The sequence below is a fragment of the Pipistrellus kuhlii genome, unplaced genomic scaffold (genome assembly GCF_014108245.1).
Source record: "Pipistrellus kuhlii isolate mPipKuh1 unplaced genomic scaffold, mPipKuh1.p scaffold_m20_p_3, whole genome shotgun sequence".
NCBI lineage: Eukaryota > Metazoa > Chordata > Mammalia > Chiroptera > Vespertilionidae > Pipistrellus > Pipistrellus kuhlii.
Genome location: NW_023425529.1, coordinates 168,386,236 through 168,530,414, shown reverse-complemented (window position 1 = coordinate 168,530,414; position 144,179 = coordinate 168,386,236).

Here is a 144,179-nt window from a genome sequence, read left to right as displayed (position 1 = left end):
TAGTCCTTACAGATAATTCCATTTCTTCTTATTTACCAGGTGAAAAGAGGTAGCCTTTCTTGATATGGGGCTTCAAGAATGCCAGAGAAGCCTTTTTAGCTCAGTCAGTTGGACAAGATGATTCTGTCTTCTCACAAGGACGTGTACCAGCATGTGGTATTTTTCTTCTACCAGCCATATGTATGGGGCAGTTGTGCTTGAATGCACATGGGACCACCTCTGTCCTCATGGGTTTTCTTTTTTCTTATTTTTCAAGAGAAACATCAAAAGTGCTTTATTCAAATTAATGTCCATTGCTAGCTACACATTTCCCCATCTTTCAGGTAATTTGTGAATACTGTCCCAATAGAACTTTTCTTGTTTGAGGCAAACCATTCAGAGACCCAATTTTCCACTTCTTCGTACTTTTTAAAAATTTCTTTATTGATTAAGATATCACATATTTGTTCTCATCCCCCCATTCCCAACCCAAACCCCTCCCCATGCATATCCCCACCCCCCTGTTGTCCATGACCACTGGTTAGGCTTATATGCATGTATATAAATCCTTTGGTTGATCTCTCCCCTTTTACCCTCACCCTCCCCTACCTTCCTTCTGAGGTTTGACAGACTGATTGATTTTTCGCTCTCTCCGGGTCTGTTTTTGTTCATCAGTTTATATTGTTCATTGTAGAGGGTCTCTTGAGAAGGCATGTGACATTCTTTAAATCGTTAGCTGAGTCCGAGGCACTGGCAGAGTACCTCTGTCCAGGTGTCAGCAGGGGCGGGTCTAGATATGTAAATCCAGTGATGTTAGAGCCTAGTTAAGAATGCAAATAAGCTCCTTTGACCCTATAAAATAAACCTGCTGTGTGGCTCTTATTGCCTTTGGGGCCCACCTAGCACACTGCTTGATGAATCTATTTCTGCCTCCATGTCTCTCTTCTTTCTCTAATTTCTTAATCCCCAGCTCCTCCACTCAGGAACCTGTCATCTTCCGTGATGGACACGGAAAACAGAGAAACAGTCCACCGCAGTTCATTATTTCCCCTAGATGAGTGAGATCATGTGATACTAGAAATACACTTACAAGAACCGAAAATGAGCTCATGGGTTTTCATTCATTCATCCATGTGAAAATGTAGCTAGGACAGAATGTTGAACAAACAATTATTGGCCCTTGCTCTGCACTAGGTGCTGCTAAATACTGGAAGGTTTTTTCCATTTTGAATACATGGTGACTACTCCAGGAAACAGGGGCCTCAGCAAGATGCCAGGCTCAAGATTAATGTTTATAGCTCCAAAATCACCAATCTACTGCTTGGCTCCCAGCCACAAGTCTATCACAGTGTTCTGGGCTTTGAGTGGGACATGCCAACTACATACTTACGAGGCTGTCTTTTGATTCTAACCTCATTATTGTCCCCAAGCGAGTCCCTGATGAAGCAGTGAGGAAGAAATTTTTGGGTTTGGTGACCAGCCTGCTCCTCTGTACATTTTCTACCACTCATCAAATAACTTGAACTGACATTGCTCACACTTTCCACGTGCCCTCCTTTTTAAGAAAATCTGTTCTTTGAAAAAAAAATTAAAACTTATCTTCCCTAAGATGCAAATCAGTGGTAACAGCTTAAAGGAGTACCTTTCCAGAGTTATTTATAGCTTTGCATCTTGAAAAAAGAAACTTAAAGCTAAAGGATTCCAACTCTACTTCAGGGATTTGAGGCAGCCCAGAGGATATAAGCAGTAGTAATTCTAGAGTAATAAGTAGTGTCATATCACTGTCCCTGAGCACCATGGAAATGGCTGCCTGGCCCATCTCTGTGACAATCTGGCCTTGATTTCTGTCTTCCAGGTCTTGCCATCAACCAAACAGGCTCCAGACACCCCTTCTTGTGCTTCAAAATAGAGTGTGCAGCCAGGGTATCTAAGTAGACTGATGATACAGAGAGTAGCATCCAGGCCAGTGATAAGAAAAAAGGCAAATGTTATAAGTCTGAACAGCAAACCCAAGTTCTAATCTCAGCTCCACCACTGTTCAGTTGCCTGACCTCAGGAAATATACCTTACCCATGTTCAGCTTCTAATCTTTAAAATGAGACTAATAACACCAACCTAATAGGATGTTGGTGACAGGTAACTTCCAATGATGGTGATGGTCAAGAAAGAAGTACTCAAGTCCCCACCTTTGCTGGGAAACAAAAACAAACAACAAACAAACAAACATACCAGAGCTGGACTTTCTAAACCCCAGAATCTTGCTTCTAGGTGATCTCAGTCTCAGGCTAATATTTCTCACTGACACCACACCCAGGCAACCAGCCCAAATGACATAACCCCACAAGACACCAAAATGAAGGTGAAGGCAATACACCTCTCTAGAGGAAGCTAGACCAGTAGTCAGTTGGTGCTGACATCAGGTGTGGGGAAGACATTTTTGCCAACCATCCAATATCCATGGTCCTCTGATAATTCACATTATTTTCCAAATGTCACTGCATCTGTCTCAGTCTGACAGCTCTTCACACTGGAGCTTTTTCTTTGAGCCTGAAGACCTGGACATATTCCTGAAGGGTATTTTGATCTTCATTTCTTTCCAGGTGGGAGGGTCCTTTGTCAGACAAAGTCCAGGCTCATGAAACCTATAGACAAAAAAAACAAAAAAAAAAAAAAAAAAAAAAACAGTGACAGGTAGTCTGGCAGGTGACAGCAATAACACATGCCATGCAGGGATACAGCTAGTCAGATAAGACATATGACATTCTCAAGAAAGAACAGTGAGGGGAAAATACTTATACAGTTCTTCAAACCAGCTACAGCATCACCCCCACTTATCTTGAAGTCTGACATTTTTTAACATCCATTGTGTGCTGGCAGAGAAAGCCCGGACACCTACAATAACTCTTGCACAGTCTTACACCAAATCCAAGAACTGCATTGCTTAGAAGAAGAACCAAGGCATTCCTTCAAAACCTCCTCACCCTTGCTTAACATAGAAGTCTAACAATCTCAGAAATTTGGTTTCCCAGTTCCTGCAAGTTGAGTGTAGCATATATCAGATGTGTTGAGGAAGAAAGAGTGATGCATTAGGAACAGCTCAATAACAGTGATGAGCCTTGACAGCTGACAGCCTGGTGGCAGACCAAACGGACAAAGTTGAAAGTGACTAGAGAAGTGGGTGCGAGGCAGTCATAGAAATTAGGCAGGGTCATCAAGAAAGGGTTAAACTGTCTTGTATTTCTAAAATGGCAAGAAGGTGTGTAATACATTTTAGCAAGCCTTCCATGCAGAATACCTAAAGTAAATGAAATTTGGGGTCTAGAAAGAACAAGCTTGGGAATTGAGGAGAATTCACTTAAGTGGAACGCTGTCCTCCCTTGACAGTGGAAGATAAATGAGGTGGTACTGTACCTGCAAAGGCTACTGCGCCAGGGCTGGGGAAGGAAAATAGACCCTGTAACCTTTCCAGAAGCTCATAATATTCTGAGATCTCCCCTTCCCCTGCAGTGTGGAGCAGAGGCCCCTCTCCTTTAATGCCTATATGGGGCACAAAACTGTATCAGGCCTCTTGGGAATGAGTGTCATGGAGAGATCTTGGAGAGACATATGGTTCTGCCTCTCCTTGCCTTTTTTTCTGCTGCCCCTTCCACATTACACTCCGTCTTCCAGGGGCATCCCAAAGAGAGATGTGGATGCTGCTGACAGCTATGAACTATCAAGTAGACTTCAGCTTTCACTCATGAGATAAACATCTCCCCAAATCTTACAAGTTTAGACAAACCTCTACTAGTACCCTATTTGCACACCCCACTATGCACTCACAGCCTTCAAGAAAACTCCAGCTTCCCAATGTCCCTCCCCACAGAAAAATCAGTTCCTATTGATCTGGGGTGGCCCTGGCATTAGTAGTTTTCAATCCCCACCGCCCCCAAGATTCAAATTTGCAGGCTGGACTAAGAATCACCAAATTACTCTGGAGCAAAATCAGGATAGTTGCCATCTGGAAGCCTTGGTGAGCCTACCACTGCAGTTGAGGCTGACTTTGTTGAGCTACATAAAGTCCAAAGGCTGCTTTTAATGTTCAGATACCTAGAAGAAAAGAGTAAAAAAGGGAAAGGAATGTGGACCTGGTATCAGAGCCAAAATGACTCATAGGGCAATTGGGGCAGGAATCAACTTCGAAGGACAGAAGTCTTTGGAGGCTTTCAGGAGGAGGGCCTTGGGGTTTGTCCCCCAAGAATCATTGAGAGCAGCCCAGGCTGTAAGCATAGGCAAGTCTGAACAGGCAGGTAAGACTTCACAGACATCAGTAGTGACAGAAGAGCCACTGTGGTTGATATTGCTGCAAGTTCACTGGTGATCTGGCTGGAAACAGCCAGGCCCTTGATGGGCTTGCTGCTCCTCCTGCGCAGGGGAAGGAGGAATGTGAGCCTCCCCTGTAAGGCTTTTCCTCTGTGTAACCTAGGCCAGGTTCACCTGGCAGGAGTCCTTCTGGTGTGAGTGAAAGGGGCCAAGGGACTCTCAGCGGCTCCCTCTCCTGGCAGTGGCTCGCTGGACAGATGGGGACCAGTCTCCAAGCCTGGCCTCCTCAGAACCATTTGCCTCTTAGTTGGTGGACTTGGGGGGCAAAAAAGCTACCCTTTCAGCTCATCTGTCAGAAAGCTGTGCTTACATTCTGGCTGCTACTGAAGATCTCTGTGTTCAACTCAGCTGTCCCAACACGTGGGTAAAAGGTCTGGGATTCTGTGTCTTAGCTCCATCAATGTCCCGATTTTCTTACACCCCCATCTGGAACCAACAAATGATTTAAGGTAGCTTAGGAAAAACCCACATCACTCCACCAAATAAAATGCATTTAAAATAAGAGAACTGAGGCAAAGACAACAATAACTGAGTAGCAAATGAACTTAGTAACAAAACATAGAAATATCTTGAAATTCAATGCACCGGTGAGAGAGAGCCCACCATTTTGATTCTGAGTTTCCTAGTCCCCAACACAAAAGAAAACAGAATCCTTTACACAATTCAGAGTTCATAACATAAAATCAAAACACTCGTTCAAGATAAACATAACGGTTCCTGGAACTGAAACCAGACAGAAATGCCTCCCCTAGCTCCACATGGAAAGGGCCCTGTGATTTAGTGAATAACATCCTCAAAGCAGCCTTTGTGTAAACATGGCAAGGAGCTCCACAGGTCTGTTTTTAAAAACATCCCTCAGTGTAAGCTGATGTCATAATGCTGAATTGTTATCCAATTTAAAAAAAAATTTTTTTTTTTTTGCAAGAGATTGGTGCAAATGTTCTGAGTACCAAAGTCTGACTTAGTTAAAAACATAGATTTTTCAAGGAACTAGAAGAATGGGTGGACTGGGTCATCATATAAGAAGCCTGAATTCAAAAGATTGCTGGGCCACTCCTATGTCGCAGTCTTCTCTGACTAAGTAAAAGAGCAAGACCTCAAACAAAGGAGTTGGTTTGCTTTGCTTTCTTGTTTTTTCACCAAGCTTGTGTTCTAATCTAGACCACACAATTGGGGGAAACCTATTAAGGTTAGAAGACCCATTGATGATGCTCTGAGATAAGAGGGAACCCCAGAGATTATCCTCAAGCAGGAACCCACTGAGATCCTTAGCCTCAGCTGTCCCTTTAATTAGGTGGTGGGTCCCCTGCCCCCTGCGTGGCCTTGAGATGCCATCCCACTGCACTGTGGAGTCAGATGGGCAGCCCCTGCCCCAATGCTCTGAGATGGCTCCTTGCTTCCCCCCCAGTGTGGCACACCCTGCATGCGCCAGAAAGCAGCCCCCAGCTCTGGCTTGAGCCGTCTCCAGCTCCCCCACCTTTGTGGCTCCAGGAGCAAGAAGGTATAATGGTCTCATGTGTGGGAAGGGAGCTGCAGCCAGGGCTCTGTCCAGGGAAGAGGAAGAAAGAGAAGAAAAATGGCCCCCTCTGAAAGCTTTCCAATCACTCCAGCCACCACCATCTCTAATTCTTTTCTTAAAGTATAAAATCATTCTTCCACTGATCTCACTCGTGGTCAGAGCTCAGCGCAGGCCCATCCGTCACGGGGCTGATTTGGTTCAGCAGGTGTTGGCCGGGCAATCGCTCATTTCAGGCTAATCTGCTAGCGGCTGTCAGGGGTTATGGAGTATTTATTGAGTTTGTGTCAGGTCCGGATGACCAATAGCCAACAGCCGCTGGATACGCACTGACATTGATGATATTGCTGAAATTAAACGAGGTGATGTATACTCAACTCGCTTAGAGCCAGGAATGAGCCCTGGGATCATTTTATAACCTGATGCAGACGATCCCTGGGCTTTCCTTTAAAAAAAAAAAAAATCACACACATGGTGTTTCCATTTAAAAAAAAAAAATACATGGTCCCCAACAAACATAGTCATGTCTGTATTTAAATGAACAAGAGCATTTCCTAGGGAGGCTGAAGGGAATAAATAAGATCCAGACATCTGGCAAACAGCCCACTGTGCTCTGCCAAGATCCACTGGACTCCATCATGTAAATGGTGGGTCTTACCAGGAAGAGATATTCATTGGTGACTTAGACTCACATTATGAATGTAAATCCAGTCAGATCTGCCTTTGGTGGCAACAAGATGTCACAGATGAGAGTACTGGTGGTGGAGTGAGACACTAGGCCTAAAGCCCAGCTCCACATGTCTTAGCTGTGTAACTCTGAGCAAGTTCCTTAACCTCTTGGAGTCTCTGGTTTTGATGCAGTTAGGATAGTGAGACCATGTGAAGGGTGAAGTCACACAAGATGCTGTATGTGCCGATACCTGGAGATGACTTCTTACACTTGTTCTCTCTCTCTTTTTCTTCTTCTAGAACCAACTTTTTTGCCCTCAACTTCACCAATTCCAAAATCAGTTATAAAATGTTTCAACTATGACACCTAAGACAATGGTGTTGGAGGTATTGTCACAAGGTCATAGGAGCACCACTCAAATGAGTGTAATTTAGCTTAGCCCCTCTGGAAGGACCTTATGATCAAACAGCCCTATTGCCACCCTGTAGCCCGGCTCCAAGGCCAAGTCTCCAATACCCTCTCAAGGAGTGAGCAGGGGTCATGACTCTGCACTGTGAATGGCCTAGACAGGGTGCTCAGGGTCTGTGGTCTGTAAGGAGTTGAGCAGGTCACTTATACTGCCTGAGTCTCAGGGTCTCATTCTTGAAAATGCCCACATGAGAGTACTTGACCTCCACATTCCCTCCAGTCATAATACCACCATCTATGAATAGTTTGGAAGAGTTTCCTCTCTCTCTAACCCCACCACTTCTCCCAGTGATGTGTGGTGCCTGCCTCTTGGAATCTAAGGCACCAGCGGGAGCTTTTCCAAAGCCATGAATGTGTGAAGGGAACCGAAGTGTTCTGTTTTCTAATGACCAGCAATGGCTTTCATTCTAGAACATCCACGCTGGGCCAGGTACCAGGAGAACAATTTTCCCCATTTTCCAAATAGAGAAACTGAGGCTTCAAGAGTTGAAGTGAGCTGATGAGGCCACACATCTGGAAACAGATGCAGCCAGGATTCCAGTCTCCTCCAACCTATCTCTACTGGCAGTGCGCTGCCCACTGTGCACTCTGCTCAAGATCGGATCACAAGGAAGTTATCAGTGAGTCCCAAGCTTCACTTGAGAGCTATGTCTTCCTTTGTCCCCAGGCCCTTTTGAGAACTGTTAAGGAACATAATGGCGTGTTTTACACTTCCCCTCCCTCTCCAACACCTCTCCGTCTGCCCCTCACAACAGGAAAAGGAAAGAATGAAATACAGGCAGTGGAGGAGAAAAGAAGGGATGGGCCCAGATCATCAATGAGCACCTCAACAAATAGATTGCATACATCTTAACCCAGCACATATTAATAGAAATGATGGATACAGAGTGTGTACACACACACACACACACACACACACACACATATATAGGCACGCTTCCTAGATTGCTAGGTGCTCTTGGCAAGCGGGTGACTAGCTCCGATGCTTCCGTCTGATGGAAATTGAATTTAGGTTACAGACCATCATCTGGCCCAATTGCCACTGAATTATTCCACACAAAATATCAAAGTTAATTTTTGGGCCTGTCAGACCAGTTGATGAGTCGGGCGGCTGTCAGCCCGGCTGCTCCTGCCTTCAGTGCCAGGGAAGAGTCTGAAAGTCACGCCATCAAACAGCGACCTTGGCGGGGACATGAGGGGGGTGGGGGGGAGTGACGGTGGTGTTAGATTACCAGAATGATTAAATGCCAAGGGGAAGGTTCCGGAGTCCGGATTTGAATACCTGTTTACATGGAGGATAACAAATAGCCGCCCACTGACGGGAAGGTTGTAACTCACTCCCCAGAGTGCCAGGGACACCATAAAACATGAAGGCCCAGCTCGGGAAGTCGGCGCCCCAGCAGCCAGGCCCAGAATGATTTAGAGCCCGGATCCATTCAGAGACTATCTAATCTATTGTCTTTTATTACATGCACTATTCAGTCTCTCTCCCTCTCACAACTTTTTTTTTTCCTCCAAGAACAGCCAGCAATCTAATCTCCCTTAAAGGAATACTGTTCAGAAGTGCTGGTTTGATTCAAAGATTGTAAGAGTTCTTTATTCCACAATACAATAAAAAATGCTAACTGCTATCGCTGTACAAATATATGTATTCCACCCCCTACTCCCTGAATGCTCTGTGTCCTCCTCTTTCCATCCCAATGGGCGAAATATCATTGCTTCCATCTTTCTCGCCCCCTAAGACCTCCTGCTCGCCAAAAGCCAGCAGGGCCACTTCTCTGCTTGTCTTCTGACTAATTGTCTCAGGCCACCTGATGTTGAAATAATCCATAATTGCTTAATCTATCCACGTCTGTGTGGCAAGAAACGGAAAAGCACTTTGCAAAGATCAATCATCTGAAATCATTGAGCAGCATATTGGAAGCAGGGTCGTCGCCTGCTCCCAGCTGGGAAAATGATGGTGGGGAGAGATAAAGGCTTAGAGAGTAGGCTGTCTCTGTCTCCATCGTTTTTTGATTCTGAGATAGATTACCAGGAGCAATAACTACTCTCCGTTTGTACTAAACAAAGATAATAGCCTTGGGAGCCACAGCCACATAAATGATAGGACAATCAAATAAAGGACCCCTGCCCCTGGTCTCCTGCAGACACTAGCACTAATGGATTAGGCAGCATGCTGGGGGGAGGGGGCATCTTTGCCATTCAGACCTTGATCACCAGAGACCAAGAGAAAAACAGAAATTAGAGTCCCTAAACAGCTGAACAAAATGTAAAAGGCTCCACAGAGTCTCAATAAATAAGAGAGATTTGGTTTGGAGAATGCTTGGTGGAGTAGGGTCAGATCTCTCATATGAATCAAATTAGTAGCTGATCAACTAGTATTATAGCACATTAGGCTGTGGGGGCAAGGGAAATGCCACAATTTTCAAGGTCATGAGTCTCAAGCTTGTATCCGTCTCCCCTCTCCACTTCACCTTCGTTGTACTCAGAGTTTAGGGGCTGCCCTTTCTGCTACTGTTGTAGCAACAGCTACTTCCCAGAGCCCTGGACTTTCTGCAAACTGGCCCTGAATGGCTCCTCAAACTCCCCTTCCTCCGGAGAAAATGTTGCTGGAAGAGGAAACATTGGCAAGATGAGAAAGAAGAACCAGCAGGCTTGGTCTCTCACACCTTCCTGCTGCTAGCCTGACAAGATGTTCAGAGATGTGGCTTCAGCACAGTGACCTGGGGGAATCCTCAGAGAATGGCAACTGCCCTAAAAATGGAGATGCAGGTTCAGCTTCCACCAAAAGTCACCGGAATCGTGAATTCAGAATGTGCAGCAAAGTTGAAAGAGCTAAAGCTTAGGCTCTAAGTCCACATTCTACCTATACCACTCACTGGCTGTGCAAGTAATTTTGCCTCTCTGAACTCCAATGTTAAGATACTTCACAATAACATCATAGAGTTCAAATCATGTATTTTTTTAATCTATAGTTGACATACAATATTATATTAATTTCAGCTGTACAGCATAGTGATTAGACATTTATATACATTGCAAAGTGATCACCTTGATAAGTCAAATAATGGATTTTAAATAACTGACAAATTATAGGCCTTCCATAAGTAGTTACTAGTATCCTTGCAATTGAATTATTTTATCTTCAGAATAACTGTGTAGGGCAAACATTATTTTTTCCAACTGACAGATGAGAACACTGAAGCATGGAGAGGTTAAGCAACTTGTCCAAAAACACACAAGCTTGTTTGTATGATAGAATTAGCATTAGCATAGTCATGAGTAATAAATGTTAGCCACTACTTCTCCCATCAGATGAGACCGACTTGATCTGAACTGAAACCTTACACTTGTTCTCTTGGTCAGTAGCTATTCGAGCCATGTGAATTGTTGGAGTACATTCCAGAGATGCCTCTGCTGTTCACAGGGCTCTGAGCCACAGGTCAAATGGGCACACTTGGCACTGGCTATGTCATATACTGATCACTTTTGCCCTCTTTGTCTCTGTCTCTCTATCAGTGCAGAATTTCAGCTTCATAGTTCCCAAGCCCATAGTCCCAGCATGTAATTGGAGTAGGTTTGCCAGCCCAAGTTCATGTCTAAGGGCAACTATTTAAACTACCTCAGAACTGCAAGTGTGCTAAGAGTCACCAATGACTAAAATGATTTAAGACACATTCTCCCTGCCTGACCTCCACCCTCTTCCTAGGGTAAATAGCAACTACATGTAGCAAAGAGGATACAAACACATTCAAAGAACTTGCTGACTCCCCACAAAGGTTTGTAAGCAGCCCTCAAAGGGGAGGGAAGGGCAAGAAAGACAGACATGCTAGAATTTCATGTCTGAACTCAAAAGGCAGCAAAGTCAGACTGTGGCCACAGTCTATGCCCAGTGCTTTGGCACTATGTATAATACAATCTAAGCAGAAAACTCAAGTCATAGTTCTATGGTGTTCGTGTTCCTTCCCCTCATCAACTCATTCCCACCCACATTACATTATTTCTGCTAGAATAACAACCAACAAACCCAGAAGTCAGTCACACTTAGTCAGTATGCATTGACTGAAGGAGGGCTGAAGCACTTGTTACCTAGCATCTTCCTGAAATTTCCCTTCTTCTTTTGTAAACCCAGTAAGTAAAGGTGAGGTAAGTCCTGAGTTCACTGGGTACACAGGGAGTGCAATGTGCCCTGTAAAATGGGCCCTATAAAGGAGAGACTAAAAATCACAAAGTAACTCAAGCTGATCATTTTGAAAACAGGTGAGAGACTGCTATGAGTGGCCCAACAATGAATGGGAAACTGGATAACCAAGAAGTTTAGTACCAAGGAGGACTTGCCCTGGGAAAGACATAAATACATAGAGGGAGGGAAGCCCAAGGGTCAAGTAAATGGAGGAGTAGGAAAGGAAGAGAACTTAGTTTTCAAAATCTGGGCAAGTACAAGAGAGTTGGAAAGAGACTATTGTAGTAGTTCCAACAAGTGTCCACTTGTCTCTAGACAAACAATGGAATGGTAACAAAAAAAGCACCCAATAATCATAATAACTCTTGACAAGTTGTAAAATCTTATTATTATTTTTATGTTGAGAAACGCTAAAGATTTGAGACCAATAGATCTTGTTATCAAGAGAATATAAATTCTACCTTTCCTCTAAATATTCTTTATTGAACAGATAAGGGATACTGAAAGTTTGAATTTTAATTAATGTCATTCCCCAGACTAATCCAAAGTTACAGGGAAGGAGGAAACCCTCATTTCCCCTTGCTCTGGAAATTTCATCTCACCTGAGTCAGTCTTTATATATATATATTATTGATATTTTACAGAGAGGAAGGGAGAGCGATAGAGAGCTAGAAACATCAATGAGAGAGAAACATCGACCAGCTGCCTCTTGCACACCCCCTACCGGGAATGTGCCCACAACCAATGTACATGCCTTTGACCGGAATCGAACCTGGGGCCTTTCAGTCCACAGACTGACGCTCTATCACTGAGCCAAACCGGCTTCGGCCTGATTCAGTCTTTGATTAGTAACTAACAAGATCTCTTATCCAAAGAGAAAACTAGTTCTTTGCCTTTGATGCTATCTAATTCTGTCTTATTTGCTTAGGCTGGACACAGCATTGTTAAATTCCAAATAAAAAAAGAACTAAGATGTCAATGAAAATACCAAACTTTCTCAGACTTACACAAACAAAGATCACACAAGATCTTAAAAAAAAAAAAAAAAAAAAGAAAAAAAAAAACTTAAAACTATTAAAAAAATAAAAGGATTATTGAAAAATGAAGAAAAATAGAGAGCTATACCATTTTTTTCAGAGATAACTGTTTTTTTCAGAGATAAAGTGATTCAATATAATAAAGATGCAAATTTTAACCAGATTGGTGTAAAATTCAAAGCAATTTCAAATAATATTTCAGCAGAATTTTAAAGGAAATGGATAGACTTATTTTAACACTATTAAATATAAGGTTCATAATTAGCTAAGTCAATGTTAATAACATAAGAATAATTATAATAGGTATAAACATAGTAGAAGCAAAAGGCAAATAGAACTCTGGAAAACCGTAAGGCACTCAAAAATATGTTTATGTACATATGGAGGCATGACATATGGTAGAATATCACCACAAACCAGCAGGAAAACAGAGTTTTAAACAGAATAGATGTTCTTTGGAAATCACATGACTATGTGGGAAAGAAAAAACTATGAAGTCTCTGGCTTAGATTACATGCAATGGAATCTCTAGATGAATTAAAGACTGAAAAATGAAAGAGGAAACTATTAATAAAATTTTAAAATGTAACATAATGATTTTGTGATAGGGGGTGCAGAAGAACTTCTTAAATAAAACCTTAAACACACAAATCAAATTATAAAAATGTTTTTTAGGTAAAATGCAGTATTTTTATTCCACAAACATTACAGACAAAATAACAAATTGGGTAGGATATAAGATAAAGTTGTTTTCAATGCTTAACACTAACAATGGATTATTATCTAAAATATACAAGCAATTTTCACAAATAAACACAATAAAATGGGAACTCAATATAAAAATGGAAAGGGGATAAAAGTAGGCAATTCACAGAAAGGAGAAATCTAAATGGCTAACATACATAAAGAAATATTCCACTTTATTAGCAATTAAGTAACTATGAATTTAAATATCAGTAAGATACTGTTTCTTGACCATCCAAATGTCCAAAACCTAAAAATCATATAAATTTTGGAAAGATATGAAGGAAGTGAAACCTCATACATTTGATGGGCATAAACAGTGACATTTCCATTATGGAGAAAAATGTGGTAATGCTTAGTAAAAGTAAGGATATGTATGCTTTAAAATCCAGCACTTTTCAAGTATTTTAATTTCCATAATTGACTAAAGCAGCAAGGAACTGGAGACTGCTTAAAGAGTACCACCAGAGATATGGAAAAATGTTATGATGCATACATATTGTGGAATACTATGCGTTATTAGAAGAAATTAACTTTAGGTACATAAAGTATTATAGGCAGATTTTTTTTATAATTAACTCTTTTTAAAAATATATCTTATTGATTTTTTTACAGAGAGGAAGAGAGAGGGATAGAGAGTTAGAAACATCTATGAGAGAGAAACATCTATCAGCTGCCTCTTGCACACCCCCTAATGGGATGTGCCCACAACCAAGGTGCATGCCCTTGACCAGAATCAAACCTGGGACCTTTCAGTCCACAGGCCAATGCTCTATCCACTGAGCCAAACCGGTTTCGGCTAGACAGAGTTTTTTAAAGTGTTGACTCCTACTTCCAGGTAGAGCAGAGTAGCTAGGGACAGAGAGCACACCCATGGAAAAGGTCTCAGAATGCTAAAATGATAAAGATTGAGAGCTAGCAAGGAACCTAAACTCCTAGATGGATAGTGGCACAATCACTTTGAAACATTTTGGCAAATGTTTAAACTGAACATGAACATATTGTGAGACCCAACAATTCCACTCTTAGGTATGTACTCAACAGATACACATATATATATGTTTATCACAAGAATCTATAAGAATGCTCATAACAGTACTCCTTATAACTGTCATAAACTAGGAACAACTCCTAAACCTATCAAGAATTGAATAAATAATTACAATTTAATAGTACATTGCAATAAGAATAACTGAACATGGATTACTTTCACAAATTTTAAAGCTGAGAAAAAGAAGTCAAACAGAAAAGGATAATATAATGTAAAATTCAATATATGTACAACTCTAAAGCATGCAAAATTAATCTAGGATGTTGAGATGCAGAATAGTGGTTGCCCTGGCAGGGGAAGGGTTGTGCGACTGGAAGGAGCCCGGGGGTCTTCCTAGATTCAGATCATGTTCTGTTTCTTTATCGAGTGCTGGCTAACTTTGTTAACTTTGTGAAAATTCATTAAGTTGTACCCTTATAAATTGTGTAATTTTTTTGTATGTGCTTTATATTTCAATAAAAATTTACATAATAAAAATCAGAGTGTTGAGTAGCACAATAAGAAACAGAATTAATTCAGCTCTATGTATCTGAGGTTATAAAAAGGAGAAGAAAAACAAATAAAATAAAAGCAAATGAGATTATAAGGGAAAAGAGTAAAAACAAAAACAAAAAAGGAAGGGAGAAGTAGCATATTTGAATTCTGTCTGATCAGTCTTTTATAGACAGAGCACCAAGGTGATTGAGGTCTAAAACAATATTTAGAGTGAAAGCTTTTTAAGCACAGGACCCTATTGCTGCCACCACCATTAATCCTTTGCACTATAAAATTGGGTTTCTAAGTACAAGGAGAAACATAATCATTATTAAATGAACAGTTTTTTAAAAATATAAAGAAAAAGAAGGGAAGGAAGGAAGGAAGGAAAGGAAGAAGGGATGGAGGGAGAAAAAAGGTCAGGACCACAGTACATTTGACTTCCCATGCCTATTTTAGTATGGGGAACCTACTTGCACAGAGTTATTTTACCACAATTTTTAAAAATCAGGGGATGGGGAAGACTGGGTAGAGAGTACTGTTCAGTTTTTCTGCAATTGGTACAGCAATGTGGGCCTTGTGGGCTCATTATTAGGTGCAAGCACATCATTTTTTCATCACAAACTTCAGATCCCTTTCTTAGTACATCGTAGGAAGCAGGATCTCATTTGGTATGAAATGACCTGCCCAGGGCTAGAAATAAAATTGATTCCCAGAAAGTACACTTTGTTTGGGTGTTCAGTTTTTTTGGTCATGGCTTTGTTTTATTTCGTTTGACCTGGAAGACTTAATTGAAATCAAAATGCCCCCTAGCCAGACTGAGGCTGAATTTTGAGAAGATTGTTTTGAGCATGGGTTATTATGAGTGAGCTACATTAGTCTCAATCAACTTTTGGACCTTTCCATTTTAAACTCATTGTCTATTGGAAACCATAACAATGAACTCCAGTATACCTAAAGTGGATCATAATTCTTCTTGTTTCTTTTTTATATGAAGGTCTTTAAAGTGTCCAAATTGATCAAATTATGTTTCCTTCAGATATTTTCAACCATCATCCTGGAAAGTCATTACTCACCTGATGAACTTCCTGAACCTTCTTCAAAACCCATCTTAGCCAGTCCCTCCTTTCCACTCCCAGGTCACTTGCATCGTATTCCTGCACTATATATTCTATGTCATATTACATAGAACTAATGGTGTGCATGGCTGTCTCATTCACTGGGCTAAGAGGTTCCTGAGGGCATGACTCTGTTTTATTAATTTTTGTAAAATCTGGCATCGAACATAATATCTAGCATTTCATCAGTACTTATGCGTATTTGTAACATCTTTATGATTTGTTGAATGTATTGTGGAAGTAACAACTCATTCATATGGTCTAATACAACTTTTAGGAATGGATTTTAGTTTATAGGTTAAAATATAATGAAGGTGTATTGTACTAAGTTTATGATAACAGATCCCACATTCCCACATAGGGAACCATTCTGCAAGCTGTCTCAGCAAAATCTCATCAGATCTTTCTCTCTCCCCACTCCACAGTCTCATCTCTCTTCTTCTCTTCACCTCCAAACACTTCTTTAACTCTTTCTTATTCATTTTTAATTTCCAAATGTTTTTGAGGGAAATATTTGATATTGCTGAGAATTTTACTCTCATTAAATCCCTTGTTTCTCAGCAAATGGCTTTATACCACCTTAGTCCAAATATTAAATTCACCTCATTTCAGAATGCCTTCTTGACTCTATCCAATTTCACAGCAATAGAGCTAGATGGCACAATAAATTGCTATTAGTTGTTCTAATTATTTGAGCAGTTCGAGATTTGCAATGTATTTTGTATAGTCTCACTTTATCCTCAGATTAACTCTGTAAAATAATTTCAAGTTTACAAATGAATAATTTGAGGCTCAAAAAGCCTTAATGACTGTTCAAAATCATGGAGCTAACAAATATTATAACAGAGTCTGAATTTAAATCCAAGTCTTCTGCTAACATACTATATTATATCTAATAACTATACTTCTATTAACAGCCATCATACATTCACATGAGTACATCTAACTAGCCACAACCCAGGAATCTTTATGAAAACAATACTGAAGAGTTCTAGTATATCTCTAAATATACTACATTAACTCTATGGTATAATTGAGAAATGTAAAAACCTGGCCCCCAGTGGTTGGATCCAACAACACACTAAGTTAAACCAATCAAACATTCTGAACCGAAAGGAGTTCCTCTTCCACCCTACTCAGCAAGAGGAGAAAACAGAAACACCATGGACTTTGTTCTTCAGGTGAGAACAAACTTGAGGGATCATTTTGACCAAATGATTTAATCATCCTCTCCTCTAGAAGTAACCCCCATTTTTGAAAGTCAGGATGGCAGATCAGCTTCCCTTATAGATACAAAGATTTTCTAGCTCTTCTTTCACTGGACTGTACAGACATACATCCCACCAAAAATACAGCTTTCAGATGCCAGTCTCAACAAACGTGGGTGTGTTTCTTTGGAGCAGATGCTGAGCATCATGTGGGCTGATCATGTTCCTGTCATTGTGTTTACTGGGATCTAAACTCCCTTCTCAAATCCTCCATGATTGACTTGGGTGTTCTTGTAGCTACTTTGCTCTTAGCTCCAGCTAAAGTAGTATGTGAATTCTAGCCAACAACCTGATAGAAGAGTTAAGTCATTCAACAACCACCTGACCTATAGCCAGGACACATCCTACAGTTAAGGCCCATTCTTTGAGTCTTAGAGACATTGCAACCACATAGAGATTTCAGAGTCACTAGCCCCTCAATTATACTATTTTAAAACATTTCTGAGTATGTTCTATGAAGCCATCACCAAAAGAAGGAGTAGGACAGATATTGATGAAGTTGCCATTTTTCTTCCTTCAAAAAATAGATATAAAAATAGAAAGAGCCCATCATTCATTAAGTGTCTACTCTGTCAACATCTGCTAGATCTTTTGCATTCATCATCTTAGACAATTCTCCCAATATCACTTTAAAGCTTAACATCATTTATCTACATTTTAGAAATGAAAAATCTAAGGTTCAGATAGACAATGAAGTTTGCCCAAGTTAATACAATTAGCAAGTGCATAGCTAGGATTCAACCCAGACCTGTCTGGCTGAAAGGTACACTGGGTTAGACAGAAATCACAGGCATTATTTGATGAAGGACATGATAATGGGGGCCAGTTGATAGGCCTATAAAACCAAGTGCTATCCTGTTACATGAGCAAAGGGAATCCAGTTCTCACTTCAGGATCTATGAAGAAATACAAATGGCCAGATTATTGGTCCTGGATCAAGATGAAATTGAATAACTCCCAGCTTTGCTGAAGCCCAAACTGACTGGGATGAGCAAGAGGAGAGGCTTTCCTCTCCACAGGACTGAGAATAACAGCAGCCTTGATGTTTCTTTGTTAAAGGCAATTTTGTCTGAGTCATCTTTATATTCCCCACAGCACCTTGCACCATGTTTTGAAAAAATAGGTGCTAAATAAATATTTGTAGAAAGTATAAAGGAATGGAAGAGTAAAAGAAGTTAGCTATTTATGGAATGACAAGCAAGAACAGCATAAAAATAAACAACAATGTGGGCTGAAAGAGAGGTTTATCACCCTTTCTCAGAGAAATCTTCATTGGCAGCTCAAGTTCTCAGCACATTTTAGTCTTATAATCCACTTAGAACTTTATTTCAGTGACACCTGATTGGCATTAACATATGCTAACCTATATTTATTCAAGTACTTAACAAATAATAATTATTTTTCCATGGAAGACAAATTACTAGTTAACCTTTAATGCAGCTCTCTACTGGTGTCTCTGAAATTCATATGTAAATTGGTGAAGGAAGGAAAGTTTTTTTTATTCTGCTTTGTATTTCCTCTGAGTGCTCAGGACAATACCCCATCTATAAGAAGGGCTTATCAACATTGGCTTGACAAACAACCTTCCCTCTAGTGGGCTCCCTATAAAGCCTCTTCCAGAACAAGTATTCCATTATCCACTGCTTCCTTTGGACACCAGAAACAAATCAGCTCTACCTAGCAAGGCATAGGTGAGGTTCACCAAATGGACTCTGGAGGGTCTCTTTTAAGGATCTCTTGAACCTGCTAAGGCAACTATAGGAGCAAGCTCCACACTCTTTGCCCATATCCTCAACAGAGCCTCCTTGGGAGGAGCCACACTGAAACCATCTCCTGTTTTCTTTAAGTGAGAGTGAAGCCTGGCTTTGAATGCAACAAGAGTTCCCTGAAGCTTGAAGTGTTCAATTTTACTTTGCCATGCCCCCAGTATAATCCATTGAAAGGGCACTGTCCTTCAGGCCTTTCAGCTGGGCTGACAGCTGCCCACTGATTAATTGACAGGTTAAAAAGATTGATTCCACATGTCAGAGCTGTAACCCTGCCAGAACAATACAGCTGTCACTTGAGCTGTAAAACAGACGCTTACATTAGCAGTCCTGAGAGAGCCGCGCACGGACACATGCACCTGCCTTTATGGAGAGCCTAAACACACAGCCACGCTGAGATTAATCATCTTGAAAGCAACAGTGGAAGATCAAAGAAATGTTTCCATGATGGAAATCATGGTAGCAACGACGCCTGGGCATGTTTTTGGTCTGCAGATGGTGCCCAGTAAGCATGCCAAGAATGGAACAGGGGACAAGGTGGGGCTTCAACAGTTGTCTGTGGTCACTGTCTGCATTGCCAAGCCCAAGACCCTCCTAGTGGGCTCCCTGTAAATCTTACACAAGGTTTCGTTCATTCATAGACAAATCCTACAACTTGCCTAGGACTCCATTTCTCTGCACAGAGCTATGCCACCACAGGTCAATAAGATATACACAACCAGGCCACAATGATGCCAACATATTTATGAAATCTTACTTCAATGGATGGGGGCCCCAACACACCAAAACACTAAACCCTTCAGCATGTCAAACACAGGAGAGACCCCAGCCACCTGGAGGCAACTGCTGTTCAACCAGAAAACCTCTGGAGATACCTAGAACATTTGAACATACATGGATTTTTCCAAAGATCTTCAAGGTATTTTAATTATTTGGGAGGAAGCTTGAAAAAAGAAATACTCTTTATACCTATTTCTTATATATTTAAAATCTAAATAGCCCAAAATTGTCACTATAGAGTCGGGCTGCACAATTCCCAGGAAGAATTCATCAGGAGAATATGGGGTATCTCTGGATTTAAAACACCAAACCAGATCTCCCAGTGTCCCCAGAGCCTCGCCCCATTTCACCTCATCCCAAACCTGCATGAGGATTCCCAGTGTGGGTACATGGGCTTTCCTCCAGGTAATGGGCTTCTTTCCAGGTCAGCAGTGAGCACCAATAGCCCACTGGCCAGATTGACAGCCTCACCTGGATCTAGTCAGGGCACCTAATCTAAGGAAAAGATTCTTGAATTAAGGTTTCAGTAAGGCTCCTCTGAGCCCCATAGATTAGGTGTCCCAAACTTATCTGCATATTATAATCCTCTGGGGGGAATGTATGCAGAATTCACAGTCTATGGCCCAGAGTAAGGATGAAAGAATCAGAATCTCCAGTATAGGATCTGGAAATCTGTGTTGTTAATAAGCTTCCTAGCTGTTTCTCTGTGGAAGGACATACCTGCTTTCCAGTATATTCTGTAGATATAATATTTAAAGAAAACAGTTACTCCTTCCCCTTTGCATCAGGGCAGATAAGAGAAGATAAAGGAGAAAATCTACTGATTTAATCTATAGACATAAACAGCCAATCACCAAGCTGAAATAGGGAGATAGGTTTGTAACCAATAGAGAAGACACTGTCTGACTTAATATGGTACCCGTGCAAGCCAGTAAACTTCTTCAAGTCACAAAAGAAATTATTTCCATTACTTGAAGTCCCATCTCATATGTGTAGCACATCCTGTACAGATACTCTGAGCAGGGCCCTGTGCCACATGCTGCCAGAGGAGGAACAGAATCCACTGCCTGCAGAACACATTCAAAGCAGATGCTACTCAGTTCTGCTATCGATCTTTCTAAGTGATACATGAGTAATATAGATGATACCATCAGGATGAGTCATCTATCACTGGCATCCCTACAAAAATGGAAATGGGATGCCATCTCCATCCCTAATTAACACTGACTAAGTGCCAGTTCCAGGCCTGATACCACAAGACAACAAATGGACACAATTAAATCTACCCACACTAGAAATCCCTAATTTGAAGAGGAGCAAAACATAGGTGAGTTAGATGCATAGGAGCAATGGTCCAGCCCTAGCTCTCAGCTGCTGTTTCACCAGCACTGGTTGTTTAGGAGTTCCATTGCAATCAAATGAGACCTCTTTGATTTCTTAACTTGGGTTCCCCACATGGTCTCTGCTTTAGCCACCTCAGTCATGAACTTATAGAACCTTTAACCTATTACCTGGTACTGAATCTACTCAAAAAATTAATGGTCCAGTTATTGCTCAAAAGTCTCAGAGATGGAGAGTTCATTTTCTAAGTCCAGTCTATGTACTCTTAACTTTTGGCTATGGTTGGTGTATTAAGACATTTTGATGTATTATCTAATGTGGTTTAGTCCCAAAAATTGCTGTCACCTTGGGACCCTTTCCCCAAGTAGATAGCAAGCAGCCAAGGCTTTTATATACCCTTTGTCTCAAGATGACAGGAATTCCTGGGACTAAATCAAAGACGGGACAAAGGAGTCAAATTATGACTTTAAGGTTTCAAAAGCCAATGTCTAAACCGTAAGACAAAAACATTTAAAAGAGCATAAGATTAGTACAAGCCAAGTCACCCTCACCAAAAATTAAATGCATACATATATTCATACATATATACATATCTACCTTTTATTAAACTGAGAGAAAGGAAACCACGAGTCCAAAAGAAAAGAAGGAATGTGGAGTTGCTGGGGAGCCACTGAGAAGGGACTCCCAGTTCTGCCCATTCTGGGGAGGATGATTGACTTTCCAGAGTAGGATAAGGGCAGGAAGTCTTTGGTCCCAGTATTCACCCCACCTCCCTCCATCACTATGATAGATCCAAAAGGCCCAGAAAGATCCCCAATATCTCAACAACTCCTGCCAATGCAGGGGAAAGTGGATGTGGTGGGGGGCAGGCAGACAGGCCTCAGACAGCCTCACAAAATGTCCCAGTCCAGAAAGAGTGGAGAGTTCTACCTCAAGCCACAGTAATGTGAATGTGGCACAGGGATGGGAGGGGACACAGTAATGTGAATGTGACACAGTAATGTGAATGTGACACAAAGTAATGTGAATGTGACACAAAGAAGTATGACAAGACCTCATGGTGGAGACAAGGAAAACACTGCAGAAAGCTTCCTGGACCAAAGACAGAAATCCATATGGCGAAGAAGACATCTCAGTAGATGCCATTGTGGGCAGATGGTGGCAACCCAAGTGAAACTTTTCCAGCCCCATGCTAGCCTCTGCTGCCTCTAAGCTCTCCACAATCTCTACCCTGCCCAGGGCAAGGTGGGTGTGCAAAGCTTAAAAGGACAGTGGTTAAGTTTCCTCAGCCCAAACAAAGTGGTATTATAATAGAACTAGAGGCCCAGTGCCCAAAATTTGTACACTCTGGGGAGAGAGGGGCAGTCTCCCAGCCTGGCCTGTGCCCTGTCACAGTGCAGGAGCCCCACAATTGATCACCCCAAAGAGGAAGGCTCCACCCATCCATCCGGGGCTCCTTGATGGATTGCCCTCAAAGAGGTAGGCTAGAGCCAGGGCACCACCTCTTCGCTGCTTAGAGCCAGGAAGTGGGACCCCTAGAACCTCCAAGCAGACCTACCACACAGAGCCAGGTGGAAGCGCGACTCCCAGGCAGGCTCTGTGCCATGCACAGTGTCAAGCCCAGCCCTGCCCACCTGTGCATGCCCACTGTGCATGCAGCCATTTTTTGACTGACAACTTCTTAGGCTTTTTTTTTAGTAAGGATTGTTTGTTATAGAAAAGTTTGAAAATTTAAATTTCTTGGCACATCTGACTTCCTGGGTTGAAATTTGTGTAAGTCACAACTGTTGGGAAATCCTTTGTCCTTTTGGGATAAAATTGGTCTCGTTGTCTTCCATGCATTGCTTCTAATTCACACTCCACCCTTAAAGGACAGATAGAACAAGCTTTCTACAGCAGCATGTCTCAATGGGCATTGTGCAAATCGGAGAAGTGATAGTCCATGAACCCTTTGCTATCTTGCCTCAATAAGAACAAAATTGATAATAAGAGCTTACAAAATGTTAGAGCAATTAGATGTTGACACACATAAAGCTCGTGACCCATGGACTTGTATTCTTGAACAAAGCATAGACTATTCAGATATTTTCAAACTTGTGAGATGAGTTGAATGTGATGAGAGAGCTTCATAAACATTAGGACTGAGTATCAAAGGATTACAATTTTTAAAAAAAGGAGAAAAATGAGTTCCTTTACCAGAAATAATTTGAGAATTGAGATAGTACTCAAAGAGAGTGACTTAGTCCCCTCCCATCCCGTCCTACTCCATTCCACACTTTTCTTCTTCAATGGAAACCATCATACTTCCTTCAGTTATCTCGCATATGACAGGCTCAAACCCCTACCATCCTAGCCATTTAATTCTAGCTGTTATCCAGGAAATTGGGATGGGGCCTTGCAGCCAGAAGACTCGTGTTTCTCCCCAGCTTTTTGCAATTTGACAGGCCTAGCATTTCTCTCTCAGAGGTTCTAACTGTGGCTGGGTGGCCCCAGGGAAATGTGATTTGGGTCTGAACAAGCTTTGCCACAAGTCTCTTCAAAGCTTTTATGGTGAGATTCAATACAGATATACAGATCAATTATCTTAAAAGCAGCAAAGAGGCCCATCAAATATTTCTAGCTTTAAACAGGTTTATTTCCATCTGCACTTATCTCTGCTATTTAAACTCCATTGCTTGCAGTTAATCTTATGTAATGCAGCATAAGAGGGCTTATTTACTTTCTAATGACATCAATTGGCCATAAATATTAGACATCCAAGGTTCGTTGAAGCTGTGGGGACAGTTTTCCATTCTTACTTGACATTTGACTATTTGCAGAGCTTTCTCTTCTGTTTGTTCTTGTGTGACTCACTTATCGGCTGTCATAGGCCCATGTTCGATTTATTTAAATTGAATGAATAAGTACATTAGGCAAGGCTGTCAGGAGGAGAGAGAATGATAACTTATTGGAATGAGTGATAAGTCAACATGCTGCAATAGAGATTCTCAGCAAAGCTGCACAGTGCTAAATCAAAATGCTAAATGGAGGTGAGGCAATATAGCCCAGGGCTCAAAGGTTCTATGACTTACTTGAGGCCATAGAGCCCTGGATCTTTCCATCCCCTGACCCCACTCCTTCAATCCCCCCACTGTTCCCATCATCCAGCTGGAAAGCAGGCCCCTCTACAGGCAGATTGTTAGTCTCCAAATACAAAGCAGTATATTTCTTCTCATTGAAATTTCTGCCCTGCACAGATTCGTCAACAAGGTACTTTGGTGAATTCACAAAGAGGTCAGAGGCCCTTTAATTTGAAAATTGCTAGATGTTTGTCTGTAGGTATGGTTCTTTCCTTTGCCCTCCTCCCTTAATTTTCATTACAAACTTCACTATCCTTTGGAGACCACAAAATCTAAGGCAACTTTATCTTTTAGTAGACTCTTGGCCTCAGCAAACATTTGTTTGGGATGTTAGAATGCAATTCAGGATAAAAATCAACACGTATTTTCTGGTTACCCACTAGGTATCTAGAATTATGTCTTCTAAACTGCCCCATTTTCTCCCAGTTGTTAGAAGATGCAGGGCTATATTGGGGAATGTGCCAGTATGCAGGCCTTTAGATTTCTCTGAACTTCCTTTTAGAAAGAAACAGTGGCAATTTTTTTTTTTTAAATAGCCAACGTTATTTTTTTTTTACTATATTTTATTGATTTTTTTACAGAGAGGAAAGGAGAGGGACAGAAAGTCAGAAACATCGATGAGAGAGAAACATCGACCAGCTGCCTCCTGCACACCCCTCACTGGGGATATGCCCACAACCAAGGTACATGCCCTTGAACAGAATCGAACCTGGGACCTTTCAGTCCTCAGGCAGATGCTCTATCCACTGAGCCAAACTAGTTCTGGCTACAGTGGTAATTTTTGAAAAGGATAATGATAGTCTCTCTCATAGGGAACAACTCTTTAAAATGTATTCATTCAGCCATTTTTTCTTCATATGATGCTCAGACCCTTTGTTAGACATTAGAAATATAATGGTGAGGAAAAACAACCAAGCAATGCCCATTCAGGGAGGTCACAACCTAGTAAGAGAGACTGATAAGAACCCAATGACCACAGTAGTGAATGGATAATTATAAACCACTCTTACTGTGTATAAGCATGTGGCTAAAGGGGTAGATGGGAGAAGGACAGTATGAGGGCATATGTCCTCCTTTGGCTGAGAAGTAAATAACTATATGAAGAATTGAATAACTATGTGAAGAATAATATATGAAGAGAGAGAGAAAGATCTCAGATTGAAGAAAGAGCTTATGCAAGCATCTTGAGGTGACACAAGCACAGCTCTGAGAACTGGAGACAGTGATATAAGATGAGACTCTCAAGCTAAGCAGGGTCTGGACTGCAAAGGGTCTTTTAGGCTCTTCAGTCATTTGCCTTTATCCTAAGACCAATGGGAAATCACCTGAAAGCTTAAAGCAGGGGTGCAGGGTGAACTTCATCAGGTTTTAATTTTTAATAAAAGAAAATATCTTGAACTACTATGTAAACAATGAAAATGGGAAGACAGATGGCTTGCAAAGACCAGGTGGAAGGATTGTGGAGCAGTTGAGTTGAGAATGATGAGAGCTTAGATATGAGTAGTGATGATGGACATAGATGGATTCAAGACCTTGTTAGATTTGATAAGACTTGGTGGTGGGTTGGATATGTGTGGTGAGGCAAAGGAGTGCCTCTACTGTTACTCAGTGAGGTCCTTCTTCAAATAGGCATTAGGAAGCTCTCAAGACCTTGAGTAAGTCCTCAAAGAGTATAATCCTACTGCTCTGAATGGAAGTCCTATGGTACCAGGCCCCATGGAATCTCTATTATTTTTCATTAATGTATTTTAAGTATCCAAAAGAGTGTCTGGGTCATAGTAGTTGTTCAATAAATATTTGCAGAATCTCATCTACTGTTCCTCCCTGTTTTACACAGATCTCTGCAGCCTAAGGAACTTCCTCAGATACAGCTACAATCTTAAAACACTTTCTATAAAATCACCTTTTTCAGCATGCTTTGGATACCTCCAGTTCCAGGTAGAAATGCCTTATTGTCTCATATGGAGGAGATATTTAGTCTTCTTCCTACATACCTCTCAGGGAGCTGACAGCCCACAATGCCTTTCCTTCTCTTGGAAACATTACATACCCCAAGCCATTGCTGACTAATGAGAGGCAGATATTAGACCCAGGAAGGCTCAATATGATTCTCTCTTCCAAAAACTGAAATTAGTTGGAATCTAGTCACTTTAATATTAACAGTTGGATAGAAGTCCCCTGAATTCATTTTGCAAGTCCAAAAGCTGCTTATTCAAATTTTCTTTGAATTATAAGATACTATATTAATTTCTAATAAATCAATTTTGGGGCTTAAACTAGCAAACTTTTGTTTATCCCTGAAATCAAGATGGAAAAAATTATATGCAAAAAAATGTTAGGTGAGCAGTGTCTGAAGACTTACTTAGAAACTCCTGCCTGCTCTCTCTTTTCTGTTTCTTACAATCAACTATTCTTTACATATATATTATTGATTTCAGAAAGGAAGGGAGAGGGAGATAAAAACATCAATGATAAGAGAGAATTATCAATCCTCTGCCTCCTTCATGCCCCCTACTGTGAATTAAGCCCAAAACCAGGGAATGTGCCCTGACCAAGAATCCAACTGTGACCTCCTGGTTCATAGGTTGACACTCATCCACTGAGCCACACCGGGCAGTCCAACTATCCTTTTTTTTTTTTTTAAGTATATTTTATTGATTTTTACAGAGAGGAAGGGAGAGAGATAGAGAGCTAGAAATGTCGATGAGAGAGAAACATCGATCAGCTGCCTCTTGCACACCTCCTACCAGGGATGTGCCTGCAACCAATGCACATGTCCCCAACCAGAATTGAACCCTGGACCCTTCAGTCCGCAGACCTACGTTCTACCACTGAGACAAACCGGTTTCTGCCCAACTATTCTTTTGACTTTAGCTATCTGGTTGAGATTTTGCTTTTTAAATGTTTGTTCCCCAGCAAAATTGTTTTTTAGAGGCACTGTTTTGCTATGGCTGATGGTTCTGTGAACAGTTTCTGGGGGTTTTTTGTGGGCCGATTTTAAAAACCACTGAGCTAGAACAATCATTTGTCTAGTTCTTACTGGAGGAATGATCCTATGTTGTCCACATGTTGGATGACAAGAAGACATGGCCCTGGCCCCAAAAGCCCTTAACAATAAAGGGACAGCTTGATCCATAGCATTGCTTTGCTCAGGAATTGTTTTCCACCTTTTGCCACATCCCAGCATTTAAGTTCCATCAGCTTATTAACACATTTCATTTTCTCCCTGAGAGACCATGAGTCACGTGAGAGCGTTGGTACCAGATGTAGACAAGGAAGCTGGATTTAGATCCCAGAGCCAGGGCTGACAGCCATCATCGTGTGTGAGGATTATTTTAGGAGGAGATACAAGCCAAATATTTATCAGCTAATAATTGCTGGGGCCAGTAGCCTCCCACATCAGAAGGAGAGCTGTCATCTTGGAGATGCAGTGCTGAAAGCTGCATTTCCAGGCTCTGACCCCAGGGTAGACATAAGCCAGGACCTCCCAGCCAGTGACCAGGCAGTCACAGGAAAGAAGTTCTGGCATTGGCCAACCTATGCAAGAGTGAGATGCACAAAACGGAAACCTAGCACCCTATATTCATGATTTTTAAGGGAGTAAAGGAAGGAAATACAAGAGAAGAAATTATTCCAGGTAAATCAACTCAGAATGGTCCCCCAAAGCCATTCACAGATGGATCAGGCCTTGAAAGTTTTCGGTAGACTGGGGAAAGAGTGCCAAATTGGGCACTAGGAAGCCCTAGTTGGGGAGGAAGCTGACCCCTGTGATCATGTGCTTGTCTGTCCTTTCCCAGCTAGAGTGGTGTGGTAGAGACCAAAAGCCTTGCTCCGTGTCCTACTGGGGAGTAGGACAGGACCCAGGGGCAAGACAGAATCTGGGAAGTCTGTGGACAGTAAGCATTAAGATATCTTTATCTTCTCTGTCCTTTTCCCACTATGTCTTCTTCCTACCAGACACTCCCACTCCCCTTCCCCACACTGTAGATACTTAATTTTCACCTTGATGGATCAATAGCTGGTGACATTTGCTGGCTGGCAAGTCCACAACGCCAGGAATTCCTCTATCCCTTCCTCACAGAGGGAGCTGGAGATAGGAAGCAAAGGAATCCACGTGTCATGGGCAGCCCTCCCTGCACCACCTGGAAATACTGGCACCTCCCCAAAGGGCTGCCTTTCCAAGAGCCAAGGAAATCCCAAAAGCTGTGCCTCAGGCCGCAAACAAGGCAGGAGAGCTGGCTCCCCTCCCTCTGCCACTCAGCTGAAATGCCCACCCATGGCCTTGAAGCTGCCAAAGCCAAGAAGTGACCATGAGTTTCCCCCAGATCCCTCTCTACCCCACCTCCTCCTAGCAGAACAGCCCGCTGACAGAGGGCTTTTTCCCTCTTACTCCCTGGAAACAGCCAGGCCATGCAAGGACAAGCCCCCCAGCAAGGGAGGCTCAGGATCGGAGCCAGTCAAGTACAGACAATCTTGGGAGACAGATGGCCAGGCGGATGGGCCAGCAGATAGAGGCTCCTGCTCCTTGTCAAGATGACACTCAAAAGTACATCCCCGTCATCGCAGGTTGTCAATGGTGTGTCAGTGCGAGATGCCGCGTACGTTTTTGAACACTCTGTGAGTTTGGAAGACTGAGCTGGTTCCCACTTCCATGGCAACGATGAAATTCGAGCCCCAGAAGCAAGTCCCTGAGTTAGTGTCAGACAACAGGGGGGAAGTGGCAGGCAGAGAGAGGTGTCACTCCCAGAGAGAGCAGCACTGGAGTGGCAAGGATGGGCAGGAGGCAGATTTCTGGATGTCTGTGGGGAGACCGTGTGTGGGCACAAAGTGACAGAAGGTAGGAGCTAATGGCTGAGCTAACGGGAAATGCAATCTGTCGGCTTCAGCAAGCTGGGAGTAGGGGTTTCCTGAGTGCTCTTCCATTCCAAGATTCCAGAGGGTCCTCTGGTGTCCAGAAGAAAATCCCTCTTGGTTTGAACTTTGTGAAGATCTATGAAGAAATGGACTTGAAGTTCTTACTGTTACTAGGATGGACTTTAAAATAAAGGGAGAAATATAAGATTCTCAAAAAAAAAAAAAAAAAAAAAAAAAGTGAGAGGACTCAGAATAACAAAATGCACTTGCCCCTCTTTGACTGAGAAAGCTAAATTTATCCAGATTCTGAAAACAGGCTAATTGGCATGTGTATGGCTGAGGCTCGGTGCATCCAGAGAAAGAGGGTTGGGGGCAATGGTTCCTTCACCTTTACTTCTGTCCGGCTTTCTCTAGTCAATCACTAAACTTTTGAATTCCAGATCAGAGAGCCTGTTCCTAGTCTGAGCTCTGCCAACCTCTCGCTATGTGATCTGTGGTGAGTCACTCTCTCTCCATATTTCAGTTCCCTCTTTGTCACATGAAGAGGCCCTGAAATGGAAGGATGACTTGCTACATAAACTTGACCATGGAGGTGGTGGCAAGGGATCCTCTTTGGTCAGCAAAATATCAGTCTGTCCTTGTGTTAGACTGAATAATCACCTTCCAAACACGTCAAGTCCTAATGCCCAGAACTTGTAAATATATCACCTTACATGACAAAAAGGACTTTGCAGATGCAATTAACTTAAGCTTTTGAGATAGGGAGATTATTCTGAGTTATCTGGGTGGGAGACAATGTAATCAAAGGGGTCCTTTAAGTGAAAGGAAGAAGGTGTCAGGGAAGATAGGATGATAGATGCAGGGATTGGAGTAATGCGGTTGCTGGCACAAGTCGAGGAGCTCAGGCAGCCACTAGAAAGTGGAAAAAGTGAGGAAACAGACTCTCCTAGGGTTTCCAGAATCAACACAGCCCTGCCAACACCTTGGTTAAAGCCCAGGGAAATGTATTCTGGCTTTATAACCTCCAGAACCATGAACCATGAGATGACAAATTTGTGTTGTTTTAAGCCACTAAGTTTGTGTTTGTTACAGGAACACTAAGAAACGAATACACTCCTCTTGCAACATGACCTGGCTTGAATACTTTCCTTTCTTGGTCTATTATAAACATTATGAGGAAAAGAGGTGCAAGGTCAAGTGGAGTTCTTTGTCCCCAGAGCTCCTAGAAATGTGTCTGGCACAGAGGAATCATTCAATCAGTAGTAATACTTATTGGCTTGATCTGATTTAGCAATAAGGGAAGAAAGTGGTTTGGTGGCCTTTATAGCCAAAGCCTTTGAGCAGATATGAGAGTGAATCTAGCAATGAGAGATCATTTGATGGTAACTCCCACTTGCTTAATGTGTTAATTGTGGAGCAGGATGAGTGGCTATTTTCTGCCTTGGAATCCATGTGTCATAAGCATCCAGCGCCACACAGTGTCTTATGTCAAATGGATGGGATGACTATCCCTACTGTAGCCATGGGGGAAGCTAAGTCAGAGATATGAGGAATGCTCAGAAGATCTTGAGAAGTCAGAGAATGTTAGTCACCCACCATTTTCTGAACAACATTTCCTGAGCACTGACCTAGATTCCTGGGATAGCAAAATGAATATTATCCATACTCAAGGAGATCACAGATCAGCAGAGTATATAGTCTTAAAAGCAAATATTTCTGAGACAAGATTTTAATTACAAATAGCTTCTGAACCTTCAAAGGAGGTGACATTTGGATTGGACTTGAAGAAAGATTTCTTTACCCTGAAGATCAGGCAAGTAACTTTCTAAGTAAAAGGAAAATTTTAACTAAGTCATTAGTTGTATAAAATTGCATTAGGAAACTCAGAAAACCAGGACTATAGGGAATGTTCTCAATATAATAAAAGGTATTTTTGAAAACCCATAACTGAAGTCATATTTCATGGTGAAAAGCTTTCCCTCTAAAATCAGGAGCAAGACAAGAATGCCCAGTTCTACCACTACTATTCAGCATAGTACTAGAAGTTCTATATAGAATAATTAGATAAGAAAAAATAAGTTAAAGGTTTTCAAATTGAAAAAAAAAACTATCTCTATCCACAATTGGCATGATCCTATTATAGAAAACCCCAAAGATCCAAAAGTTAGTAGAGCTAATAAATTAATTCAGCAAAGTTGCAGGTTACAAGATCAACACACAAAAAGTAAGCTGTATTTCTATATACAATAATGAGCAATCTGAAAAGGAAATTAATATAGCAGTTACATTTCAATAGCATCTAAAAGAATAAAACCTAAGAAAGATGAACAAAAGAGGAAAATACTTTTATACTGAAAGCTACAAAATATTGATGAAAAAACTTAAAGAAGACCTAAATAAATAGAAAGATATTCCATGTTCATAAATTGCAAAATAATATTGTTAAAATGTCAATACTATTCAAAGTGACCTACAGATTCAATATAATCTTTATGAAAATTCCAAGAGTCATTTTTGCAGAAATAATAGTCTCTTCAACAAATGATGCTGGGATAACTGAATTTCTGCATGCAAAAGAATGAGGTTGAATGATACTTCACACCATGTACAAAACTACCTTAAAATTGATGAACAACCTAAATATAAAAGTTAAAACTATAAAACTGTTAGGAAAAAACATAAGAGTATATCTTCATGATCTTAGATTTAGCAATAGATTGTTAGGTATGATATCAAAGACATGAGCAACAAAAGAACAAATATATATAAATTAGACTTCATCAAAATTTGAGAATTTTGTGTATAAAAGAACACTACCAAGAAAGAGAAAAGATTTACAAATCATATATTTAATAAGGTATTAAATATAGAATGTATAAAATACTCCACAGCTCAACAACAAAAATAAAGCCCAATTAGTAAATAGGCAAAGGACTTAAATAGACATTTCTCCAAAAAGATATAAAAATGGTCAATAAGCACATGAAAATATGTTCAACATTATTAGTCATTAGGAAAATGAAAATCAAAACTTGAACAACATACCATGTCACAGCTACTTGAATGGCAGTAATTAAAAAAAAAAAAAAAAAAAACCTATATAATAAAACCCTAACATGCAAAATGACCGAACCATGGAACCACCGATCACTATGATGCACACTGACCACTAGGGGTCAGACACTCAACACAGAAGCTGCCTCTTGGTGCTCAGTGCACTCCCACAGAGGGAGCACCGCTCAGCCAGAAGCCAGGCTCACAGCTGACGAGTGCCACAGAAGTGGTGAGTGTCTCTCCCACTTCCACTGTAGGCAGATGTTAAGGAGCCAGGGGTCCTGGACTGTGAGAGCCCTGAACTGCAAGAGGGATGTCTGACTGTGGGAGGGCGCAAGCTTGCCTGAGCAACCCCCTCTCCTCCAGTGCACTAATTTTGATCACCAGGCCTCTAGTGGAATGTATCAAGTATTGACAAGGATATGAAGAAGCTTGAACACCAATACATGCTTATGGGAATATAACGATGGAGCTGCTATGAAAAACAAGTTGTCTGTTCCTCAAAAATAAAACATAGAATTACCATATGACTCAGGATTTCTATTCCTAGTTATGTAACCAAAATAAATAAGAACAAGGACTCAGATACTTGTATGCCAATGTTCATTGGAACATTATTCACAATAGCTAAGTGTGGAAAACACCTATTCTGTCCATCAACAGATAAATTGATAAATAAAATGTGGTCTATACATGCAATGAAATATTATTCAGCCATAAAAGGAGCAAAATTGTAATACATGGATGAACCTTGAAAACATTATGCTAAGTGAAATAAACCAGACACAAAAATACAAATATTGTATGGTTCCACTTACATAAAATATTTAGAATAGGAAAATTCATACAGTCAGAAAGAAAATTAGAAGCTACTATAGACTGATAGGAAGGGTTGAATAGGGAGTTGTTGCTCCATGGGTACAGAGTTTTTGTTTGTTTTGTGTGACCTGGAAAAGCCCTAAATGCTCTAAGACAGTGGGGATATGGAAGGAAATGGATGACCAAGGCTTGATGAAATCAAATAGTGAAGGAGCCTAAGAGCCATGCTAAAGAGTTTAGACTGCTAAAGAGTGCAATGTATTTAACTATGACTTTTGTTGTTGCTGTTGCTGTTTTTATTTTAGTGTGAAGAATGGATTGATTGAAGAGAAACTACAGGCTTAGAATTAATTGGGCAGTTGTTTACAATGGCACAAATAGGAAACCACAAAGGCCTGATGTGGGCAGGGGCAGTGGAACAGTGGGGCAGTGGAAGGGAGGGCAGGGGGGAGAGGAGGGGAACTGCAAGAGAATGGCGGAAAGTGAATCTGTATATTTTATAGCAGAATAGAAGAAAGGGTGAGAAAGAGCAAGGAGTTGAGGATGACTCTCCAAGAATGTCATCTACTTCAATAAGCCTGAGTATCAGAGAGAAAAACAAACAAACAAACAAAAACAACAACACAACAATAAACAGGTAATTAGAGGTAGAAAGGGGCCTCTAATCTAGGTTTCTTGACTACCAATATCTTTAACTCATACACATCACCCTTAAATTACATATTTAGGTTTTAATTTGGTTTGAAAACCCTGAATACAATTAGATCAGTTTGGGATTGGGCAATCCTTTGGGGGTATTTTTTACTGACATTTTTTTTTTTTTAGTTTATGGCTCATTCAAGTCACCCTTTCCATGGGGCCATTGCTTGACCAAGGGGATTCTTCCCAGTTCAGCTTTGGCCTTGAGAACCTCTCCTTTTCTGTAGATCCTGTTTCCCTTCTTGCAGACTTCCTATGTCCCCATTTCAAAAGCGAAGCATGAACCCTGCCAGGTCAAGGAAATGTACATGGTTGTAAATTAATTTCCATGGTTTCATAATTACTAATCTTGTCTGGGTTCATATTAGAGACTGATGACATATTAATTAATCACTCTAATTAGTAAGTGTCAGAGAGAGTTCAGGGGCTCCCTGGTACAGACACAGAGGGTTTCCTTTGATTACAGAGTAATACGAGGCCAGCCTGCCTCCTGTCAAAATCTACCTTTATTTAGCCCATTATCCAGCAAAGACACATTCTATGTCTTATAGGTTTACCTATTTCAAATGTAAACAAGAGTGTTCTTGTGTCTAGCCTATATAATAAAAGCATAATATGTTAAGTGTCCAACCAATCAGTCCATAGTTTGTTCAACCACTTGACCAGTCGCTATGATGAGCACTGACCACCAGGGGCAGACCGGTGAGAGGACTAACATGCCCTGGAGCTCTCCCACAGTCCCTCCCCAACTGGAGATCCCCCATTGGCCAATCGGGACTGGATGAGATGGCCCCCATTGTCCCCGATCACCTGCCAGGCTGAGGGACCCCACCTATGCACGAATTCGAGCACTAGGCCTCTAGTTTTATATAAATGTAATATTATATATAAACAAGAAGTCCCTGCCCAAACTGCACCCTCTCCAATCTAGGAGCTGTCAGGGGATGTCCTACTGATGGCTTAGGCCCACTCCTCATGGTTCTCTACTCTTTGCAGGGTCTGGTTGCCTCACTGCCACTGCAGCAATGAAGCTCCCATACCCCACTGTCCGCTCTCTGTCTGCAGAGCCTGGTGGCTTCGCTGCCACCGTGGTGACAAAGCCTCAATGCCCTGCTGTTCACTCTCAGTGGCAGAGCTGAAAGACTGGAGGACTCAAACAGGACTGAGGGGACTGGGCACTGCCATCTTGTGCCTATGGGTGCCACCATCTTTGTGATGGTGTGAGCATCAATTTGCATATTCCCTCTTTATTAGATAGGATAGAGAAATTAAATGATGTGGTGACTGTGACTTAAATAAAGGAATACAAAAAGATGCATAATAATAATAATAATAATAATAATAATAATAGAGGCTAGAACTAAAGATATCTTAGAGAGTTAGGAAAACTGAATCCATATCTCAACCCTGCCAAGACCTGGTGTGTGACCTGAGGCAAGTCACCTCACCTGTCCCATCAAAGCTGGACCCCTATTTGCCAAATCTGAAGGTAGATGAGAGGGGTTTTTATAGTGCATGCTTTTTGCATCATTTGAGACCTCATTGTCTCAGATACCTGGCAGTGGGCACACCTGGGTACCCAGTATGGCCCCAACATAAAGAAGTGTTATACTCTACAATGGAGATTAATTCATTAAGTATACTGGTAGGCATGGCTTTATTTTTATTTCTCTGCAAGACTCTTACAAATAAATATCTAAGATACAAAAACAAAACTGTCAAACTATGTACCGTGTGTGTTTTTTTAAGATAAATAAATCCATAGCTTATTATATTTGAGTCCTCCTTTAGAGGGCTATGAACAAGATATAAGCAAAGTCTAGGCCTCATGGTATGATCAGCCCCAGGGACATCCCTTTCACATAGATGCTGCTTCTGCAATAAGGCCATCCTGATGAGCCCACTGATGAACTTTTCTACAGCACCACACTGAGCAGTGCAAAAGAACCTAGAAAAACCTAGACAAACTGGCAGTCTCAAACTATCTCTTATAATATCAACATGAGGCCTCCTGAATTATGTCTGTCCTTTCACTTCTTTTACCACAGTCTAATTACACAAGGAGATTTAAAAAAAAAAAATTACCAATGGTGGCCAGGAAAGGGAACACCCTTCTTGCCCATTTAGAGAGTCCCCCTAACCCTCAGCCCATTCTGGTTTTGGATGTGTCCCTCATCCATAGTCATGGCTATGCCTAGAATGCTGCTCTAAGGGAAGAATATCCACTGATGTTTATTCACATGCCCATAGCCACCTGGGCTGCAGGTGATACCTTCTTCACTGAGGTGAAGTTAATCGTTTACTTAGGGGTCTTTTTCTAATCTTTTCCTAATTATCATGGTGTGTCATGTGATTAAAAAGCCAGGAACATCAGTGTTGGGTCTCCATGTGTATCACTGGACCCATTACCCTCTCTGTCATTTCAGCCTTCATCCACCATAGACATGGCCTGACAGTAGTTGCTTGATAAATGATACCTCATTTTCCTCCTCCACAATGAATCTATCGAATTCTGATTGTCACGTTAGTTTGACTCTAGTGGTTAGATTCCTGCAGATTTCCAAATTGTCAGTGTATCGCACTTTTATGGGGCCAGTGGTGGTTCTTCCAGACTAGATTCTTATCGGTTCTAGTTCACTTTCACCTCTTGGCCAATCAGATTTTCTCCAATAAACCCAAATAAATAGGCCTTTCTGGCTTAATTTTTAGGTCCAACTTTATATCAGGCTAATGCTGCCAGGCTGCATCCTAAGCTTCAAGTTGCTGCCAGTTGTCCAGACCCAGAAACCTTCTTCCATGTGCCCTTTTGAAAGATTAGAAACCAACTCTTCAGTCTCACCTTGGGTTATATATTATTTTTGATTCTTCCTGTCAGCAGCGTAATAAAGTTTCTTTGGGTGTCTTATGACATTTTCTGCCTTGAATGTCAGATACTATGATTGCTATCCCAGTTTCCTTTTTGTTTATTTTGCCCGGAGTGTATTTTTCCATCTTTCCTTTTATTTTTATCTCTCTTGTATCATTTACATGTATCCTTTGTAAACAACCTATTGGTGATCTTTTATAATCCAACATGAGAATGTGTCTTTTTTCAATTGTGATAAAATACACATAACATAAGTTTTAGCATTTTAATCATTTTTACATATGCAGTTCAGTGGCATTAATGTGCATTTATATTATTGTGCAGTCATCACCATCCATCTCAAGAACTCTTTTTTATCTTGAAAAACTGAAGCTCTGTCTCTATTAAACAATAACCCCCAGTTTTCCTTGACCACAAGCCCCTGGCAACTACACCATTCTACTTTCAGTCTCTAGAAACTAGATCATCATATGAGTGGAATCATATAATGCATATATATGTGTGTGTGGCATATTTCACTTAGCATATATTCAAGGTTCATCCACATTATAGCATGTGTCAGAATTCCCTTTCTATTTAAATTTGAATAATATTACATTATATGTGTGTGCATAGTACATTTTTCTTAACCATTCATCTGCCAAAGGAAGATTTAGGTTGTTTCTACCTTTTGACTATTGTGAATAATGCTGTTATGAACATGGATATACAAATATCTTTTGAGTCTCTGCTCTCAATTATTTTTGATAAGTACCCAAAAGTGTAATTTCTGGATCAAATGGTAATTCTATTTTTAACTTTTTTGGGAATCCCCATACTCTTTTCCACAGCAGCTGCATGCACCATTATACATTCCACCAATAGTGCACAAGGTTCTAAAATTTCTTCACAATTCAGCCAACACTTGCTACTTTCTGGTTTTGTTTTAGAAGTTATTCTAATCATTGTGAAGAGACAGAAAATTTTTTTAAATTTAAACTTATTTAGATCTATTTAAATATTGTCTATCTTATTTTGATTCTTTTCACTTTCTGTAATGTTTCATTCTTTCCCCCCCCCGTCCTTTCTAGCTTTCTATTGAGCAGATCAAGTTATTTACTTCAGAAATGCTTCTTGAATAGGTACTGATATTTCTAATTCTCTTCTCCTTATACATGAGCATTTGAGAAGAGAATTCTTGGATCTTATATTTTACTGCTGTTATTGTTATTTTATCCTGTATATTATGATGTTCATTTCAATAATACATTTGTCATATCTAATCTTTTCACTTGAGTTTTCAAGATAATTTCTTTTATGTCTGCATTTTGATATTTTTCTTTATCTTGCTGTATATCTATTTTGCTTATTTTAAATATTTGTCAATCTGTCTTGGTAATTCTACTTCAGTGGGTATGTATAATTCAATTTGCTTCTTTCTTTTTTATTGGTTATGTCTCTCAAATGTTTCATTATTTTAACCTGCAAGCTCATTTCTTTACTCCTGGGGATTTCAGCTACTTTGCCTGGTAACATATACCAGTGAAGAGCCTTTGTCTTTGTTCTAACTCAGAAAAAAATTTAAAAGAGAAGAAATGAACAAAAAATTGAAGAGTCCCAGGCACCACAGAATTACTGCTGGTTCCCTTTGCTACCACTTCATTGGTGGAGAAGTGACAGTCAGCCACACATATTCTATTAACTCTGCACAGCCCTGAGGGAAAGAGCCCTAGGCTGTGGCTCCTCATTTATTACAGGGGGACAGGTGACATTGACTCAGGCAATATGTTATATGGGCAAGAGCAAGTAGATTCTTCAGTCTCTCTTCTTATCTGCACTCCAAGCTTCAGTCACTTCCTGTGTACACACACACACACACACACACACACACACACACATCAGTTCCACATAGCCTTCCATGTCCTTAGCAGTTGTCCCACGTGTCATGGGACTGTTAGTTGCTCTGATGCATGCTTCCCTGTCAAATGCCAGTTCACCATCACAATAAGAATGTACAGTGGGGTCTTAAGCCTGACAGCCTAACTGGGAGATGATCAGATTCTTGAACACTTTATGTCCCTGAATAGACAATTTTAGAGTTCTGCAACCCAATTTATTTCTCTTGCTTTAAAAAATAATGTGTGCAGCACGGATGCAAATTATATTGATGTCAAAACATAAAACACTGGCATTCATGTCTATTCATATGTGTGAAGGTCCTAAATGTCAGGATATGTCCATGCTTTTCTTCCATTTTATAGTACATTCCTGGGTGAGCTCACATGGTCCTCTCAACAATCCTGTGAGATAAGCAAAACAAGAAATAGTATCCTCATCTTGCTTAATAGGAGACTAAGTCCAAGAGAAATAGAGATTGTACAAGGGCTGAACAACCACAGTGGTCTGTGCTCTTTCTGCATCACTTACATTCCCAAAAAATGGAATTCAAAAAGCCAGGTTTCAGCTTAGGAAGTTAACTTACTAGTTCCAGACATGTAGGAGGTTGAGGGGTTTGATAAGGGTTGCAGAAGTGCACCTACCTACTTCATACCATAGGCCTAAACCAAGAAAGAATTATTTCACAAAACCATTAAACTCTTGAGTTTTACAATGTCATTCTGATTGTCATCACATTAATTATTTCTCCAGACAGTAGGAGACTGATTTTATAACATCATATGGATATATGGATCAGATGTTGGAGTAAGGAGGGATGGCAGAACTGTTGAAGCTATCATTATTGCAATTATTCAAGCCAAAAGCTTTCAATAATCTCTGACTCTCCTCTTTCTGCTACACCTCAATCCAATCTATCAACAAATTCTGTCCATTCTACCTTCAACATATATCCATCCTCTGACTCACCAATGCAAACTCAACCAGCTGAGCCCAAGTAAGACATGGTATTTCTCCTCTGGATTTTGGAATAGGCTGTATTCATCACCAGCACTTACTATCAACACAGTGGTCAGAAGGATCATTTGAAACAGAAGTCAGATTGTGTCATTGCCCAGGAAAAACTCTCCAGTGGCTTCTTGTCACACTTAGAATAAGAAGTCAAATTCCTAACCATAGGCTATGAAGCCCTACCTGACCTAGCCACCTGTTCTATCCTCAAACACCCATGCTCCCACCCAGGGCTCTCACCTTTTCAACCTGCTGAAAACATCCTCAACCAGGTATCTACATGGCTTGCTCTCTTACTTCCTGTAGTATCTTCCCAAATGTCACCTTATAAGATAAGCCTGCAATGACCTAGGAAAAAAAAATCTCCAATACCTCTACATCCCTTACCCTCCTTACTTTGGTTTCTTTTTCTCCATAGCTGTATCATCATCTGCTATATTTACTACTTATACTTATTATCTGACTCCCTGCACTAGACTATAAGCTCTAAAAAGGCAGAGTTGGGTGTGTGTTTTTTAATTCACTTCTATATCTCTATTCCCTAAGAGACTGCCTACTACATATTAGTCATTCATTAAATAATTGGTAAATGAATGGATGTGTGAATAAATGAAAGTCTGAGAAGGAGTAATATAGAAACAGATATGAAAGCTCCCTGTAAGATCACTGCCTCACACTTTAGACCACTTCAAAACCTTATACTCCTCTAGTACAGGAGAAAGAGAAGGCAGAAGGAAGGGCTTGTGTTAGCACAAGAAAATTTGAAAATACACTACTTCTATATGTTTGTTAATAGATGCAATCCCTCTCCTGGCTCATTTCCTTTCTCAAGACTGACTTGAAATGCCCAGATTTTTATTTCACTCCATGGTTTCCTCCTCTTCATCAGCATCTTGTCAATTCAGTCCCATCAGACCTTTCTGTCATCTTTGACTCTCCTCCTTCTGCTACATCCCAGCCCAAAACACCTCCAGTCCAAACGGAAAACCTTGCTGACTGGAGAGAACATGGCAACCGAACAGACGGACTTGTTCTGACCCTGGTCCCAGAACAGATAAAAGCAGCATATGAGTAGCTCAGGGAATATTGATTGGCAGCTAAGGGGCAGCAGAACTCTAAAGGAAGGTAAGCAAGGGTCCACTGGACAGGAATTCCTGACCAAGCAACCAGCACTGCAGCAGCAGAGACCTCACCAGGAGCTATGGGCTCAGAGGGAAGGCTGCGCCATCTTACCAGGAAAAGAGGATCTTCTCTGAGGCCTGGAAAACCCACAGCAGAGGAGACCATCCAGCAGCCGTTACACCCCAATCAGTGCAAACACGTGGATGCAAGGGAGTTCTTTGATCACCCAAGGAAAGAAGGACCACCACATAACCAGACATCCTGAAAAGAGAGAACATGGGGAGACAAAGAAATAGCCCGCATATGAAAGAAAAGCCGGCATCACCAGAAAAGGAAGTAAACGAGTTAGAGGCAAGCAACCTACCAGAGCAAGAATTCAGAGTAATGACCATAGGATGGCTAAAAAGAATGGAAGAGAAATTTGACAATAACCAAGAAGAAATGAGGAAGAACCATGAGGAATTGAAGAAGAACCAAGAAGAAATGAAAAATGACATCGCTACCATGAAAAACTCAATAAAAAGCATCAAGAGTAGACTAGATGAAGCAGAGGATCACATCAGTGAGTTAGAAGACAAGATGGAAAAAAAAGTACCCAATTAGAGCAGCTTCAAGAAAAAAAAATTAAAAATCAGGAGGAGAACCTACGGGAGTTTGGGACAATACAAAACAAAACAATATTGGAATAATAGGGGTTCCAGAAGGAAAGGAAACTGAGGTAGACATGGAAAAAGTATTTCAAGAAATAATGACAGAAAACTTTCCTGAGATAGAGGAGAAAAAACCCACACAAATCCAAGATGCTCACAGAGTCCCAAGCAAAATGAACCCCAGAAGACCAACGCCAAGGCACATTATAATTAAATTGGCAAACACCAACGGCAAAGCAAGAATCTTAAAAGCAACCAGAGAGAGACAGAAAGTTACATACAAAGGAACCCCCATCAGACTAGCAACTGATTTCTCAACAGAAACTCATCAGGCCAGAAGGGAATGGGATGAAATATACAAAGTCATGCAAAGGAAGGGTCTGAATCCAAGATACTATACCCAGCAAGGCTATCAATCAAAATTGAAGGGGAAATCAGGAGCTTCCCAGACAAAAAAAGACTGAAGGAATTTATCTCCACCAAACCAACAATGCAAGAAATGCTAAAGGGTCTACTGTAAAAATAAAGAACTAGAAAGCGAAGAAGGAACACAGGTATAGAATAAAAATGGCGTCAAATGACTACCTATCAATAATAACCTTAAATGTAAATGGGTTAAATGCTCCAATCAAAAGACATAGGGTAACAGATTGGATAAGAAAACAAGACCCATACATCTGTTGTCTACAAGAAACCCACCTCAAAAAAAAAAAAGACTCACACAGACTGAGGTTGAAGGGATAGAAAAAGGTTTTCCAGGCAAATGGACATGAAAAAAAAGCTGGGGTAGCAATACTTATATCTGACAAATTAGATCTCAGAGTGAAGGACATAACAAAAGATAATGAAGTCCACTTCATAATACTAAAGGGAACAATCCAACAAGAAGAAATAACCCTGGTAAATATATATGCACCCAATATGGGAGCTCCCAAATACATAAAAAAAAAAACCTGCTGGAGGACATTAAGGGAGAGATTAATAGCAATACAATCATAGTAGGAGATTTTAATACCCCACTGTCACCCTTCGACAAATCATCTAAACAAAAAATCAGCAAAGAAATATCAATCCTAAATGACTCACTAGACCAGATGGAATTAATCAACATCTTCAGAACATCCCATCCCAAAGCCACAGAATATACATTCTTCTCAAGTGCACATGGGACATTCTCAAAGATAGACCACATTTTGGGACATAGGTAAAGTCTCTTTGAGTTCAAGAAGATAGAAATCATATCAAGCATCTTCTCAGATCATAGTGGCATAAAACTGGAAATTAACTACAATAAAAATAACCCAAAGAAATCAAACACATGGAGACTAAACAGCATATTATTAAACAAGGACTGGGTTACCAGAGAAATCAAGGAAGAAATTAAAAACATCCTGGAAACAAATGACAATGAAAACACAACAATCCAAAATCTATGGGACACAGCAAAAGCAGTTTTGAGAGGGAAGTTCATATCCCTACAAGCCTATTGCAAAAAACAAGAAAAAATGATAACAAATTATCTAACTCTAAAACTCAAGGAGTTAGAAAAAGAGCAACAAGAAAAGCTCAGTGTAAGCAGAAGGAAGGAAATAACAAAAATCAGAGCACAGATAAACGACATAGAGACCAAAGAAATAGTACATAAGATCAACAAAACCAAGAGCTGGTTCTTTGAAAGGATAAACAAGATAGATGAACCTCTAGCCAGGCTAACCAAGAAACAAAGAGAGAGGACTCAAATAAACAAAATCAGAAATGAACGAGGTGAAATAACAACAGACCCCATCGAAATACAACAGACTGTAACAAAATACTACGAACAACTCTATTCCAACAAACTGAACAACCTGGAGGAAATGAACATATTCCTAGAAAAATACAACCTTCCAAAACTCAATCAGGAAGAATCTAAAAATCTCAATAGAGCAGTGACTTGGGAAGAAATTGAAACAGTCATCAAAAAGCTTCCATCAAACAAAAGTTCAGGGCCAGATGGCTTCACAGGGGAGTTTTACCAAACATTCAAGGAAGAACTAAAACCTATCCTCCTCAGACTATTCAAAAAAATTCAAGAGGAAGAAACACTTCCAACAACTATGAAGTCAGCATCACCCTAATACCAAAACCAGATAAAGACAACTCAATGAAAGAGAATTACAGGCCAATATCCCTCATGAACATAGATGCCAAAATCCTCAACAAAATGCTAGCAAATCGGCTCCAGAAGAACATCACAAAGATCATACACTATGACCAAGTAGGATTTATTCCAGGAATGCAAGGTACAATATCCGCAAATCAATAAACGTGATACATCACATAAACAAATTGAAAGATAAAATCATATAGTCATATCAATTGATGCAGAAAAAGCATTTGATAAAATCCAACACCCTTTCCTGATAAAAACTCTCAACAAGGTGGGAGTACAAGGATCATACCTCAACATAATAAAAGCTATATATGATAACCCCACAGCCAACATCATATTCAATAGGCAAAAACTAAAACCATTTCCTCTAAGAACAGGAACAAGACAGGGATGCCCACTCTCGCCACTCCTGTTTGACATAGTACTGGAAGTACTAGCCACTGCAATTAGACAAGAAGAGGAAATAAAAGACATCCAAATTGGAAAAGAAGAAGTAAAGTTACCCTTATTTGCAGATGACATGATATTGTACATGAAAAACCCAAGACTCCATTAAAAAACTAATTGACTTAATAAATGAATTTGGCAATGTAGCAGGATACAAAATTAACACCAAGAAATCTATGGCATTTCTATACACCAACAGTGAAATTACAGAAACAGAGACTAAAAAAAGCAATTCCATTTACCATTGCACCAAAAAATTAAGATACCTAGGAATAAATTTAACTAAGGAAGTAAAGGACCTATATGTGGAAAACCACACGACACTAAAAAAAGAGATAAGGAAGATGTAAAGAGATGGAAGAACATACCATGTTCATGGATTGGTAGAATCAACATCATCAAAATGTCCATCCTTCCTAAAGCAATCTATAGGTTCAATGCACTCCCCATTAAAATACCAAACAGCATGTTTCACTGACCTAGAAAGAACTCTCCAAAAGTTCATTTGGAACAATGAAAGACCCCAAATAGCCACAGCAATCCTGAGAAAGAAGAGTAAAGTAGGAGGGATCTCAATACCAGACTTCAAACTGTATTACAAAGCCACTGTTCTCAAAACAGCCTGGTACTGGCACAAGAACAGACATATAGATCAATGGAATAGAATTGAGAACCCAGATATCAACCCAAATCACTATGCTCAATTAATACTTGACAAAGGAGGCACAAATATACAATGGAGTCAAGACAATCTCTTCAATAAATGGTGTTGGGAAAATTGGACAGATACATGCAAAAGAATGAAACTAGATCACCAACTTACACCATACACAAAAATAAACTCAGAATGGATACAGGACTTAAACATCAGACGAGAAACCATAAAAATACTAGAAGCATCCACAGGCAGCAAAATCTCAGAGGTATGCCAAAAGAACTTCTTCATTGATACTGCCCCTAGGGCAATGGAAGCTAAAGAGAAAATAAACAAATGGGACTACATCAAAATAAAAAGCTTTTTTACAGCAAAAGAAACCATCAACAAAACAACAAGAAAGCCCACTGTATGGGAGAACATATTCGCAAATGTTATCACTGATAAAGGTTTAACCTCCAACACCTATAGACAGCTTATACAACTAAATAAAAGGAAAATGAATGATCCAATTAAAAAAATGGACAATGGACCTAAATAGAATATTTTCAAAAGAAGACAGAAGGAAGGCCAAAAGGCACATGAAAACATGCTCTAAGTCACAAATCAAAACAACAATGCGGTACCATCTCACACCTGTCAGAATGGCCAACATCAACAAATCGACAAACAACAAGTGTTGGCGAGGTTGCAGAGAAAAAGGTACCCTCGTGCACTGCTGGTAGGAATGCAGACTGGTGTAACCACTGTGGAGAAAAGTGTGGAGTTTCCTCAAAAAACTGAAAATGGAACTCCCATTTGACCGAGTAATCCCACTCCTAGGAATATATCCCAAGAAACTACAATAGAAACACCAATCAGAAAGGATATATGCACCCCTATGTTCATAGCAGCACAATCTACAATACAATAGCTAGAATCTGGAAACAGCCTAGGTGCCCGTCAGCAGATGATTGGATCAGAAAATTATGGTACATCTACAAAATGGAATACTATGCTGCCATAAAAAAGAAGGAATTCTCATCATTTGCAGCAACCAGGATGGAATTGGAGAACATCATGCTGAGTGAAATAAGCCAATCAATGAAAGAGAAACACCACATGACCTCACTCATTTATGGATAATAAAGAACATTATAAACTGATGAACCAAAAGATAGATATAGAGACAGTAAAGCAACAAGCAGACTGTCAAATTACAGCAGGTAGGGTAGGGAGATCTGGGGGAGATAATAGATCAACCGAAGGACTTGTATACATGCATATAAGTACAACCAATGGACATAAAACTCTGGAGAGGGAAGGTATGTATGGAAGGGGGGGGGGCAATGTTAAAATATGTACACAGATAATAATTTAATAAAAAATAAATAAAAAAAATAAGAGAAGGGTAAAAAAAAAAAAGAATTCCTTCTAATTAACTGCACAGTGAGAAAGCTCTTAAACTGAAAATCAAGTTTTCGCATACTGAGACTATTTTATGCAGTGATGTTAGCTTGTTGCATTGAATTGAACTTGCAAATCAGCTAACATCATGCAATCAGAAATCATTTCTGTGGGGAAATCACATAATTATTTGTAACAGTCCCAGTGACATCTCAAATTGCATAGCCTGTGTGTTTTCCAGCCCAAGTCCCGGTCTTCCACAAAGATTCCCTTTTATGACTCTCATTGTCTATGCTCATTTCAGTTGTGTTTCTACCAAGTAATGGTAACTAGTGATTCTATCGTATGTATTTTACCTGTAAATAAAAACATCACTAACAAGTACAGAAATTTAATGGAAATATTGCTCTTAAACTGAGAGAGAGAGAGCTATTGTTTTCTTTGCATATTATTTAAAACAATGGATTTTTCTTTGAATTAAAGTAATTTGGGAACATAAAAAAAAAAAAAAGAAAACCTTAATAATTTTTAGACCTTAGAAGTTTCTAAATCTCTGGACAACTTTCTTCTACAGATGTAAGCCTGAGACTCACCAAGTTAACAGTGTAATGTCCTTTTTTCATTAGTTTATCAAGCAGACTTTACATCTACCTCCTCAAGTAAAGCTTATGCTGAGTGCCAGAAATAGCCATGTGCAAAACCATTCAGAAAAAAATACAGGCAAAGACTGATAAATTTTCCAAGAAAAAATCATGGAAAATCAATATTGGTATCTTGATATGGATAGGTTGGCAGAAAAAAAACAGGGATGGACTAATGAAAGAGGGTATCAGAAGCAGCCCTTCTAGGCCACACAAAAGGAAGTCACTTCCACTAGTATGGACTGTGCTCACTGTGGCATCACAGGAAATCAACCCATTAATGACTTCAGCTGCGTGAGCTCATAACACTCAACAGGCAGACATCTGTCCAAAAGCTCCTTGCCTCAAATTCCATATATTTTCAGGGTAACTTGCAGTTTTTTAAGAAGTTACCCAAATAATACAATTGTTGCACAACCATTGTCATCTAAGATGCATTTTTTTATTTGCAAAGAAAACAAAAATTTGCTTTAGGTAACTATTTTTTTTCTTCTAAAAGTATAGGAAATTTGGTGGAGGGAGGTGGCACCTAAAGGATGTATAGATTTCTCTCCATTTTTCTAAGAAAAAAATTCAAGATGTCAAATCTTGAGGCACTTTTCACAGGTATTATTTATTTAATATGTATACAGGCTGAGTAAAGTAGGAGAAATTGAGTCTCAGAGAATAGCTAATTTGTCTACCTTCACACAATTGGTTGGTGTGCAGATTCAAGACTCAAGTCTACACATTGAGATGTTAAGTGCATTGTTCTTGCCTCCAAATATAGCTATGCCTCTATTCAACTTGTCTTTAAGACATTATACATATTTTAAATATATTGTAAAATGATTTTGAACAATGCAAGATAGATGGGGCATGAGTGGCAAGCCTGCAGAATTTGGATGCTAATTGCATGTTAGTGTCAAACCAGCTTGCCAGAGGAACATCTCACCAGACAAGGCTGGTCACAAAGCCTAACCTCTTCTTCCCTTTGCAGAGTCAGTCACCCCATCCTGAAGAAAGGTACTTGGTGGGTGTTAAGAGAGTCCTGAATACCAGTCAGCATCACTGCAAAAACATTATCAAAAAATTCAGTTAAGCCTATAGAAGAACCACTTTGGAGGCCAGATTGGCCATCCTGAAATCCATCCCTGTCAGTTATTAACTGTATAACCTCAGACAAGCTGTCTGGTTTCTCTGAACCTCAGTTTCTCTGGTTGCTCAGCTATAAAATGAGATATAATTTAACCTATCTCAAAAGCATACAGTGATGCTTAGGTAAAGGGATAGTTATGAAGCATAGATGGTGTTCTATAAGTGATCATTTCCTTTCTAATTTCTTATGGCCAATAGAAATAAGGAAATGGGAGTTAACAAAACCTTGGATTTGGGACACCAAATTCTATCCCTGTAGTCAGTGGCTAGCTTAAAATGTGGTTCTGCCTCTGTCTAGTGAATCAGATGGGTAGAAAGATTGTTCATCGACCTGTATACCTCTCTATATAGTCATCTCAATAATCAACAAGAATCAATGAGAAAGAAACTTGAGCCCATAATATAAACTAATCAACAGTCAAGCTCTCTGTCTCCCTTAGTTTACAGCATGGAGTGGTCAAAAGGCAGTGGACTGGAATTGAGAACCCTGGATTCCCTCTAGCTGTAGCACTTGAACATGTTGTATCTTAGTTTTCTCATCTATAAAAGAGGAATCATAATTTCTTCCTCCATAGCAGAGAGAGTGTGTGAGTGGAAGCGGGCTGGGAAATGCAGTCTGCTGTTAAGACACCAATACTACTAACAAGGCTGGGTTTGCTTCTATTTCCTGCAGGTGCCCCTGTGTGTCACAGTCTCCATTCTCTCTTCATTGGCTTCACCCCTTGCATGACCGTGGGTGGCTGTTTCAGAAAGCCCTGGAGTACTGGCAAATGGGTATGAAGAATGCCAGGAGGGAGAAAGAGGTGTGGGTCAGAGAGTTGTTATCTTTCTAATGAGAAGCTAAACAGAGTAGATTTATCTATATAATAAAAAGCCTACGTGATGATTTGGGCAGAATGACCAGAACGACCAGTCGCTATGATGCACACTAACCACCAAGGGGTAGACACCCAATACAGGAGGTGCTCCCTGGTCGTCAGTGCACTCCTACAGGGGGAGTGCTGCTCAGCCAGAAGCTGGGCTCAAGGCTAGCAAGTGCAGTAGCAGTGGCGGTGCACTAAGAACCAGTGAGCTGAGCGGTAAGAAGCAGCAAGCAGGTGGGAAGTAAGAGCAAGGGATCCTGGATTACAAGAAGAATGTCCAACGGTCAGCTTAGGCCAGACTGCGAGAGGGACTGAGGAGACCGGGCTGAGGAGACCCCTCCTCCCCCCTCAGTGCATGACTTTTGTGCACAGGGCCTCTAGTAGGTCAATAAAACAGGAGGATTGAGAGAACAGAGTCTGATTGCCCCATTGGAGAAAAAAGACCTGGGTTGTTTCCCAAGGAGGGCAGGAAGGAGCACCCACAAGGGACTGAGCTGAATCTCCAGCCCCACCGCACCACTTTACCTCCCTAAGGGAGGGAGTATCTGACTTGGCTGGATCCTTTGTGGAAAGGGCAATTGAAGCAGGGCACCCAAACCAAATGACACTGCAGAACAGGGATTGATGTCCTCACCAGAAAACCCACCTCAGAAGAGCAAGGCCTCCTGTGCCCTCTCCTGGATAGGAAGCAGAATGGAGTCTTGGTCTCATTGGCTCAGAGCTGCTGGTCCTGGTTCAGAGACAGGCCCCAGCTGCAGATGTTCCTTTAGAAGCAGTGCCTTTTTTAGGAAGACCCATTCTTCAAGGATCCTGTAGGCTGCCGCTATGCTCTCACTAAAAAGCACATTTATAAAACAAGAATTTGATCATTTCAGCAAAAGTTAGGAGAAGCTAAACTCCATATCTCAAAAAGTATTATTTTCTCACCAAAGATTGAAACCAATGCCCTTCCCCCACCTAGTTTCTTTAAATGGAGAACTCCAAGGTGTAATTAATATGACTTCTTTTGAAAAATTGGCTTTCTAAGCAAACTGCAGCCCAAAACAGGTGATCCTATAGTGGGGTAGGAAGTGCCAGCTGCTCCCCCAGCCGCCACTGCCTCCCTCCACGCAGGGCCCAGGGCCTGGTTGAGCCTGGCTGCTACTGTGCATGGGGGAGGTGTCCTCTCTTGTCAGCAGGACACTTGGAGTTACTGGAGCCAAGCAGGGGCATACCCTACCATTGCCTGTCAGCTGCTGTGTCTTGTGCACCAAGGCCTCTCATAAGAATCTGATGATGTGACACATCTGTCTGTATGTCAGCCATGGAAGGACATCTGGGTGTCAAGACACAGGCAGCTAAGCAGGCCATTTGTTTCTTTTTAATGGAGGAAGAAATGTCGTCTAACAGCCACACACACACACACACACACACACAAAAACCACCAAGCCAGCAAGAAAGGCTTTCTTCAAAACCTTCTTGGCCTTCAACCTATCGATTCATCATCATGTCAAATCCAATGGGGGTAATGTCCAGGGAGGGGAAAACAGTTTATGCTAGAATTCCAAGATCCCTCCTATCTCCTGGAAGCTACTGAGGTAAGCCCCTCCCTGCAGCCCAGCCTCATACTCTCTGAAGCCTTCTGATATTTCCTCTACTCCCACGCAGGTGGCTCTGTTACCCACGCTGATGACATGGGGAAGGAGCCATGGGCCACAGGGTCATCACAGCTTCATTGCTTTCCTGGCCACCAGCCCTTTTGCAAGGATATTTGGTGTTTAGCCCAGTGATGGGCACCACGAGTTGCTAGGGAGAGAAGCTGGTTGACTGCTCAGAGCCCGCTTTAAGTAACAGTGTGGTATAGGCATTGACCTTGCTCTCCTCAGGAGCAAACAGTCCTGTCTTTGTCATCTACATTCTATCAACAAAGAGCATCCTTCCTAGCTTATGAGCAGAAAAAAATGTATTGATTCCAAAAGGTATTGCCCTGGACAGCGTGGCTAGTTGGTTGAGCATCATCTCATACACTGAAAGGTCACCTGTTTGATTCCCAGTCAGGGCACATGCACAGGTTTTGGAATAATCTGGCCATTAGTAACCCAGTGCATGAACTTTTGCATGTGTGGGGTCCAGCCAGCCTGATGCGGGGGAGTGAGGGGGGCGGGGTAGGAGGTATGGGCAGTTGGCTGGCCTGCCTGCTGGTCGAACTCCTAGTCAAAAGGACAATTTGCATGTTAGCCTTTTATTATATAGGGTATACACTGAGTGGCCAGATTATGACAACCTGATGTTTTAGCTATAATTTTGCGCTGAAATTGCTAGAGGGCCAGACCATTATAAAGCGGGAAGTGGATTGTTTACCATGACAGTAGAAGTGATTTTTTTCTGAAAATCTGGGTAAACATCGTGATTTAACAGCCTTTGAACATGAGATGATTGTTGGTGCTCAGAGCCATGGAGTGAGTATCAGCAAAACAGCTGAATTCGTTAAATGTTCAAGAGCAGCTGTTGTTAAAGTGTTTAAAGACTGGACTGTCAGCCAAAAATCTGGGTCTGAACATGCAAATTGTGGCCGTCAGCGACTAGTCAATATTAGGGCAGAACAGAGAGTGGCAAGACTGATACAAAACAACAGAAAGGCAACAGTGCATCAAATTACTGCAGATCTTAATTGGGGAACCTCTCAAATGATCTCTGAACGCACTGTTCACTGTACAATGCATCATATGAGATATGGAAGCCAAAGACCTGTTTGGACACTTTGCTGACTGCAGTTACCAAGATAAAATGTCTCCAATTTGCACAGGAACACAAGGATTGGACTATCAAGCATTGGAAAAAAATCATGTGATCCAAGTAATTACATTTCCAGTTGCATCATGCAGATGGCAGAGTGAGAATTTCATGGAAACAGCACGAAAACATGCACCCCACATGAGTACAACCCTTCAAGCTGGTGGGGGCAGTGTTATGGTTTGGGACATGATTTCCTGGCATGATTTGAGCCCTTTAATTCTTGTGGAACAACGTCTGAATAGCACAACATACCTAAGTATCATTGCCGATCAAGTTCATCCTATCATGTTGATGGTGTATCCCAATGGAATTGGCTTCTTCCAATAAAACAATGCACCATGCCACGGTGCTCATTTTGTGCAGCAGTGGTTTCAAGAACATGAGGGAAACTTTACCTTGCTTAGGTGGCCCCCACAATCATCAGATCTCAATCCAATTGAGCATTTGTGGGACGAAGTTAAAAGAACCATCGGGCAGCTGGTTCCACAACCATCAAATCTCACAGAACAGGACAGTGCATCAGGCATAGTGTCAGATTCCTTGCATCACCTTTCCACATCTCGTGGAGTCAATGCCAAGAAGAATCACTGCAGTATTGAAAGCAAAAGGTGGCCCAACGAAGTACTGATGGGGTGGTTATAATAATCTGGCCACTCAGTGTATATATTAAGTAACAATTTTACCAATAGTCAGAATAAATAGCTACCTACATGGGCCAGGAATTTCAAGGGTCCGGGATACCTGAGGCCCCACAGACCTGACAAGTATCTCTCTTGTTAATTACTTCAAATGAGTTAATTACTTCAACTTCTACCAGTAAAGACTCCTCCTTTTGTTTGGAGCCCTGATTAGCTACAAATACCTGAGATAGACATTCAGTCCAGTTACTTAGGGTGCTTAAGCTTCAGCAAAAAGCAGTATCAAAAGTCTTTGCTTGAGATGAAATTTTTATAGAAGTGAAGGAAAATATCTGATAGATGAAATTTTTATAGAAGTGAAGGAAGATATCCTCTCTGAAGGATGCAAACAGAGGAAGGTGCTCCCAGCAGAGAAAAGCTCACCCTCCTCTCCCATCCTTGTCCTTACCTTGAAGGTGATTCAAGGGAGGTGGGAGAATGAGGGTCAGGGAGGGACAAGAGTGACCACCCACTTGCCAGGAGAGTGCTCAGCTCAGAAATAGGCCTGAGAGCCACCCCTATGTCCACTTGTGGCTCTCCAAGCAGGCTGTGTGGACTCCAAGTGCCCCCACTTGAGGTGAGCACTGACAGAGCTCTCAGCCACTCTGGGCATTCGCTGACACATGGCCCAAGCCATTTCCACTGTTTCCTTTACTCTGTCTCCGTATAGAATAATATGCGATTAATTGATTTCCCGTCATTCTTTTAGTACAGAAAATTAATTTCAGAGCAACCTTGTTTTCTCAAGGTATGAATCCTCCACACACAGAGTAATTCGGCTGCTCCATTATTCATGAGAGAAAATAGTGATGGAGTGTTCAACAAAGACGCCCCAAGGCCACAAGCTGATAGTCTGTGTTACCGATATAACAATATTCCACCGGTGCCTCTAAATAATTCACATCTACAACTCAATTTGGGCCTGCTAACTGCGGCTCTGGAGCTGGCTGGGGAAGGCAAGGCTGTGAGATTTGGGCGATTGTCAATGACAATGCAGAGGTGAAGTGCCAGGGCCTCCTGAGGCCAACCTAGGGGGCTATGGGAGGTGGGGCTTGGGCCTGAGGCTACAACCTGTTGTCCCAGCCCTGGCTCCCTTCCATTCTCACTCATAGCAAAGCTCACACACATTCTGTGGAGAACTAAGAAACAGAGTATTGGACCCCAGAGAGGGAAATGTGAAAACAGACCTATAAAACCCAAATCTAGCTCTGAAGAAGGTAAGCAGGCCACCCCGGGCAGTTTGGATTAAGGAGGTCAGCTCATTCCTCTGGACCACAGATTTTAAGGGTTTGGGGGTTTTTTTGTTTAGTTTAATTTTGTTTTCTTAAACCTAGTCGTCCATCAAATTCATCTGAGACATTTGTTAAAAACAGGGATTCCTAGACCCAAACCAGACTCACCGACTCAGAACCTCCTGTGAGTCTGTAGTTTGTGTGAGTCCCATTCTCATAGGAACAGCTGGATTCAATGACAGCCAAAGGCCCTTCCAGCTCTGGCATTCTCTGATGGTTCTAACAAACAAAGTGTTGACTCAAGCTTGTGGAGGGAAGGGTTGCCTTATAGGGCTGTTGGTAACCAAAAGAGGGAGTAGGTCACCTTGTCCACTGGGGAGAAGCAAAGGAACAGGAACTGGGCCTGATACATAGCACAGCTCTCAACCTTATTGATTTCACCTCATGTCACTGAAGACAGGGAAAGACATGGGTCCCCATTACCTCCAAAAAAAAACAAAAAACAGAGGCACCACATGCAATTCTAGACCATCTTGACATGGACATGTGCTAGGCAGGATTCTAAGATGGCCCCAAGATTCCTGCCCTCTAGCAGACTCCCTCTCCTGGAGGGTGGGCAGGAATGGTGAACAAGATGGGTTTTCTCTCATGATTAGATTACTAATCAGTAGACTTTTTTATTGTTTAAAGTATTATATATGTCTCCTTTTTCCCACTTGACCCCATCACCACCACTCCTGCCCCCCAGGACAAGCCCTCACTACCCCAGTGTTTGTGTCCATTGGTTACGCTAATATGCATGCATACAAGTCCTTTGATTGATCTCCAACTTTACATCCCTACCCCACCTTGTCTCTGGGGTTGGACGGTCTGATCCATGTTTCTTAGTCTCTGAATCTATTTTTGTTCATCAGTTTATGTTGATCATTATATCCCACACATGAGCAAGATCATGTGTTATTTCTCTTTCTCCAACTGGTTTATTTTGCTTAGCATAATGCTCTCCAGGTTCATCCATGCTATTGTAAATGGTAAAAGTTCCTTATTTTTATAACAGCATAGTATTCCATTGTGTAGATGTACCATAGTTTTTTAATCCACTCATCTGATGAGAGACACTTAGGTTATTTCCAAATCTTAACTATGGTAAATTGTGCTGCATATGTTCTTTCTTATAAGTATTTCTGGTATCTTAGGATATATACTGAGACGTGGGATTACTGGGTCAAATGGGAGTTCCATTTTTAATTTTTTTAGGAATCTCCATACTGTTTCCACAGTGGCTGCACCAGTTTGCATTTCCACCAGCAGTGCATGAGGGTTCCTTTTTGTCTCCACATTCTCTCCACCACTTGTCATTTGTTGATGATAGCCATTCTTTCATATATATATATATATATATATATATATATATATATATATATTTTATTGAGTTTTCACAGAGAGGAAGGCAGAGGGGTAGAGCTAGAAATGTCAATGAGAGAGAAATATCGACCAGCTGCCTCCTGCACACCAGAGATGTGCCCACAACCAATGTACATGCCCTTGACCGGAATCGAACCTAGGACCTTTCAGTCTGCAGACCCATGCTCTATCCACTGAGCCAAACCGGTTTCGGAGATGTAGCCATTCTGTCAGATGTGAGATGGTACCTCATTGTTGTTTGGATTTGCACCTCACCTCTTGGATGACTAGTGACTTTGAACATGTTTTCATATGTCTCTAGGCCTCCTGTACTAGTATGTCTTCTTTCGACTTTTAATTAATCCAAATGAAAATGATCCTGGGTAGGACTAACAAAATCAGGCAAGCCTTCAAAGAAAATCAAATCAGACATGGGCTTTTGCTGGCCTGGGTGAAGCAAGCTGTCAGCTGTATGAGTGTCTATAGTGGAGTCCCTATGACTAGGACCTGCAGGTGACCTATAGCTGCTGAGAGTGACCCCTAGCCAACAGCCAACAAGAAAAAAGGACATCAATTCTACAACTACAAGGAACTGAATTCTTCCAATAACTTGGATGAGCTTGGAAAAGAATCGGAACCTTAAAAGAGATCACAGCCCACACTGATTGACCTTGATTTAGCCCAGTGAGACCCTGAGCAAAGAACCCAGATACCCAACCCCAGGACTACCAAAGCATACCGTGTTTCCTGGAAAATAAGACATCCTCCAAAAATAAGACCTACTTACAGGTTTCCTTTTGAGTGAAATATAAGGCATCCCCCGAAAATAAGGCCCCCCTAGGCTCTGTCTCAGAATGCTATTGCTAAACATGAGAGATTTGGTCCACTGATTCTGAAAGAAATAGAGTCACAAGAAATTCAGGAATTGGATTGTTATGATGATGTTCCAGAAGATGATGACATGGTTGTCATGGAATAAATGAGTAAATTCTTGATACTATAGGATTCACAGTTTGTCTGGTTTGTGCTGACAACTACCGTACTACCATACCGTATATAGGTAATAAATTTCCTTTATTTTCATTTAACAATAAATGTGTACCGTATTCTTCTTCATGGAAAAATAAGACATCCCCTAAAAATAAGACCTAGCGCATCTTTGGGAGCAAAAATTAATATAAGACACTGTCTTATTTTCGGGGAAACAGGGTAGAAACCAAGAGATAATACATGGGTGTTGTTTCAAACCATTAAGGTGTGGCAATTTAACTTGTTAAGCAGAAACAGAAAACTAATATAACATGCAATTAAATAAGAATGATTGGGCATGTGTGCCCTTTACAGTTTATAAAGTGCTTCCAAAGGACTCTGCCTACCCAGTGACCACTCCTTCACACGGTGTTCCGGAAGTCTTCACAGAATGAGTCATCTCATGTTGACACACAAGACAATGCCAGGAGGCTGAGAAGGCAGTTTGGATTGTGTGTGTGTTTTTAATTTCTATTTCACAGATTGGGAAATCAGCTGGAATAAATTGCTATGAGGTCATATAAAGAGTTTGTGACAGAATCAGGACTCAAGTTCAGACCAGCTGATTCCAAGGCCAGCGATCATGCTCTGGGTTGCCATCCCACCACTATCCTCTCCAAGAAAGGGTAACTATAGACTCAAGTCCAAGGGGCCTGAGTGTCTACAATTCTCTAAGTAAAGAAAAACCAGCATGGCTGGAGGAAGCTGAGTGCCACCATCCTATTAGTGTCTCCGCTCCGGCCTTCCACCAAGTCAGTGGGCAAGGACATGGCACTGAGGGGTCAGCACAGTTAGGGGCTCCATGTCTGCAGCTGCCCCATTGCTCACCCACCATCCCAGGGTCCTTAGCTTTGTTGCCCTCCCCTGACCCAGGGGACTGAGGGCCCTGCCAACCAGTCATCAACAGGCCCATTGTCATTTGTCATTAATGGTGTCTGGTCAAATCCAAGCAACAATTGAAAAACCAGATTGCGACATTGTGCTTTTTATTGCTGGTGTTTCTGTGAACATTAGCAATAAGAAGCCTCCAGAGAGAAGCTGTGAGTGAGGGAAAAAAAAGAAAAAGAGCGAGAAAGGTACTTCCCTGGCTGCAAACTTCACGACACAGCCACTTTGTAACATGCACCATATGCAGCAGCCATGCACAAGGCCCAATAACCTCCTTCCAAATGGTAATAAATCCCCTTGGACCCCCGGCACACTTGTAATTTACAACTTGGCTAAAATGAACATTATTTCAAGCTAAGCGTATTCTCAGAGGTGCGGGGAAATGTGGCAGCTTTCCTGCTGACAGAGGAGTTTCTTTTTAAATGTCATGCATTCACTTTCATTACTTCCAAATAATTGCCCGAAAAGATCGGCTGCTGGACAGGGCTGCCCACTTTACATCACTATGAGTCAATTTCATCATCATCAAAGGAGCCCCTGGGAGCAGCTTTCAGCCTGGGGCAGCTCCTATTGGTCTCCTGACTGTGCAGGAAAAGGGGCCTCCATTATTCTCTGGGGACAGCTCCTGGTAAGATGGAATGCTGTCTATAGATAGACAACATGATCTGTCATCACTGCCACCATCAAATATTCTCCTGCATCTGCCCAGACCCAATTGTGGTGCCCGTTATCTGGAGCTAACTAAAAAAGGGTTCTTGTTCCTCATGGAATTTGGCCCTTTGGCCAGGAGGATGGCGAAGCAGAGAGATGTAATTCTAAGGTTACACCAGGTACTTTCCCCTCCCATTGCCACAGGAATATATTTTGTAGAAAACCTGCTTCCAAATCTAACACAGTCTAAGCTTTCAAAGCTCTGATTTTGCTGCATAACAAACCAGCCCAAAACTTTGTGGCTCATAATTTTGTGGGCTGAGTGGGATCAACTATGTGGTTGCTCTTCTCTCCAAGTGATATCTGCTGAGGTTTCTGTCATCTGGGGATTGGGCTGGGTTACAAAGTCCCAATTGGCATAGTCACATGTCTAGTGCCATGGTGTAGAAGGCAGGAAGGCTGGGCTCAGCTGTGCAGGTGACCAGCTGGGCCTTTCTCTCCATCATGTAGTCTCGGCTCTCTAAGTGGCCTTTCCACCTGGTCTCTCCCTGCTTCTGCAGTGTAACTGGATCTCCTACATGGTGGTTAAGGGCTCACCAAAGCACACCAGTGAGAGCTACCAAGACTAACAGGATCTCTTACCGTGAATCGTCAGGTCACCTCAGATTAAACATAGGAGAAGAGTAGACAAGGACATGAACACCAAGAGACATTATGGGTTGAGGAGCATGCTTGGAGACTGGCTCTGACTCAGGAAAAGGAAAAGGAGAGAGCAGAAAGCCCATCCCCTCAAATACCCTCAAATAATCGCCGTCAACTCTAATCTCCCTTAATGAGTAGAGAGGATAAACATAAGTTTCTTAAGGAGTCTCAGATCATTGGGATATAAGCAAGAAACAATATTATTTCTTCTTATCATGGCCTCAAACGGTGGTAAATGTAATCCTCCTTTCCTATCACTTAATGACATGCCAAACAGATTCCACAAGTCACGTTCACTGATTAAAATAGTCTGGTTCAGTGTGTTAAGATTATATGAGGGAATTATTTTCTTTAGGTTTGATCATGGTTTTGTGATTAGGAAGAAGAATATCCCTAATTTTAAGAGTTGTCTAGGGCTAGCTACAGTGTTATGACAGCACAATTTACTTTAATATGTATAAGTGGATGGATAGATAGGTAGATAGGCCAACTAATCGTTATCAATTGGTGAAACTCAGGGGTGATTAGATGCTTGTTCATTGTTCTTGTCATTCAATATTCATATATTTAGTTTATTTAACAAAATCTTGAAGTCTATTTTACACTTCAATTTTATATCCAATTTAAAGTAATCCTTCACCCCCATCATTGGCAACTTGAGGCTTTGGAACTTGTAACCTAATGTGCTAAAGGAGGAAGCATCCTTGTGCCCAGCTGTGTGTGGTTATCATTCTGTCCTTACTGGGTAGTGGGTACCACTGCCCAAGAGTTACTTTTCCTGGTATGGCACATATTCAGATTTTGGCAGATCCTAACAGTCCTCCCCATCACACAGTTCTCTGAAAGATGATGTCCACTTCAGCTCTCATCCTTGCACACTATCCTTTTAGCTCCTGACACCCATGACTCACATCCAGATTTCTTGCTCCTAGGTCCCTTTTTGAGGAATATCTGTCTCAAGTGAAATGCAGGCAAGTCAGCCAGGGAAGCTCATTCCACTGTGTCTCCTTGATCTCAGAAGAACTTGCCAAGGTGTGGTGGGGTATAGGCTGCTGCCTGGCTACCCTTTCTCTGAGCCCCGCCATCTCCAAGTCTCTTTCCCTTGCTCTGAAATAGGTCTTTGAGTCCTTTGGTAAGACATCCACCCAGGGAATAAGACACAAATTTTTAATGTTTACAAGTGGGTCCTTTTCTCCCTCCTTCATTATTAACATTGTACTCTACACAAAGCAGACTATCCTGGTGACTATCCCTTCCTGGTCCCCAGTTCTCTCCTTGTATAGTTCAATGATGGGGGTGGGGTGATAACTGCAGGAGGGTCAATGCTCCATAGGAAGCTCTGAGAGATGGCACTAGCCCAGTTTTTAGTAGTTCTCTTTAAATTGTAGGATTTAGTGCCTCCTATATTCTGCTATGGATCTTACTTGCTGATTCTAGAGCAACAGGGGAAAAAATCTACTCCACATCCCTTTATAAAGGCATAAATATGGTTAATGTATCTAGGCAAAGAAAATCCAATATCTAGACCCAACTCAATTGCTAACTTACTGCATGACCTTGATTAATTACTTAGCTTTTATGGTCTTTACAGTTGGTTAGGAAGGGCTCACCAACAGGTGCAGTAGGTTCCCAATGGCTTTTACAGACTTCCTGGGCTTCTGAGAGGTACTTTTGTGGCCCTGAGAACATTGACAGGAACTTGACCAAACAGTGATGAGTTAGATTGTCCAGGAAATGAGTTCTTTGCTCAGATCTGTTTTTTACATTGGAGTTCCAGGTAAGATTTTCATTTCCAAAAAGAGTTCTGCTCTAAAAATATTTGAAAGCAATTCTCAGTGCAACTGCTTGATTTGACTGCCACAGAAAATGCCAGCCTCAGAACGATTGATGTGGGATGTGCTGTCATGCCCACTTAACGAACCTCTGCTTCTCTCTGATAGAACCAGATGAGAAAACAGTTTCCAGATTTCAGTAGGAGAGGAGAGAAAAATCTCTTTAAATGTATGTCCAAGGAAGAATCACTCTGTTTTGGTCTGGAATATGAATGTGAGTGTGCGTGCACATGTGTGTGTGCTTGGGCATGCCTGTGTGTTTGTGTGAGGGTGTGGGGAGGTGGAGAGGTATGCGTGCATGCACACTTCCCTCTCGGTCTTCCTATTGTGTGGCAGGATTAAATTTAAAACAGCACAGGACCTCTAAGGCTGGGTAATCAATCACTTCATCACTGCCACTGCAGATAAAGAGAGCGGCGAGACAGGAAGAAGGTGGAGGGGCACATAAGAAAGAGCGAGTGATAAACTCCCTGTCTTGCTATCAGCCTCAAAGCTACAAGACACACTCCTGTGGTGCTCAGGGGCCTCTGAGTACAGGGATTGAGAGTGAAGAAGGAAGTCCCCAATAGAAATCTAAACTCACTCCAAAAGATTCTCGGGGCTTTCTCAAACATCCGGTATATGGGAAAGACTGGAAGAGAATGAGTTTTGTAAGATCTTGGGTTGGAGAGAATCTCATTCCACACAGGTAGAATTACCATCAAGTTCACTGAGCACATACCTGCTCAGCTAACTAACCAGTCAGCCCTATGCATGGATTCTGGGATGTCCCCACTACTGGAGCAGCAGCAGGTATGCTAGGGCCCAGAGAGCTGGGAGGACCACACTGTCACTGGCTGGGCCAGGCCTTGGTCCTCCTAGAGAAATGTCAGGGCCAAGCTCTGGCAGGAGAGACTGCAGTCTGTCAGCTCTGAGTGGCATCCGAGGAGTACCACGTTCCAGCACGTCGTGTCCTCTGCATAAATGCAATTTCCCCAAATGTCAGGAGGAAAGCATTACAGATAACACATTGTGTGTGTCTTTGACCCAGTAAGTGCTGAAATCACAGATCTCATTATTCTGACATGATAGAATTTTCTCTTTCAGTCTCCCAGTGCAGACTGCCTGCCGTTGTTGTCTAGACTGCAAACCTAATTGCCAAAGGTGCAAAGCCACCCTAGGAAAACTGGCCTCCCCCATGTCCTAGCCTGAAGAAACTGGCAGGCCTCCTTATGTGAGAAGAAAATGATCCTGAGGGCAGCTCATAGCAGGACAGAAAGTTGCCGGTATTTTTGGTCAAAGCTTTACTGAATGGCTGAGAACATTGACCTTGAAAGCAGAGATGCAGTATGTAACTCCACCTGCACATCCCCCCTCCAGTGTTGGGACAGTCTGGGAGGTGAAACAGGGCAAGAACACTGACTGCAGAAACAGGACCTGGATTTGAACTCTAGTTCTGACACTCCCTATCTGTGTGCTATGCTCAAGCTGTTAATCTTCCTCAGTATTTATTCACTCATCTATAAACCTAGAGGGTGTCACAGGATGGATGTGAGGAATGAAGAGATGTTGATGCATATAAGGTGCTGGACAAATAATTGATGTTGAAAATATTTATTATAGTCAAATCTGAGGTTCCACTTCAGGGATGTAGTCAATAAATCATCCATTCAATTAACAGACAAAGAAGTCTTCACTGAATGCCATGATCTTGAAACCAGAAGAGCTAGGCTCATTAAATAATTGTTGAATAAAAGAATTGCTTCTCATCCATTACTAGGTGAGTCTGGACCAAATACTGAATCTCTCACTATTTCATAACTTCTAAAATGCAGAGTTGGATAGGATCATCTTGAGGCAACCTCCCAGTTCTGATACTCTGTTAGAACCTGAGTGGGACCATATGGGGACACAAAGGGACTTAAGACGGAGTTTCAGCAATCACAAGCTTTAAAATCTAGCTAATAAGATGTGGCAGGTGGTCCTGCATGAAGATATATGATAATTGAGGGTCACGTGTAAGGAGCGCGGGTCAAGGGTAGGTGCTCTGGGTGCCCAGAAGAGAGAAAGTTCACCAGAGGACTGGTGGTTGGAGGAAGTGAGACCAGGCCTGTACCTTGGAGAAAAGATGGCAGCATATTAGCAGGAAGATGAGTGATGCATCTTGGGAAAGGTTGCTGAAATACAGAACACAGCCTAGAATAATAATATAACCCTAAAATTTTAGTTAAATTCGAGTAAAATGGAAGGAGTCAAATTCTAGAATATGGGGTCCAGATATTGAAAGCAGAAAGGCATGTGAACTTTTCCCACCATGACGTGGGCATTCTAACATTCTTCATACCTTCCCTCTTTGCCTAGCTGGCACCTGCAGTGCTGACGTTCTCAGCTGACCTCTCCATCATCTCTCTACATGTCTTTGCCCCACATTTGTCCCTTGTCTTGCCCATATTTCCTTCCAAGCTTAAGAATGGAACACAAAGAAGGTATAAACACTGGCCATGTTCTATTCTGTCTTACCTTCCTGCTTAAATTATAACTGCCATATTTTTCCCTATCCAGCTTGGTCTTGCCTTCTCCTTTTCATAATAAAAATAAAGTAAAATATACAAATTGAATTATTTTTTTAATATATTTTATTGATTTTTTTACAGAGAGGAAGGGAGAGTGGTAGAGAGCTAGAAACGACGATGAGAGAGAAACATCGACCAGCTGCCTCTTGCACACACCCCACTGGGGATGCGCCTGCAACCAAGGTACATGCCCTTGACCGGAATCGAACCCAGGACCTTTCAGTCCGCAGGCCAATGGTCTACCACTGAGCCAAACCGGTTTCGGCCAAATTGAGTTATCTATTTTATCATAAAAAATAATACTCTTTTACATTCATTGTAAATTCCGGAAAATATAGACAATTATAAAAAAAAATTTAGTCTCCAGTGTTGACTATAGATTATAGGTAGATAGATAGATAGATAGATAGATAAATTGTCTTGACCTTTGGTTTGTTGTTTTCACTTAATATCCTATTGTGAGCATTTTCCCATGATCTTAAAATGTTATTTGAAAGTATTTTTTTAATGACTATATTATAATCCATTGAATGGATTTAACAGAAATTATTTAACTGTTCCTCCATTGTTGGACATTGAGGTTATTTCTGAGTTTTAGCTATTTATAAATAATGCTGCAATGAACATCCTGTATGTAAATCTTTTCCTAAGACTATTTTCTAAAGTTAAATTCCTAGATATGGAACTTCTTGTTCAGTGTTTGTATAATTTAAGGTTATAGATGCATATTGCATTCCTCACCATCTTTCCAAATGCTCTACATTTTGTGGAAAGGCTAATATGATATTGCTAATTATTAGAATGACTCTTTATGAGCTTACATCTGTAAGATGCTCTACGGCAGGACCCAGTTATCCCTCAAGGCACCTTGCACAGTGGGTAACAGATGAGTGTTAAGAGAGCAAATTAGAAACACCAGCATCTCAGTCTTCTCCTCACCAGAGACTATTAAATAGGGCTCACTTTAATATCCATCCAGGGAATTTAGTTGCTCAAGGGATAAGAAAACTTAATTATTACTTGGTCTCACCTGGAAAGCAATCCCTACATAACTTTGAGATCCTAATGATTTCATCTCTGCCTACAGCAAAGCTTCCTGAGAGCTGTCTTCCCCCAAAATGGGGTTTCGTGAACGGTGGTGAGTAGGGACTACATGCCAGGGATGTGCTGAGGGAATCTAACATGAGATGAAATTTAAGGACCATCCAATCCTGAGATCCAGGGACTCTTTTCATTGTTATTGATCCCCACAACCCTGAAGTAGTGCAGCCTACCTCAAGGGCTATCTCAATAAATGCCATGGACTTACTGACAGCATCCCTGCCCAGCTCCACAACTGACAGAAGTGGGTTGAGGGCTAAATCACTGGTGTTCACAAACCGAAGATGCCTATTAAATCTTTCTTCACAGTATCAGTTACACGATGGCTGCGTAAATCTTTTAAAACGGCCCCAATACTTCATTTCAGCTGTGGCTCTACTGCAGGAATGAGTGAGTGGTATGCCTCCTACATGTTAAATTCTATCCAGGGAACCAAAAATAACAATAAATCCACCCAGGGAAGCCTCAGGACACAAAGGCCAGAGGGCATTGCGTGGAGGACCAGATCAGCCCCTTCTCCAGCTGAGGGAGGTCCCAGAAAGGGTGGGAAAACAGCTTGAGGATATACAAGATATCACTAACTCAGACTAACTGGAGCCAAATGAGGGGACATAACCAATTCATTTTTTAAATCGCTGGCTGATTTCAGAGAAGTTCAGGTGGACTGCTTGGAAGGACCAGTAACCACAGCCAAGTTAATGACTTCCTGGTCCAGCAGGTCTGGAGGAGCTGCCCTGGGGCCCGAGTACATTGTAAGCAGGCGCCACTCTTAGGTAAGTGGGTGTGAGGGACATGTATTGGAGGTTCCCCTAATAAAAAAGCTTGTTCCTGTTTTTGTTTTTGTTTTTTAATATTCTTAAATTATATTTAAATTCCTATTGTTTTGCACCACCTGGAATCTGCTTGTGCTGAATGGAGGTAGATTTCGCAGCCTACCCCTCTGAACAGTCATAGCTATGAGCTAAGGTCAGAGTTAAAGAGGTTTTTCTAAGCCTTTGAAGGAAATAAGCAGTAAGATCTTTCTGCAGTTTTTAGCTGTGGCCCAGAGCTGAGGACCCTGTCCTCTGCCTCTCCCGCCCTCCAGACCCTTACAAGAGAGGGACAGAGAAGGCTGTAATTAACACAGCACCATTATCTCCAACAAGCAGACAGAGATCAAAGGAGCCTGAACACTCCAGCCGTCCTGGTGCCTGAGCAGAGCTGGCAGGGGAATGGCAGGAAAGGGGCTTTGCGAGTGCTAATTAGGAACAACCTCTGCTGCTCACCCCCAGGAAAGGTGGGGACCAAAACACATCTCACTTGTGGAGCATTCTGGGTGACTCTTGGGGCTCTTCTTCATTCAGCATCTTGTTGCCTTTGTCCCTCTCCCACTTACGCGGTATAAAAATGAGTGATACACTCTGGACAGCAATTCTGCTGCAATTTCCTCCAAATCCAAGCCCCTGGGGACTCCTGCTCTTCCTGCCAAATAACTCAGCCTCCCCTTCATCTTCAGATCTGCTCTGGGACGTTAATAGCCAGTTCCTTTTGCCTATTTTTCCCACCTTGCACTACACCCCCTACCTCCCCCCCACACACACACACAAGCACCCACAACATGCTCATTAATGAATGCATTTAATCAAGTTTATGGAGCCTCTTTATTATCAATAACCCTAATCACTCTTAATTGCTGCATCATTAGTTCGGCCACGCTCAGATGTAGCAGTTAGGCGGAGCAGTAAATGACAATTCCAGAAAAAATGACTTTGCTGCATACAAGCCTGGGAGGAAGGAAGTGACAGGAGAAGAGGCAGAGAGAGGAAAGTGAGAGCAAGGAGGCCTGCTGCTGGGCAGAGTGGGCGGGGGAGGGGGAAGAGGGAGGGAAAGGAGCGAAGCCATTAAGAGGTTCAGCCAGGTGTAAAGATGCCAGTGAGCCAGTTTTGCATATTTCTGAACTTGGGGAGCACATCAGCAGCCTGAGTACACATTCTGTTCGACAAAAGTTGATGTCATGTTAATATCTAGCACCTGCCACCCTCGGGGATCTCCAAGCCCTCTGCAAGCTTCATCGTGTTCAAAGCCAAATGCTTGGTTGATACGAGGGGGAGAACGCACCTTGTCATTGGAAAAGCAGCAAGGGGTGGCCCGCTGCTGGTCTTTGTCAAGTCGTTAACTCTCCTACCTTTCTGTGTTCTCGAAGGCTCTGCACAGCCAAGGAAAACACCGAGATGCCTCAGGGCAGGAAGAGGTGGTGGCCAGCAGCATGCTCCTCCCCAGGAGCTCAGAGATCCAAGACCCTGTTCGAATGCAACCTTAACTCATGATGTTGTCTTCTGTCTCTAACTTCGTCTGCCTCATTTCCCATTACATAAAGTGGATTTAATGACACCCATGGCCAGCCAACTTCAAATGATGCTTAGAGCAAATGAGATTCCATTATGAGAAGCACTTGGGGTGCTCCAGGGGGCAGAGGAGCTAGAGAAAGTCTAGCTCTCTGCTGCTGGGAATCTCTGCTTTATGGGCCCGTGCATTCTTGTAGTTGTCCCTCTGATGTTTGCTTCAGTCTTGCTATGTATGAAAAAAAATCTTCATAATGAGATTTTATATGAAGCAAGTTTGAATCTTAGAGACACAAAATGCTCCTGACCTCGTATCTCTAGAATTGTTCTTTTGCACCCCCACCCCCTCCAAAATGCAACACTGGCCTTGCTTTCTCTACCATCAAAGCACTTGCGTTCATGTTCATTTCCTGCCTCTACCATTTAAATGTCCATGGAAGAAATGTTCCATGGTAATTCCAGTGCCAGGCACTGGGAATATAATGGAAGGTAAACATGCAACCTGTCTTAAAGGAGCTTATAGTTTAGTAACTCTAACATATCTGTTCACTAGGTGATTATATTGTAAATATTCTATAAAGAGATGCACTCAGTACTAAATAAACAAGCTGGTACCTTTTCCTTCTCCTCACACCTTTTGTGTCTTTTCATCTCAAGGATCCCGTGGGCAAACCCTCTCTGAGTAGTTCTGAAACATTTGCAGACTCGGCTCTGTTGCATGTGAGGATGTTCTAGAAGCTTCACCCTCAGCAAGAGCGGTTTGGAGCTCTTGAGCCATAGGCTCACCAAGCTGATCTCTTTCTCCCCCAATCTTTACATACCTGCTGCATCTATATGAATTTTTACCTGGCTGCTGATTCACACATTATCTGGCTACAGCCAACCTACCCGCCCAGGGGCTGGCCCCATTGCTATCTGAACTCCTGCTCCTGGCCTGACAGTTGATCTGTAGCCAGAGTCCTAGTTTCTCCTCGTCAAGTGGGCATCAGCCCTGCACAGCCAGTGGAGCCAGCTTGCCAGACTTAGAGGCTCTCCATACCACAAATGCACAAAAAGATAAAACTGTTCAAGAATGCATGGGTGCTGCCGAAACCGGTTTGGCTCAGTGGATAGAGCATTGGCCTGCAAACTGAAAGGTCCTGGGTTCAATTCTGGTCAAGGGCATGTACCTGGGTTGTGGATACATCCCCAGTAGAGGGTGTGCAAGAGACAGCTGATTGATGTTTCTCTCTCATCAATGTTTCTAACTCTCTATTCCTCTCTCTTCCACTCTGTAAAAAAATCAATAAAAAAAAAAATGCATAGGTGCTTCTGTTGCTTGGGACCCAGCCCTCGGCATTGGCACAGAGTAGCCATTACCACATGACCAACACTGTTCAGAAACTTACCACAGGCTCCAGGTAAGTTTCTCTCCTTCTCTTGCTTCCAAATACAAAGACTTGTGTCTGTTGCTGTTATCAGAGATCGTCACTGCTTTAGAACATAGAGATGTTCATAGGAGTCAGAAGGCCTAAGGAATGAGGACCAAGTAATTAACCAGTCCAATCCTTTCTCACAGATAGCATGAGTGCCTGGGATGCTTACATAATGAAGTATTGTTTCCAGCAGAGGCAAGTGCCCATTATCTTGGTTTTCGTGTTCTAACCTATGGTTCCAGAGGTATTCAGGCAGTGCCATCTATGTAAGACCTGCACAGAGTGATGGAAGTATATGTTGCATTTTTAAACAATTCATATTACATTATATTTATATATATATACATTAAATTTAAATAGGTAAAGTGTGATACTCAACTCTTCATATTTATGAATGGGTCTTGATATTGCTTCAAACAGCAGTGAAAATCAACACATAAGCAACAGCAATTTTTATGATGAAAGCGATATCTCTCTGAACTAAGGATAATTTATCATACGTGACCCATTTCAGTATTTGAACGAGATATGTAATATTCATGTTCCTGTTTGATCTATGTATTGTTTTAAGACTTATATGGACAATTGCAGCTGCTACTGCCTCACTTGAACAAATTTGCTCCAACTTGAAATTAATAAAAGACAACATAAGAGCTACAATGACTCAAGAAAGTTTCTGTTTTGGCATTGTTAATACAATGCAAATTGTGTGGAAATCTCAATTATTACAATATAATTAGTGATTTCACTGAAGGACAAGAAAAATAAATTTTATGGAATAAATAGCTATTATGTCTTTTCTAACATTATTATTATCATTATTATTATTATTATTATTATTATTATTATTATTTTGTCATTCATCCAAAAACTGCTGCGCCATCAAGAGAGCACCAAGACATGCAAAATAACAATTATTAAATTGGGTCATCTTTGATATTTGCTCACCTTTAGCCAAATAAAACTATGGTTGTATCCATGTTTGAAGTCATATTTATCAAAGTGGAAGGATAGAATATCTTTATTTTCACAGTTCATTTATTTAATTAGTGCCTTTTATACATTGAGATTGTAGTCACTCTCTATTGTAGTCTTGCCTTCAACCCTAAAAATATTCAGTGCAAAAAACAAACAAACAAACAAACAAAATATTCAGTGTAAGACTGCAAATCTTTTATGTTAATCCATAGAGGTTTGAATCAGTCATAATATATTGAAACAAAGCCCTAACTGGTAGACCTTTTGGTCAGTTAAAATTATTTACCATTGTAAATAATACATTAGTTAACATTGCATACAGCTCTGCAAATTTGTGGGATTACTTCCATAGAATAAATAGGTAGTTGTGTAATTGCTAGGTCAAAGGAAAGGCCCATTTTAAATTTCATGCCCATGGATAAGTTGCCTTCCCAGATGATTGTACCAACCTATCTATACCTCCATCAATAGCATTCACACACTCTCAAGACATAATTTTAGCATTAGATCTAAGAGGCACAAAGTGGAATCTCACAGATTTAAATGAGTTTTATTTTCATTAGTGAAATATATTTTCCCAAATTTACTGGAAATCTATATTTTTCATGTTAATCATTATTTAGCACCATTTTGGTGCTATTTTATTCTTATTGGTGTATAGTTCTTTATATATTACTAGAGGCTTGGTACATGAAATTTGTGCACTTGGGGGAGGGTCCCTCAGCCTGGACTGTGCCCTCCGGCAGTCCAGGAGCCCTTGGGGGATCTTTGACTGATGGCAGTTGCACATCCTTAGCACTGCCACGGAGGTGGGAGAGACTCCCACCACCACAGCTGTGCTCACCAGCCATAAGCCAGGCTTCTGGCTGAGCTGAGTTCTCCCTGTGGGAGCGCACTGATCACCAGGGGGCAGCTCCTGTATTGAGCATCTGCCCTCTGGTGGTCAGTGTGCATCATACAACTGGTTGTTTTGCTGTTTGGTCTATTTGCATATTACCCTTTTATTACATAGGATGGTCTTTGGTTGATTACCTCCTACCCACCCACCTACGATCAGGGTAGAGGAGGAACTCGGGAGGTTGGCTATCCAGGGAGGGGTCACGGGAGGGCTCCAGGGCATGTCCGGCCCACCTTGCTCAGTCCCAATCGGCCAGACCCCAGCAGCAAGCTAACCTACCAGTCAGAGCGTCTGCTCCCTGCTGGTCAGCACACATCATGGTGAGTGATCAAACTCCTAGTCTCCCAGTCAAATTCCCAAGGGGACACTTTGCATATTAGCCACTTATATATATAGACTAGAGACCCAGTGCACGAAGATTTGTGCAAGAATTGCCCTTCTGCCGAAACTGGTTTGGCTCAGTGGATAGAGCATCGGCCTGCGTACTGAAGGGTCCCAGGTTTGATTCCGGTCAAGGGCATGTACCTTGGTTGCGGGCACATCCACAGTGGGGGGTGTGCAGGAGGCAGCTGATCAATGATTCTCTCTCATCGATGTTTCTAACTCTCTATCCCTCTCTGTAAAAAATCAATAAAATATATTTTAAAAAAAAGAAAAAAAAAAAAAAAGAATGGGCCTTCCTTCCCCACATCACTTTTGCTCTAGCTGAAGACACCTTTCAGCCTTCCCATGCTGCCCAGAGGCCCTGAGTGGCACCCGCATATGCAAATTAAACCACCATTTTTGTTGGGTTAATTTGCATGTTCACTCCTAATTGGTTGGTGGCATCACAAAGGTGCAGTCAACTAGCATGATTCTATTTTATTAGTGAAGATGATTATTAAATCTTTGCTGAACACACATACTATATTTTTTCCAGTTTGCTTGTCTATTAACTTTGTTAACAATGTCATTTGAAGTGGAAAAGTTTAAAATTATTGTATAACCATATATATCCATTTTTTAAAGATTTCCAGCTTTAGTATAATTCTACAGAAGATCTTTAGAAAGATCTACTCCCACATTGTGGTTAAAGAGTATTTTCCTATATTTTATATTATCATTTAAATTCAAATCCCTTTCGAATTAACATTGATAAATGAACTAATTTATCAATTCCTGTGCCAATAAAATAACATTTAATTACTATAACATCATAGCATATTTGATAGCAAAGCAAATCCTACCATCATTATTCACCTTTTTTCCAAAATTGTTTTTACTTATTCACTATTTAAGTGAACCTTAAATTTTATTTGTAAAGTCCAAAAATAACCTACTGTGCTTTAGATCAGTATTTTGTAAATTTATACATTAATCTGGATAAAAGGCATATTTACAAACATGACTATTTCCAGCAAGAATATAGCATGTTTCCCTCTCTCTCTCTCTCTCTCTCTCTCTCTCTCTCCCTCCCTCTCTTTTCAGTTATATTCTTAGCAGTTTCTATAGGGTTTTCAAAATGTTTTTATCTAATTCTCCCATATTTCATGTTGTTTTAATTTCTAGCAGCTAGTTATCTTTGTAAATAGAATTATTTTCCCATTTTAAACTCCAGTTAGTTATTGTTCATGAATAGGAAAATTATTGATTTTTGTCTTATATCAGCCAATTTATCAAGTATATTCTCATTTGATTTTCTTGTTTTACAATAATATTGCAATCAATAATAAACTTTTTTGGTGGTTACTTTCCAATATTTATTTCTTATTTCCTTTTTTGTTTGTTTTTTTATTTATTTGGCTAGACCTCAACAATAATACAAATGGCAACAGTATTGGAAGGGAGCCTTATTATTCATTTCAGGTCTTTCACTGTTTACTGTGATGATTAATATTAGTATTAGATACCTTTGTTGTTGTTGTTAAGCAATATTTTTCTATTTCTAATGTATTCTAAAGTTTTCTAAATTATTACTGTGGTCCTATATGTTGAATTTTATAAAATGCAGTTTTAGACCCTAATAAGATGATCATATATCCCTTTCTCTTTTAACCAATTAATGTAATAATTATATCACATTAAAAAATTATGTAAATTTCCTTTAAAATGTAATAAATTTCTTAAGGCTGAAACAAGCTTCCATAATCTTTTTTAGAACAAAGCCTCCTTGGTTATGGCCTATTTCTCTTTAATGTATTGCTATTTGGGAGTTGTTCATATTCTGTGCCTTTTATTTGACAAGACTTTGTCTGGTTTCATTATCAGAGTCAACAAAAGGAACTTGAAATAGTCCACATATTTATATGCTCTGGAGAAATTTATGTGATCTGAGTATTATCTTTTTCATTATAGCTGTGATAGAACTTACCCACAAAACTATCTAGACTTGGTGCCTTTTTGGTGAGCCTCTAAGAGAAAGGACGATTTATTGTTCTATTCTTTTTTTACATATTCTGAGTTAGTTTTAGACATTTTCAGTTTCCCAGTGGGGTAGACCATTACATCTAGATTTTCAGATTTATTGAAGTCATACTGCATATAATAGTTCCTTAACATTTGTAATATTGAGTCTTAAAATATTTGTTGTTATACAATGTGGTTAGCTGAATAATACCTCCTCCAAAGATACCCATGTCCTAATCCCCAGAATATCATTTTATATAGTAAAAGGGACTTTCAGAGGCAATTAAAGTAAGGGTTTTAAAATGGGGAGATTATCCTGGATTATCCAGGGAATCCTATATATAATCGAAAAAGTCCTAATAAAAGGGAGGCAGGAACGTCAAAGGAGGAAGTAGGAGATGTGATGACAGAAGGAAGAGGTTGGGATGATGCAAGAAAGAGGTCAGGAGCCAAGAAACTCAAGAGGCCTCCAGAATCTAGAAAAAGCAAGGACGCAGATTCTCCCCCAGAGCCTCCAAATGGAGCCAACTCTGCGAAAACCTTGACCATGGCTGAATGAAACTGTAAGGGAATGAATTTATCTTGTTTTAAGCCACTACATTTGTGCTGGTTTGTTACACTGGCCGTAGACAACCAATACATGTAATCCTTTTCGTATCAGTTTAATCCTTTTTGGTATTTAAAAAAATTTTTTTTTCTTTTATATTCACTTGTTTCTACTTTTATCTTTGTTTTTACCTCTTACATTGGTTAACTTTATCTTCATGTCATCACTTCTTGGCTTTAATTATTATATCATTACTTTTCCTTTTTTCTTATTAGTAAAGTCATTTGCAGATACAATTTATTCTTTAAAAAGAGATTTGGCCACATTCTGTAACTTTTTATATTCAGGGCTCCAGACTTTCAATAATTTTAAATAATCTATAATTTCTATTTCTTTTTTAATATATTTTTATTGATTTCAGAGAGGAAGGGAGAAGGAGAGAAAAGACAGAAACATCAATGATGAGAATCATTGATTGGCTGCCTCCTGCATGCTCCCTACTGTGTACTGAGTCTGAAACCCAGGCATGTGCCCTTGACTGGAATTGAACCTGGGACCCTTCAGTGCACAGCCCAATGCTCTATCCACTAAGCCAAACCAGCTAGAGCTTTTTTTTTTTTTTTTTTTTTTTTTTTTTTTTTTTTTTAACATGTTACTTTTTAAAGTTATTTTAGGTTTTAGAGTATTCTTTGTTTGTTTGATTTTTGTTAATCCTTACCCAAGGATATTTTTCCATTGATTTTTAAGGAAAGTTAAAGAGTGAAAGACAGAGAGAAACATTGATATGAGAGAAACACATTGATTGGTTGCCTCCAGCATGAGCCCTGACCAGGGCCCAGGCCAGGGAGGAGCCTGCAACCAAGGTACATGTCCTTGACCGGAATCAAATGTGAGACCCTTTGTTCTGCAGGCCAATGCTCTATCTACTGAGCCAAACTGGTGAGTGCTAAAGTTTTTTTTTTTTTAATCTCAATTTTTTTAAGTGTTCAACAAGTGTTATTTTATTAGCCATTCGAATTTTGCTGCATTGATGCACTGAGGTCAGATAATGTGACCAATAGACTTTCTAGGGAAGTTATTACTGTAGAAGTTCAGTTTTTGTAGCCCACAAAACTATCTAGATAAAAACTGTTTCACTGTCCTTTAGAAAGAATAAATACCGTAATTTGGTTTTGTGAGGAACATGATTCCATATATAAATGGGAACTCAAACCTCATGATTATGTTATCTATATCTTCTATGTCCTTCTTTATATTCATGGCAAGTTCTGTCTTTATCTCATAGGCTTGAGGGTTTTAGGTGAGAGAATTTGTCTATAAAATGACTGCTGGAGTTCTGGGCATTGCAGGTGCTTCCATGGATGGTGTTACTGTTGCTCTCAGTGTTCTGTTACCAGAATCCCTGTACCAGTCCACAGGGAATGTGTGGAAGCTCTTGCCTTGCATGGGACCCAGGTCTACACAGTCATGCACTCTAGACAGTATGTGGAGGCCTGTGGAGATGGATGTCCTGGCTCCCAGGTACAGTGTGAGCTAAAGCTAAGAAGAACCAGTGAGCCACACTCTTCACTGACAAGCCTGCAGGGCATTTCCTGCTCAGATGTGCTTCTAAGGGATGAAGTCACCAGTCTATCCTGTCCTTACTACCATTTATAGTGCCTCTAACATATAGCCCCCTGCACTTCCCAAAGTTTGGTCCCCTCGGGAAGATGCGGCAACATGAAGACACAGACATGCTGGTTGGTGCTCCAAAAGGTGATAAAAGACATAAAAACAGCTAGTAGTCATCTCACAGTGGGCACTTAGCCATGGCTGACTAACATACACCCATGGGGCAGACCAAGCATGTAGCAGCTCCACTCCTGCCAGAGGAAGCGAGGCTATGTTGACCTTTGTGTATGGTGGCCGGGAGGATAAGGGCAAGTGTGAAGACAGCACTCACTGAGAGTCAGAACCCTGTGACTGGATGCAGAGGCACAGCGAGGTTCTAGAATCTGGCAGCCACAGAGACAGATGCTCCTTTCCGGCCTCTCCTCTATTATCCCACCTTTCTCCTCTCCCAAGGTGCCCAGGAGGAGGAATGACCCAGTGAAGAACAGGACCACCATATTAGAAAGCATACAATAGGTAACTATTTCAAAAGAATTGAGAAAGGTGACATTTTCCATATGGCCTAGTGTGTCCACATAATAGCATTCCCCTTTTCTTAACCACAGGCTCTGTGCTGCTCCCTTTCCCTCTCTACACCGCCCCTCCCCCGCTCCCCTGCCCAACCTCTTGATGTCACCTCTATTAGATACTACTGAGGAGCCTCAAGGAGAGGTTTTGTCTTGCTGACACATCTTATTTCCATTCTTGTTGGCACGCAGAAGGCTACTTCATTTGTGTCTGATTCCAACTGGGCCATAATAGGGGCCCTGCCTGATGAGCTGAAATGACTAGATGATTGCTCCCAGCTTGGCCAGCCACTATGCCAAAGACCTTCTTATGCTAACTCTCTCCCACCCCCACATGCACACCTTCACACTCCCCAATGTATCTGATCCCCACAAACCTTAGAGAAGTTCCAGGTGTTTTGTACAAACTATAGTCACTAAAACCATTTGTCTCATAAAGGAAGAAGTGCCATGTGTAACCTTTTATCCCATAGAAGCTCTAGGTCAAGAGGTATTAACCAGGAGTTGGTGATATGGAGAAAAGCACATAGGTGTTGGAAGCAAAAAGAATCTGTGTTTTATTTAGTCATTAATTCAATGACTACAATGTACTGGGTACTCTTTTGGGTGCTGACAATTTAACAATAAATAACAACTCAAATGATGCAAAAGCCCTTACTTAGATGGGAACCACTTTCTACTGGACTGGGAACTGATGGTGAGTCAGTAACTCCGGGCAAATTGCATCACCTCTCTGCATCATAGTTTCTTAGTTTATCACAGAGTACTGAAAAGGATAGCTGCCTTTAAGGGGTCACTGTGCCCTTTTGTAATGGACTACACAAATATGTTATTATCATTAATATTTTCACAGCCTAGACCAGGGGTCTGCAACCTTTAAGACATAAAGAGCCCCTTGGACCTGTTTCCGAAGGAAAAAGAAAAACCTGGGAGCTGCAAAACCATTGTGACATTTAAAACAAATATAACACTGCATATATTGTTTCTTACCTTAATGCTATATACCGGATCGTGCAGTTAGCTGTCAATCTGAAGGAAAAAAGGACTTTTCTACTTAACAATGTAAAATATATTTTTGCAAATTAATAGCTAATTAAAAAATTTAATTTACCTGGTTAATGGGATTTTTGCTCCTGAACCTCAGTGCACAGTGTCAGCACATCAGGGCTGTAAGACGTTACCTTCATTTTCACACAGGCTTGCCAGTTGTCGGAGCCGCGGTAAAGCTTCCAAAGAGCCGCGTGCGGCTCGGGAGCCGTAGGTTGCTGACACCTGGCCTAGACCCAAGGAGCATATTCTTAAGAGGAAGGAATTAGAACTTTGCCAAGGTGACCAAGGGTCATCTTTTCCCCTACTGTTCCTTGTTCTCTGTCTCCCTTTTGTTAGAGTATTTGACATACTGCACAGGTATTGTCATTACAATAGCCCATTACTCTAAACATCTTTGGGAGAACACATTTTCTCATAGTCCACTACTGATCCCCAGTGCCTAGAATAGTGATGCTATTTCCTAGGTAGTTACTAACCATTAAATCATTAAAGAGTAGGAATGAGGGGGAAAAGGGGTCTCTGAATACTATTGTTCTAAGTATTGAATACTCACCAGACCACACCCTAAAAGCAAAATATGTGTTTATCCCATAAGTGGCATTATCCTCCAAGTTTGATTGCCCTTTAAATCTGTCCATCTCCTCATACATATACAGTCAAGAGGATAGAACACATGTCATCTCCTCAGGATACTCCCATTCTAAGCCCTTTTGTAATGTTAATGGCAAAACAGAGCCAGATATTAGACTTCAATCATTGAGTTTTGGCTAAGAAAGAATTCAGATGCAAGACTCAAGCATAAGCAAAGTTTATTTAGAAAGTCATGGAGGTAGAAGAAGTGAGCTATGGAAGAAGTGATTCAGCTAGGCTGTGTGGACTCAGGAAACAAGTTACAGAGGCAAAAGTAGGGTCCTTGGAGCTCAGGAGAAAGAAAACAAAGGTACATGCCTTGAGGGAAGGAGGGGAGAGGAAAGACAAGGGCATACAAGAGAGATGAGAGAGAGATAAATAAGAGAGAAATGAGAAAAAGAAGGAGGAAGGGAGGCAGAGAGAGAGAGAGAGAGAGAGAGAGAGAGAGAGAGAATAAGATGGGTCCTTTTTCTTAAGGGCTTTTATATGGATATCTCAGGGAATGATCTCAATAGAATATTTATCAGCTTTCCAGGTGTGTCCTTTCAGGGTTGTGGTCTCCACTGATTGGTCAGTGCCATTAGTCATTACAGCTAGTCTTAATGTCAGCCATGGCATTGCCCCTCTTGGCCTTGCTGCTTTTCTGGGCCTGGGGCTGAAAAACAACTGAGACCTAGATGTTATCTCTAGTGTTGAATGTTTAAGAGAGTAGTCATGCAAGGCTTATATGGGAGTCATATGAGTTATTCCTCTTTTAAGAGGGTCTATCACATGACTAGCAATATGCTAGGGGAGGAAAGGTCAGGGAAGGTTCCAAACCACATGATCAGTGATATGAAAGGTCAGGGGGTTTAAATCATTTATATGCTAGAGGAGGAAAGGTCACCCTGAGTGCAAAGTCCCACTCTAGTTTTGCCCGTTGCTAGATACCCAGTGCTTTCCACCCTGGTGACATTCAGTACTTGGCCTAGCCTATCATTCCTACCCTTCCCATGCCTGTCTAAATGAATACTACACTGAGAGCCACTGTTTATTGTAAAGGGCCTGAGGAGCTACGCTAAGACAGGTGAGCAGTTTTCATAAGGTGACACACCAGATGGCTTTGACCATACCATGCCCAAGGCTTCCAGGAGCTGAAGCTGCTCCTGGAACTAAGAGTCAACAGAACCCACATTTGAATCCTGTGGACAGGTGCCCTATTGTGCAGGATGAGTGAGAAGATAAGAAGAGAGGCTTCTTCCCACTTCCTGGGTGTCTCCCCCAGGCTCAAGTTCCCAGAGGTCCCAGAAGACGGTCTTAATTATTGCCTCTTGAGCATGGACTTTAAAATCAGAACCTAGTTGTTGTTGTTGTTGTTTTTCTTTTTTAAATATATTTTTTATTGATTTCAGAGAGAAAAGTTAATGAGGAGAGAGAATCATTGACTGGCTGCCTCCTTGCAAGTTCCACACTGGGAATTGAGTCCGAAACTTGGGCATGTGACCTTGACTGAAATCAAACCAAGAACCCTTCAATCCACAGGCTGATGCTCTATCCATTGAGCCAAACCAGCTATGACAGAACCCAGTATTGAATTCAAACTCTGCCTCTACCAGCTGTAACCAAGTGATTTTTCTTTCCTGAGCCTCACCCAGTTTCTTCATTTATAAAATGGAGCGGATACTATTTATTTTGATGTTTTTTATGAATATTAAAGAGATAATTCATATGATGTACAGAGAGTCTAATAGGTAGCAGATGCTCAATAAATGGCAATAACAGCATTAATTGAGTGTTTACTGTGTGCCAGGCCTGATTTTAAGGGCTTTGCATATGTTTACTCATTTAATCCAACAACTCCATAAGTAGGCAATTTAAATGGGGAGAAATATAAAATAAAAAATACATAAATACATAAATACAAAAATAATAAATATAATATAAATATAATCTGATACATATATATAGATAAAGTAGAAAACGAAAGCATAAAGATGCTACATAACCTGTTCTAGGCCATGCACCTGATAAGTCCTATGCCAGGATTCATACTCCAGTCCCCTAACTCCAGAGTCCCTTCTCTGACCTCCACACTAAGCAACTGCTGCTGTTACTCACTCATACACAAGTTCCCTAAAAGTATCTTATTCCACCTCCCAACCCTGGATTACACAGACACCTATACACATTCGTGTCTTCCCTGGGCAAAATGCAGATCAACTAAGTGCCATTATGAGGCCTGTCATGTTGAAGCTAACAGCCTCTGTGGTGAGACAAGAGCTAAAGTACTAAGATTAAAGGAGCCACACAAATGACATCAGCCCTGAAAGGAAGAATGAAGAAGGAAACTGAGGCATTCTGGGCAATGCAAGGCACTCCAGGACTGAGAGAGGCAAGCAGACCCACTCTGGGACCCAGGAGGCCTGGGCTTTGATTGACATTCTCCTTTAGCTGCAAGTATGGACCAATGACCAAGACAATAATTGTTGTTTCCCTGGATGACAAACTGAGTACAAGCTTGACTGAAGTATGAAGAGGATAAGACAACTAGAGAGACTGCGCCAACTTCTCTTCTTCCCTTGCAGTAACCTTCCATGCAATGACTTGGCCGAATCTTAGTAAGTTCTACTCGGCATTTTTATCCTCTGGTGCATATGCACCACCCCCTCAATCAAAGCCTAGGCTCCAGCTCTCTAAAGGCAGCAGCTGGGACTTATTGACCTGAAGCACTGCACGACGCCTACCTACCTTTGGTGAATGTGCACATCGACCATTTGATTTGCCCAATGCACAGAGCAGGGAATTCCACGTGCGTGATGAGCAGACTCTCTATCAGGATCAAGAACAAAGGGTCAAAGAGGAAATCCTTACTTCCCAGAAGGGTTTCCTATATATACGAAGGTGTGTGGAACAGACACAGAACTATCCATTTCTGCCCAACCTTATGTCCTGGGCTACCAAAAAGTACAACATTCAAACCAATGCCCCCCAGCTCTCCATGAAGACAGCTTTCTCCCAGTGCTCAGCTCTGCCCTGGAGGAAATATCACACAGGATCCCTCAAGGCTCAGCCTGGCCCTGAAGGGCCCAATGAGGCCTGAAACACCTCCTTCTGCCAGAGACAGCAGAAGTCTAACTCCCTGGCTGCATGCAGCTGTGGCTGTAGCTTAAGAGCCTTCCCGTGTGCAATAACCTCTCATTATATTTTAATGTTGTTGTAACTTTATGGCTTAATCAGTATTTGCAATTTGTTAGTAGCCTGGGCAGCCATAAAATTGTTTTCCAGGTACTGAAACATCCCATCAAGGTTTGTAAAGCAGTGGTTCTTAGTTTATCACGCCCATAAAATGCCCTGGCAAGTTGACAGATATAATAACTTTTTTTATCAAGTGTCTAATTTGAGAGGAAATTAAGCCATACGTTATACACAGCTCACACTGGGGTTGGGAGCTCCTCTGCCTCCAAGTCTCCCAGGGAGGCCCCTCTCCTCATCCCATCTGTCCACTTCAGCAAAAGGCTAGAGTTTGTGCTTGCCCCTTGCACAGAATTTGCTGCCACTCCACAGAGTTGGGGCTGGTCCTCAAGTGGTTATGGTGTGACCAGTGTGGTATGGTCCTCACACTGGAGTAGCGGTGATGGGTGAGTAAAAACCCTGCTAAACTGGCCTCTCTGTGTCTCCCCCACGGATGCTGCTCTAATATCATCTTGGTCTGTGTTGCTTCTCTGTTCTTCACTCACCAACCTCATCTCTGTTCTTCATATCATTTTCACCTCTCCTGCTTGTCTTCGCATCTTGTTCATTTATAGCAAAAGAGGAGTTGTATTAGAAAAACATATGGAAAAATAAACAATTTTCCTTCCCAGTGACATGGATTTGCTTCTCTCTGCAATTATAAAATGCTCATTTCTATTTGGGATATTGAACCAAAAAACAAGTTTAGTCAATGATTCTTTTGTGTTATCTATAACTCCCTATCCCACTCAGGCCCAAGCTGTGATTAGCCTATAAGCCCTCAGCATCAATGTCCATGTGGCCCTGCAATGTGGGTTGAGCTGATTTCCCCTCCAGTCCTACAGTGCCATTGGCGGGGAATAGTTCTCACCTGGCTTTCCCACATTTAGCTGCAAAAGTGTCTTCCCATCATGACACTGAACCTTAGACAGTCAACCTAGAAAATGAAATCATCCCTGTCCCCCTCCCCACTTTCAACATTATCACCATGTGGTTGCCATTTACTGGACAACCAAATGTGACCAGCAACAACCAAAATATAATCCCTGCCCTCAAGGGTCCCACCATCTAACTGAGGAAACTGACCAGAAATGCGAAGGTAAGAACAGCAGAACTAGGGTGGGGGAGGAAGGGTCTGATGGGAACACAGAAGGGGACCACAACTCAGCCTGGGTTAGCAGGGGAGTAATCCAGAGTCTTCTCAATGGTGACCTTTGACACAGATACATATAAATGAATGAAAATGTGCCTGCTACACAAGGGTGGAGAAGGATTATTGATGCAGAAGCACCAGTAGTTTTGCAAGCACAATAACTCAGAGCAGATGGAAAGTATAGCAAATGTGAGAAAGACCCAGAAAGCAACACAGGGAAGTCAAGGTTATATGGGCTAGGGGCAGTGGGTTAGGCCAGAGGAGACCTGGAAAGACAGGCCAAGCCAGGTCCATATGTCTTGTATGCCAGGCTACGGAGTTGGAAGCTGATTCTGCACTTGCAGGATCCATCAGAGGATTTAAGACAGGAGAGTCACATGATCACGATGTCATTGAGGTTATGATGACCTCAATGAAGGTGGAAAGGTGAGTGTAGTCAGCTGTAAAAGGTATTTGTCATTTTTTTATTTTTATTTTTTTGGTTGTCTAGCATTCACTACTTATCTTCACAGTCCTTTGTCATCCCTTTTAGGAGAAATTTCCCACTATTTTGTGTAGCTTTGGAAGAAGACAATTCCCTATTCTATCGCCAAAGGGACAACAGGCTCCAACCCACCACACTGGCCTCGCCAGGAGCAGGTTGGTGATAGGTACAGCCAGTCTGACGCTCCCTTCTAGGAACTTTGCATTTTGAGAGGATAACTAAACAACAGACTTTTCACAGACTGTGGCAGATTGTATTTTCTGAAAATGGCCACAGCAATATTTGCAATCCCACATGCTCTTCCAGATCGCGAGCCTCCCCATAAGAAAGAGGGTAAAGTCTATTCCCTTTTCAGAATAGAAGCAGCGAAAGAAATGGTGCAAGACTTCAGAGACGATGTCATAAAAAGTGAGATGGCTTCCATCTGGCTCATTCTCTCTCAAGAAGCTTGCCCTTGGAGCCCAGCCACCACGCTGCAAGGAAGCCCAGACCACATGGAGGAATCACGTGGTAAGTGTCCCAGCCTGCAGCCCAATGAAGGTTCCAACTGACAGCCAGCATCAGCCACCAGACATGCTGGGAGGGAGCCTTTAGATGATCCCAGGCCCCATCCTTTAAGCCATCCCAGCTGATGACAGGCAAAGCAAAGACAAGCTGTCCCCTCTAAGTTGTGCCCAAATTACAGATTCGTGAGCAAAATGAATATTGTCATTTAGCTTTGGGTAGTTTGTGTCACAGAACTGGAACAGTGAGCTTGATTGAGGATCCAACTGCCTGGTCTCCAGACCTCTCTTGACTCCCAGCTGCTTTCTAGTCCTGATCCTCTGGCTTCCCACCAGTGTTGTGATATCCTTCCCATAGACTTTCCCGCTATGTGACAGCAAGATTGTGTGTCTGTTGTTGCCACCACTATCCTTAGCTGATGAGGAGCCTACTGTCATGGTCCTGGAGAGAGATGATGAGGGCCTAAGCACAGATGTGATGGTAGGGAAGGGTTGGAGCCAGTAAGTACATAAGGCACACTCCGACAGCACTTGAGGAAGATACAGGAAAGGAGGCAGGCAAGATGCTTCTCAGGTTTCTAATGGGGCCACTGGGCAGATGTTCATGCCATTCCATGAGAAATATAATTCAAGCAAAAGCAGCTTTCAGGGAGTTCACACATGCAAACTAATTACAAGTTTAGTTATCAACGTGGTGATTGTGAGATGCCTGTGGAAAGCACATGCAGGGGTATTTACAATACACAGGAGCACAGCAGCAGCCTTCTGGCTTCACCGTATCACTTAAGAGAAGCAATACTGTGGGCCAGGATAAAAGTCTCTCAGAGAGGCTAGAATCTGAGGGAAGTTAAGCCCTAACACTGTGCAGGCTGGGTACTTCGCTGCAAAAAAGGCTCTCCATGAAGGATCTGTATGAGTGTGTGCATGTGCGTGGGTATGAGAACATCCAGGTGAATACTCCTGCCTCTCAAACTCCACCCAAAAGGGAGCAGCATCTTCTATTCCTTTCACCTGACCACGCATTGTCTGCTGGTCCAGCTCAAAAGGTTGATGATTGACAATCCAAACACAAGAGTAACTGCGCATTTATGTAAAGGCTCTCTCTACGGAGCTCTCAGCACTCTGCAGGTAATGGACTTATTTATCCTGAGAGCACCTCTGTGAGGCAGTTACAGGACAGGGGTGACCAGACTCTGTAATAAATAATGTCCAGAACAGCACGAAGCAAAACTAGCCCATAACTCTGAGGCCCTGGAGGAGATGGGATGGGCCCAAGGTCACCCAGTGAGTTAGGAACTGCCCAGGCTTTTGTGTGGTGATGGCATGACTCATATTCTCCATGAATGTCCCTCGGGCTTGCTCAGTCCTGTCACCAGTGTGGTGAGTCTGAGGTTGTAAGGTGTTAAGTGGTAAATCTGCCGGACTGACTGGTTAAGACAGGCCAACACCTCCTTTTCCAGCCAAGCATTTCCTTGCATGCCCACAGGTATAAAGTAACTGCTTGGAAACCCAGGGACAGAATCCACATAAGTAATTAGGAAACTGGACTGAGCAATTCGGCTTTAAAGTAAATTCCCAGCACAAGGAATTGCAAATCAATAGACAAGAAATCATCCCGAGCCTTGCACACAGAGACCTGCTCCTGCCCTGAGAAAGCAGAGACAACATCGGTCATAAAAAGCCCTCTCTTGGCCAGAATGGGTTTGCTCTTGAGGCTCCAGCTGAAAACAGAAGTTGAGTAAGAGCTATATACTGTATTTGTTTAAATTTCATGCCAGTGAAGGTCTGTGACGCAGGAGACAGGTTTATGGAGAGAGAAATAAAATGTTGACAAATGGCCCTGTAATCAACTGGAACATGCAATAAATCATTAGAATGCCAATAACACTTCCAGGACAAGCTTAGAAAGGTCATTACTGTGTCACAATATATCTTCCAGCACCAAACAAAGCAAACAGAACATGTTGGGAATAGGATTATGGGGGGAAGCATCTGTCAGTCCTAATTAAGAATTAACTACAGATCGTATCTTGGGAGATGTATAATTTATTTTTCCTCTTCTTCCTCCCTACACACTAGCAAAAAAGAAAAATAAATCAATAAAAAAGTTAACTCATTCTAGAGCAGAGATGGCATCAAAGAAGCAAGCACAAAGCGTGGATCAGAGAAAGCTGGGACGCTGGGGAAGCGGGAAGCGGGGCCAAGGATGGAGGAGAGGGCTCCTGGCACCCAGACGGGGCCAGGACAGAGCTGCAGAGTTCAGAGTCAGCCAGGGCCCCAACGCTTCTCTCTCTGCCCCAGCTTAACCGAATCCAAGCGTCTCGGTTTCACACCATCAGGAATGTTAGTGTTATTCAATACTTGGGCAACAAGGCCTCACAAACTAGAAAGGGGCAGCAGAAAGGTTAGAAGTTAAAAAAGAAACACACACAAAAAAAGTGCCAAATCCTCTCTACCTGAATGTACCAGCTATGATTGAGTTTGGCCACAAGTATAAAACCCAACTCACAGTGACTTAAACAAGGAAGTGTTTATTTTTCTCACATAACACAAGTTCAGAAGAGGGAGGTGCTGGACCGACTTTCTGAATGTCTGCCTTATAGTCTTCAGGGCGTTGGCTTTTGCCTTCATTGACTCATGATCACAAGACAGCTACTGCAGCTCCACATATCATCACCATGTTCAAGGAAAAAAAAAACACAGGAGAAAGGATGTCTCTGTCTTTCGTCATCCATGTTATCAGGAAAGCTAAAGTTTTCCCCGAGCCCCACCTCCCAACACATCTAAGTATTTCTCTCATTGACCAACATTGTCTCAAATAGCCTCCTAAGAGTCTGGGAGATGAAGTGGACATGTTGTTAACCTAAAAAAAAAAAAAAAAAAAAAAAAAAAAAAAAAAAATGAGGTTCTTTTTATAAAGAAGAAGAGAGGGCTGGGCTTTGAGTCAGCAGCTAACAGGGTTTGCCATGCACTGAAATGGGATTCAGGCTGAAGCAGGCAGCCACATGGAGGGGCCAGCTGTGTGTGTGTCTGTCTCATGCCGGTTATGAAAATGTCCTCTGCCCCAATAGGAAAGGGTGCTGGTCCTGTGAGCTCTGCTTCCCAGCTCCGCCCCAGCAGGGCTGCTGCTGCTGAGGGTGCTGGACAAATGCGTTATAATTTGTCCTGCTTTTTTCTACCAAGGGCAAGGCCAGGACCTTTGTGTGGATGAAAGTAACTCGGGGCATTCAGAGGAAAGTCAGATCAGCCATCTGAGGAGCAGGAAGGATAGAGGAGAAAATACACCTTCACCACAGAGCTTGCTCCAGGTGGTTCTTTCATTAGTGGAAGTGGCTCTGAGTTGTCTCTTCTGTTATTTATTTGGGTTTTGCTTTCCTCCAAGCAAATTCTTAAGCTCCCTTCTATTTGGCTGTGTGTGTCTATGTGTATTTGTACTTGGGTGCATGCGTGTGAGTGCACTGTGTGCTTGTGTGTTTGAACTTGTAGACATGTGTGTGCATGCATGTTTGTACTTTGTGGCATGTGTCTAAGTGCATTGTGTACATGTGTCTGAGTGCATTGTGTACATGTGTGTGAGTGCATTGTATGCATGTGTGTGAGTGCACTGTGTGCATGTCTGTGTTTGTACTTTGTGGCATGTGTGTAAGTGCACTGTGTACTTGTGTGTTTGTACTTATATACATGCGTGTGTGTGTGTGTTTTACTTTGTGGCATGTGTCTGAGTTCACTATGTGCATGTGTGTGAGTGCATTGTATGCATGTGTGTGAGTGCACTGTGTGCATGTCTGTGTTTGTACTTTGTGGCATGTGTGTGAGTGCACTGTGTGCATGTGCATGTGTGTGTGCATGTATGAATCTCTTCCCTTCTCATTGCCCCTTCACTTCTCCTCTCCTGAGCCAGGCCCCATCCTATCATGGAGGTGACTTCGCCATGCTTGTCTGGGGAGTGCAACACACCACCTGCTTTCCCATGCCATGATTATTATTTTGACCATCATTAACAGCATCACTGTTGCCACTTCTCTCATTCTGCCTGCCTTCCCTTCTTAGCTTTCTTTTTCTGCTTGAGTTTGCATTCCTGCCTTTATTTTATTTTATTTTTTTTCTGCTGACAGAGACAAGAGCGCGTCCTAGTTCACCATCTCAGGATTTGTTGCAGACTTCAAGGTAGAGGTTTATGGCTGCGGGTGTCCTGGTTATAGTACGGTTCTTATGGGCCCTAATAAACTTGGCTGCTCTGGGGTCCTCTTAAATTCCAGCCTGAGAGAGAGAGAAAAGGCATCACTCAGTCCTGTTACATGCAGGAATCCTCACCTTTGAAGGCTCAGGATAATGTTTCTTTCTTGGGGGAGCAAAAGCCCATCACTCTTGAATACTGCTGAGGAACCAGAGGGTAAAGAAAAGACCTTTTCTCCTTCCCACTCTCCTGGATGGATGGCAGATGAGAGACGCGGCTGGAGCTAGAAAAAAATGGGCACAGGGTAAGCATTGAAATGCAGCTGTATTTTTCTTTTTCTTTTTCTTTTTCTTTTTTCTTTTTTTTTTCCAACCTCCAAAAGCTTATCCTTGGTTGCTGAGCATGCTCTCATGCTGGTTAAAAATCCCACACGGTTCCATTTTGCACAGGTGCAGGCTGTGGGAAATATAGGGCGGCCATCGAGGCTGCCTGGAACAGCCACAGTCACACTTTTAGATGTAGCCCTCTACACAATGCTTTCACTAATTTTGCTAGGTTCTCATAACAAATCTGATTATTACTTTAGTTTTGCACATTTTGCACATGAGAAAGCCAGGGCTAAGAGTGGGAAGTTACTTGTTTTGAGGTCGCATAACTGATAGTGGCTACTAAGACTCAAACCCCAGTTGCTGCCATGGAATCCAGGGCTAACTCCGTGTCACCATGCTTCCCCTTTGGAGGTCAAGGGCTACCCACTGACACAAGAGTGAGTATGCTCATAGTTGGAGCAATCTCTAGAAAATTCTGATGCAAGTCAGCCTTATGGAGTGAACTGAGTACTGACTTGGGAGTAACTCTTAGCCAGAGCTCTGTGCTCCTGAGAAAGTTGTTTAACATCTCTGAGCCTCAGTTTCCTACTTTATAAAATGAAGATCATCCTCATGATATAAAACCCTACATGCCTCAGGGCCTACGTGTGAGAGGGAGGCCACTGTGCCCCATCTTTTATAGGTTGTAGTTTAAGGTTCTATGGAAAGATGATTTTATGTATGAGATTACACTGATAGAAAGATATCAATGTTTAAAAACACTTGGATAAGATATTTTCTTAAGACCCCTATGTTCAGCATCAACAAACCACCTACCACTGTGCATTTAAAAGGGCTGCCCAAGTACCTGGCATGTAATTAGTACTCAAAAATGGCAGTCACAAACTAACATCCAAGCAGCACCCCTAATATGGACACCATGAGTTTTCCTAGACATGGGATGTGGAGTGGCCTGCGGGGGAGGGAGGAGGGAAGATTTTTCTTGAGGATTTAACAGTTAACCAATGACACACCATTGGTGCCATAGATTCTTGTTCAAATATGGTTTCAGGCTTTTTATTTCCCTGTCTCCAACATGGATGAAGAACACTGGAGTAATTTCACCTGCAGAATTATTTTTTTATTTATAAAGTTCCACAATTGAGAGCAGTATTTTGGGTCACCTTAAGCTCTCCTGTACAACCTGAATTTTGCATTAAATTAAAACTATTAGTATTCAGAAACGCTTTACCATGAGGGTGGCTGTGTGACCATGACCTCTATGTTTATGTAAACGTGTTTTCATTACCACCAGGCCTGGGTGGGAAGGGGGGGCTGGAAAGAGTGAAGCCACTGTTAGTTAACACTGCCTTTGCAAACCTGCTATTAGCAGCAGCTCAGGTCCAAAGGGGTAGAGCATAGCATGTTGGTTTGGAATTACTCTATCACAGTGCACCTGGCTAGAGGACTCAGGACAGAGGCCCTTGACTCATGGACAGGCTGATGTCCACTGCTTAGATGGTCCTGATTATCTTCCTTCCCACCACTCACCTTCCCCTCCAGGGAACTAACTCAGAGGTCAGCAAACTAGGACCCACAGCCCAGATCTGGCTCGCTGCCTATTTCTATACAGTCTTGGAGTTAAGAATGGTTTTTGCATTTTTATATGATTGAAAAAATAAAAAGAAGGATAATGTTTTGTGACATGAAAATTCTATGGAATTCAAATTTCAATGCCCATTAATAAAGTTTTGTTGAAACACAATCATGCTCATTTGTTTACATGTTACCTATAGACAATCTCTCTTTAAAAAGTTCTGCACAGGCAGTTGAGTAGTTGCAATTAGAGACTATATGACCCCTGAAGCCTAAAATAGTTACTATCTGGACCTTTATAGAAAATGTTTGCCAACCCTAGACTAGCCCAACATTGATTCCTCTCTCTCCTGAGGCAATCACCAACACCTGATGTATTTCTTGCGAACATTGCTGGAACACAGACCTTTCTCTACTGCTAGTTAAGGACCTCGGTATCTCCCATGGCGGGGGGGGGGGGGGGGGGGAGAGAGAGAGAAAGAGAAAGACTTCAGATGGTTCTTCTAAACTTTCACACTTGCTGCCTGAAATATCTCATTGGTGTCCTTGTAGTATAGTAGAGTACACTGGATAAGACCACCTGGCTTTCAATCCTGGCTCTGCCATCTTATCTGTGTGGCCATGGACCTCACATTTAAGCTCTAACTTTGTTTTCTCATTTGTAAAATGGGGATAATAAAACACCTACTTTATAAGGTTATTGTGAGGATTGTTTGCAATAACCTTAAAACAATACCTAAGAGGCCCTGGTTGGTGTGGCTCAGTGGTAAGAGCATGGGCCAGACCAGCACACTAAGGGTCACAGTTTAATTCCCAATCAAGAGCACATACCTGGGTTGCAGGGTTTTTTTTTGTTTTTGTTTTTTTGTTTTGTTTTGTTTTAATATATTTTATTGATTTTTTTTTTTTGCCCCCTTCCCTCCCTCCCACACATCCCCTCCCTCCCCAGAATTTTGTGTCCATTGGTTGTACTTATATGCATGTATAAAAGTCCTTCGGTTGATCTATTATCTCCCCCAGATCTTCCTCCCCTCCCTGCTGTAATTTGACAGTCTACTTGTTGATATACTGTCTCTATATCTATCTTTTGGTTCATCAGTTTATAATGCTCTTTATTATCCACAAATGAGTGAGGTCATGTGGTGTTTCTCTTTCATTGATTGGCTTATTTCACTCAGCATGATGTTCTCCAATTCCATCCAGGTTGCTGCAAATGATGAGAATTCCTTCTTTTTTATGGCAGCATAGTATTCCATTGTGTAGATGTACCATAGTTTTTGAATCCAATCATCTGCTGACGGACACTTAAGCTGTTTCCAAATTCTGGCTATTGTAGACTGTGCTGCTATGAACATAGGGGTGCATATATCCTTTCTGATTGGTGTTTCTATTGTAGTTTCTTGGGATATATTCCTAGTAGAGCACATACCTGGGTTGCAGGTTTGATCCTTGACCCCAGTCAGGGCATATGCAGATGGCAGCCAAACTATATGCTTATACTTTTCTTCTTCTTCTCCTTCTTCTTCTCCTTCTTCTTCTTCTTCTTCTTCTTCTTCTTCTTCTTCTTCTTCTTCTTCTTCTTCTTCTTCTTCTTCTCCTTCTCCTTCTCTCTCTTCTTCTTCTCCTTCTTCTTCTTCTTCTTCTTCTTCTTCTTCTTCTTCTTCTTCTTCTTCTTCTTCTTCTTCTTTCCCTCTCTCTCTCTCTCTCTCTCATTCTCTCTCCCCTCTTCTCTCACTTCCATTCTCTTTCTTAAAAAAATCAATAGGAAAAATATTATCGAGTGACGATGAACAAACAACAACAATAACAAACAGTACCCTGGACAATACTAGCATACACTATATCATCAATGGAAAATTAAAATTTAACCATGTCATTCTTCTGTCTGAAATATCAGTTGCTTTTTGCCATTTATCAGCTAAAGTTCAAACTCCTTAGCAGGGCCAGATGGCTCACAGGGGGCTTTTGGCCCCTCCAGGACCACCTTCACCAGGCGATAGTGACATGGCCCTAATAAGAGAGAAATTTAGCTGATATAATTGAAGACATCAACATCCTCCTTTTTTCATTCCCTCCTCTACCCCAGAAGCATTTAAAAGCTATTTAAGGTGAACTGTGCCTCTGTATTGTGGCTGTCAGTATTGCTAAGGATGTTTGCGACGGGGTCTCGGTCCCCACTCTACAATCACCGTCTGCCAGGCTTTCTCTCTGTTTACCTTTGTGTTTACATAATGCCTATCACTAGCACATCAGCATACTTTGACAAACAAGCTGTATAACAGGAAGAGAAGAAAATAGTTGTTTGTGACTGACGCTGTTAATTATCACTTCGTTACACCCAGGCACTCCTTATAGTGGCACATGGTAGCTCTCAATGCCTTAGCACATGTGCATGCATTTGAAAACATCCTCCACCATCACAGCAACACGATATAAACTATAATCATTATATAACATGACATGGAACACAGCAGTTCTCATCCACATGGCAATAATACCATGCAATCAAAACAGCTGTAACCAAAACGAGTAAACTTATTTATTACCTGACAAAGATGTTAGTTGACCACAAGTTTAATGGTGCCAAGAACACAATGTGACTGCTAAATAAAAACAATGCTGGATCAAATTTACACTTCCTTAGTGGAAGCAGAACACAGCACAGAAAGGAAAGGCCCTGCAATACTTGGTGACGGGGCAGACTGCAGTTGCTTTATTGTGTTAAACCCCAGGAGGCATGGTTTATCCCTGGAGGGTGTCCAGGCAAGGATGACCAGGATGGTGACAAGTCTCATAACTAGTCATATGAGACATGTGAAAGGAATTAAGTGTTTAATCTGGAGAACAGACTGTTACAAAAAAAAACAGAATTGCTCTCTGAAGATGTCTGTTCTCCATGACTCCAGATGCCTGGGCTACTATTGTACAAATGAAGACAGACATGGGAATCCTAGCATTTCAGAGGGCAGGAGTAGAAGCCACGTAATCAATAATACAACCAGTCCTAGCTGGTTTGGCTTAGTGGATAGAGCATCAGCCTGCAGACTCAAAGGTCCCAGATTCAATTCCAGTCAAGGGCAAGTACCTTGGTTGTGGGCACATCCCCAGTATGGGGTGTACAAGAGGCAGCTGATCAATGTTTCTCTCTCATCGATGTTTCTAATTATCTATCCATCTCCCTTCCTCTCTGTAAAAACTCAATAAAATATATTTTTTAAATAATAATAATACAACCAATTACAGCTTGGGCTGCAGCTGAGATCTTAGAGAATTCAACTCAAGCCTCACAGTGCCCCAACTCTCCAGAGAGTTATGTGAACACTCAAAAGTTTTCCTCTCATGGTCATTTCTGTTTCTAGGCACCTGCTTCAGGTAGTTCTATATGTTCCTGTCCACAAAAGGTCAGGTATGGACTAAAACTCTTCATCAATTCCTACACACACACACAACACACACACACACACAACACACACACACACAACACACACACACGCACACACACACACACACACACACACACACACATACTACCCTACAGAGCATATAGGATCCTAAGAGACTTTCCTGTTAAAAGGAAGAAGGAGATCATGGAGGAAGGGTTTACACTGTACCTCCAATAACTTCAAAGAGAAAGTAGACATCCTTATAAAATCCCCTTTGTTCTTGCACCACCTGGAATTTCACTGAATCTTGACTTCACCCACCCCAAGCCTTCTTCCTCTTCCTGGCTTCTTCCTCTTACTTGTTCTCTTTCTTCTCTTCTCTTTCCTCCTCAGTTCATTGATCTCATTTTCTCATGCAGACTAACTTCCTCCCTTGATGTCTCAGCATCCAATGACAGTTATATTTATAAAGTCACCAACATCCCAAGCTGGCTGACCTTAAACCCAGATACTGCTTTCTACAACAGAAGTTCTGAGGCCAGATATTAATAAATGAGCATTTCATCAATCTAATAAGATTCTGTGGAAGAAAGTTTCCATGGACAAGTACTGTAAACTTTGGAAAACTGTATACCAAAGACCCATTGAGGAAATTAACAGTTAACAAAGCAACTTGGTAAAGTGTCTACAAAATCCCCCAATAAAGAAACCTGTTTAACTCTGTGAAACACAGTATTTACAGAGCTTTCCAGGCCATGGGTTAATCACACTTCTGATACTCCATGGAATATGCCTTGGGATGTGCATGTGAAAGGCCCAACCCAGAGCAGGGGACATGAGGTCAGGCCCTGGGGCAGAAGTGCTGGGAAGAATGAGTCACCTCACTGCAGCACAAATGCTTGTCCTAGTCTCAACTCTAGGTGACTTTGAGCTCATCCCATCTCCTCCAGGACCTCAGAGTTATGGGCTAGTTTTGCTTCGTGCTGTTCTGGACATTATTTATTACAGAGTCTGGTCACCCCTGTCCTGTAACTGCCTCACTGAGGTGCTCTCAGGATAAATAAGTCCATTACCTGCAGAGTGCTGAGAGCTCCATAGAGAGAGCCTTTACATAAATGCACAGTTACTCTTGTGCTCACATTAAGTCACTTAACAACTTTTTGAGCTGGACCAATTCTCTAAACAGTTTTGTGGAGTAAAAAGAAAGAAACAGGTGATGTGACCCCTGGCCAACAGAGCAACAGTCTAGTTTGAGATGGCATGCCTATGCACTTGTGCTTGTGCACACACACACACACACACACACACACACACACTCACATATACATGCATACATTAGGTGAGTTTATCTTAATATTCAATATTTGGGCTAAATTATATTACCGTCTTCTATTCAGTTTCTTCATTCTGCAGGAATTTGTGCTGGTCATGGGATCCTCCTTCCATGTAACCTTGTTTTTCAGAAGAAAAAGCTGAGGTCAGAGAGATGAAATAAATTTTCCAACATCTCATTAGAAATGGATGGCAAGACTAGGACAGACTCAGATTATCAGCCCATTGCTTTTTCTTGGGCTTGTACCCCAGTGTTCAGGCTTGCCTTATAAGAAAGAGCCTGGGACACTTTTGGCCACAGCATACTTCCACACAGGGGTCTTTATAACAATTGCAGCTTTCCAAAAATAGGTGTTGTTGGATTTACTGTTCCTAAAGATATTTGAGCAAAAACAAGAATCTGTTGAGGATGCTATGGACAGGTGGAATGTGGAACCAGATGCTTCTTTCATCCAGTCATTCATTCAACATTTATTGGTCATTTCCCATGTGCCATGGACTATTCTATGCTCTACACAGTAATGAACAAAAAAGTCTCTACCCTTATTTGAACTTACATTCTAGTGAAAAGGACAGGCAATAAGTGAATAAAAATATGTGCTAATGACATGTGATGTTAAGTGGCATGAAGCAAACAAACTAAGACAGTTCTCTCTGGAGAACTGTATACCTGGAACAGGGGAGGTAGAGTGTGGTCAGGGAACCTCACTAGGAAGGTGGCATTTGAACAAAGACTTGAAGGAAGTAAAAGAGTGAGCCTTGAGAATGTTGGTGTGATGAGCCTTCCAGAGAAAAGGGAGCAGTAAGAACAAAGCCTTGGAGCTGGGCTGTTGCATAGTGTGTTGAGAAACTGTGAAAAGGCTGGACTGGCCGAAGCCAAGTATGTGTGGCAGGTTAGTGGTAGGAGACAAGGTAAGTCAGGAGGCAAGAAGGAAGTTGGTAGGGTCCAGGCCACAGTAAAGGCTGCAACATGGGGCCTTCCAAAGCTGATTCCATGACTAAGTCTTATTATTGGACACTGCCAGGTCCTATTTCTTTCATTCTAAGAAGCATTCTGGCATAATTTCTGACCTAACAACATATGCCTTCAGGAGGCTGGTAAAGCATTTTCTATCTGGTCAACACAATGCTGGAAGGAAGCAGCAGACAGAAAAGCTGACAGCATACTCTGCAAGATAGCCTAACAATCAGCTCTCAAGAGTAAGACACATACCATACAGTGATGTCTAAAGTGCACTAGTACTTGGACCCCAAAACTGCTTCTTTTGGTTCATCCTCTTACCTTCAACAACCAGATAAGACTGAAATTCAGCTTCCTGTCTGAAGCTGAGTTTGATACAGGTTTAGAGTACCTTGAAAGCACCAAGAGTAGAAAGGAAGGACCCATAAACAAAGAAAATGGGGATACCAAAAGGAACTAAGAACCCCTGTAATTGTGTACAAGTTCAAGCAAAACCAACAGCCAAATCTGAGGATTACTTGCCTCAAGTGTCCTATTTTATCCTTACCCAAGGATGGAGGCTGGTCTGAGTCCCAGGTGTTCTTCCCTTACTGGTGATCATGAACTTGTCCTAGTGCCCAAGGAGAGGAGGGAAAAGGGCCAAAGAGTCAGCAGTTGATTGTCATCTCCACAAAATCCATGGTATCTTTTCAGTCTTTTCTCTCCTTGTCTAGAGTCAATTCTACACACATTACCTCCATCTTTCTACATCAGGCAAAGGTCTATTTCCTGCCAAATCTCAAACCACCAAGAATTCAACATAGAACTGGGAGTGATGGCAGAGGAGGTCACTGCCTACATAATATATTTCTACCTAGCCCAAGAGCTATAAGAATTATCATTAATGTCTTTCAGAAGTAGAGCTTGGTCAACCACAGCCTTCCACTGGACTGGGGTATAAGTTCCTTGAGGCTGAAGAACAAAACCAAGCTCAGTGGGAAACAGGGACATTGAAAACAAACTTCTCCTGCCTCACTCTTTCCCAAGAGCCAAGCTTGACTTTACTGATGGCAAAAACTTCATCAGTCTTTGTCTAAACAGACATGAAAAACAGGAACAGGGTGCATTTTAACAAGCCATAGTTTCCAATCCCCTTGGAATCTCTCTCTATACTTAGTGACACAGTTGGACATGGAACCATATCCTCTCCCCCACAGCTCATCTTTGGGAGAAGGTTGACTCCAGCCCTGGGATGCTTTCTACAAAGAATACATGGAGAGCCAAATGGACACATCTGTATGCTTCCCCACTTCTGTAAAAAGCTCCATTCCAGTGAGGAGAGCCTGAAACTGGACCTATAGTGCCTTCGTAAGAACTTATAGACCAGGAGTGCACCACCGCCAGCTGCACGTGGTTTTACTGAGTGCACTCTCAAGGTGACTCATCCAAACTGAGACATGTGGTCAATGAAAAGTATAGTGGATTTTGAATAGTAAGTATGAAAAAAAGAATGTAAAATATCTCATTACTTTTTATATTGCTTTTGTATGTTGCTTACATTTTAGATATCCTGGTTTAAATAACATATATTATTCATATTAATTTTCTCTCTTTGTTTTCACTTTGTACAATATAATGTGACTACTAAAATACTGGTAAAAGAAGGGAGCAATTCAACCAGTATATGAGCCTAGCCATGGAATGAGGCTTACATTACTGTTGGAAAGCTCTAAGCTAAAAGATGAACAATCTGACAACATTGGACAAAGAATACTAGTTCTTTCCAAGCTAAGCACTCCATGTATAGAAAGTACTGAATTCCAAGTGTTCCTCAGTTTACCCAACAGACGTGAGGGTTAACTTAGGGAGGTGGAAAGACTATAAGCCTAAGTGCCAAGAACATGAACCTTGTCACCCCATCAAGCTAATAAGTGAACATATCAGGAAGTTAAGCCAAATCCAGACCTCTGATTGGCCAGTTGTGGCTGGAACATGCTGGTACACCCTGCTCTCTAGTACTCTACCTTCCTCTCAAAGGTCTGACATTTCCTATGTGAGAGATCTCAGTCACAGACAGCATTCCCTATCCTACTCCCATAGATGGCTTCTGGAAAGTAAGAACAGATTATGTGACCATCGAGGTCTTTTTTGGATATAGTGGGAACGTGGTATTGGGGTAGACAAATCTGCATTCAAATTTAAGCTCTACTGTTTACAAACTGTATGAACTTAGACAGGAAACCTAAACTCTCTGAATCATAACTTCTTCATATGTACAACAGGTAAAATACTAAAGCTTCAGGAAAAATTTCACTGGATATGTGTAAGTGCTTTCAAAGTACCTGGCACATTAGTGGTAGCTATTACTGATTGGTCTCTGGCTCCTATAAAATTTTATATTATGCTAGAGGCCCAGTGCATTGATTTGTGCACATTGAAAGGAAATTAATTAGAAGAAATATTTTATAGGGTGGGGAGTGACCACAGGAGGTTGACTCCAGGGTGTGTTCAGCCCATTTTGCCCAGTCCCGATCAGCTGGACCCCAGCAGCAAGCTAACCTACCAGTCAGAGAGTCTATTCCTGGTGGTCAGTGTGCTTCATAGCATCTGGTTGAATGGTCAAATGAATGGTCAGACACTTAGCTTTTTAGGCTTTTATTATATAGGATTCTTTATTTTGGTGATTAAGTCTTATTTTAAATGCAGGAGAGAAGCTCACTGTTTCAAGGAAACCTGCTCCTGATCCCTATTTGCTGGCAGGAGTACTTTCCTGAAGAAAAGAACTTCCTCCTGCTTTTTTATCCCAGAGGTCTCCCACCCACCTGGAAACCCTCCCTGTAGTTTTCAGGCATTCCAGATTTTCCTACCTGGGTTCTCAGACACCTAACGTGAGGAGCATTAGACCTAACTCACTATCTACTGCTACATAAGTCCCAAATGCAAAACTTCTCCTCCATCCCAGTTGCAAAGCAAAGAAAGAAAAATTCACCCTGCCTGCCTCCAGAGGTTCCTTTCCCCTCCAAGCTAGATGGGGCTGGGGGAGGAGGGACAGCCTGAGGAAACAGCTCAAGTGTGGGGAGAGGGAGAGGAATTTGCCATGAAATAGAACACATGAGGAAGAAAAACAAACAGAGCTTTAATTAAACACTGTATCTAAATCAGAGAGGTATGCTCAGAGAGCAAGAAAGGGTGAAATGGAATTTTTAGAAGAAAACAACTGTGCCCACCTTCTTAGTCTCATTAACATCGAAATGAACTCCCTGAGGAGAAGGAGCCCACCTCCGCCTGCAGGAGGGCTGAAAGCTCCCTGAGCACCAAGCCTACTTTGTGCTTGTGACTTGCTCTGCCAATACAGGATGCCTTCTTCAGAGCCTCCCCCTGAGGCATCTCCCTCTGCCTTGGCATCCAGAGGCAGGGGTGGCTGAGCAGTGGTGCCTCATGGGGAGGTACCAGGGATATGCCTCCTTCCTCACTTTTTCTCATCTTCTGCAGAGCATCCTGGGAAATCTTCACTACATGGAAGCCATTGACTGTGTTGGGTACAGTGCGGCTTCCTATTTCCAAAGCTATCCTCTCACAGGAACCTTGATGTTCACAAAGTTCAGAGGCTTAGCTTTGAGTCTCACTTGCTGCTATTTTGACCTCAGGTCTTATCATTGGATGTGTCTCTTAACGACTGGCAGCTGGCCTCACCCTGAACCCGAGTTCTTACATCTGGCCATCTGTACCAATGTCTTAAAAAGTCCTAAGTCCCTCTCATTCATTAGTCACTGCCCTCAGGTGTCCCCTGAACATCAGTCCAGTGGCTGGTTCTTTGCCAAAAGAAATACCCAGCCCAGCTCCCTCATTTCAACACTTCTCTCATCTGTTTGGAAACTCTTTGCTATTTCTTGCTTTTACATAATGCCTGGCACAGAGTAGGGAATTAATAAATGTGTGTTAGGTGAATGTATGAATGAACCTAATTGGCTACTTAGGGAAACTTTGTGGGCAAGCTTCATTATGTGCTTGAATACCATCCTTACTCTGCAGCCTGTTAGTAGTCTCCAGACTATTCATATAGAACCCTCTCTACTAATTGGACAAAGCATATCCATAGCCATTCATGAAATGACCAGTTCCAGTACTAATGCTCAATGAAACACTGGTCTGTTGGCCAAAGTCAAGTTGGGAAGCATCTTAATAGACTCGATTGCATTGCGTTTAGAGTAGGAATTCCTGAAGCAAAGAAAGAGAAGGAGGTGCTATTGTGGACACTGCACCTTCCCTGTTCTTTACTTTTCCAAACATCCATTGAAGAGCCTCATTGAGCTGGAAATACAAGTTTCTTAAATATTTCCCAAGTAAATTATCATAAATTTGAACTCACATTGAAGGTCCCTGGGGCAATGAAGAAAGTCTATAAAGAAAATTTATAAGATAGGGAATTGAGCTTACCCAATATAACTTGTGAAAAAGAGTCATAAAGAAAAAAATAGTCAACAGAAACCTTTAACATTGTTTGGTTTTACATACTTAATAAATATCTGTAAAAGCATTTATTTGTATTTTATATTCTCATTCAATTTCAACATCACATTCTGGTAATGTTATAAAATGAAAATGGAAATGTCCAGGAATGAAAATCAGGTTTGACACTATGGTTTTTGAATGAATATATAGGAATAGAAATAGGATGATATATGAGTTTTGAACATTCCACAAATTCTTTATACTGATCTCTTCAAGAAGTCAACCTTAATTTTTCTCCCCTTGAGAGTGGGCTAGACATGGCAACTCAATGTTAATAGATATAATGTAAAAGGATGGTGTGTAACTCCCAGAACTAAGCTGTAAAAGGTTTTGGCTTCCTCCTTGCTATCTCAGATCACTTTCTCTCAGGAAAGCCAGTTGCCATGTATTAAAGAAGCTCAAGCAGTCTTGTGGAGGGGACCATGTAGCAAAGCACAGAGGCCTCCTGCCAACAACCAGAGAGGAACTGAGGCTATGTGAAGAACTGAGCCAATTTGGAAAGGAATCTTCTATCTCCCATCAAGCCTTCAGATGATTGCAATCTCAGCCATTGTCTTGACAACAACCTCAGAAGAGATCCTGAACCAGAACCACCCTATAGAAGCTATTCCCAAATTTCTGTTCCATAGAAACTGTGAGATGATACCCACTAAGCTTTGGGGAGTAATGTCTTACACAGCAATAGATAACTAATAGAGAAGAGAAGATATCTCAATGTTCCAAACAAGATGATAACAGAAGACCAGGAGTTGTCCAGCAGCTTCAGGTATGGTCTTAGTAATGAGGGAAAGAAAAAAAAAAGCTTGGCTCTTCCAGGTTTGTTAAACTGGGCCTTTCTGTTGAAAGTTTTGAACTCATATGACATTCTTCTATAGTCCTGCCAATAGCCAGTCACCTTCAGGGTTTGGAAACCAAAGGTGTGGCTGAGATAACTACACACACCTCTTTTCCATGGCCCCTCGGGATCTTTAAGAAGACCTACCCTGCCAACCTGTTAAAACATGCGAATGTCATCATCATCTGAAAGCTTCTCAAAGCAAATGTCCTCCACTTTAGGAAGTTGGGAATGAGATCCATCATCCTACAGCCTTGAAACAAGACTCCCATGTTATCTTTCTATCTTCCCAAGTTCTCCTATAAAATAAGAATATGCATTCAGTTGAGTATAAATTATTCTGCACATCCAGTCAGGAAGCTTTCTATTTCTAGGAAACATTAAAAGAGAATAAATTCTTCTCCTGGCCTACAAACACTTTCCCATAATTTTATCTGTGGTAGGGGTGGTTTAGAGTTGAGAAGGTATCTATGATTTCCATATATTGAATGCCCCTAAGATGAAGTCCAACTGTATTCCTAATTTCTCCCTCTTTGGTTTTTACTCCTCTGATTCCTGGGCATGAGAGAAGCCCCATTTCTGAGGCTCTTCTTAATGATGAGGCATAGACAGCTTGTACAAATAGGCGTCTTTCCCCCCAGCAGCAAAAGAATGTCTGTCCTAGTGGAAATATCCTTGTTCGGCAAAAGATTTATAAATTGCCATAAGTCCAAACCAGATCCACTTTCCTGCTTTTTTTATAGTATCAGCAAGATCAACAACATTTGTTCTGCTGCCTTGCAGGTATTAAATTCATCTCATTGTGCTTACTTTGTTTGTCCAACTCACATGCCTAATAATAACAGAGAAGGGCTTCTCTGGAGCTCTGAGGGAACTAGAGTCTGTATCAGAGTCTATGTAACATGGTTAGGTGTGCTCAGCAAGCTGCCTGTTTATTTCTTCCCTAACTATTGCTAGCATTAAGTATTTTTGAAGCCCATATTTTTAATGTCATGAAATGAAGATATGTATTTGTAGTGGATGATGAAGAGAAAAACAGGATTTACAATGACAAATACCTACTATGTGACAATCATTGCATATTTAATCCTCACCACAACCTCACTGGGTGGTCTATCATATTGCCCATTACACAGATGAGAAAACTGAGCTTCAAATAAGTTATTTGCCTTAAACAACATAGCTAGTGAAATGATGGGTCAGGATTTGAAACCAGGTCTGAAGTCAAAGTCTACATGTTTTCACTGCACTATGCTGCCTCCTCAGATTACAGGTAAGAAAGATTGAGGGCCCCTGAGTGGTAGTGAGGAGTAAGTGAGGGTTCATGGGACATTAAGAATGTACTTAGTTTTCAAATAATCAACAGAATTTTGGCACCAACCAGATGCTTGGTAGATTGTTTTTTTCCTTAGTGGTTTACTCTGTGAGCTAACCCACAGTCCCATAACTAGAAAAAGAATTGAAATTTTATGGGGGTACAAGTGGTAATCATGGATGTTGAGAGACTGGTAAAAGAAGGGAGCAATTCAACCAGTATATGAGCCTAGCCACCCACCACCACCCAAATCTGCATGCTGTGTTCTCAATTCTTAACACTCACCCTGCACACTGTAACTCTTTCAAAATAATAAAACTATGTTTTGTTGTGAAAAATAAATGGCCATGGAATGAGTTTTAAAATATGTTTAAATTACAATGTATTTTTAAATTCCACATATCTCCTTATGGGCATATTCTTAAAGGAAAAAGTCCAAAATCTATACAAATATGCCTTTGTACACTGTGACAATCTGGGAAATCTGAAATAGTCTTGAGGTCTGTGTTTTCCAAAAGTTTGGATGTATTGTAGAGCAAATCCCTACATTGTTTGCTTAGAAGATACTCAGAGAAATAAGATGAGATTGAAATCTCAACTCCTCAAGATGCTGTACCTGAGGACTTAAATGCAATGAGAGAACCAGCACAAGGTAGCATACAAGTAATTACCACAGAAGTGGAATAGACCATTAGTTCTGGACATCCACAGGGGCAGACCATTCACCATGGGGTGTAGAGGGCAAGAGGTTTTTTATGGAGGATGTCAGTTAGAGTATGACCTTGAAAGGATCATGACTAGAACTTGGCATGGATGGAGTAGAAGAGACAGAAAAAAAGGAGGCATGCCACATGCAGGGGTAAGGCAGGTCTTTCTGATACTTCTATGTGAGTATCAGTATATTGAAAACTAAATTAAACAAAAATCATTTTTCAACACAATTAAAGTGCTGGACACGTGGTATTATTCAAAAACACTTTTGATTTGTAATATTCTAGTCCTTAAAACTGTTTTCTAGTGTGTGTGTGTGTGTGTGTGTGTGTGTGTGTGTGTGAGTGGATGAGGTATCTGTCTCTCTAAAAACACTGAGATCCAAGGAAGCAGAGTGACTTTTCCAGGTCTGTGGGTCAGTGAACATGGCTGGGATTGGAATTTGCTTCATTGTTGTTCATGGTCAACTCTTCAGTGAGTGCAGCAAGGCCCTCTTCTGTTCAAAAGCAAATATCAGGCAAACTAAAGCAACTCACTAAATGCCTCTCAAAGATTTTGAACTGAAAGAAGTTGAGGAGGGGGTTGGCAATTACCAAAATTAACAAACAGACCTCAACTCTCAGATCCATAAAGTCAGGAACCTCATTGGCCTGGAATGTTGCTGAAATGGCCTCACCAATAACTGTTAGTCCAGGCCATTCAGGCCAGAACCCCAGCACAACAGAAGACACCAGAGGTCCTCTGAGCCACGCTCCCCTCTGCTGAGACTATACTGAATATAACTGAAGGCAGGAAGAGAAGTCATCCATCTCTGAAGAAATGCCTGGGCAAATGTCCAGTGGCTTCTATGCAAGGCCCCATCATGTCTTGGAGTTGTGCCCTTGTGCCACCCCCTCCCCCCAACCTCCAGCGCTCCATCCTGACAGGCGGCCTTCACCTGTCCTGGCCCCAACAAGGCTCCAGGTCTCAGGGACCGGTGCAAATTTTCCTGTGGATTTTGAGTTCCCAGCTGAGACACTCCAGCTGAGAAAGCACTGCAATTGGCACCCTAATAGCTCTTTAAAAATAAGTTACACTTTTGACTTGGTGGAGTTCACAGAATGACTAGTAAGGAAGAAAAAATGTAAAGCAGAAAAAAAGGAGAAAAAACAAAGCAACATTATCAGCCAGCTTTGATCTCAAGACTGCTTCATTACTGCACTCTGGGTTAAAAGGAGAGGGAAAAAAAGCAACAGTCAGGCAGGAAATGTCTATTATTCAGAAATGTAATATAATTATGTGTCTGAATGGCCCAGTTTATCAGACAGCATTTTCTGGGAAGGATGTGGTAAGGTTGGACACATCACCTCCTCTCTTGCCCAGCTCCTTCCCACCCCCAACTCCTCTCCTTCCCTCCTCCCCTCCACCTTTTTTTTTTTCCCCCCTCCAGGACATTTCCAATTTCCCAGGTTTCGCGACCACTTACATGTCTTTCCTGAGTGTTTTTATATAGCGTAGGAAATTGGGTAATGAAAGCCGAGTCATACATTTCTGCTTTATGTTTCCAAAGAAGCAAGTGTGACTGTCAGGTTTACAAAAGATTGTTTATGTTCACTGGCGTGAAATGGGGAGCCAGCGTTTGGAGCAGAGAGAGAGAAAGGCTGGCCAGGCTACGATGACAGCAATGCATTCATCCTCCACGCTACGGCAGACAAAGCACGCTCCCTGCCTGACAGGGACCATAAATCATGGGCAGGAGATTCTGTACCTACAGCTTATACCATTCCAGATGACAAACACACAATAATCCACAGAGCACAGCACTTTCTCTCTCCCTGTTCTTCCCCCACCCGCCTGCTCTCTCCTCTCCAGCTTCCTCTCCTCAGGCCTCCTCCATCTCCTGGGCCTCCTCCATTTCAAGCCTTCCCCCCACCCAACTCTCTTGGTATTTTTCCTAACACCTCATTTTTTTTACCTTTATCTTTTTTCTCTTCCTTTTCCTGTCTCTTTTCCCCAGATTGTCCCACTCTCCTCATTTCTTCATCACCCCCTGCCTGCATGTCACTTTTTTTTCGGAAATTTCCTCTTTGTTTCTCTTCTCCATTCCTCTTCTTTCTTTCTTCCTCCATCCCTTGATAATCTCCCTTGCAGTTTCTTTACTTTCTTTTAGCATTTTTCTATTTGTCTTGCTCCCTCTCTGCTCTACCTTCTCTCCTCTCCTCTCTTCTCCTCTTCCCCTCCCCACCCACTCACTCCTTCCTCTCTCTTTCGCTCCCCCACCCATCTCTCTCTACTTTAGCCCTTCTGGTTCACCTAATCTGCTAAGAAAAATGTCACCTCTACCTAGAAAATTCCTTTGTCATGTAAACAGGGAAGAGATACGGCAATATTTTGAGGAGTAGGAACCTTAACACTGTGGCCAAACTAGACCCATACAGAAGACAGAAGTAGGGACAGAGGGATGCTGGCCTGTGACCAGATGGCCCAGGAAGTGCTTCTCCCTTAGCAGCTAGGACAACGTGAAATCTGAGAGCCAGAAAAGCATTTAATCCCTTCAACATCAAATGGTCAATAGGTCTGCAATTCTGAACAGCCTCAAGGCACAGTTGCATATTGACAAGTTTATTTTCTTCCCCAAACCAAGGAAACTCTTCCCTCACTCAATGCTGGGAAACTCCACCCAGAAAGACACTTTCAGCATTGGTATTGGGACATCTGCATGTATTTGGAAAATCAAGGGGTATCTGAGAACTCCCCTCATTACTCATGCAAGGATTTTTAGCTACAGAACTGATATGAAAGACTACATCTAAGAGACTTCTCTTATAGACCCAGTTCCACCTCTTTATAGCACAGCTCTGAGAGTTGAATTATAAGGAAATCCAATGAGAAGCCACCTCTCCAATGTCCTTCATCCCCTAAGGAACACAGTCTCTTTAGGGACCTTGGGAGCTGAGGGCCAAAGTAAAGATGAATCATTTTTCAAGGTTGATGGAATAACATTGTTCAAGGTTCCCTAGGCCAGGGTTAGGGGCTCTTCCATAAGGGTTACACCTTGACTCCCAGGACTAGCTTGGCTAACAGCTCATTTCTTGTCTAACTTCCCATGAAAAGCTGGGATCATTGCATGAGAGCAGCAATGAAAACTTAGATTGCACTGGTGATGAAAAACATGCTGTGGCTTTATCGTGTCTTGGTCCTTCAAATTATTTTCTGTCATTAATCCAGTATTATGAAATGCTGAGCCACTGTTGCTCAGGGAATACTTGATCCAGATTCAGACTTCCAAGGTTCTGGTGAACCATATATCTTCATCTTTTTGGGAATGGAATCCAGAGCAGGCAGCTGGAGCCTCAGACCCCTGGGACCAAAAGTGTCTTGGCCCAAGGTACAGCAAGTGATTTACAAGGATGGCTTCCAGCCGGCCAGCCCACTGATGGCTGCAGAACACAAAAGCTCCAGAGAGAGGGCTGTCCACACAACATGACATGGTCCTTACTCTGTTCTCCTTTTTGAGGTTTTAATGACCTTGCTGATCACTGGGAAGAGTCCATTTGACATTGGGTCAACTCAGAGCTAGGTGTCAGCTGCCAAGCTAGTTCTCAATAGACACTGATATTGTCTCTCAGGAGTTACTGTATTGCATGCCCAAAGAGCAACATATATGTCCTTCCATCCAACCTCTCACACTTTCCCTGCTCCCTTTCAAGCCAATGGACCACCTTATGGGCAATATTCCAGGAGGTTGTGGGGTTCAAACTTTGTCCTTTCTCTAGAGAACTCCTGTGCAATCCACTGCCAAGATCCAGCTGAAAGGAGAATGACCATTTTCTGGGATAATTAATGAAGCCTAGTTGCAAAACCAGCAATCAGGCAAAAAAACAGAGAAAGCGATCCCTCTCAGGCTTCCTCCCTCTGCTATAACTTGCTGGGAAGGGGAAAAGGACTATCTGCTTGGACAACCCTTAAATCGATGCATCCTAATTAACCGAGGATTTAATTCATCAAAGTGACAGCAACTCTATTTATATCATCTCCTTCAACAGGGCTTGGGGTTGGCCTATGGGGTTTATCTTTCCTTGTCCTTTTTCCTTTCCTCCTTTCTCTCTCCCATTTCTCCTCTCCTCTCTTCTCCTCTCCTCTCCTCTCCTCTCCTCTCCTCTCCTCTCCTTTCCTCTTCTATTCTCTCCTCTCCTCTCTTCTTTTCTCTTCTCTCTCCCAACCTTCCTCCCTCCCTTTCTTACTCTCCCACCCCCTTTCCTAAAAGGGTCATAACAACGTTTGAGGAGGAAGGTAATTTTAAGCTGAGAATTTCTCAACCAGCTCCCCAAATTCTTCTTACTAGACCCCTCAGTCCTCCAATTTGGCCTGAAGAATAGTTCAGGCCAATTCCAAAGGCAAGGATGACAGCAGAGCTGCCCTGAGGCCTGGCAGTGGGAAGGGGAGGCATCCGCAGACCATGCCTCACATGCCAGTCATGGGTTGGACTGCTGCCCCTGGCAACCCTTGGAGGGCCCCCTCATTTTTAGGGATGAGGAAACTCAGACTGAGAGAGAGTGAGTGAAGTGCCCACAATTATACAGCTAATCCATTCAGAGCCAGAACCAGACCTCCCAGGAATCAGGCTCTTTCCAGCTCACCACTCTGGCTGCTACCTCCACAGTGTGGCAGCTGCTGAGATCACCGTCAGACAGCTCCTAGCCATGCTGGCTCCTTCTTTTGGGTGGAGATATTCTCTTTTCTAACCTCTTTTTATCATGATTCCCTCTGTTAGTCGTTATTATTAAAAATAGTTAACATTTATTAAATACTATGTGTGAAACCCTAGAGAACATGTTTTATCTAAGTTAATCTTCTCAATGTGATAAGGTGGGTACATTTTATTCATACTTTTAAGATGAAAAAACGACTGGAAGAAATTAAGTGACTTGCCCAAAGAGAAGATGACTAATCACTGCTAAGCCATTCTTTCAGCCACTAGCTATAATGCCACTTTTAAATTGAAATTACTCCCAGAGGGCGTGAGATTAAGTTCTTTGCATTTTAGTGGAGATGAATTTAACTGGAAATTTGCATTCAAAGAGATGGTTCCCCAGCCCAGAGAGCTGAAGGGAAGATAGAAGACTCATCCTTTCTCTGACTTGTCTCAAGCTCACACTCTGTTTTCCCAGAGTGGATTCTGGGGAAAGGGGGGAGCTTACTGAGTAAGGCCAGCATTCATGGCATACTGGCCATATTGGGAAGCTGAGCTGTCCACAAACAACCACACAGTCCTCAAAACATTCCAGAAAATATCTACCTCCATCTCTTTCCTTGCCCTCAATGAGAATCCACCAGGGTCTGTCCCAGTTTTGAAAGGCCGCTATGTGATAACTTCATCACTGGGAAGAGTCCATCAATTGGGCCTATTAAAATTCAAAAAAGAAGGGGAAGAGGGTTAAAAAGGAAATAAAAATGGAATCCTGGAATTCTTCTCTAGCCATTAGTCATTCACTGCAGAGTCTAAGCCCAAGAACAGCCCCTTTCCCAGAAACGAGGGCAGTGGGGGTTGGGGGAGGGACCTAAACAAACTGCCAGGAGGTTCCTGGGTAGGAGACTGTGCCTTTCTTCTGAGCTGGGTAGTCCTCACACCCCATCCGTCAGCGCCAGATGAAAGGGCTATAAAACCAACACAGCGCCCGAGACTGTATGAAAATATATATCCTGATGTGTCAGGAATACCTGGCGCGCCTTTAACCTCAACTTCAGATGAACCAACACGCCTCAGAACACATTTATATGCAAAGGCATATAATATGTCCCCTGTATCTAATTATCTGTCAACCTGAGGCAGTTTGTTTTCCAAATCGGCCTCTCGGCTGTGACTTTACGAGGTCATAAAGAAAACGATGCCACTCTGCGCTGAAACGCAAGGAGAGCCTGGATCAACAAATTATCCTCCTTAATGGTGTCTCTCGGCCTGGAGACCAGGCCAGGCGGAGACAGGAGGCGCAGCCCTGCTCCTTACCCCTGTCTTCTGTGTGAAGTAATCCTGGGAGGGCCAGCTGCCTGGGGGGGGGGGGGGGGGCAGGACACCCTGACTGGAATCAACTCATTTCCTTCTGCTCAGCTGTCCTCTGCTTTGTAGCTCTTCATGTGCAGCCGGGATACCACAGGAACGGAGGTCCATGGGGTTTCTGCCTTCCTCAGAACCACCCCTGGCCTTCTTGGACCGCCCTGTGCCCCTTGGAGCATCTTTAGTTCCTGCGATTCCCATGGATCTTTAGGGCCACAGGGAAAAGCTGTAATCCATGTGCATGAGACAACCCCTGCCTGCAGGAACCTAATTATCAGGATACGGGTTCCACGGGAAAGTGAGTTGCAAGATAGTTTATTCTACTGTGGCATTTGGGAGAAGAAAGGAGGGGGGCCTTTAAACTTCTAAGCAAAAGAAGAAAATTCCTTCTCCCCCAAACAGGGAAGGTAGGTGGCAGCAGCAGGAATGCTATTGTGCTGAGTCTCTGGCTGAGACCATGGCTCTCCTGCCAAGCTCAGAGCCACTGGTGCACACTCACAGAGACTCTCTCTCTCTCTCTCTCTCTCTCTCTCTCTCTCTCTCTCTCTCAAGGGTGGAGGGATGGGCCCAGCACAGTCTTCAGCTCCTATTAGTTCTCCTCTGATCTTCAGCAGATTAATTAGGAAGTTTGTCAGGAACCAGCCGTGAACTCCAGCCGCTCCTCTCTGGGAGTGGTAACGGTGCCAGCGAAATCCAAGCTGCAGGAATTCCTGTACCCACACTGCTCCTATGATTAATGATAGAAAGGAATAAAAAAAGAGGGGTCAACAGCTGAGTGCAAAGCAAGTTGCTAGACAGGGAGTAATTAAGATACTTGGGTAAATATGATTAATAAGCTCAAACTGGCAGGGTGTGCAGTAAACAAGGACTAACCAGATGGTCCCCTCTCTTCTGACAAGGCTGGGCACTTGGAAACAGGGGGGAGTGGGAGAGACCAATGAGGGAGGGGAAAGGAGGCAACTTGAAAGGCTGACTGGAACTTGACTTTCTTCCTCTGACCCCATCTAGAAGGAAGGTTGGGTCCCCGGAGAGGGATTAGGGTCAGGGGGTGGCTTTGAGACTCCACCAATCCTCTTATCACAGACACCAGACAAATTGCCAGGTGTAAAAGAATTCCTACTCAGACATCAAGGCCAAACTTCTAAAGCAGGTCCCGCTCTGTGCACACAATTTCTCTCTCTCTCTCTCTCTCTCTCTCTCTCTCTCTCACACACACACACATACACACACACACACACACACATTTAACTGCTCACTACAAGGTCAAATAAACCACATAGTGCACAGGTTACTGTATTTGTTGGCTCAGGCTGCCATAATAAGGTTCCACACACTGGGTTACTTAAACAACAGAAATGCATTGTCTCATAGTTCTGTAAGCCAGAAGTCCAAGATCAAGTCAAGGTGTCTGCAGGGTTGTCTCCTCCTGAGGCTGTGGGGAGAATCTATTCCATGTCTCTGCCCTGGATTCTGGTTGTTTGCTGGCAATCTTTGGTGCTCCTTGAATTGTAGAAGCATCACCCCCGTCTCTACCTTCACGTTTATTTAACATGACATTCCCCAGGTGTGTGTGTGTGTGTGTGTGTGTCTTTGTCTAAATTCTCCCTCATTATAAGAGCACCAATTGTACAGGTTAGGGCCAATCCTAATGACTTCATCTTAATTATACCTGCAGAGACCCTATTTCCAAATAAGGTCACATTCTGAGGTACTGGGGGTTAGGACTTCAACATATAGATTTTGAGGGGACAAAAAAAAAAATCAACCCATAACAGCTCCTTATCAGGTTGAAAAGAAAAACAGATTCTTACCCAGAAGAGATCTGAGCCAAGAAAATATGTATTGTGACAACACTGTTTAGAGGGGAGACGTGGCATGGACCTCCATTTCTCAGCCCACTGTGAAAGAAAGAAAGAAAGAAAGAAAGAAAGAAAGAAAGAAAGAAAGAAAGAAGAAAGAAAGAAAGAAAGAAAGGAAGGAAGGAAGGAAGAAGGGGAGGAAGGAAGGAAGGAAGGAAGGAAGGAAGGAAGAAGGAAGGAAGGAAGGAAGAAGGAAGAAGGAAGAAGAAGGAAGATAAGAAAGAATAACAAAAGAAGAAAGCCCCCCAATCCCTCCCGCCGAAAGAAATAGCCAAGAAGCTTCACCCCTCCCCCGCGACTGCGGTCGTTCGTATTTAGTAGACGCCAAAATTCCTCTTTCTTCCCTCCTAAGAGTGTTTGGAAAGAACATCTCTTTCTGTGAAACATCAAGGAGACAGTCTAATGCTCCCAGAGCCGAAGGTGAGAAAGAGCCATGGTTGGCTGTTCCCAACAGTCCTGGTTAACAGTAAGTATCTGCAGGTGCTAAATGAGAGGCTCAAGAGATTTGCCCTTACATAGCAAAGAGGTGCCCAGACACCTCCATCTGCAGGTTTGGACAGCTATGGTACTCAAGTGAGGGACAGGCATTATAGGGCAGGTGAAAGAACTGAGGGATTAGTCTCTAGCCTAAAGGAGCTGACAGTCTAGAATAGGGGTGTCGAACTCAATCAGAGAAGGGGCCAAAATCTAAAATCCAGCCTAAATCGCGGGCCGAATGGTTTACTGAACAGTCATAAACTGTCATTGTGATGGAAACGCAGCGGAGTGCAGTGATGACAGCGTGGTGCGGGCCACATTGCAAGGCCTGGCGGATTTGGCCCGCGGGCCTTGTGTTTGACACATGTGGTCTAGAATCTTGTATTAGTTTCCTGTGGTTGTTGTAACAAATTACCACAAACTGGGTGGCTTAAAATAACAGAGATTTATTCTCTCACCCTTCTGGAAGTAGGAAGTCTAAAGTCAGTATCACTGGGCCGAAATCAAGATGTCATTAGGGCTGTGCTCCCTCCAGACACTGTTGAGAAGAATCCCTTTCTTGCTTCTTCAGCTTCAGGCAGCTCCTGACTTTCTTTGGTTTGTGACCACATAATTCCAATTTTCAAGGCCAGAATCTTCAAATATCTCTCTGCTCCATGTTCACATCTCATCCTCCTCCATGTGTAAAATCCCCCTCTGAGTTCCCTTTTTTAAAGATACATGTGATTCTACTTAGAGCCCATTTGGATAATCCTGGTCAATCTCCCCATCTCAAGATCCTTAATCACATCTGCAAAGACCCCCTATTTTCCACATAAGAGAACTATCACAGGTTCCAGAGATTAGGAAATGAATATCTTTGGGAGGCCATATTTCAGCCTGCCTGAATTTCCATTGGATTTTCTTTTCATAATCACTTTTTTTTCTTCAGTTGGTCTATGTAAAGCTAGGAGGCCTGGTCTCTGTCCCATCTTGCACATAAGAAAAACCATCTATGTGTGGCAAAGGATAGTCCTCCAGAGAAAGTTAAAAATCAGGCTTAGGTAAGGACACACCAGGTACTTAATCTGTCCTATAAATCAGTTCCCTTTCTTTTACAAATCACAGATCTATCAAAAATATATGATTAAAGGGACTGTTAGAAATGATAGGATTGTTGTCAACTTTTTATTTGGCCAAGTAAGTACATTAAACAAAAAAGCTTACCATATGTTTCCATTTATTAATGAACAATTTGAGAAAAACATACCTCAGAACAAATCATAGTTCTCAAAAAAAAAAAAAAAAATGGGCCATCTTGCACCTCAATGCCCCATGCTATTCCTTTTTCTTTTTTCTTTCTTTTTTCTTTCTTCTTTCTTTCTTTTTTTTTCTCCCAAACCCATAACAATTCATTAGGGACCTACTGTTGAAAAAGCTCTCCTCTGGACCAGAGATTTACTTTCAGCCATGACTCACTTGGGCTTCTCCTGAGTGAAAAGCACCCAGATGTTACCCACACAAGGACCAAGAAAATAGAAAAGACATTGTTATCACATTCCTGCCCCATCAGAAACATTCTCCAGCTTCAGAGGCAAGCGAGACACTGACTGTATCAGGCTCAGCCCGATGATGGAGACCAACTGACAGGGTCCTCAACCTCCTTGGCCACTTCAGACAATTGTCTCTCAATTGGAGCTCAGAAAACAACCCCAGAACATGTCCTTCTCTGTGATTGGGAAGATCAGCTAGAATAACACTGTGGTAAAGACTTTCTGCCGAGAACCTTATTCAGCCTTCCAGAGAATCAGTCTTCACCCCTTACTTTCTAACTTCCTTCTCTCAAGCAAGGTGAAAAATTCTGTTCCCAGTCCCAAATATGAACAGCTAGCATATGTACGAGTAGCTCATCAGACATCTAATTTAGCCCTAAAATGGCACAGCACATATGTCTTCCTTCTTTCTCCGATTTCTCATTTGTAACAAGAGAGTCAGGATAAGAGAGATGAGATCTAATGCTGTCTATACCAAATCGGGATAATGAAACCATACAAAATGCAGAGGGCAACCTGGCCATCTCTTAAAGAAGGGCCAGCCCAAGGCTGCTCTTGTCACATGACTGCATAACTCTCCAGGCAAACTCCTTGCCACCCAGGGCCATGAGAGTGGCAGAGCCCACAATGAGCAGTGGTGTCAAGACGATCTGGCTGGTCACTTCATTCTTTGGAGCAAGCTCCATCAGCTTCGTGAAAATAAAAACATTCTAAAATAGGAAAGTGAGTATAGGAAAATCAACTCAACAACAGTGTGGGTGCCTTATATGTACCATGCCCTGCACTAAGTGTGCAGGATGCAGAGACAGAGAAGGTAGTTTCTGTCCTCAAGGAGATCTCAGTGGAGAAGGGATGCCATAGCAACACATAAATACTCTGGAAAATGGGCTGTGATCAATATGTAGGACGAACACAAACATAGATGAGGAAGTCTGTCATAGCTGGGTTCCCCCAGAAGCAGATTCTGAAGCAAAGATTCAAGTGCAAATACAGTTATCCTTGAACAATACAGGGGTTAGGGTCACTGACCCCCACACAATGGAAAGTCCATGTATTACATTTACTCCCCCAAAACTTAAATACTTATACCTTACTGGTAACATAAATAGTCTATTAACACACATTTTGTTTGTCATATGTATTGTATACTGTGTTCTTAGAATAATTAATGAGAGAAAAAAAAATGTTAAGAAAACCATAAGGGCTGGTTTTGTTAAGTGGTTAGAGCATTGGCCCATACACTTTGATTCTCAGTCAAAGGCACATACCTGGGTTGCAGGTTCAATCCCTGACCCCAGTTGAGGTGTGTGTGGGAAGCAACCAATCCATGTGTCTCTCACACATCTCTCTCTCTTCTCTATCTTCTTTCTCTCTCTTTCTCTCTCTCTTCCAGCCCTCCCTCCCTTCTCCTCTCTAAAAATCAATGGAAAAAAAATATCTTTAGGTGATGTGAAAGAAAGAAAGAAAGAAAGAAAGAAAGAAAGAAAGAAAGAAAGAAATTAGAAAGAAAGAAGGAAGGAAGGAGGGAAGGAAGGAAGGAAGGAGAGAGAGAGAGAGAGAGAGAGAGAGAAGAGATAGAGAGAGAGAGAGAGAGAGAGAGAGAGAAGGAAGGAAGGAAGGAAGGAAGGAAAGGAAGGAAGGAATGAGGAATGAAGGAGTACGCCAGGCCAGCCAACCAATACCCATCATCCACCAAATCACCGCCAATACCCATAATAATCATGCCTGCCTTCAGCACGTCCCGTTACTTCCTGCCAACCTACCTACGTCTTCCCCCCGCCCCACCGAACTACCTCCATCACCTCCAATCAGCCCACCCTACCCTCCCAACTCATACCCTTTCCATCACCTCTCGGCCTTCCTATCACAATCTTCCTTCGCTGCCGCCCTCTCCGCACTCACGATCTCTCGCTCGCCGATCTCTATCTCGTATCTCCCTCTCCTCTCCACCCTCCCCTCCCTCCCCCTCCCATCCCCCGCCCTCCCTCACCCCCCTCCCCTCCCGCCCCCCACCCCCCCCTACCTCCCCCTCACCCTCCCCCCCCCGCCCCTCCAACTCCCTCCCTCACCACCTCCCTACCTTCCCGTCCCCCCCCTCCCTCACTCTCCCTCAACCCTCGCTTCCTTACTCCCTCTCTTCCTTTCCGCATTGCGCTTCCGTCCTCCCCTTCCGTTCTTCTCGCCTCCCTCGCCTTCCTCTCCCCCCGACCCTCCCTTCTTCCTCCCTCTACTTTCTTTACTTTCTTTTCCCTTCACATTCTCACATGGATCTACATAGTTCAAACCCTTGTAGATCAAGAGTCACTTGTATATTATTGGGGGACATGAATGGGGAACAGAAAAAAAGACTGATAAAGGAGTGGGGAAATGAGAACAGGAAGGGAAGGAACCCCTAAAGGACACATTAATCAGTTACCACGGTGGACAAGTGGGAGCTTCATTCCACAGAAGACCACCTGGAGATCCTGTGAACACATGACTCAGAAATGTCCTGCCCAAAGGGAAGGGAACTGGGGTGTTTGTCTACCATCAGTTATTAGTAGCAGCTACTCTGGGGACAGAACTCCACACATTCCCAACCCGCCTCATGCTTTGGCAGAGTGGACAGAGACAGATCTCAAAAAAAGAATTACAGGAACTGGCAGTGGGAAGCCAGGCTTGCGTGTCCAAACATGGTAAATGCAAAACGGATGAAGGTAGCTACTATAGACTCATGAGTTCTAACCCGAAGTGAAGGAGGAGGTCAGGTAAAGTTACAAAGAAAAGCTGGCATTTGAGTTGGGCCTGGAAAAATGGGTATAGACTACCGAGCAGAGATGGGCAGAGGGGATCAGTGAGGGAGAGCATTCATTCCAAAGTGAGGGGAAAGCATAGACAAAGAAACAGCCTGAAATGGTGTCAGTTTCCAGCTGTTGTGTGGAGAGAAGGTCCAGACAGGTGGATAGAGATGCCTATGAGGAGGTAGGCTTAGAAAGGCCTGTGCTCACACCAACAAGCTTGGCATTTCCTACAAACTTGGAACCCATTAGCGGCTTATAAGTAAGGGAGTGACAGAGACTCAAAGGCTTAATGAGCTTCCTAGGCCAATGCTAGGTAATCCATGCCATGAGTCAACTTCTAGATGGCAAAATCAGGGCCCTGTATGTTCTCTGCAGTGCCCGGCACTTTAGAGAAAAACTCAACATTGACCCAAGTCTTGTGTGCACTGAGCTAGCACATGGGCTTGGTAGCACTAATGAAACTAACTCCTCATAAAACAAACAGCTGAGAGAAGCAATTAAATGAATGAAAATAAAAAGAATTTGCCAAAGTAATGGTGTGGTTCTGTGAACAGGGGACCCAGCATTCCTGGGAAACAATAGGCTCCTGTTTCAAGGCATCCTGGAGCAGCCCCTACGGGAGTATTTGCAGGACCAGGGGGACCAGACATGCCTTCTCTGTCTACAGTCACTCCCATCCAGGGACTAAGAGCCTGGCAGCAGCATCTCTGGCTCCTGGATTCTGACCCCAGCCCAGCTTTGCAGAGGGCAGTAGCACCAGGATAAGAGATTTCCTTTTATTATTTTGCAAAAGTTTGTTTGTGCATTTTGCATATCATCATAACCACTTGAGTAAAGGAAAAAAAATAAAAGAATCGAAGACTTGCCCAGTGTTGAAGTGTGCTCATTCTCATTCATTCCAGCCCAGCTTTGGATATTGGTAATGTGCATCTTAGGTTTTGTTCAATTTGCTCTGTAATAGAGTCAGTTGGCTATAGGCTGACTCTGGTTAACACCCTCACATTGGCTACCACAAAGTTTTTCAGAGAAACTACCACTTTCAAAATAGAAATGAGCAAATTAAGTTATTAAAGATGGGTTCTGGCTCTGCGGGCTTCCCTACAAAGATATTGTGGTTGGGAAACTTCTAGGATGGCCCCAATGAGCTCACCATTCATATGCACACCCTTGTACACTCTCATCTCCTTGAGGGTTGAAGGGACCTAGTGACTCACTTCTAATGAACAGAATATAGCAAAAGTAAAGAAATGTCCTTTCAGAGGCTCTTCTCAAGGGCTGTGGGTTCCGCTCCATCTCCTTCACACTCTCTTTTTCTCTCACTCAGATGAAGCAAACTGCCATGTCCTGAGCTGCCATGTGAAGAAACTCACATAACAAGGAACTGAGCCCCAGCCAACAGCCATGGAGGAACTGAGGCCCATGAGGATCTGAGTTCTGCCAACAACATTGGGTGAGTTTGGAAGTAGACCCTCCCCCAGCTGAGCATTACCTTGACTGCAGCCTCATGAGAGACTGAGAAGTAGAGGGCCCGGCTAAGTGATGCTCAAATTCCTGACCCACAGAAGACTGAGAAGTAGAGGGCCCGGCTAAGTGATGCTCAAATTCCTGACCCACAGAAACTGTGAGATAACAAATGTGTTTTAAGTTGCTATGTGTTAGGGTAACTTCTTATTCAGCGAAGGGAACTAACAGGCATCTTGTTGTAGGAGACAGTGAAGGGATTTACAGACACACTCAGAAAGTTAAGACCAAGAGAAAGTCTCAACTTTCGCTATTGCTATTACATGTCTTGGGCAGGGATGGGCCTTTCCCATAGACAGCCAGGCTTCTGTAGAATGTTAAGCAGAGACAGTGAAACAGCTCCCCAATCCCAAGTACTCCTATTCCTTGAATTATTGACTTACACAGGAATTCCCCAACTAGCCTTTACTTTCACATAAGGTTTTTTTCTTTTAAAATACACTAAACCATGACCGGGTGGCTCAGTTGGTTGAAATGTTATCCCATACACCAAAAATTTGTGGGTTTGATTGCCAATTGAGTTCAGTACTCAGTTTGTGGGTTCAGTCCTCAGTCGGGGAGCATCAATTTTCTCTCACACATAGATGTCTCTCTAAATAAATAAATAAATAAATAAATAAATAACACTAAAACTTGGAGTCATGAAACACAAAGCCATGTCCCAGATCCTTACTTTATTAACTGTGCAATTCTCTAGGAGTCATTTACACATCCCTCAAACTATATATATGAAACAAAAATATGGATTTTGAAAAGTTACTTAATTCCTCATTGCCTGTATTTTATTTTTAAATAGGAATAAATAGTGCCTGCTTTATTAAACTCATGGAGTGTTGAGATGATTAAATGCAGTAATATGGGTAAAAGTGTTTTCTAAACTATAAAGAGCACTGGGGATCTCCCATATGGGACATTTTCTAAATGGCCATTAAACTGTGATACTTTAGTACAATGGACTCTTGTAAGACTTTTTCCTGGAAGCAGGCTTTTAGGGAGAGAGACGAAGTGGATGAAAACAAAAGCAACTAGGGCTGGAGGAGGGGAACAGAAAGCAGCGAGCCCCTATTTCACAACTTTTAAAGATTCAGTTCCAGAGGACTAAGAGTTTGATAACCATTTCAAAACAAGCTCTCTGGGGTCTTGCCTTCGTGGGTTTGCAACAGTCCAGGTCCCATGTGCTTTTCTCTTAGCAATAATTTATTGAGCACCAACAACCTGACAGGCACTGTCCTCACCCCATCTTTTGCCCTGACTGATTTAACCTTCCCCACAGCCTGTGAGGTAGAAATGATCCTCATTCCCCTTTCACGGGTGTTGAAACTGAGGCTTAAAACTTGGCAGGGTCACCCAACAGGTCTGTGACAGAGCAGGGACCCAAGCCTGTCAGCCCAAAGTCAAACCATGTTCAGCCCAGTCAAACCATGTTCTGAGAGATGATCCTTCTCATTTGCCCTGCATCTTCAAGAGAGTATTTCTCTCCCTTCCTTTTCCCTTCTTCTTCTTTGTTTCCACTTCTTGTAAAACATGCTGGGACACTTCCCACAAAGAGCCACGTATACAAATCAATTGCAATCAGCTGTATTTCTCTCCTGATGTTAAAAGACTCGTAAAGGAAAATGCACTTGTTTCAAACACGCTTTTCTGACACTAAATCAACTCTCTACCGTTGGTGGAATTTCTGCACAAATTGAGCTGGGCCCTCACGAGACCGAGGTTTACCAGCATAAATCCCAGGTTTGCACAGGCTGTCTGGTTGTATTAATAGAAAGAGCTGATCTGGCAGCTGAGCTTTCTGGGAGTCAGTAGCACCTCCTTGACTTCTAGTTCAGGTTAGAAGGACATTTGGCAACTCTCTAGCATTGATGTGGAGGATGACAGGGGCGTTATGGCATGGGTGTGGTCAGAAGCATGTGCTGCTCTCACTCCATCACACTTCAGCCCTGTATACCAAGGAAATCCCAAACAGAATTACTGTCTTCTGAGGAAACAGCCACACTTTTTAATAATAAGTTGCATAAGAAGAATGGTCCTCATGGGATACACACCAAATCTGACCCCAAACCATTTTGCTTGTTAATAGCTGTGAGGCATGCCACTACCCACAGAAACTTCATGGGCTGTAAGAGCTGCTGGTTAACTCTGATACTCTGAACACACTACATAATCTCTCGTTGCCTCAGGTGTTTTTTTTTGTTTGTTTGTTTGTTTTGTTTTGTTTTGTTTTTTGTATCAGCTCTCTGAGTCAGTGTCCTCATTTATACAACAGAAAGTTATGAATACCTTCTCTATTTCTTAGGAGACAAATAAGATGGTTTGAAGGGGTCTCCAGAAACACCAATGCTTTCCTTTTAACTGTGTAATAATTCTGATTATCAATTACAATGTGTTGGGTTTTCCTCACCACCAACCAATTCTTTAAAATCAGCTGGGTGTCCTACAATTCAACTCAGTTCGGACACTACCTACCTGGAGATGGTGTCTGATCCCACAAGTTAAGGATGCCTTCCTACCAGAGTGCCCCCTCCAGTTTTCAGGTGCCATCAAGTCAAGGTTGTCACCTGTTCTTCTGACAATATTTATAGACTGGAGATTCCAACAACCATCCCCCTCCTTGGGTTTGATTTATTTCCTCGAGCAGCTCACAGAACTCAGAAAAACATTTTACTTACTAGGTTGCCAGTTTATTACGAAAGGATAGAACTCAGGAACACTAGATGGAGGAGATGCATAGATTAAGGTATGGGGAAAAGGTGTATAGTTTCCACACCCTGAGCTTACCACTCTCCCTTAACCTGTGTGTTCACTAACCCAAAATTTCTCCAGAACCTACCCTTTGGCTTTTAATAAAGGCTTCATTACATAGTCATGATTGATTAAATCACCAGCCATTGGTATTTGGACTCAACCTTTAGCCTTCTCCCCTCCCAAGAGACCACGGGGGTCGGACTAAAAGTTCCAACCCTTCAATCACATGGTTGGTTCCCCAACCAGCTCCCATCCTTAGGTGTGTTCCAAAAGTCATCAGCATAACAAATGACAAATTCTTAAGGGTTTCTGCAGCACCAACAGGATGAAAACCAAATATGTATTTATTATTATAAATCACGATATCATGCTATTCCTATAAAGTCATGGAAATTTTCCTTTTGCACTTTTTGCACACCCCTACCACTCTTTCTGTCACTAAGCCAGAAGGCCGGGGAGTGAGTGCCATGATCAAATTTGCACTTAGATACACGCTGCTAACTAATTTTATTTCTGAACATAAACAAGGTGATGGTAGATATAATGCAATAAAAAAAAAGACCCTCCATGTGGTTTACATGTTGTTGTATATGGTGGCAGCTTTATGTTTTATTTAAAAATGAAGATGGATGATGTTGGCAGGAAGAGGAAAACTGTTAAGGAATTCAAAAATTGGCTTATATTCATGTTTATTTATTTTAGCACGTCAACTTTTCAAAAAGAAGCAGCCACCACCTAATATGCTTTTCCTGGTTTACTATTGAGCTACACAGATGTCCCCCTGCCCCAGGCATATATGTGGCAATATAGAGGTCAGAAGTGATTCAGTGTCATGAGAAGAGCATGCAACCAAGTATTTGGTTGGACCTGCAGGGTCTTTGGGAAGGCTTAGCCTCAAAGAAGAAGTCTGAGAGAGTCCTTTGAAGGGTAAGTAGGATTGCCAGATTGAGAACTTCGGAACAGACATTCAAAGAAGATTTGGACCGAGCAGAGGGAATGTGCCTAAAGTATTGGGAGGGGTAGCTGTGCATGTTTGGCTACAGCAGAGACCCCTAACTCTCTCTCTTTCTCAGCAAGTGGCATGGTCAGAGTTGCATTTAGAAAGTGTGCTCGGGCAGCATTGTGGAAGTGTGATTCTGGGCTATTCTGGAACCGTGGTCGAGGAGAGAAACTGGAAGAGCTGGTCCAGGTCCCAGTGCAGGAGGGATTGGCCAGATTCCAGAGACTCTTCAAAGTAGAACCTTCGCTAGTCAGAAGCTAGACATTACACCTCCATTGAAAGTGTCCTGAAGTCTAACTATTGACTGAGCTTGCAGCTTTGTTGCCTCAGAAATGCAAGATTTGTAAAATTCAGTGACACACATGATTATTCAATATGTATTATCTGCTGCTGCTCCGATGGAGACAGAGGAGTTTCGTTGAAGCAAACAGAAGTCGAATCAACAATGGATATATAAATAGGTCCCTTTATAATGAATTTACTGATCTTCCCATACTTCTAACTTGATCTGTTTTATCCAGATTTGCTCTTTTCCCTGCCATACACCACAGAAATGGCTTAGAAAGTTTTAAAATATACTCAGCTAACCATTTTGTCCACATAAAACAAGAGACACAACTGATTGAAATGAAATGATGTTCTTTTCAAACCTGTTTTGCTGTTTGTCAAGGCACTGTGTAGATAGATAATAAAATTATTGCCTTCATCATTCAAGAAATTATAGCAAAGAGCTGGTACTGCCTTGAAACAATGCTAGGGGAATGGTTATACCTATGGATGGATGGCTCCCCTGGGAACCACCAAGACGCTGGGCACTGGGTGAGAAGCAGGCAGACCAAGATTGAGGGCAAAATTGCAACCCATTGGCACAGCACATATTTTTCCAATATAAAAGCAAATGGAGAATCCGTAAATAAATTGACTATATAAAAGTGTCCCTTTATATTACTGTCTTACCTTTCCAAGGGGAAAACAACAACAATAACAAACAAACAAAAAAACACCCCCAAAAAAGCTTTCTTTTCATGACCCTCGTATAAAAATATCCTTTCTTCTGGGTAATTTTATAGTACCAAATGCACTCCTTATCTATTTAAAATACATCCGTGGCCCCACATCCAGACCCCCTTGCACAAATGACTGAGTAACAAGCCCGGGCCCTACCGCAGAAGCAGCTGCCATGTAATTACGACCTCTCATCACACGTGTGGGAAACAAGCTGTGGCGTTTGAGAAAGGTCTGCAAAAATAGGTGTCAGACCTTAACTAATAGTGATTGTCCTTCCATTCTACTGTAATTTATATTTAATTCACACGTTTCATTTCCATTTAAAATATGATTACAGTGTTTTGAAGCACATCTCACCTGTCCCCTCGAATTACAGGGAAATGAAAATAACAGGGAGCAGCAGGCACCAGGAAGGCTGCTGGAGCCCTTGGCTGCAGGGTCGCCAGTTTGTGCCTCTCCGAGGTCAGAGGAGGACAAGTGAGCAGAAATGGGGGCTGTGGAGGAGAGGAGGAAGGAACCAGAGTTGGGGAGAAAATGTGAGAAGTGGGGGAGAGGGTGCAGAGGTGAAGAGGGGAGGAGCCCATTGAGGGGAATGGAAATTTGGTTTTCTGAGGGCTTCAACATGCTTGATTTATCAATGCGTTATTTTCTTACCAAGGGCCCATCTTTTACTTCATTCATTTCAGGTTCATGACCTAGTCCTAAATACAGGCAGCAGGAAGCAGGTACCTGTTAACTCAGGTCTGGTTTTCTCCACTCTGGAGGCATCAGGAAGAAGAGAGCAGAGGGGAAGCCAAGGGCTGCAAGGCATGGACTGAGAGAAGCCAGTTTACTGGATACCTGACTCCCTTCAGTACACACCCCCTTTCCACCTCCATCCTGCACCTGGGGCTCTGCAGCTGCTGGCAGGGGGTGAACATGGGTCCGTGGCCTCCAGGTCAAAGGAGTAATTTATACAACAAGATTCTTTAGGAATTCAGTGACCAAGCTCCCCCAGCTACAGCAGAAGCTGGACTTATAATGAATTTCAGCCAATGGCACCTGGATTTATATTCAGATTTTGGTGCCTGCTCAGAGGCTGAAGAGCCTTGGCTCATTTATAGCCATTCCCAGATGCTGACCTAAAAACCTTGGGAAGTCCATGTACATATTAACAGACAAAAAAAAAATTATAGAGCACCTACTTTATAATAAGTACTAAGCTGGGCAACAATGATTTTAAATATTCACTCTACTTCAAATTTCCCAGGCCCCACACCTCTCCCCTTGATTTACCTCTTATTTCCCAGAAAAATTAGACACCAGCAGAGAAAAACTTCTTGTGCTCTTATCACTAAGCATAAAACCTACTTATACATTACCCCTCTCCTTCCCTTCTTTTTTTTTAATATATTTTATTAATTTCTTACAGAGAGGAAGGGAAAGAGATTGAGAGCTAGAAACATTGATGAGAGAGAAACATCGACCAGCTGCCTCCTGCACACCCCCTACTGGGGATGTGCCTACAACCAAGGTACATGCCCTTGACCAGAATCGAACTCGGGACCTTCCAGTCTGCAGACCAACGTTCTACCACTGAGCCAAACCGGTTTCGGCTCTCCTTCCCTTCTAAAACAATGGCATTGCTGCCTGTCCTCTCTGAGCTAGTCCTTATATTTGGGCTTTGCTTAGCATACTCTCCCACTTTATTTATTTATTTATTTATTTATTTATTTATTTATTTATGTTTTTATTTTACTAAATACCAAGGTTATTTTTCCATTAATATTTAGAGAGTAAAAAGGAGGAGGAGAGATAAACATCGATGTGAGAAAGATATATCAATTGCTTCCCCATGTTGCCCCGACCAGGGCCAAGGATCAAGCCTACAACTGAGTTATGTGCCCTTAACTGGAATTGAACCCAGAACCCTTCAGTTCATAGGCCGATGCTCTATTCATTGAGCCAAACTAACTAGGGCTTTATTTTAATAGTCATTCTGTATATCTCTTCCTTTCTTGTATATTTAATTTCTCTTGAATTATGTCATTCCCAGTGGCTTGAAAACGTACAATGGTCTTTCAGATTAAAGAAAGACCTTCAACCCCTCGCCTCTGACCAGCTTTGAACCAGTCACTCTCCTGCCATTCAAAGCAAACTTCTCAAAGCATCTTCTCTATTGTGGCAGCGCTGGCTTGTTGTCCAACAAATGACACACCCCTCTTCCTATTGCAGAGAGGTGGTTGCTGCCCAGGTAGAAACTGTATTTCCAGCCTCCTTTGTATCTAGGTATGGCCATGTTATTAGTTCTGCCAATGAAATTGGGTGAAAAATTGTATGTAACTTCTAGGTGAAGTCTTTAAGAAGTACCTTTTTCCACACTGCTTTTTCTTTGACCAGTTAGGTGCAGAGGTCCCACTAGGCAATGATGCAACCACAAAAAAGATGAAGGCTGCTTCCCTGGATCATATCATGGGGAAAAACTGCCCAATACCAGGAACACCCAGAAACACAATTGTTACAAGGACAACACATTAACTTCTATTTAGTGAAGGTGTTGAAATTTTGGTATTTATTTATTTACTAGAGGCCCGATGCATGAAGATTCATGCAAGAATGGGCCTTCCTTCCCCTGGCTACCAGCACTGCCTTCACTCAGGCCGAAGCCACCTTTCCACCTTCCCATGTTGCCCAGAGTCCTAGAGAGCCCAGGAATGCTCGGTGCCTGTGTATGCAAATTAACGTGCCATCTTTGTTGGGTTGATTTGCATACTCACTCCTGATTGGCTGGTGGGCATCATGAAGGTACAGTCAATTTGCATCTTACTCTTTTATTAGTGTAGATTGCAATAGCTAGTATTGTTTCAACCAATAAACTCATCTGCTACTCATTCCTCAGCTCACTACAGTATATTTTCCAATCTGTTCCTTGGAAATAGATCTCTATAAAAGCACCAGAGGTTTCACAGTTACTGAATTCAATGGCTACTTTTTAGTCAAAATTTTCCTGACCCTCTTAGTATTTCACATGGTTGTATACTCATTTTAAAAGGCTTTCTTTCCTTGTACTTATACTGCTTGGAGTTATTCAGTGTTATGGATTTATAAGTTCATAGTTTTTATCAAATTTGGGAAAAATTTTGACCATTATTTCTTCATATGGGGCACAAGAGAAATTTGGGGGTGATGAAAATGTTCTATCTTAATTGTGGTGTGGTTATATGTGAGTATACATTTGTCATATCTCATCACAGTTCACTCTTAAAATGAGTGTATTTTATTGTATGTAAATTATATCTTAATAAAGTAACAATAAGCAATTAAAATTTTTTAATTAAAAATATTTTTAAAGGTGAAAAAAATGTTTAAAGCTCTAAAGTTTTCTTTATATCTTCAGAATAAAAGACAAAATTCTGAATGAGCTCCATAAGATGTGGGATGGTCTAGCCCCCTTCACCCTCTTCAGCCCACCTTTCTTCCTAGAACCCACTGCCCTACACACCCCAGACATACAAGCTTTCTTTCACTTCTGGAAAAGTTGAGCTCTTTCCAAATTCCAGACATTTGTTATTTTTCTAACCTCGATTAATCATAACCCCTCATTCATGACATACTCTCATTATGGGAAATGCACAGTCTGCTTTACTTAGTTAACTAATAAGGCTGCATTGTATTGTTTTATTTTCCTTTGATCTAGAACAAATACTCCAAAAATTTATGTGGAACCATAAAAGACCCAAAATAGCTGCAGCAAGCTAGAGAAAGAAGAACAAAGTTGGAGGGATCACAATACCAGATATCAAGTTATACTACAAAGCCACCATAATCAAAACAACCTGGTACTGGCATAAGAGCAAGCATATAATCAATGGAACAGAACAGAGACCCAAGAAATCGACCCAAGTCATTATACTCAATTAATATTTTATAAAGGAGGCCAGATCATACAATGGAGTAAAGACGGCCTCTTCAATAAATGATGTTGGAAACATTGGACAGATACATGCTTTGATAATGGCCCTCTTCTTATTTTAGTTTCTTTCTAGGCAATCTCACTAACTTCCACAACTTTAATCACCATCTATATAGTCATGACTTCCTTACACAACTTTGGCTAACTCACATCCCATCTAAGTTACAGAGCCCTATATCCAGCTGTGTCGTGAGCAAGAGAGCATCCCTGAAAGGGTTCACTCACAGTTTGTGTTTTTCTGCACATCTCAGGTTTATCAGGGGAGATCTTCCTAATAAGCCAATAGAACCACACACACAGGTTACACACAGAGAAGGGGAACTTACCCAATAAAAGTGGGAAGAACCAGCATCCAACAAGTCCAGTCAGTGGCATCTGGAGGTGGAGTGGCAGGTGGCAGTCTCAAGCCAGGTAGCTACAGTGGCAGCAGGCATGGGAGTCCCTTTGGGCTCTGAGCATGACTCATGGTACAGCCAGGCTCAAGTATTAGGGGATCTGAGTTCTGAATTCTTGTAGCCTATAAGGGATGAGTTTTCCACTCATATCAGTGTCCAGATGGAGTCCTATTGAGGTGGTTTTGAGCATTCCAGACCCCTCCCAAGGCATTCCTATTACACCAAATTCCCTCAGTCTTGGCATAGCTCTTGACATAACTGTCGTGCTGACAGGGACTCCATATTGGATTGTCAAAAGTGTTCAATAAGTCCATCCTGCTCTCGCTCTGTACAAGCTGTCCATCTAGATGTTTCAAAAGCCAAATGCAACATTGTCAAAACAAACTCCCTTACTAACTGTTCTCAGTAACTATCCACCATCTATTTACTTCACAAATAAAACATAAGCATCATCAGTGACTTTTCCCCTATGCCCCATATTCAATCTGACAATATCAATTTTACTTACTAGTATTCTTTAAATTGCTTTACTTCTCCCACCCATCATCTCTTAATTAAAGCTACCATCAGCTCTTACCTAGAGTACAGATAAAAATCACCTCCCAACCAGCCTTCCCAACATTCTCTCTGACCACCACTAATAAAACATACACAGTGCAGCCAGAATATTTTTGAAATATACATATCATTAAGTCATCATACCACCCCACTAAATCCAAAATTATTAACAGAACCTATAAGATCCTACATGGCCTATTCCCTACCTCCTTCTCCAGTCCTACTTCACATCACACACACTCTCTCTGCATCCCCAGCACACACCTTACTTTCAGTCTTTGGAAAAATAATCCTCTCTCCAAATGCAATACTTTTTTCTAATCTCAGTGAAACAGAACTGTAGCAATCATAATCTTTATTTAATGAGCCACTGTCATAATTAGCCATACATGACTTGGCAGATTATATTTCCTAAAAGTAATTTTTACTTGTTTTGACTTCATAATAATATATTCATACTGAATGTGATCTTGGGGACTTGCTTTTTTGTGTAATACTATATTACTTAAGGTTATCTATATTGTTGCATGTCATGGTAGTTCATCTATTTTCACTTATACCCAATATTCCATTATGTGAACACACTATAGTTTATGTTTTATAGAAGTATAATTGATATTATATTATTACATCATAATATAACATTGTATTAGTTTCAGGTGTACAACGTAATAATTTGATCTATGTAAATATTGCAAAATGATCACCACAATAAGTCGCATTAACATCTGTCACCATGCATAGTTACAAAAATGTTTTATGTTGTGATGACAACTTTTAAGATCTACTGTCTCAGCAACTGTTAGATATGCAATACAGTATTCTTATATCTGCAATACATTGCATCCCCATGACTTATTTTATAACTGGAATTTTGCATCTTTTGACTCTCTTCACTCATTTTGCCCATCCTCACTCCACCTCTGGCAACCATCAATCTATTCTCTGCATCTATGAGGTTGGTTTTTAGTTGTTGCTTTTTTTTTTTTTTTTTTCAGATTTCACGTATAAATTGACAGCCTTTTTTATTGTTGTTGTTAATCCTCACCTGAGGATATTATCTCCATTGATTTTCAGAGGGAGTAGAAGAAAGGGGGAAAGTTAGATAGAGAAACTTTGATGTGAGAGATACCTCAATCAGTTGCCTGCCCCAAACTGGGCTGGAGATCAAGCCTGCAACCAAGATACATGCCCTTGAAGAAAATTGAACCTAAGACCCTTCAGTCCACAGGCCAATGCTCTATCCTCTGAGCCAAACCAGCTAGGCCTAAATTGTCTGCCTTTTAATCATTGCCAGTCAAGTGGTGTAAAATGATATCTGTAGCTCCCTCATCACTAATTATATTAATCGTTTTTTGTTTATTAGCCAAATATGTTTTCTTCTTTTTTTGTGTCTTTTGCCATTTTATGAGAAATTTTCAGATCCTCCTAATTGATTTGTAAGAGACCTTTACATACACTTCATTCTAGCCCTCTGTTGTTTATGTCTATTATTAGAAATATGTTCTCAAGCCCCAGGCCTTTACACATGCTGCCCTGTCCACTGGGTTGCTTTCCTTCTCTTGATGAATTTCTATTCACCCTTTAGTTCTTATCTTAACTATCCCTTTCTCAGGGAAGCCTTTTCTGATTTTCCTGATTTGATAAAATGCTACCCTGTTTCCCCGAAAATAAGACAGTGTCTTATATTAATTTTTTCTCCCAAAGTTGCGCTAGGTCTTATTTTCAGGGGATGCCTTATCTTTCCATGCGCTAGGTCTTATTTTCGGAGGATGTCTTATTTTCGGGGAAACACGGTAGTATTTTGTGCTCTTACAGGATGGGGTAACCCTCCTTCTTAGCAATTCCACAGCTCCAATCTTTACATGCATTTTTGTGATTTCTAAATGTATGCTCCACAAGGACAAAGATGCATCTATTTTATTTATTTATTTATTTATTTATTTATTTATTTATTTATTTATTTATTTGCTTACAGTTTATTTATTGTGCCTGACACATAGCAGGCCCTCAATACTGTAAATATTTTTAGAGGAATGAATAAAGGCTACATTTGTGTGTACATAGTAGATCTTCAATAAATATTATTTCTCTGAACAAACGCTACATTTGCATGTGTGTTATCTAACATCTGCTCAAAATGCAGTCCTGGTCATGCCATTTACCTCTTCTCCCCTCCTCCTCCCAACTTTTATTCACTGTTTTATCCACACCTCTTCTTGCACCCTTCTCACATCCCTATCTTCTATAAGCATTACCAGACCCAAAGAAAAAATTTCACATCCACACACCTGTTTGAAGAATTTTTCATTCCAAAGGAGGAAAAGGTAAGAAAAAAAGGATCGGGTCTGAAAGACACAAAATATTACCAGTGGGTTGGTAACAACAACTCTCCCACCCAGTCACCAGTTTCTAGGGGAACTAGGAATGCAGGGTCGTGCTCAGTAATCCCGTATCTTACTAACTCATGACAAGAAGCCCATCACAAAAGGCATTTGGTTTTATGCTCCAAATGTCTTTGGTTTTATGGAGCAGGAAACCATTCTGGAGAGTGATGGGACAGAGGAAGGGACTCCGGCAAGGGGGAGGGGGCAGGTGTGGAATGCACCTGTTGCACAGCATCATTAGGCAGGATAGCTCCTTCCCTGCACTGCACTTGGATCATTCCACCAGACACTGATCCGGCACAGCCCTACATCCCAAGCCCTCACCATTGGCATGTTCCAGTCTGGTCCTCCAAACAGGCCAATTAAAGACCACTGAAGGCCATCTTCTGACAGTCTCCCTCCTTTGCTATCAACACAGGCACTTCCAAGCTGGACTCTGTGGATAGGATTTCTTGGGTTTTCATTCATTTCTATTAAGAAAGAAGGAAAAATAGCAGAGAAGATACCCTTGATATAAAAGATATTCCTTTTCCACTGGGGACCACTCTGCAGGTCAAGGACTGGCCTGGGAGCTACAGCCCATCCACAAAGGGAAAGAGTGAGTCTCCGAGCAGCATTGCTGTGTGCCTTTCCTTGTGTCAGTAAACATTCTGGCCATTTTGCAGTACTATTTCCCCCTTTAGGACAATGTACTTGGGTTTGGGTTCTTTTCATTTTGTTTATCCTGTAATCATTGCAGCAAGAGGGATGCACCTGTTCCACAGGCCCATTAGACTCCGAATGGCTTCTCTCCTGAGCGCAGGCATGTAGGAAAACTGTCCTTGGCACTCAAAGCATACTGCAGTACAAGAGAGTGCCCGGTGCCCAGAAGACCGAGCTGTAACCTTGAGCCATAACACCAAGTGGCTCGTGGCTGGCAGAGGGAAGCGTGTGGTGCCTGGGAGGAGGCTGAGGCTTAGGGAGAGAAGGAGCGTGCCCAAGGTCACACTGCCAATTAGTCATGAAGCAAAAGTTATAACCACAGAAAGCTGGTGTGTCTGGCCCTAATCCCACTCTCTTCGTACCGTGTTATATCTTGGAGCTGCTGGGGAAAGAGGGAGATAGGGGGATGAGGGAAGCCTTTACAGCAAAGTCAGAGGTCAGTGTGCCTCACAAGCCAAGGGTTTTTGTTCTGTCTTATCTCCATGTGATAGAGACCCACAGACGGCTGCTGATGGAGCATGTTGGGAACAATTGCAAGTCCAGGGGGTGAAAAGGGAAGAAGATAATCGGTGTTTTCTTTAAGTCCTACTTTAAGCTTCGTCCAGCAATAGGTCCCCCTCCCTAATTCCTCCTCCCCATCTTACCCTTATACTGTAAGCCCCTGATTCTGGGATGAAAAGGATGAGATCAAATGCCCCCACCAGGACCTCCTGCAACCAAGACCCGCATGTTGGAGAAGGGTGAAGAGAGGGACACCAGACAGGCTTGCAGAGTCTTTTGTTTAGAGTGTCAGAATCACTGCCTGACACAGAAGCTGCTCCTGGGCCCTACTTTGTCATTTGCTGCCTCTCATGCAGGTGTGCGTATTTTAGCTGGAGGAGCCCAGGCATGGAAATCGCTCTCCCTGTGCCCATATATTATCAGTATTTTTTAACATGTCGCTTTCCAAGCAGGTAATGCATTTGCAGAGACAGTGATCTTTCATCGGGAGATTACAATGATTTGTGTCCTCTGTCTAAATTCCAGCATAAATTTCAGAGCCAGCGAGGCATTGGCTTGTGGCAGGCACTGCGATCGGAGATGTGGCAGGCTATCTGTGCAGAGAGCTCAGGCTCGCAGCCATTCGTCCTGATTAGGAGATGGCTTTGAAATTCTTCCTTGTGCCTCGCCATCTTTATTTATTTATTTATTTATTTTTCAAATTGCTCTTCCAGCAGGTCACCTTTGCAGCTGGGCCCAAGACTCGAGTTATGCTTTGCTGGGCTGATCCCAAGCAGAGCGTTGAAGCAATCCAACTGCCTGAGCTCCGGTTCTGCTGAAATAAGCAGTGTGGCATGGGTCAAGTCACCTAAGCCTCCAGGCTTTGGTTTCCTTATTAGTGGATTGGAAACCATAATCCCTACTACATAGGGTTAATGGGAGGATTAAATAAAAGAGCATAAATTAGAAATCCTCTTCCCACGGTACTCAGAAGACTATGGGCGGAACGCATGCATTCATCTCCAATCTCATCCCCAAATTACACACACACTTTACTCTATAGTGTGACCACACCCTTGTTGGTCAGGCCTTACAATTTGCCCCAATTCTCTCAATGGTCTCTCTGAAACTCCCCAAAATATCTCTAAATACGATGAATATTAAATCATCTTGCTGTGTATAGTACTTTGCTGGAGGTGCTATAACTATAATAAGTACCATAGACAAGGAGACTTAACAGATATTTATTTTCTCACAGTTCTGGAGTCTGGACATGCAAGATCAAGGTGTCAGCAGAGTTGGCTCCTTTTAAGGTCTCTCTCCAGGGTTTACATTTGGCCATCTTCTACCTCTGTCTTCACATGGTCCTTATTTTGTGTGTGTCAATGTTCTGATCTCTTTCTTATAAAGATACCTATCATACTGGATAAGCTCCCCTCATCCCGCAGCTCATTTTATCTTAATAACCTCTTACAGACTCTATTTCCAAATATAGTCATATTCTTAGGCACTGTGGGTAAAGACTTAAACATATAAATTTGGGAGAGATACGAGTCAGCCCATAATACCGTGACATTAAAAGCACACATACATGATGTTTAACTTTAAGGATGCCTCAAAGTCAGCTCAAGAGTGATGGGGCTCCCCATCTCCAAAAATATTGTCGCCTTCCCTCTGTATCATGATAAAGCTTTGTTTTCAGAATTCTGTCTCAGCCATTACACAGCAGCCCTCAACTGACAAATGGAAAAGCTGAGGGGGAGGGTCTTACTCAAGGTCATACAGGTAGTAGTGGGTAGTGGGACTAGGTCTGGAATCTCAATGTCTGGGTCCTACCCTTCCCAGTGTGTGACTTTGCATCGTCACCTTGGGAAGGTTTTCACCGGCTCCAGCAGCACATGCCAAAGAGGACAGACAACTCCCACATCAAATGTGTAAGTGCCTTCAGGGCATGCCTGCTGCCTGTGACATGTGGCTGGCCTGCTGGCTTTCCCTCCCCACTGCGTCTAGCACAGCACTGTGTACGGCTGGAACAGTGAATGTTGTCCACCAGCTCGCCTGTGCAGGATAATTGTGCTGACACAGGGACCTTGCCCTGATGCAAGGCCTAAAGGAACCATCTCCCTGGCCTTGTTTTATTTTGCTTTGTTTGTTTGTTTTAATAGAAGACTCTTTGTACCCAGCCCTTTCTACTGCAGAGATTGTGATGGGCCAATAGGTATAAGAGAACAATTGTGCTGCTCAGGCAAGCACAGGAAGAGGGGAATTTGGCTGGTGACATCAATAGGCATAAGAGGCAGGGCTGTGAGAATTCACAGCCAACAGTGGTCCTCTTGACAAAGCTTTGGAGACAGAAGGTATAGACAAGGCACTGAAGACTTTAGCAACCATACCACGGTGCCAAGAAATGACTGGATTTAGGCCACCTGGTCACAGGGACTATAGCCAGCTTTGTTTCCAACCCAAATAAATAGACAGATGAATGAATGAATGAATGAATGAGTGAATGAATTATATGTATATGAATATGAATATGAATATGTATATGTATATGTATATGTATATGTATATGTATATGTATATGTATATCTCCCCACAGTGGCAGTATTTGCTCTTCTCCATAAATCTCTGGATACCTCAAAGCCTTTTATTTATCAGAGTGAGTAAATGTTCTGGGAGCACAAGTACTTATTTTTAATGGACTTCCTGTGGGTCAAGGGGGAAGCAGCAGAGTGAAGTGGGAGGAGATCCAGGTTCAAGACCAGTGCTGTCACTGGGACTCTGCAACTGGCCAAGCCTCTAAAGTAAAGGTCATAGTGTCAGCTTCCTTGGAGAGGTTGAAAAGCTGCCTCATATCATTTAGAAAAACATAGGCTTTAGTTAGGGTCATACAGGCCTTGGTCCAAATCTCTTAGTAGATATGTGACCTTGACCCTATTGCTTAGCCTCTCAATGTGAAGCTCCCTTCAGAAAAAAAGAAAAAAAAAAGAGCTGAAAGTGATCACCTGTCATGGGTGCTGGGACAGGAGATGAAATAGCATGTGAAAGGGCCTATCACATCCCCTGGCCATTGATCTGTCCTCCTCCCTCCATGGCATAGCCTTACTGTAAGATGGAGGGCTGGTGACAATTGGAAGACAATTGATGGGATTCGTGTGCTCTGGTGTCACCACAGCCACCACACAGCTATCTCACTCTCCATGTGGCAAACCCCCAGACTCCCCATTTCTCCTCCTTCCTCCTTCCTCTGGGGCAGAAGGACAACTACTATCCAAGGACAACTACTCAAAGCTCTGTGACCCCTGAACAGCCAGAGAGCATTGAGGGGTAAGGGCGGGCAAGGGGAGGGGGGAAGCAGGAATCATGCTCTGTGGTGCTCTCTCCAGGAGAGGACTTGGCCAATAACAGCAGCATCCCATCCACAGCCACGTGGATTCACTGCTCAGCCCTACGCCTGCACATCATGAAGGCAGACCCAGGGTCTCCAAAAGCAATTTGGTCTTCTAAGTGCTCTCTCGGGGCCCATCAGCAGGACACTGGTCAAGGCTGGATGAGAGCCCAGGATGGAGAGGGAGCAGAGAAAGGTCACTTGAATAGGGATGGGCTTAGACTTACACTACAATGGGCCCAAAAGCAACAGCCAGAAAAGTTTCCAAACAGCAGAGAGCCAGTGTCTGGTCAAAAGCAGGACTTCGGAAGTGTTTGATGAGATGATTAAATCAACACATGCCGAGCCCCCAAACCATGTGCAGGATTTGCCTTAGTTGGATCATTCTCTCCCTCTTCCATTTCACTGTAGTTCCTTGTACCTTTTTTGACATATGAAAACCACCTGAGTCATTCATCCATCCAGAATCACCTAAACTGTCCTTCATTCTGCTGCTTCAGGTAGACTGAAAGTACCTTGAGGGCAGAGCCTATCTAATTTCTGAGATTGGAAGCTCACAGAGAAATTGCTCAGTGATTGCTAATTTATGTAAAGATAATACATATGTCCCACCTAGAGCTCTGTCACTGAATCCTTACAGGCCATGGGCTCCTGGGGCATCCACTCCCGATTAAGGCATCTTTGAAGCACTGACGTAAGGGCTTCTGACACCATGTTTATTTGTCATGTGATGATCAAACACAGGCTGTCCACGCTTGCTGTGGTTTGACTTACAGTTTTTCGATTTTATGATGTTGCAAAAGTGATAGGTATAGTAAATTACATGAGATATTCAATACTTTATTATAAAATAGGCTTTGAGTTCATTAATTTTGCCCAACTATAGGCTAATTTAAGTGTTCTCGGCACAGTCAAGGTAGACAAGGCTAAGGTATGATGTTTAGTGGGTTAGGTGTAGTAAATACATTTTTTACTTACAAATTTTCAACTTATGATGGATTTATCAGGATGTAACCCCATTGTAAGTCAAGGAACATCTGTACTTGATTGTGAGCATATGTCAACAAAAAGGTCTCTGTAGAAGTTTAACCTCCAAAGTATTTTATGCAAAGATAGGAGGAAACTGGAGCCCACTCCATTGTCAGCCTCCTAGTTTTATTCAGGGAAACATTTTAAAGCAACCCCAACTAATGTTTACTCTTTTTTTTTTTTTTTTTTTTTTTTTTTTTTAATCATTCAAACTATGGCAAGCGAGCCCAGAATGCAACACTTGGAAGCTTGTAAATAGTAAGAAGTGGGCTCAGAGAAGCTCAGGTTTGGGAGAAATTTTAAAATCCATGTGAGGTTTCCTCCACATTGTCACCCTCTATTCTACCCCTCACCCCTGCCACCATGTTAAAAGAAAAAGCCTGGGCTTGTGATCCCAACCATCTTTTTATATCCACACTGAGTTTCATAACTTTTCTGAGCAGAGGCTGACCATTGACAAACACTTTCTGATATAGGAATAGCCCACAAGTTAGCCAGGGAAAAAAACAGAAAAGTAACTTCTTATCTGATGTCACAGCATGTGTGTGACAGTGGGAAAGCAACCATGGGTCCCCAGACCACCTTTTTTCAGGTAAAACTTCAAACAGGAACCTTCACAATTTAAAAAAATAAAAATTAAAAAAATTTTTTAAAAAAAGCATTGCTTTAAAACAGCACAGAATGCAACCCCCACTCACAGTGTCCTCTTTGCCTCTGTTCCACCCACCACACCCTTCCAGAGGGATGCTTTGATCAGTATCTGCTCCAAGGAGAGGAGGCCGAGTGGAGGAACAAGAAAGAACACTCAGTAAACAGTATTATTAACCCATAGGCTGGCCATAAATCAGGGCAGGAAGGTGACCTCAGCGGGCTGGAGTAATCCTGCATGTCAGGATGAATTTATGAGGCCAATTTATTGGCCTGCATGACCCAGGCTCCTTGGAGACGTCTCAGTAACAAATCCAATCCACTTCATTTATGAGCTGTGTGCAGTGTCAGCGGTGGGGCCCAGCCAGGGCGCCCTGACCACCTCTCCGAGAGGGCACCCAGGAGCGAGGCCCCCTGGGAAGCAGCATTCCCAGTCCATCCTAGCTGTCACTCCCTGTGAGCCGGCCAGGCCTGCTCCAGGAGGTCTCATCTCCAGCAGGCTCATCCTAGGTTCTCACTCTGGCTCTGCCCTGAGAGCCAGCACAGCTTGCATGGCCCTTCCCCTCTCCAGCCTGTGTCCTCATTGCTCAGCACAAGCCCTTACAGGCATTTGGGGGAGGACAGATCCGCTCAATGCAGGACTTGGCTTCATCTTACTATATGCCAGTGCTTTCCCCACCCAGTCATTAGATCAACCAAAAGTGTCCCCACACATTTGCAGGCTCTCACATGACAACTACTGGTAAGTGATACCTAAGGTCTCTCTCCTGGCATAGGCATCTCAGGTGAGTGGGTGAAGCGGCCGTTTCTCCACTCTGGAAGCAGAAAAGCTGATACTCCTGCGAGTGGCAGCTAGAGGGACCTCGGGGCCAGCCAGGAGCCAGCCCTGTGAGACGAAGCAGCAGGAATCCGGAAAGTCCTTTAAGCAGGGGGCCTGGCGCATACCTGGCCTTCACCTGCTCTCTGTGGGCTCTCAGAGTTGGGCGGAAGGTGCTTAAGTCTATTTGACTGTCCCTGTCATCATAAGGTTTACGGATGGTTAATTTATTCTTTATAGCACAGTCATTGATGGCTGTTAAATCACAAATGAGAGCCAATAAAGGGTGAATTGCAGTTGAAATTACACTGTTTATATGACAGCAGAGTGCCGGCTAAAAGATTCATATGCTGCTGATGAAGTATGTTATAAATTTTAATTACCATAGTTTGTACAAATGACATGTTTGAAATGCTATTGAGTAATGTGACCCTGATAATGAAACTATAAAATAAATCATTAACTTTCTGAATGAGCTTTTTTATTTCAGTGCTGCACAGAGTAAACTTTTCAGTTTATTCCAGATCAGTCTCTTTCTGCCCCCCTCCCTCCCCACTGGGCCTAACCAGATCCTCTCCCCACAGGCTGGGGACAAGGAAGCAACAAGAAACTGGAGACCCTGTGAATGCCTGGAGGAGCTGCCTGGAGAGGCTGATACCTTGAGACATAGCCTGAGGCTGGGGCTGGGGAGTGGGGAGAGTTGGCCTCAGGCAGGATTCTAGAGGGGCCACCTTAAAAAAAAAAAAAAAAAAAAAAAAAAAAAAAAAAAAAAAACACACACACACACCAAGTTTTCTACCTACAGGAAGAAAGGATCCTTTTTTGAATGTGCAGACCCTCTAGACTCCCACCTGCTATCTGCTGAGCAGAGGCAGCAAAACCCATTGTATCAGACTCTGAGTTGGGATCCGGATGATGCATAATGGGTGAGAGAATCATCAGGAAACTGGGCCTGTTGTCTTGGCCCACAGCCCAAGGAAGAGTCCAGGAGATAAAAAGACAAGCAGCTCTTTGGTGGCATTTCCATTGTTAGAGCAGCCCTATTTTAATGCCATGGTCCATCGTGTTTATGAATTAGCCCCTCACAATACTCCTAAGATACTACAGTTAAGCCCATCTTGCAGAAAAGAACCTGAAGCTCCAGGGAAAGCCTAGAAGGAGCCTTATCAGGGCTATTTAGGGCAACCTTCCACTCCAGGGGTCCAATGTCTCTCCAGAAGACAGGAAATGCAGTGGTAAGTGTGGTGAAACCCTGGCTTCATAGGATGTTAACACACCAAGAGATCTTAGCCATCCTTTAGTCCTAAAACTCTCAGTGTGGGTGGAGAGGGAAAGAGTTGGAGAGAGAAAATCAGAGAAAGTTTTGACTCCCAGTCACATATATATTTCAGAAGAAAATATATAAAGTCTGGGAAAGCCTCCTTGTGTTTCTTATAGACCCCACTAGGGCACATCTAGCCCAACCCATTGACTTTGCTTGTGAAGAAATGGAGGTTCTGTGGGTGGGGCAGACCTGGGCTTATAACTCACAGGACCAAGGTAAGAAGAGCATGGAACTTACTTACCCTTATGGCCAGGCTACCCCACAACCAGCTTTGGACTGGCAGAATCATTTCACTGGTAGAATATCTGTGGCTTACTGATGGCATATTGCAGCCAGTATTTCTGAAGAAGAGTCACCAAGATGAGCCTCTTCCCTCTGCAGATAGGCTGCCTGCGGGGAGACAGGGCTGGGATGCAGTACTGCTCACTCCTTTTCTCCATTTCCCAGAACAGACCTGCCCTCTGGAGTGCACCAGAATTTAAAGAAGGTCACACTCAAAAGGACAGCGCCCAAAGGTTCCTCCCAGGGGTCTGCAGAAGAGACCTGGGCATGCCAATGTGGCTTCCAGCCCTTTAGAGGCCTCGCTTCAATTCCCCAGGACAGAAGAGACATGGCATGGACTGTGTGTGCATCCCATTCTATAGATGAGCCAAGGGGAACCAACCAGGAAGGATTTCTCTTCAGTCCCAAAGCTCTACAGGCAACCTTGCTAACAGTTCTCAACCCACAGGTTGAGAACCACTGCTGTAGAGCCTAAGATCATTGGAAAACACAGATAATTTGCACTATGATTCATTAAAAATAGCAAAATTACAGTTATGAAGTAGCGATGGAAATCATTTTATAGTTGGGGGTCACCACAACATGAAGAACTGTATTAAAGGGTGGCGGCATTAGAAAGGTTGAGAACCACTGATCTAGAGTGTTATGTTGGACAGATGTGCTCAGGAGTTCCCATGCCCTCCGCATCACTGGTTCTGCAATGAGGAAAGACCATGGAGGTCAGACAAGAAGCCTCTGTTCCTTGTTCCACACCTGATTCCTGGAGAACAGAGCCTGGGCCATCAGCAGCCCCTGACGTGTCTTCCGCCTTTCCCTGAGCGGAAGAGTGGGCGGCACTTGGGAAGCCTCCCCTCTGACTTATCAGCCACCACAAAAACATTTTCAAGGCGATGGTGCAAGCTGCCCTACTTACCATTAAGAGAAAGGACCACATTATTGCTGTTATAAACCATTGATTAAGGTTTATAATAGCAATAATCCCCTCAAAATTCATTGTTACTGCAGTTAATGACCAGTTTATTAGAGCGTTAACCATCCTTGGCAACGGGCTGAGTCGTTTAATGTGGGTAACGACCAATTTCTCAAGGATTATTGCTTAAATAACAATTCTTTGTGAGATGTATGCACCACCACAAGTGTGGATCTGGCTGGAAGCTTCTCCTCAGAAATGTGTTAATTATTTCCTCAGAGTTGCATCACCAGCACCATACCTAACAAGCCCTAAAGTAATGTTTCAGAGACACTAAAGGATCAATAAGTTGGACAAGGACTTGGAGATGCACCCTTTTATGAGGGAGCCAGTGGGATGTCTTCGGCTTCCCAATAAAAGCACTATTGGGAAATGATATCAGGCTTCAAACTACTCTTTCCTCTTCACTTGGCTTCATTTTCAGAATTTTCTACCTATCAAATTCCCCACCCACACCTGGGGGAAAACCAGGGGCTACGAGAAGGGATGAATAATGAGAAGCATGATGGACCCAGCCTTTGTATAAGTTTGCTATACCCCGAAGCAAATATCCACCTATACCTGACCACCTAAGTCCTAAAAGACCTGGTAGAACAAGGTTATAAGCAATGAATGGTACTCAACAGTTTGCACAGTAAAAAGTGCTGGTGTTCTATAGTCAATGGGCTGCTTTGGGAGTTTAGTTCAGACAAGAAATAAATAAATAAATAAATAAATAAATAAATAAATAAATAAGAAAACAGGGTCAACTTATGTGTCACATAGCTTACCTTAGGCTCTGAGAAGTTATAATATTATTAAATACAATAACAGAGCCAAGGGACCTTATTATTATCTAGGCCACCCTCCTTGTTTTACAGGTAAAAACTAAGGACCCAGAGAGGGTAAAAGACCTGCCAAAGTCACATAGTCACTTAGAAAAGAATTGGAATTAGATCTCCATCTCAGTCTTTCTATTATTGACCTCAAGACCACTTTTGAATGCATCCTAACAGAGAAATGTGTCTCAATAAACACTCAAAGGATCTTGGCCCCATCAGAGAGAAGGCAGCAACAAGGAATCCAGCGTTCATGAGCACTTAAACAGGAGTCTCAGAAAAAGCCAAAGATCTTATTCTTCTACTCATCTCATTCTCCAACTTTCTTTTCATGCCTAACTCAACCCAAGCATTTCAACCCATTAACTATTTCCCATCACTTTACATTAGTTTTGGTATTTCAATCACTTTTCTTATGCTGACAAGGACTGAAAACTACTAATACGATTATGCTCTAATTTCATTATATTAACTAAAATAAATACTAATAAGGTGTGAATCTAACATAATAAGACAGCAAATTGCTATCACAGAGCTAGTGTAGGCTAGAGAGAAACACAATGATTCACTCAACAAACACATGTTAAGGTCATGTTATGGATTAAGCATAAAGGCAACTTCCTTTTTTCTCATCATCACCAAAAATTAACATGATACAAGAACAGAAAGCTAGGTATCACAGCCTCCTTGAATCTATGAACCCTTCAACCTCTATCTTTTAACTTAATATCAAGAATCATCCCATAGAAATAATGTCAAAGGGCAAAATACACATTTCTCTCAGCTCAGTAAAAGAAGTTCCCATAAGCTATCAGTCCTCTCATCCTTTAGTCACATAGGCTAGCGTTCATAGTTGGGACCAGAAGAATCCACAGGGTCTATAACAGCTCCCTCCTATTAGACATGCAGAATGTTCTGGAGACAAAGGGTGGGACCTCCTCTTTCTCACTCTTTTGCTGAGATTCTGCCCAAAGCTCTGACACCACAGTAATGAGATTGAACCCCATTTTCCCCAAGTTGTAATGCTGATGAGTTCAAATGTCAACATTTTTTAGGCCATCACACTGAATCCATGATTGTGTGAGTTAGATAAATACTCAATCACAATAATTCAATGTCTTCTACACATATTCCCAAGTGCATTGCTACTCACATGCTTACAGGATATGATGAAGTTTTTATTTGCAGCCATGCAAGATGATAATATCAATTATAGATCATGTTGGAACTGCATATAGGTTTGTTGTATCAAACAAATAAGTTAAAATATGTGAAGTGCTAAAAGAGCTCCTGGCACATAATAAGTGTTCAATAAATGTTAGCAATTATCACTGTTGGATATAATGCAATATGCCTGATACTAAATGTCATAAAAAGTCAATAATTTCCTGTACATAATCATAAAAGAAATGCAATAAGTCTAATCACTGAAAGGAAACCAATATAATTTCATTTTTTCAGTAACTTCCTGAACACTGAACAATTACCATGGGGATATAAACATGGGGTTATAAATATATGATATATATACATAAGTAACTTATATGAGGTGAGTATATAGTTAACTGGTTACTACCATCCTCACCTTCAGTAGTGGCAGAATATCAAGAATATCTTGCCCAGCTGGAGTGTCCCAGTGGTTGAGCATCAAGCTATGAATGAGGAGGTCAGGGTTTGACTCCTGGTTAGGGCACATGCTCAGGTTGTAGACTCAATCCCCAGTAGGGAGAGTGCAGAGAGAGTGCAGGGGGAGTGCAGAGGCAGCCAATCAATGATTCTCTCTCATCATTGATGTTTCTATCTCTCTCTCCCTCCTCCTTCCTTTCTGAAATCAAGAGAAATCGAAATCGTTTTTAAAAGAAATACCTTGAGTCCACAAACAAAATCTTATCCATCCAGACTCCAAAAGTCTACCATGGTATTCCTCTGATTATTTTCATTCCTCTATTCTGAATTCATCTTCTTTCAACATGGATTGAGCATTTTCAAGGTGCCTGGTACTGTGCTAACTAAGCACTGGAGATGCAAAGAAGAATGGTAGCATTTCTTCCCAGAGGCAGCGGGCAGATCAGGGAAGACAGACACATAAAGAGCTATGTGCAATACAATGTGGTAAGTGTACACCCTCAAGATCCCCAATGAAGAATGCAAGAGGAGAGGAGGGAGCATAGGGAGGGCTGGACTGCCAAAGTAAAACATAGGAGCAATTGCTTCTGCCCAGGAGAGGGGAATTTCACCATTGGACCTGCACCTGGCACTAGTTTACCAACCTACGGATTAAACACTTGTTTAAAGAACCAACAAAGCAGAAACACACAGGGAAAGAAGGAAGGAGAAAAAAGAGTTCAGCTTTGATGAACTTATTCAGTAAGTTAAATCGCAAATCAGGAGAGGGGTTAATTTCAGTATGCATAAGTTAATGCCATACCAATTTTCTAAAACTTTGATTAACTTACAACCTGGAAAGGAGTTGGTGCAGCCCTCACTAGATCTTCCAGGACTGAAACAGGGTTGTACAGGCAGGAAAGGGAAAAGGACAAATCAACCAAAGGGAATCCACAGAAATGCGCAGGATGTTAGAGTCTAGAAAAGCTCGGAGATGGCATATGGGCCAATCTCCTGCCTTGGGCTGACTGAGCTCTTCACTTAACTCCCAGGAAGCTCTTTCCAATGCTGGGAAGGATTCCCATCTCGTGAGAAAGCACCTCAGAGCCGAGAGGCATTCAAAAAGGAAGACATTGGGGGAAAGCCCAGCAACTAAGCTCAGGCACCATTGCACATCACCAGGAGAGAATGGGGGGTTTCTTACCCCATACAGCTCATCTCGTTTGCTGGCTTCTGAGATTTCACAAAGATACAACTGAGCCTCCTCTCTGCTTCCTGGTGTCTCTCTTGGAGCCCTGTCACCTCCACACAATGATTTTTCCTTCCCTCTACAGAGTTTTCTTTTCAGGGAGGGTTCTCTTTTTTTTTGGGGGGGGGGGGGGGCCTTATTTCAAATGAGACTATGGCAACTTGGCATCACCTTTCTAGGTTTGATTTACTTTTATTTATTTATTTTTTATTACTAGGTTTTTACTGTCATTCTTTTTCTTCTTTGTTTTTCTACTTTTGTTGGGTCCCTAAGCCTTCCTGGTTCATAATCTCAGTCCACAGCCAACAATGACAAGGACCCACCCTTCCTCCCCCAGCCTGGCAGTCACCCATGCTGGGGAGGGGGGCTCTCTGCTTTGGGGTGCATTCTGTGTGATGAGAGTGACCCCAAAAAACAGCCATTCAGATTTCCTCAGGAGCTCAAGGTTTCTGAGTTCTCCCAGGAGCCCTTTGGTTAAAGTAGGTAGAGGTGAGAGGTCAAAATTAAATTCCCATCCAGCAGGTTTGATAGGTACATCGCATGCAGCAAGACTAAAAGCCCCAATTTCGCTCCTTAATTAAAAACATTTTTCATCCCAAACCTATAAAAGGCAGATGTGCTGCACTCCCCCCACCACAGATCGCTGCTCCATATCGAGTGCTGTGGCTCCAATCCTTCCTTTTCGGGGCTCAGAAACACAAGGTCATTAAAGCACAGTCTCGCTCCTTCCTCCACCTTCTCCTTGCCCCCTCATTTCCTCTTTGGCTGAGAAATATTTGTTTCCATCTTTGTGAGGTCCATGTGTTTTAAGCTTCTCTTGACACCTCCATGCTGATGTTCAGTGAGAAGGCAGCCCATCTTCCCAGCTAGTTGGGAGGTAGCTCCTTTTTTACTTTTCTAAAACACCTTTCGCCTGGATTTAAAAAAATAAAATAAAAATTTTTTAAAAAGCTCAGACAGCAAGGCCTGGCTTAGGAGCTGCACTGAGGCTGTGAATGCATCTATGCCCTCAGCTCATCATCTAGAACACATGTGTCAAACACAAGGCCCGAGGGCCAAATCCGTCCCGCCAGGCCTTGCAATGTGGCCCGCACTGCGCTGTCATCACTGCACTCCGCTACGTTTGCATCACAATGACAGTTTATGACTGTTCAGTAAAACATTCGGCCCGCGATTTAGGCTTGATTTTAGATTTTGGCCCCTTCTCTGATTGAGTTCGACACCCCTAATCTAGAAGGCAACCTTTTGGAAGGAAAATGAGTGAACCCCTTGCCAAGAGGTAGTCAGAAAAAATGAGATGCATCCTTGAATATGATAGTTTCTACCTTCATCGCCTCCTTTACTTCCAAATGCCCTAGACCTGTGGTCCGCAAACTGTGGCTCGCACACAAGACACATGTGCCTCTTTGGCCCCTTGAGTGTGGCTCTTCCACAAAATACCACGGCCTGGGCGAGTCTATTTGGAAGAAGCAGCGTTAGAAGAAGTTTAAGTTTAAAAAATTTGGCTCTCAAAAGAAATTTCAATCATTGTACTGCTGATATTTGGCTCTGTTGACTAATGAGTTTGCCGACCATTGCCCTAAAAGACACCCAGTTTGCTCACCTGATACAGAAAGTTACAAGTTCAATTCAGGGTGTGTTGCCAATATTTACCAGTCCATCAGCCAGTGGTAGCTCTGCTTGGTGGCAGGGGAGAAGGAAGAAGAACCTCATAACCATTTGTTTTTATCTATTTTCTTAATGGGTCCTGAAGCCTTTTCCTGCTTTATTCCCAAGGATAGCCTGCCCTCCACAGGGGCAGGATACCAAGCCTTCATTCATCACTGTTTCCTCTTGGGGTGAGCTAAGGTCCTAAAATCAAAGAGACTTCAAGCAGGTAATAGAAGGAGATGAGAATTTTCACCTGGGGGACCCACTGCCATCGTTTTAATGCTCCCTCACTTTTATGGCCTTTCTCTTTCTGGGTTCCAAACAAATGGTCTTATTAAATGTGTTGGGTTTTGTTTTTTTTAATAATAAATAAATAAATAAATAAATAAACAAACTTGCTTTGGTGAGTCATATCAAATACAATCAATAAACCTGAAGGAGAAGAAAGCCCAAGGCATTCACAAGACACTTTTAAGATTTAATTGTTCCACAGAATTTTAAGCAAGTAGTAGAAAGAAGCTAAATTGCATGAAACCAAATATTTTGCTCTAGGCTCCTAATTCATCTCACTTGCCGGTTCCCAGGAGCTAGTGCCAGCGCGGCCACTGTGGAGCGTGGGACTTTCCAGCACAGACAGAGCTTGTGCTTCCTGCAAGCTAAAGAACCTCCCCGTCTCTGTGAAGTGGGGCCGTTGATCAAAGTCTTCTTTGCCCTGAAAACGCCTGGCTTCAAGGACACAGCGGGCTGAGCAGGGTGGAAAGATATATTTTACTAAGCACAGGGCATGCCTTCTTGCTTCTTTCTCTGCAGGGAAAGTCCTGGGAGAGGCTGGTGCCCCAGACGGAGGGCTGCATCCGGTAAGAAGGTGCCCAGAGACAGTATCAAGGGCCCCAGGAGGCGCAGACACGTACAGTCCTGGGGGCTGCAGCATCAGGAAGCCCCCGAGTATTTCACTGCTTCCTACAGGCCGAGGAAGACTGCTAATGAGGCATATCTGCTTCCGCAGCTTGCCCACTTGAAATAAAGGAATGTCTCAATCCCTGAAAAAAGCCTGCCACAGACACTCCACAGACCCACCGGGAAAGCACAGGCAAGCCCCGGCCCGTCCTCTCACACCGCAAAGAAACCGTGTCTCTGCTGAGCAGATGCTGGGTCCACACAAGAAGACACCCCTGGGAGGGCAGCTGTGGGGCTGCGTTCTGTGCTCATGGCTGCCTTTGGAAACCCCGCTGCAGAGGAGGCTGAGAGGAGGTTGGGGAGAGAGAGAGAAGTGGTCCCACCCCCTGAGAATAGAAAGTTGAGAACAGGAGTTTGGGAGAACAGCACAGGCTCTACAGTTGAGCTGACCCTTGCCTCCTAACCTTGCGGAAGTTACTTACACTCTCTATGCCTCAGTTGTTGGTTGTTGTTTTTTAACCTGTAAATAGAGATGATAAGAGTTTCTCCAGGAGAGAGTTACTGTGCCAATTAATAAAAGAGCATATGTAAAGTAGTGTGGGCCGTCCCACTTAGTAGGTGCTCAATGAATAATAGACATTACTTTAATAATAATAATTAATAATTCCAGCTGGACGGCAGTAGTATAGGGAAGGGGGCCATCTGGGCCTGGGTTCAGCGGCCTTGACTGCATTAAAGGAAAGTGCGGGTCCGGGCTCTTGCCAAGAGGCAGCTCCGAGACTGATGAGCTTCCCAGCCCCCACCCGGCTCTTTCCAACGGGGCTTTCGCATGTGTCCAAACTAGGTCCTGGCACCTTTCCAGAGGCTCAATTCAAGAGAACATTATAGCAATAATACAACTCCTATTATACACCAGCACTTAGATAGGAAGAAAAATGGCCCTGTGTGTCTGAACCTAAATATATTTTAGAAAATCCCTGCCATTAGGTGCTCAGAGAACCTGCCATAAAAACAAACACACAGCCCTGGCCCGGTGACTCAGTTGGTTGGAGCATCATCCTGTACACCAAAAGGTTGTGGGTTCGATTCCCGATCAGAGCACATACCTAGATAGGATGTAGGTTCCATCCCCAGTTTATCTCTCCCCCCCCCCTCTCTCTCTCTAGCTCTCTCTAAATAAATAAAAACATATCCTCGGGTGAGGATTAAAAACAAACAAACCTACAGAGTTCTGACCAATTCTCCAAACATGTTGCAATTTCATAAAATCAACGTGGCTGTGGACTGCTTTGTGGTAGCACAGCAGAGTGGTCCATGAGCCCGGCCTCCAGAATCTGAGGACTGGCCAGCTATATCCCCAACCACCTGTGAGGCCTTGGGCACAGCTGTGGGTTTGTGGTGGATGTAGAGGAGATATCTGCAGAACCCTGATGAGCATCCTTGGCATGAGGTTAGTGCTCAGAACAGGGATGGCTTTGCCATTATTCTTAGCATTATTATTGCCATCCCACTTGGAGAATGCTGAAGTGTAAGCAGGCCTACACAGAGGAACCAAGTGTGTAGCTCCAAAAAATATAAAAATAGGACATCAAAGGGGAGCCAGCCACCAGGGCAGCCAGGCGTGCCTCCTGTTTCTGCCCCAAGGACGGGGAGCTGACATTGGAGTTGTGCTCTGGTTGTGCTTCTGTGGGTAGCACAGTCCCAGGCCCATGATGATGTGCTATGATATGAAAAACCAAGGGGGGGTTGATAGAAGGCCTGTCATTTGTAAGAACTCAGCTGAGCAAACCCACCACTCACAAACATAGCCCAGGTTAATAAGTATAGCCCCTACAGGACTTTTGCAAGAGTTTTCTGCCCTCTAAGTCCCAGTTTGTGTCACACTCCTGGGCCTTTCTAAATCCCGGATCGCTGAGGAGCTGATGGCTTGTTTATGTCACACTCCTGGGCCCTCTAAGTCCCAGTGACGAAGCTTCTGATGCTTCAGAACAAAGGGCTGTGGGTCCTGGCCAAGTCCAGCCCTGCAGGCCTGGGCTCCCTGACAGTGCCTGGCCCATCTGCATCCAGTGGGCTGAGGCTCCTGTGCTAGGCCCTCTACCATGTGTTGCAGGACACACAAAGGTGGGAAAGACAGAGGCCCTGCTCACAGGTGGCCCACAGGCATGCCAGAGAGGAAAGTGCATGCTGGGAAAGAAGGTGTATTTTAATTCTGAGGAGGGCAGACCATTGGCAAGGCTGAGTTCTATCTCTGTGCTGGTCTAA